This window comes from Epinephelus moara, chromosome 6, assembly GCF_006386435.1.
Source record: "Epinephelus moara isolate mb chromosome 6, YSFRI_EMoa_1.0, whole genome shotgun sequence".
Classification (NCBI taxonomy): Eukaryota; Metazoa; Chordata; class Actinopteri; order Perciformes; family Serranidae; genus Epinephelus; species Epinephelus moara.
The window spans coordinates 20,624,269-20,768,447 of record NC_065511.1 but is presented as its reverse complement, the minus strand read 5'-3'; the positions used below and the strand labels follow the sequence as shown (position 1 = coordinate 20,768,447).

The 144,179-nt window shown below is 42.0% G+C and overlaps 5 protein-coding genes across 6 annotated transcripts; 3 read left to right on the top strand and 2 right to left on the bottom strand.

The window, feature by feature from the left end:
- Positions 1 to 30,881: 30,881 nt before the first annotated feature.
- On the bottom strand, positions 30,882 to 37,569 carry paqr7b (progestin and adipoQ receptor family member VII, b). Its single transcript, XM_050047535.1, has 2 exons — positions 37,420 to 37,569; positions 30,882 to 34,285 (listed from the first exon to the last, which is right to left on the bottom strand). The coding sequence occupies exon 2, from the start codon at positions 34,277 to 34,279 to the stop codon at positions 33,221 to 33,223; it is 1,059 nt and encodes a 352-aa protein (XP_049903492.1). The 5' UTR covers positions 34,280 to 34,285; positions 37,420 to 37,569; the 3' UTR covers positions 30,882 to 33,220.
- Positions 37,570 to 44,318: 6,749 nt separating this feature from the next.
- LOC126392376 (stathmin-like) lies at positions 44,319 to 47,907 on the bottom strand. Its single transcript, XM_050047745.1, has 5 exons — positions 47,767 to 47,907; positions 46,599 to 46,644; positions 45,166 to 45,338; positions 44,834 to 45,025; positions 44,319 to 44,745 (listed from the first exon to the last, which is right to left on the bottom strand). Exons 1-5 carry the CDS (start codon positions 47,890 to 47,892, stop codon positions 44,689 to 44,691), a joined length of 594 nt encoding a protein of 197 aa, XP_049903702.1. The 5' UTR covers positions 47,893 to 47,907; the 3' UTR covers positions 44,319 to 44,688.
- An 8,184-nt stretch (positions 47,908 to 56,091) lies between these two features.
- serinc2l (serine incorporator 2, like) lies at positions 56,092 to 64,188 on the top strand. Its single transcript, XM_050046724.1, has 10 exons — positions 56,092 to 56,220; positions 57,098 to 57,259; positions 57,413 to 57,600; positions 57,704 to 57,783; positions 57,928 to 58,065; positions 58,256 to 58,425; positions 58,968 to 59,058; positions 59,923 to 60,073; positions 60,223 to 60,432; positions 62,436 to 64,188. The coding sequence occupies exons 1-10, from the start codon at positions 56,182 to 56,184 to the stop codon at positions 62,572 to 62,574; spliced, it is 1,368 nt and encodes a 455-aa protein (XP_049902681.1). The 5' UTR covers positions 56,092 to 56,181; the 3' UTR covers positions 62,575 to 64,188.
- Positions 64,189 to 70,259: 6,071 nt separating this feature from the next.
- On the top strand, positions 70,260 to 125,617 carry LOC126391617 (transcription factor HIVEP3). 2 transcript variants are annotated; one of them, XM_050046495.1, is made up of 10 exons: positions 70,260 to 70,516; positions 100,670 to 100,715; positions 108,025 to 110,380; positions 110,720 to 111,012; positions 112,488 to 114,509; positions 116,433 to 116,578; positions 121,655 to 121,830; positions 121,995 to 122,096; positions 123,209 to 123,870; positions 124,030 to 125,617. In XM_050046495.1, exons 3-10 carry the CDS (start codon positions 108,376 to 108,378, stop codon positions 124,684 to 124,686), a joined length of 6,063 nt encoding a protein of 2,020 aa, XP_049902452.1. In that variant the 5' UTR covers positions 70,260 to 70,516; positions 100,670 to 100,715; positions 108,025 to 108,375; the 3' UTR covers positions 124,687 to 125,617. The 2 variants fall into 2 exon arrangements, with proteins under 2 accessions (XP_049902452.1, XP_049902453.1); XM_050046496.1 differs by lacking the exon at positions 100,670 to 100,715.
- Positions 125,618 to 131,099: 5,482 nt separating this feature from the next.
- LOC126391895 (endothelin-2) lies at positions 131,100 to 134,862 on the top strand. The gene is made up of 5 exons (XM_050046894.1): positions 131,100 to 131,223; positions 131,890 to 132,046; positions 132,247 to 132,360; positions 133,934 to 133,999; positions 134,104 to 134,862. The coding sequence occupies exons 1-5, from the start codon at positions 131,166 to 131,168 to the stop codon at positions 134,186 to 134,188; spliced, it is 480 nt and encodes a 159-aa protein (XP_049902851.1). The 5' UTR covers positions 131,100 to 131,165; the 3' UTR covers positions 134,189 to 134,862.
- The last annotated feature ends 9,317 nt before the right edge of the window (positions 134,863 to 144,179 follow it).

Below are 144,179 nucleotides of genomic sequence, written 5' to 3'. Positions count from 1 at the left end.
GGAGTAATTACAGAAGAACAAAATGAGGGCTTTGAAAGTGAAAGCATAAAAAAACTGAGAGGAGCAAAGTTAGTCTCAATCTAACAGCAGTGGCAGATCTCCATTAAGCTGCGAAGGGAAACAAAGAAGGGACACCATGCTGTTATGAACTATTTAAAGCCAGGTGTACGTGACTGCCCTCTGCACTCCAGCATAAGGTAAAAATATGGAAAGAAAAACAAATCACACCCTCGAAAGCTCCCTGTATCGTCCGAATTCCCAGTGAAAAATAACGCAGAGCAAGAACTGAGGACCACCATTAACAAACGGTTGTATCATGATATGATCAAAGGCCACATGATGACACCTCAGCAAGTTCAGTTAACTGAAGGAGGCCATCAAATATGGTGCAAGTGCTTAAAAATGTATCTGAATTTTAACCTCATTATGTGAAAACCAAATAATGTATTTACTCACTTTGGTTCTGGTAGCGCTTCACCCTGCCAATTAGCACTAAAGTCTCAGACATACACTCACCGGCCACTTTATTAGGTACACCTTGCTAGTACCAGGTTGGACCCCTTTTGCCTTCAGAACTGCCTTAATTCTTTGTGACACAGATTCAACAAGGTGCTGCAAACACTCCTCAGAGATTTTGGTCCATATTGACATGATAGCATCACACAGTTGCTGCAGATTTGTCAGCTGCACATCCATGATGAGAATCTCCCGTTCTACCACATCCCAAAGGTGCTCTTTTGGATTGAGATCTGGTGACTTTGGAGGCCATTGGAGTACAGTGAACTCATTGTCATGTTGAGATGATTTGAGCTTTGTGACATGGTGTGTTATCCTGCTGGAAGTAGCCATCATGGACACGGTCAGCAACAATACTCAGGTAGGCTGTGGTGTTTAAACCATGCTCAGTTGGTACTAAGGGGCCCAAAGTGTGCCAAGAAAATATCCCCCACACAAACTCTGACCCTACCATCTGAATATCGCAGCAGAAAACGAGACTCATTAGACAAGTCAACATTTTTCCAATCTTCTACTGTCTAATTTTGGTGAGCCTTTGCAAACTGTAGCCTCAGTTTCCTGTTGTTAGCTGACAGGAGTGGCACCTGGTGTGGTCGGTCGTTCAGAGATGGTCTTCTGCATACCTTGGTTATTTGAGTTACTGTTGCCATTCTATCATATTGAACCAGTCTGGCCATTCTCCTCTGATCTCTGGCATCAACAAGGCATTTTCACCCAGAGAACTGCTGCTCACTGGATATTTTCTTTTTTTCGGACCATCCTCCGTAAACCCTAGAGATGGTTGTGTGTGAAAATCCCAGTAGATCAGCAGTATCTGAAATACTCAGACCAACCTGTCTGGCACCAACAAACATGCCACGTTCTAAGTCACTGAAATCACCTTTCCTTCCCATTCTGATGTACACATGGATACCTAATAAAGTGGCCAAGGAGTTGCACGTCCACAGATTGCTGCTGTCACACAGACACATATGCATACAAGGTTACAAAATAGGGGTTGCAAGAGGACCCTTCCAGACATAGGTGGATGTCGTGCAGACCAAAGTGGACCCTGGCAGGCACGCAGATGCGGAATCTATGAATTGGCCTCAGTAAATGAGGTTGACAAAATGTCATTAGTTTTGCAGGTATTTGTTTTGAACCTTTTTTGACCTCAGGAGGAATACAATTAATTCTGGGCGGAATATGAATGTTGCACCAGATTTCATAGCAATCAATCCAATTGTTTTTGGGACATTTAATTTAAAACCACAAATGTCAATCTCCCCAGTGGTGCTAGAGGAAAAGTCAGGGCATCACAAAATGACTGGTCAATTAGGCATTCATTCTCTTGGCATCATGGACGTCTGCACCAGATTTCATAGTAGTCCATTCAGTAGTTGAGATATTTCAGTCTGGACTGAAGCAGTTGCTCGACCAATCAACAGACATTGCCATCCCTGCAGCTATGCCCCTAGCATGGCCCAAAACAACAGAGTTTACCAAAACAAAAATCAGTCCAGACAAAGCTGAGATTAAAAGTTATTTCCCCACCTTGGAAAACAGCATTTCACAAGATAATCTACCTCTGAGGTTGGAGTGGGCCCTGTGGTTGAACTGTCATTATTAACTAGTTTGACATAATTGTGTAAAGAAACACACACTCATACTGCCAAAGCTCCCTCCCACAGAAACTCTTGACCTCCCCCAAAACAGTAACCCACTCCCATCCAAATCCACTCTGCATCTCTCCAACATTAATAATAGATCTGGATGTTGTCTACTGTTGCTGTCTAGTCCCTGTATTCAAAGACCTGTCAATCATCGTGCGACTGATAGTAGGTTCCAGTTGTCTGTTTTGAATGTTGGTGCTGAGGCTAGACTTTTGTTTACATGTGCATTGTGCCTTTGAGGGATCTTGTATTAAGACTTCAACCCAATTGGCTCTGACATTTGTCTCATGATAAATTCATATGGCATCTTATGGCATCTCTGGGTTGGACAGCATGTTACTGCATTATTCAAATAGCAGAGCTCCTATGCAGATACTGCCACCTTCCTAAATTTCAGGAGGAGGTGTTCAAACAACAATATTTGCATGCACATCAAAGCCAGTGCCTCCTCGAATATCTCTCCACTACACTGCATATATTTCAGCTCCCACTAAAGCACGTTTTTATACAGTTGGATTTAAATTGGAGTGGACTCCAGGTCCCGTATTGTGGAGCAGAGGTTAGTGGAGGTGACAGCAAGCTGTTCTCTTTCTTCGTAATGCGTCCATGCAAACCAATCTCTTTAATGCACATTCATTAAATCATTTTCAGTAATTACTAGAGAAGGTGGCAAACAGATCAGTGCATGGGAGAAAAAATAAATAAATACTGCACTTTGTTTCTGATGACGGAGCTCAGGCGTGAACTGTGCTCCCCGAGATGTGGGGAGGTTGTTTATAACATGATTGAAATGGCAAAAAGAACACAAATTAACAATCCATATGTAACAGCTTGCCTCTACAGTAAATGGCTTGGTGATTTACAAACCATTTGAAAATGTTAATGCTGTGCATCAAGGTTAGCGCTGTATCTTTTGGTCCACATTAGCTGCCTAGTTTATATAAGTACATTGGTGATTTCATATTAAGTGCTTATACTTGTGGATAGAGGCACAGTGCAGTTTTTAAACCTGTTGCTCTTCTTTTCTTATTTTCTTTCTTTGTCTTAAAACGAGGACTGCTCCTCATATTTCAGCAGAGAAAAAGACGTATTCAAATTGCTGCCCTCCTTGTTAGTCTCCTTTTGATTCACTACAGAGGCACTAGAACCGGTGAAGCATCACTCACTAAATCATACTGATGGCTTACAACAAGTCAGCGGAGGTGTGGAAAAAACAATTTACAGAGGGAGGAAGATGCTGCAGATACTTGCTCCTATCTGAAAGATAAAGCTCGGGGAGACTGCAGAGATCATCAGAGAGAGAGGGGGGGGGGGGGGAGAGACAAGATTGAATACCCAATGCACCACAATGATTGGACACTTTCTATCCACCAACTTGGAGTCGAAAAGCGCAGACTCCCTCAGGAGGAGCGAGAGGATAAGAGGATGGCGGGGCAGCGCGACATGGCACGAGAATCAGGTGGTGAGGCTTGGACTTGCGGGTGGGTTACACTTGAGCACAACAGATGGTGTTAAGTGTAGAATGTTGAGAAACAGATGAAGCGGTAAACTCATTAAGCCTGGCTCATGGGTCAGGAGCAACATGCCAAGAAAGAGAGCGAACGCTTCCCCTAAACCAAGAAATCTGTGGGGGGGGAATCATTTCAAATCAGTGTGTGTCACTGAACTTCACGCTGTTACAAGATGTTCCAAACTTTCCACACTTTGGTGATAAATAACAGAATTCATGGATCGTTGCAAGCATTACTGTCAAAGTGGCATGTTTTCATATTTTGCCTCTATCTGTTTGACATTTTCACTCGGGCTCACACACTAATAACTATGCATTACTATGCCCCAATCCCCAACACTTCATGAAGCCTTCACAGACTCATTTGTACTTGCAGGATTCTCACTTGCAGTGCCATTTATACTAACCAGAACACAATGCAAGCTTGATCAGGGTTAATTAAGCCAGCAAAAAGCTCTGTGTTGCCAGGTCTACCCATTATATTTGCCGCGAGCTGTCTGTAAGCTTATGCAATATCAATCGGCCACGTTCTTTGCACGACTAAAGCAGTTCTTAATTACATGCAAATAAGAATGACCTGGGTTCAAGATGTGAAGCAACACATTCTGATCACCACAGGGCTCAACATGAGAACTAAATGCAGCACAACAATGTACTTCACTGAGAGCGTCTTAATGAAGTGACTCATGTTTGCGGAAACTTGTTGAAACAGCCAGAAAGACTTATGTGTCTCAGGACACTCCAAACTGTCATTAAAGTTATATGATTCATGTTTGGAGTCAATCCCGCAATCCGTCCTCTTATCGCCCATTTTTCATCCCGAGTTCCAAAAACTCTCTTCCTCCAATCCTTCAATCCCGAGTCAGCTCTGATCTGTTGCTCTCCTCTATTCCCTTACCTCCCTCAGCCATCTGTCACAGTAGGGTCCTTGCTGCCAAGCCTCTCCTTTGAAAAGATTTTAAAGCTCATACTGTCTCACACTCGACGTTTTCCTGGTTAAATATACTCTTTCTTGTTGTCCTCAATAAGTTCCAGCTCTTTTGTAGATCCTGACAATAAAGCAGTCCACACACATTCAGAACTGTTTCTAGCATGTACAGGGATTGACAGCGTTGGTTTTTCTTTTGCTGCTGAACTGACCACATTTCTCCACAGATGACTCAATGTGAAATGTATTTTACCACCCTTATTCATTTGTATTATAGAGAAACAGTAGAATACTGCCTTAAAAAGGCAAAACACATATTTCTACAAAAGCGAGACAAAAATTGCAGTGACATAGAAATTTGTCATTTCTATGAAATAGCTCTTAAAATTTCACGTATCTACAAAAGTGGGCTTAAACCAAACTAAACCATGGGTCATGCTGTTACTGAATTGTGGCTTTGTATTGCTGATCTACTGCAGTAACTTGGCTTTAGCTTGGTACAGTAGCTTGGACTATATAACCAACTGTCACATATCGACAGCACGATCTGCCACAGAGAAACATCTGACATAAGGCCTCTGCACACCAAGTCCGTATTTTTTGTCCAGAATTGTTAAATGTTTAAAAATAAATGTGTCAATTACACATCGAGTCTGAAACTTTCATCCGTCATTTAAGTGTTTGGAACAGGTTTCATTTTCTGCATTTCTTCGCATCCATCAAATGTCTTTAGAGAGTTGCAAGGGGCGGCTGCAAGTCAAAGTATCCTTGGGCAAGATACTAAACCCCAAATTGCTCCTGATGGCAGTTAAATCAGTGTGTGAGTGTGTGTGAATGGTTACTGAGTAGTGGGTGGAACCATGTATGGTTGCCTCTGCCACCAGTGTGTAAATGTGTGTGTGAATGGGTGGATGTGACATGTAGAGTAAAAGGCACTTTGAGTGGTTGGCAGGCTAGAAAGGTGCTATAGAAGTGCAGTCCATTACCATTTATCAAGAAGCAGTAAAGAAAATGTGGCATAACCTGCAGGACACAACAAGAGAGAGAAACAGGGCACACGATATAATTTCATAACTCAGTCAGCTACGTTTAACAGGTCAGATAGTCATATTCAGGTGACTGATGATGGTTATAAACTGAAGCGGAGGACTGAACTGAAGAAGAGGATATAATGGAGGATGAAGACCGCACATAGACAGAGGCCTAATCCCAAATCACCCCTTGCCCCTACCACTTCACCCTACCTTTCTGTTTTGTATGTTCACGTCTCGGGCTAGAGTGTCCCGATTCTTGTCGGGATAGAGGGGTAGGGCGAAGGGTAAAGGCTACATTGGGTGTCAAAACAAATGACAGATTTCACAAAGAGGCATACAAAAATATGACATTAAACAAGTGACTCTCAACCAGAGGTCCTTGAGGGAGTTCGGGGGTATACCCAGAAAAATAACCAATATTTACACTATTTAATTCGCTATAGAAGTGAGACCAATGTAAGTAAGAGTCATAACAGTGACTCATCTGAAAACAGGTTACGTTACCTTCACGGTTGTTTCCTGAACTGTAGCTGACAACTATAGAATTCTGGTCTGAATCATATCTAACAACCAAAATCTTTTAAGATGGACGTTGCTTAAGTGAAATCTTATCAAAAGGTTGGCCGTGACCTAATGTGAATCAATTTACAGTCGGAGTCCTTGACACTAACAGGTTGAGAGCCACTGGACTTAACAAAAAACTAAGTGAAAGCAAGCTGTTGAGGTAGCCACTACAAGCCTTAGTGAGATCCTAAAATTAAATTTGCGCATTGACTTTTCCCTTTTATCTTAAATTGAAAATTATTGCCATTTTTTGAACGGACATTTTTGTTACAAAACTAAAAAAATCTAGCCTAACCCTTGCTAAAGGCAATTAGCTCAGACTTCAGTGACTGCCACCTTTAAGTCACCCATTCAAATGTACTAAATTGTAACATAATTAATTATATTGCATCATTATATAGATGTAGTCAACAGATATATTTAATTCCCTAAACTATTAAGTCTTAATAATCAAGACTGTTTTCATTCACTGCTCGTACAGCCAGGAAGCTGTGATCACGCAACCATGCTCGCCAAACCTGAGACTTCAACAATAGGGAGAATTTCGAAAACCAAAGCAGGGGTGCAGGGGTCCTCCCCCAGGAAAGCTAGAGTTTGTGAGACTTTGTTTCATGCGCTCTGGTGAAAAAAATGAAAATTACAAAATAACAAGTACAATGCATCTGCATTTTCATGTTAAATACATTTCATTTGGGTTAGTTTTTGGTTCATGCCCCTGGTACTCCAGGAGAGTACTATGAGGAGTGAGGGAGGCCAGGCTGTAGGTTTGGCTCGTGCCAGGGACCCACAGCTGGCTGTGCTCCCTAGCCAACACACCCCTGAGCCCTGAATGCCTAAGTGAGGCGCAGCGGGAAGCTCACAGTCTCTGGAAGACAGCTGTGTGCCTCGTCGCAGCGGAAGACAAGTCAGGCACCCCTCCAAACCCCTGAGCTACACCTCAAACTTCCGCTAAAGCCTCCAGTCGGACTTACAGGTGGAGTAAAGGTGTCCACCTACAGGCCCGATGGTCACCCCTCTGCAGCCTGGGAGGGTTGAAGAAGATGGGAGAGGGGGGGGGGGTGTCATAACAGGGAGGACACAGTAGATTTGAGTCGCTGGGTTTAGCATATACACACTGTACAGGGCCAGAAACAGGTTGTGATAACGAGAAGGAAAAAAGGTGTGAAAATTAAATCAGGAGAAATAGGGGAGAATTGTGACACAGGGAGGAACCCAGGAAAGGGCAATGAAACACAGGAGTCTCCAGTCAGTGAAAAATGGAGGGTTAGCAAGTGTGCAAAGGGCTTATGTGCTGCAGGCTGTCAGGAGCAAAGGAGGAAGTCAGGTGCCCTAATACAAGAACAACAAAGTCCATGAAGGGAGGCAGCCAAACAATAAATACAAGACCTTGTCCCCGGAGACCAGTGTTCTGGTGCCGTACGAAACCAAACATCAGTGCTGGGTGATTTTCATGACGTTATCATGTCGTGTCCCACAGCACCCAAACACGATTCTTTTGGTAGGGGCACTAATTCATAAGATACCATATAAACATATGCACATAAGGTTTCATAAGATATCATATGAACGGTTGTATGAGGTGACGTTGAAATCATCACAGAAAAAAATGTATTTTCTTTATACAAAACTATTTAAAATGGACGACACAGCTGAGAGAACCCTTTATGTTGTGAGATACCACATTTTCCCCTTGAATATTCTTCAAAGGCAGAGTGCAGCAGCATTTTTTAGGTAAAACAATCAGCCTGAAAATGCCCAAATTGAAGGCATTACTTTCTATCTGTGCAGTTTGCAGCCAGCCTTTTTTCTCAGCTTCAGTGCCTCGGCTTTCACTGCTCTCTATAGGGCAGACCATAGACTGTGGGTTTGTTTCTGCATAATATATTTCTATATCAAAACACAGATAAACATGTTGTGGAATACAAAAACCCTTCACTTTAGTCCAAATTTTGAAAGACCTAATTTTATATGCTTTTCAATGCAAAGGCTCCGACGCCTGACCTACTCAGAGTCAGTCATTTGGATACACATTTGCAATGCGATTCCAATTTTGCACTTAGCTATTATATTAGAAGTGAAACTCCAGGCTTATTCAGCTGTGAATACGTGCGCTTGGGGGCTTGTTATCTGAATGATGTATTGATTCCTGTTGCACCTCTAAACCTTGGCTCGGTGTTTCCTGTCACACCTTGTGAAGACTGAATAATGATTAGCATATGTAAAATGAAAACGGTACTGACGTGGCAATGAACAATTATTCCCATGTTGAGCATTTCATGGCGGATGGAATAATAGCACAGACAGAATCTTAAAAACACTGTAGTACAATGATGCTGATTGCAGGTTTTTGCAGTGACCTTTTCTTTCTTTTTTTTGTAGATTTTTTTTTACCACTGAGGGTTGAAGTTAAAAAACAGAAAGTGTTTGTTGTTCTGAATGAATAAGGAAGAAGCCATTTAGGAGCAAAACATAATTTAAAGCCCTGTCTGTGATATATCCATATCAGAATATGCAGCTGCAAGTTCAGTTTTTATTTGGAATGTTGTGTGTATTCAGATAGCATTTTATATTCAGCTGGCAGGCCACAGTGCACTGTATTCTGGGACAACAAATGCGCCATGTTTTTGTCTATGATTATTACAACCCTGTGAAAACGGTCTCCAAATAGCACACTGCTCCAGGAATAAAAGTTTGTAGAAATCCTCCTTGACCTTTGCCAAAATGCTTTAAGGTAGGCCTTTAAAAGCTTTGAAATGTTATTGTCCCAGAGATACAAACTAGTGCTTGATTAAATATTCTGTTGAAATTCCCCTGTGTTATCATGAATGGACCCCTACTCCTTATCACCTCATGCCAGTCCCCTCTATAAATATTTACCCCAGAAAGTTGTGCCTGCAGAAGAATACCAATTCTATGTCAGCAGACCTTCACGCCGAGGGGGAAGAAGTGTGTGGCATGCCGCTGAGTATTGGATTAACAGCAAGTAAATTAATACAGCATCTGTTCTTCCTCTCATTCACTTGGTTTTAATATGTTTACATTCTCTGTATATGTGTTCCAACTGCACTCCCATCTGTGCTGATGTATGCTATCGTTTGAGTATTTGGGCAGCAGCCATTGGTGTGATAGACACAGTGAACTACACCACAATGAAAAATATTTCACAATGTCCAGATTTCATCTGCAGAAATACCACTGAAAAAGACTGTTGTCACTGCAGACTTGTGACATTTGCCTTTTATAACCAAAAGTAGACAAAACTGAGCTGACTCTCTGATGTCGTTTCCTTGCAGCAAAACTAAAGTGCACTGTATTCCAGAGATTTAATGTTGCTCTTCCTTAAGGGTGGGGGACTTACAAGAGACAGTATGAGAATCATAGTACTCAAAGTTTAAGCAGAGGCTGCATCTCTGACTTGAACAAATAAAATTCCAAAGTTACACAGCATTTTGAGCAAAAATAGCAAAGCCATCAAAGCCTCCAATTTTCACAACCTAGCTCTAAAGTCATGACAAAAAAAAAAAGGAGACACAGACTGAAGGCTAAATAATGACTAACTTATTTGCATAAAGAGAATTATATTAAACCCAGGAAACCCAAAAATAAACTGTTTTATCAGTAGAGTCAGTGGTGAAGGTGTCTGCACGAGTGCTGCGTGTAGTGCGGGGTGTTGGATGTGTGAAAGCAACAAACAATGCATTTGAGGGTAGTGAGCGTCTCAACCAAAGTGGCAGGGTTTTTATAGCCTGAGAGCACTGGGCCAGGTGCACCAAACTTCGCAGTTTGCTCCGCCCACCAGGTAGCCTACCTGCTGCATTAAAGCAGAGCCAACTAAAGCACTTCCATCGCTGCCCAATTCTAAAAAAAAAAAAAAAAAAAAAATCACATTTAAGTTTGGATGACTTAATAAAATATGCAAACTTGTGTTTGATATACAAAGTCTCCCATGGCTTAGCTCCACCACCACTTGTAGCCTATATCAGCGGAGGAACAAACATTAATTGTGTCACTAGGGGTTTCATAAGAGGAGCTTGTACTATTCCATTGAGGAAACGTGCATTAAGCCAGTCAGCCTGGTCTGTAAGAGGCTCAAGAGAGTGGAATGTAACTAGAACTAAACACTTATAGATCTTTCAGTAATCAATTAAAACAATGGATGATTAATACATACACATGTAAGCACTAAACTCTTTTCTGCTGCTGCTAATGATATGTCCTGCTGGTGCTGCAGTGTTGTTCTATATGGAGATATGTCACTACTGCCTCTGGTGCTTTTAAAAATTACATGACCTTTTATATTGTATCAATTTTGCCTCAGGCTTCAGCACTGAATCATACATTTGATGATCATTACATTCTTGTTAAAATCATGTCTTGTGTTCAGAAAGGTCTTTTAAACTGTATGCACTGTTTTCTTTTTCTTTCTTTTTTTGTGCTTTGTTGCATTTTAGGTAGCCATGTGTAACATCTTGGCAAAAATCCTACAGGTGATGTCTTTTGGCTAATTCAGGCATTTTATACCAAGTGTATTTATTCATTTGTATTGTCCCTCCTTAGATAAACTAAACTGAAACTGAAAGAAACAGAACAGGAAACTATCACAGTCCCTAAACTGAGTCTAGTTCCAAAAGCACTGGATCCTCCACTTCCCATAATGCAACATATAACACAGCCCTAAAAATATAAATTAATGTTTTGGGCATTGTTTTTGCTAGTCCTCCCCATCTGTTTAATATCTACATATTCAGACTCCACATGTCCAGTTTGTGACACAAGCTGAGATAACTCTGATCACATCACTATGACATCACCTGGGTTATTGAACAAAAAAAGCTCCCTTTAGAAAACACAGCAGAGGTTTTTACAGTGGTTTCCACAGACTGAGTGGGACAAACCATGATAAGTAAATTCAGTTAATTCAAAGAAAGATAAAATTGTACTTTATGATTATTTGTTGCAACTGAATATAACTTGCAGAGGTGGTAAGACTATGACTAGAATATTGTACTCTGGTAAAAGTAAAAGGGCTTGTGTAAAAACTGAAAGTAGGTCATTTGAAATGTACTCTGAGCACACATTAATGAGTTACATTTTTTAAGGGGAAAACTGGGGCAACTTTAGGCTACAAATAAATTGCTTTAAATGTCAACATACACATTGGAGGAGCAATATCAGCAACATGACCCTTTGTGCCCAAATCAAAAGATACAACTGATAATCAATCAATCAATGTCAGATCTGGAGAGTAAGTTCAAAGAGTCTGTTGCTGCACTAACCTGTCTGAAGGTCGCTCTGAGCCTTCTGCATCCTCTCTGCTCCTTTATTCTCAAAGCAAAACGTTAATCCACTCAGAGTCTCTGTCCCACTGCGCTCCTCACTGTTTCAACATGTTGAGCTGAATGCTGTCACATCAGGGATTATTTTCAAACACTGTAGAGAGTCCTCACTTTAGGTAAAAGTTCCTCAGTGGAAGCAAGCAGCATTTTAGCATATTAGCCTGTCCTTGCATGCGCGTCATTGGAGGTGTGTTTGATTTGGTCCACTTAGCGTGTTCACCCGGTGGAACATTAAATAAGTGCTTAATTAAGGTAAGTGCAACCTTTTTTTTTTAACTGTGCTGAGGTAAAATAATGCAAACCATAACCCATAAGGACTTGTTATTTAATTTTATTGCATTGCTGAACATTTGTACTGTTCACTTATTACCAGGCTCAGTTGTTTGGCACCTTTCCCAACCCCTGACCCTCCGCCGGTGAACGTAAACATTTACAACATGTGTCTCTTCTGCAAACACACCTGCAGCTTCCTCTTTGCTGCAGCAGCTGATTTATATCCTTTCCTTTGTTCCATTATCAGGACGTATTCATGTGACTTTTGTTTTTACTCAGTGACAGATGATATTTGTGAGTACTTCAGTAAAATTACTTTTTTTTTTAACTCAAAAAAGTACACACAGAAAAAGACTGTCAAGCAGGATTTATACTTGTGCGTCAGCTCTATAGAGAGTCTACACCATAGCCTAGAGACTTGGCCTACGCTGTTGTGAGCATTTGTACTTGTGCGGTGGTGTGTCTGTGTCACTCTGCAGTTACACCTCCAAAACACTAGTCCGCGGTAGGTTTTCTGTGAAGTGTTGTGAAGTTCAGTTGATTCAAAACACACATTAAACATGGCTTAATAGCAACAATTTCCTATACAACTACACAAATCAGCTTCACTGTAAGTCGCAGCGTTCACAGACAAAGCACTTGACTTTTGCTGGACACATTTTCGCCACTAATGCAACATGCTAATGTTATTAGCACAAACCTATGGCATTTTACATTGTATGACGTAGCCTAGCGGCTAGCAGACTTTTTCTCTACTTATGTCATATAAGAGACAACAACTTTTAACCAAGCTAACGTTACAAAGTTCAGTTCCATTACAACAAGGTTCACCTACAATACAACTGTCATATACTAAACATGTTTTCCAAGCAAATATAACACGCTAACGTTATTAGCACAACCCTGGGGCATTTTACATTGTATAAATTAGCCTAGCGTATCACAGATTTACTCTGCTCATATGAAGCCAGGATAAATCACACACAAAACTTAAAATGCTATTTTTGTGGAGACGTTATTGTCTTCACAATTTATTGTTTCTAATCTGTGAAATAAAAGTAAATAAAAGCTTCGTTTCCACTGAGGGAAATGGTTTCAGCTTACATGAAGTCTGCGTGGCAGCAACACATAGGCTAGTTAGATTTCTATGGAGGTGCACGTCAGGCTACAGCACAGGTTACGCCATAGGTACGGCGTCAATTCAACGCAGAAGTTTAAATCCCACTTTACAGTAATGAGAATCAATATAATTCATTAGGCCTACTTCAGCCCTGGTAATAGGAATATCACCTCATTAAAGATTCTCTCATAATGTAAAATATGGACCATGAAAACTTTTTTTTGTTTTGTTTATCTTAAACGAAGTTGTGTCAGTTTTCTATTTTAAACATTTTACACTGATTGCATTACAGTATATTACATTACAGGCATATTTAAGAATAAAACCAAAAATAAATCTGTTTACTATATACCCTATACATCTTTATAAAGAGGAATAACTAAAATATTAAGATACGCTTTAACATCAACTCAAATATGTTGTTTCTGAGTCTGGTTTCATGACAGAGACTTCACATACTTCCTGCTCCATATAAGTTGTTGAGCCAACTGTTAACCGTAGCAGAGGGAGATGACTCACAAGTGCACGTGGGCGTGCGCGGTTCGTTAAACCACAAAGGGTTGCTCTTCACACGGCTTGAAATACATTGTGGTCCCTTTCAAGGGCATATTCTTTTAGAGGACTCTTGAGTTTCAACCAAAATGCAAACCACTGTTATCTTCACAGCATAGGCATTTATTTGAAGTGAGCACATCATCAATCTTTCATAAAATCTACAGCCTGATTTATTTGGACTTGAAAGTGCTGCAATAAATTCTAAATAGCACCATAACTAATCTTCAAATTGACTGCAAATGGAATTCAGCCAGACCTTATTATGCTCATGTATCAGCAAGTAGACAACATTTTGATTTTTCACAGCCCTGAAAATATATATAAATGAATGTTGTGGGCATATTTTTAACATGTGTAATCAGTAATTAGCCCCTCAGAAGATTAGGTGGTCATTTCTACAACAAATAATAATTGCACAGAAATGTTCCTTTAGGTATCTGTCCAAATTCAATCATTAAAATCAAGCACAAAATCAAGATTTACACACACACTATGGGAAAGAGATTAAATGCACATCATGCTAGGCACTCCCCTGCTCCCGCAGAGCTGCTGCTCAGGTTAATTGGGATGAGAGGGAAGTTCTTAACCTCCCTCCAGCATCTCTAAAAACTCTCTCAAACCGAGTTTAGAAGTGCTGCTCTCTCACAATGGACCGGCTGGAAGAGAGCCTTAATCAGAAACAGTGTGACAGTCCCAGAGTTTTTATCAGTCCTGTCCCGCCTCTCTGTGATTTAGTTACTGTGCCGGCGCTGTCAGCCCGAGCGCCATCTATCAACCTGTGTCGATTCACAGAGCCAGGAGCTCCACGCCACAGCGATTGCCTCCACCCATTCCTTGTTTTCCCTCAGACACTTCTATTTAGATTTTGTCAAGATACACTCATCACATTATATGCATTGTTTCAGAGTGATGGGCATGGGGAGGGCGGATCTCTTCTTTTTATATATCTTCACCGTCCTTTTGTTAATACTCCCAACTCCCCTCCCCAACAGATAAGAAAAAGAATGTGTTACATGTACACAGGGACCTGGAGGTTTAGTTTATTGTGGGCCAGTTTACAAAGGCAGGCATTGTTTTTGAATTAACAAGTTAATATGGATCCGTGTACAACACCACCTGTGGCTCCACATCACCAACTGTTTATGTTTATTTAGGGAGATTACATTTCACTCTCTGATACTGATTAAGCTCTTGATACAAGTAATGACTTTATATCACAGCGATTAAAAGATAAACAAGCACAGTTGAAAGAAAACTGAAGTAAGGCTTTGTAATTGCTACAAAATGACCCGTAAATTACATTATGTATATATGGTGACGACGGCTGCAGTTCAATGATAAGTAATCACAACACAACAGCTTACCATCTGCTGCTCTGCCTGAGGGAGGCGAACATATGTAGAGTTTTTATTGACTGTAAATAACGGCAAGTTATACAAACATGTGATCTATGTACAGAAAGAATAGACTCTTATTTTGTCAGTATTGTATTCATTTTCAAAGCGAGCGCCTTGTTAAATAATTCAGGTATAATGCACAGCGGAATAAACAACTGAAACTTTAACACTGCATCAGTTGTTGTTGGTGGTTTTGTTGTTGTTTACCACTTGCAGACAGCAAAACAAGAAACCAACACATTCTCACTCCGACCTCGTCACATATCGACATTTGGTCATGGACTTTCCACGTCCAGATACCCTGGGTGCAATGGTTGTTGCCGTTCTGGGACACTGTGTCAAGTTCTGCCTGTTACATGCATTGTCTTCTTTCAAAATACACTTCCGTTTTCACAGGAAATTACTGTTTACATACAGTCTCTTACAAAATAACGGCACTACGTTGGTACAACAACGTTAGGTTTAGGAAAAAACAACACGGTTTGGCTTCATAATCTCACGGGACATGAACACTAATCTTACGGGTAAAAGTCTGTGTTTGTTTGACCCATTCACCACCCTTCACACCCGCCCCTTTCAGACTTTGGTCGCCTTATTTTTGTCCGTGTTCCCCCCATGACAACGATGCTGGATGTGTATCATGCTGACATTAAAGGACAGCCTTTTTTGTCTGTGTCTGACGCCGCAAGTCACTGCCCAAGCGCCGGATTTCGACAACTTCGGAGTTAGATCGGGTTGTGTAAACATACCACTGATTAACCATACGGTTAAAGTGTTAGCAAATAGTCCACTATTTTACTGTTCACCCCATCAGATGTGGTGCAACATCTGATGGGGTGAACATAGCATTTATTCAAAGGCACGCTTTAGGCTACCCGACTAATTTAAGTCCAATATTTGCTCTCTTTAAAGGAATGCACCCACAAAATGACCATCTGTGTAGCAATTAGTCATGTCCTGTTACCTTGAATTCCTGAAGAAAACTTTTTTCTCGTATGCCTCCATCGTAAACAGCAAACATATAAATTTAGTGATTGATTGTGCACCACATTTAACAACAGAGAAACTATCAACACATCCTTTTACCAACTCTCACACAACTCTCATTTATCCAGTTGTGTGCCCAGTACTTCCCAAACATGCATTTTCTCTAAAACATTACTACCTAAACCTGCACTGACAGTAAACTTATCTACCCCAGACTCCAATACTAAAGTTTTGTTTTGTGTTTTGTGAAAATGCATGTGTTTGGAAAGTACTGAGTATACGACAAGATAAATGAGACTTGGATTATATTGCACAAGTTGTGTGAAAGTTTGTAAATGGATGAACTGATATAGCTTTGCTGATGTCAAACTTGGTCCTCAATCAATCAATATAGTATCAACATGTTCACCATTTTCCTCGGAGGTGTGCGAGAAACACAAAGTTTTCTTGATGAATTCAAGGTAACACGGCATGACTAACTGATGCACAAATGATTATCTAATCTACTTCCAGGCAATATCGAAAAAATGTTTTATGACAGAGAGGATGGATATAATTTAAGAGGGAAATTAAATTTAAAAAAAAACATTGTGTTTATACAACCTTGAAAAGTGTGTATTTCAGTGTGTGGGGTGGATTTATGGAGTGGGTTAGATGAGGTGTTAAAGGGAAGCACAACTATAGTGCACTTTAAAAAGATGTACAGACAGTATATTTACTGTAGGAGGTATGCAGACGAAGAGGTGTGATGCTATTTATCTGGGCTTGGTTGAGATGGAGTTTGTATATTTAATATCTAAGACTGTTGTTTATTTATCTATACTAGTCCATACCCATTGAGTGCAGTTGCCCATTTACAGTTTCACATGGTGTGTGTTTGGGATAGGAAACTGCAGATTAAATAGTCAGCTGAACCCATTAAGAAGAGCAATGTATTCAGACAGAGTTTTTGAAAAACGTGGGACAGACAGAATGACTGACTGACAGAATGACACACTGACAGTTTCTGTGATTATGTACAGCATACCATACCATGACTTAGTCATACCAACAATCAGAAAAAAAAAAAAAACATTCGGCCACAGGGGGAGCCACAGCGATCGGTCGCATTTTAGCAATTTTTAAGCATTTTTCTGTTGTTATAGCGCCACCCAGTTGCCAATTAGAGTTAAATTTCTCCAGTCACCTTGAGGCGTCCTGTTCTACATATCTACCAAGTTTAGTAAAAATCGATATGGCAGTTAGGCCTGGATAAGAAATTAGCTCTCTAGCGCCCCCATTTTGTTTGATGGGGTCAATAATGGAGGGGTCCCCTCAGATTATGTGTTGTCATATGCCTACAAAGTTGCGTGGTGATCGGTGAAACCCTTGAGATGTTGAAGATGATCACGCCCTCCGCAATATTCATTGCCTTATAGAAGCTCAGTTTTAGTAAGTTTTCCAACTTTTGCCAAGAGGGAACTTTAGATATTGGTCCCTAGATTATGTTCACCGAGTTTCATGCAGATCGGTCAAACTTCCTAGGAAGATCGATTTTAAGTGTTTTTCAAAAAATTCAAAATGGCGGAAAATCTATATAACCAGAAGTTATGGGTTCTTGAGGCAAACTTGTTCCTCATGAGGAGAGGCATCTCTGTGCGAAGTTTCATGTCTCTACGACATACGGGGCATGAGATATGCCCATTCAAAATTTGTAATTTCAATCAGTTGCTATAGCGCCCCCCTTTGGCCAATTGATGTAATATTGCCTCACTTGCATCCTCCCATGACCCTCTACCACTGTGCCAAATTTCACATTGTTTGACCAAGTCAGTGAAGAGAAAAACGTGGAACAAACACAGACACACACACAGACGTTTTTGTCATTATATAGTAAGATTAATGGTTGTAAGTTTGGGATAGTTGTTGACCATTTCCTTTTCAAATGAAACATGAATACTAAGAAGGGGGTAGGATTATATAAGTGTACACTTCTTCCTGCTCCTTTTTCAGCATGTCTGTTGATGTTTTGTTTGTTTTTATTTAGCTCAAAATAAAGTCATTCATTCAGTATTTTGTAGGTAAAATATTACTTTAAGCTGTTTCATTCTCCTGAGGGAAAACTGTGGCTCTTGCAAACTGCAAATACTCTAACTTTACCTGTCTTGGTGGTGGGCAGGTAACATACAAAAGGTTTATAAGAGCTGCAATGTGTTTATTCCCCTAAAATGAGGGGAGATTTTGGGGGTTAAAAAATAAGAAGCTAAAGAATCAGTTCATCTCTTGATTTTGTCGGAATGTATGTACATCTAATTGAATGACACGACTGCTGATGTGTTTGCAGTGTTAGGCTTTCATCAGAGCACATTTGACAGCAGGGAGATCTCTTTTTAAAGGAGGTATCATTTCATATTGCCTCTGGTTGTACGCCTAGAGCATTTTTATTCTCACTGTTTATAGATTTTAAAAAATCAGTTTGGTGATTAGTTTCACTTCTTATCATCTTGAATTTCGAAACCATTATTGCCTCTATACACGTAATTACCCATACTTTTTATATATTGCTGTGACAGCCTTTCCTCTACATCTGGAGCACAACTTCTCACACAGAGTCTGCCTCCCACCGGATGCTCAACTGTTGCTGAATAAGCCGGTTTAGACTGTAGAAAAGGGATCAGAGAGGGTTGCCAGTTTCAAGCGGCTCTCAGGTCTCCTGCTCTTTGAAGAAGAAAAAGTCTATTCAGCAACACTGAGCCAATATACCATATAGCACCATTTCTCTTTATCGTCTCTGTACCGCCCCAAAAATTCAATTTAACAATTTCTGTACTAATCCTCAGTGTGGAAGTAATCCCCGAAAAAGTCACAACAATAACTGAGCCCATCCAATTGCATAATCCAAGAATTACACTCGGAGTTACAACTGAAAACTGAAAATAGATAACTCCATATATCTACCGTAACGGCATTGTTCTGTCTTGCTAAACACTTTCATCATTAACTCAGAGAAGGAAGTTTCTTTTGACCGCGCCATCATGAAACAACCCTTCAATGCTGACTTCCAAAATAGAATGTAAAGATATTAAGACCAGTGATTGTCGGGAAACTCAAAATGGCTTTCTGTAGCAACAAGCATGAAAAGCTTGTTCAAACACATCCGTCGGAAAATCGAAATCAGCGCTGCAGGTGCATGGGTAATTGAATAGTGTGTATCAAGGAACAGAGATGAGCAGGGGAAGCGTACAGATAGGCCTCAACAAAAGGATCCCGAGCCATCTGGAGTCTTTTGAGAAAACTCATACTGTGGCAGAGGAGGAGGAGGGGACTCTTCACCAGGTGATGGGTTTTCAGAATTGGAACATAAAGACTCCTCTGTGCGGCACAATGTGAATAAAGGAAAAGATACATTGGGTAAGAGGATCAGGGGCTTGACATTTTGACAAGCACATAACTGTCAATAGTCTACTATAATTTATTCAATGTTTAAATCAGCTATACAGTTTATGCAAATCCTCTGTCCCAGTTCCATTACATACTGACTCTATACAGTACGTGCAATGTAATCATTGTAGCGCACTGTTAGTTAGGATGCAAGAAACCCATTGACTTAACTGTTTTGAACTCACAGGATATGATACAATACTTGTATGTCAGTCAAACTGCGACTTCAAAAATAAAACTTCACAACGAGAAATCCAGATGTTTTTGTTTTCCGAGGTGCTCCTGGAGCTGCTTCAGTGTCATCCACAATTAGCTTAAAAAGAATAGTTTTACATTTTGGGAAATACACTGAATCACTTTCTTGCTCAGAGTTAGAAAATCGACCTGTCTGTCAATACTAGCTACAGCCAGCAGGCGGTAAGAGTAGCTTAGCACACAGACTGGCAAAAGATGGAAACAGCTGTCTCTCTCAAGTGGTAACAGAATCCACCTACCAGCACCTCTAAAGCTCACTAAACAGGATGATAAGAAGTAGGGATCTGGAAGCATTCTGGGGCTGCAGTGCCATCTTACAAGGATAAGCATCTGTAGCTACGGTAGCTTGGAGCCCAATCATCTGTCATCTGTTGTCGCTCATCATCATAAATGTACAGTGTTGGGTGAGCTACTTGGAAAATGCAGTGAGCTAAGCTACCAGTTACTCTACATCAAAATGAAGTGTCACTACATTGAAGCCACCCCCAGATAAATATAGCAAACTAAGCTATGAGAAAATTGCAAAGGTAGCTCCTTTCAAGGCTACTTTTCATTTTTTTTTACCTTATGTCAAATCAGCGTTATCTCAGTGATAAGAAAAATGTCAGATAAACAAATATGCAGGCAAAAAATGTTCTGTTGAACTGTTTATTATAACAGATTTAAATTTGAACTTTCTTCTTTTTTTTTTTGACATCATCAGTCAGCCTATTGCTTTCTCTTTCTTTCTCATCTACCTACTGAATGCATTTCTCTGTCTTGGCCTCTTTCAGTCGGCTCTCTGGCTCTGTCGGTAATTCAAAAACAAGATTCCAAAATATATTTTTCAGTCAATAAAACCATAATAAACAAAAGACAGTAATATAAACAATGAAAATAACAGGCCTAAATGAAATGGTTTTTTTGGGGGGGGGGGGCAGTAGAATACGAACATGTCGTGACATCAGTATGTCACTCTTTCTCTCCTCTCTTCCTTCTGAATACTGCAAATACTGAATACTGTGTCTATTTCTCCAGTGTCCACTGCAAATCCAGTAAATATACAGTCTACGGGCAAGACAAGTAAGAGACGCGCCCTGAAGTGCAATGTATCCATCAGAGGCAGAGTAGGGCAGGTCTTGTCAACAAAAGCCAATAGCGAAGCAGCAACCAGAGTAAAACTGAAGGTGTCACCTGCAGCTGGTCAAATCACCAGCGGCGGCTGGTTTTAGAATGTAAAGCACATCACCTGTCTCTACAGCCAATCCGCTTGTAGTGAAGTCCACTGGTCAGGTCAAAATAACGCAGGCAGCGTGTTCATTTGCTGCAGCAAGCGCTCCGTCCCCGCCGAGCTGTCTGTTTCCATCCTCATGGTGTGCTGGTGTCGGGTTGGTAGGTCACTGCTGCTGCTCACTGTGTGTGCTTATGCCTCAAACACACACATTCTAATCCACTGATTAACTGGTGCTGCTTACTTATATTATTGTGGCATATTTATTATGAATACAGTCCATCTGATGCTGCTTTTATGTTTTTCGCCGTCTCATCACTACTACGAATGCAACTGTAGCCAGTATCTCACTATCACTGTCCTCATTCATACTGTAAGGAGCTACAAATTATATTCAGCCACAAAATAAGCCTGAAAAGCTGGAAATCAGAACAGAAGTACAGAGAGTTGTTGCATAGAGATGATACACCGTCTCATCTGGTTGCAATGGTGTGAACCGGCAGGTTTTTAGAAAAGCAGAATGGTTTATTGCAAGTAGTTGCCTGTTTCAACTCGTCTCATCGCAAATCTTTGGTTTGAACTGAGCTTAACACTGACTAATGTGACTTCTCTTGCCTCAACCTAACCAACCCAACCAGCAGAGGCAACAAGAACTGGCTAATCAGATGGAGAGAGAAGGGAAGGTCGTACCTTTACCATCCTAGACAAAAAAAAAAGTTCAGCAAGAACAAACGCTAGCAATCTAGAAACTGTCATCTACACTTTAATTACATCGAGCTCAGACTCCTGTCTCACTCTCCAGCCTCTCCAAACTTCAGCTGGTTCAATATACTGCAGCAAGGCTACTCACAAAATCCAATAGATTCCACAAAACACCTATTTTAGCATCTCTACACTGGTTACCTGCATGTTTTAGAACTGAGCTTAAATTTTTAATGATTACTTTTAAAGCATGTTTGGGTTATATCACTGACTTACTAAACCCTTGTGATCCTGAGTGCAGATCTTTCTGCAGGCGTCTGTTAGTAATTCCTAGGTCAAAAACCAGAGGAGACAGCCTTTGGAGTTACGGCCTCACGACTCGAGAGCAACCTGCCGGAGGAGATTTCTTCTTTCAAGTCTATCTTAAAAACACAGTTTTTCAGACTTGCTTTCCATTTCAATCGCTCATTTTTCTGTTGTGCTTTACTTGTTTTTACTGTGTTTAAGTGATTCATACCCAGCTTGTCATTATTACTGTATCAGTTCCATCATCATTTCATACTCAAAGTCTTGGACGCTTAATAGGTCAGCGGTTAGGGCATGCATCCCAAGTACAAAGATTGCAGCCCAGGGCCCTTTGCTGCGTGTCATCCCCTATCTCCCTCCACCTCTCACGTTTCAACTGTCCTATTAAATAAAGGCAAAATGGCCAGAAAAATAATCTAAAAAATTGAAAAAAATCAAACTCAAAATCTCCTGAGACTTAGTGTGTGGTATGGAATTGGGACAGAGCAAAAGTTGCATTGTATTGATATACTGTATATTGTGCTGCTATTGCCAAAATCAGATGTCGAAGAAAGGTTTAAGTAATAGTAAAGAAACAGTGCTGCAGAAGAATGGAGTACTGGCTGTCATGTCTCCACTTGAAGTGAGCAAAAGGTCATTCAAACAACACCCACGAAACAAGTCTATCTACCCCCCTAAGCTGCACTAGCACACGCCTGCTGTGAGAAAAACACAATGTCCAGGCTTCTTAAAGTTTTCCACTTTCTGGTTATCTGGGTATAATGTGTTGGGAGTCTGTAACCCTGCTCTATACAGAGAGGTTAAGGGGCAGAAGGAGGGAATTCATTATCCTTGAGCGGCTACGGGCCTTGGCAAGAGAGAGAGACCTTCAGATAGGGCATACGTGCTTCCCCCTCACCTCCACCAGCCTCTAGTATCTCCACAACGAGCTCATGATGAATAGGGCCGATCAACGGGCCAGCTGATTGGTGAAGCAAGTAGCATCCAGGCTACAGCAAAGATGAAGAGGAGGCACGAAGTGTCTGTTTTGGACCAAACTGAATCTATTACATTTGTAGTATATTCTGACAGTGCTGTTGTGTGAGCTCTACAATATATATCAATGCCAGCCAGGACAATGTAACGTTTATAAATGATGCTGATTCTCTCATGATACTTTATAAGTAGCATTAACATTAGACTATACAATGGGCCAGTGCCTTGTTAATGGTTTTTACAAAGCCAATGACACACTCACTGTGTTACTTAAGAACAATCACATTCTAAAAGCAGCCATCGATTGGCCGGAGCCTCGCATTTTACATGCCTCGACAGTCTGCTTCATCTACCCTTTTATCTATATTTCATGCTTCTGTTTCTTTTAGCCTTTATCTGTCTTCTGCAGTGTCTTCCTCTGCTTAACAATACACTGAGTGATGACTGATGAGAAGCACTGCTGTGGGAATGCCAGAATAAACAGAACACTGTGAAGTACAGAACCCGTTTTAGTTGCTAAACGCGACTGAAAAACAATGGCAATCAAAACAATGCAGAAAGCAGAAGAGGCTGAGTGACAAGCACAGAATATAACATGTAAAGTGTTTCTAATTTGAACACGAGTATATACATCCAAAAACCACAAAAGGCTGGGTTTCTTTTCTCAGAAGAGCAAATCTTTTAAAAAGCTGTAAAGCTGGAATCATGACGGTTTTGAAGGCCCTATTTAAACACTTTATAGAGCATGGTCTAAAGTGCATTGCACAAGTGCATTTAGGGCGTGTCCAACTCCTCTTATGCTGTGTTTTGGCCGTAACATAGATTCATCCAATCAGAGTGTCATCTTCCATTTCCTTTAAAAGCCAGGTGTGTCTGCAGATGGTGCATTGCTATTTAAATGGTAGATTCGGCAAATTGGAGAAGTGAGCCGTTTTCTGCTGAGAGTGCAGTAAGAGCAGTAATATGACTGCAGCAAATATCGTGAGACATTTACGCAGCAAAACTAAAAACTGCAGTTATGAATTTGACACAGGAAACAGAGCTTAACTCTTAGCTTCTGAAAAAGTCAATGAAGTTACGCCGTTCCTCTTGTGCAAATACACACAAGCCTCTCTCATCATGCAGAGTCAGACAGCAGCTCTGCAGCTCGACTCTGCTCTCTGTTCTGTTCACATTTTAGAGAACATAATTAATATTTTCCTCATTAATCATATATTATTTCACTCACCTGCAACCCATCTGCACGTCCCTGTGGGTGTAACAGGCAGAAGGTACTTGCATTGTGAACCCAAACATGTTGGCACATCTTACTATCTGAACAAGGCACCCTTTGAATTGCAGGAAAATAATGTGCCTTCTTAACTTTACAACAGGTTTCTGTTGGTAAAAAACACAAGTGGCTTCTGCTGCCTTAAAATAGCAACACACCAACAATGAGCCTGACCACACCTCATCTTAAGACCTACATGCCCATGGGTGCACGGACAGGGTCAGGTACACTTGCTCCTTACACAGCGTGGGCGCTGGCCATAAAAATGACAACTGTGTTGGTCTAAAACTAGTCATGACAGCTGAGCCGCGTTGTGTGCCGCTTTAGAAGGAGATATACTTTGTAAATCCCTGAGAGGAAATTCAACTTTTTCACTCTGTTGTCATATACAACTAAAAATACACACACATGCACAAACAGGACCTATACATGCATTGAGTGGGGGGATGTCAGGGTGAGGGAGCTGCCCATAGGCAGGTGCCCCAGGCAGTTGGGGGTTTGGTGCCTTGCTCAAGGGTGCTTCGGCAATGCCCAGTGGGAAAACTGGCACCTCTCCAGCTACCAGCCCACGCTCCATGCTTCGGACAGTGACTTGAATCAGCAGCCCCCGGTTCCCAACCCAAGTCTCTATGGACTGAGCTACTGCCATAGCCTGAGTGTCAGACTGAAGCTCCCAGAACCTTCAGTCTGACATGGCTTCCATTGAAGGCGATTTACAAGGGGGAGGGAATTTGATTTTTCCCTAACCAATCAGTAGAGATCAACGACTCACCCAGAATCTGACGTCATTAGTATCCATGCCTCGGGGGTGCCGAAAACAAGCGAGCATTGCCCGTTTAAAATGTCTCCGTCGTCGTGCACGCCCAGCTGCATCGCCGTTAAATCCAGTTTAGCAGCTTCCTTAATTTGGTCCTCCATTAACGCGAGTAGTGGCGAAATACCTCGATAGCATCGTTAATGTGGTCTGTAGGATCTGTAGCGGTCGCCATTGTTGCTATCCTCACCAGTTACCCACCGGCGTACAGCTTGACATCAGCGTGGCGCTGATTGGCTAATCGCTAGACCCGCCCCCACCCCCGGCGTTCATTGGTCCTTCCATCTTTTGGACGAGATAAATCGCAAATTCATTGCAGTATGCCAGACCAGAGATGCAAGCCTACTCAGTTGAGTGGGCGGGGTCTATGGTCTGGAACCAGGCTACTACTGCCACCATACTGCACTGAGACTAGGACCCTTCCTGTGTTTGTGTGGATCAAAAAGAATAGCTTGACTTCCTGAAAAATACTCTCATTATTTACTTTCTTGCTAAGAGTTTGCGTTTGATACCACTCTCAGATCTGTCTGTTTAATGTGAAGCTGAAGCAAGGGTTAGCTTAGCTTAGCACAAAGACTGGCAACAGGGGAAACAGCTAGCCTAGCTCTGTCCAAAGGTTAAAACAAAATCTGCCTGTAAGCACCGCATGTTTTATCTTATTTGTTTAAACCTGTGTAAAAAAAAAAACTAAGTGGGTTATGTACCGCACTATTGGCTGGGAGCAATAGCGTATCCTGATATGGGCTGAATGGGCGTTTGCCCAGGGCTGCACTTTGTCACAACGTGTGGGGGGGGCGGCAGGAGCAGGTTCTGCCCACTTGACATGCTGCTGTGTTGTGCTATGGCCTGTGTGCCATAGCACAACACCGTGCTGGAATTTGTTATTTACGTGACAACGCCTGAACGCAACACAGGCTCCGCTCCATAGACTAGCCTCGCGTCACCAGGCTCTTCACGTACGGGGAAGAGCCTGGTTTCCATTCACTCTGAATTTTGTCTGGATTCTGGTTCCAGTCTAGAGAGCGGATCCGGAATTCACCACATTCACCAAAATTAAAGTGTTCACCAAAGTAAAACTTTAAATTCTGGCGCACCATCGATTTACAATAAAAGAAAAAGGTTAACTTCGTGGCTTGGGGCTTTTCTTGTAAATTGTATTCTTTAAATTAAAAGGTTTCACCTAATTTTTATTAGCTTGGTGCTTTTATTTTGACGGAAAGGCGCATCCATCGAATTCCGGATGCTGTCTCTTTCGCCCTGGTTCCGGTTCCTTACCAAAACTGCCACTAAACGGCCCCAGACTACCATAAACTGTGTGTACAGTACCGTGCTGCGCTGCTGTGCGAGCAGCGTGTTACACACTGTCCATAACAATAACTATGTCAGGTAACAAACTGCGTCGGACTCGGGTCGGTTCAATCAGGAAAATGCAGCCTGAGCCGCGCTCTAGTGTGCTCACCTGTAAGTGTGCCTTAGGGGGGTGTCGCGCAGGGCGCCATTTAGGCTAGAACCGCCACTGGCTGCGAGCAGTGATTTCCTGCCCCCTATAAAACCACAGCTTGTTATATTCTCACTTTGGTTTTTGTATTGATTACTTAAACGATATGTAATGAGTTAATCAATTTTAGAGGTTTGTTACCTTGGAAAGAAGCGGGCAAGTTTTTAACTCCATGTCCAGTCTAATAGCTAAGCTAAGCAAAGCTAAGATACATATTTAAGATATGAGAGTGGTATCAATCTGCTCATGAAACATTTGGGAAGAAAGCAAATTTCCTATAACTATCCCTCTAGGTCTACACAAGAACAATAACAGATTTTTTACAAAGCTGCATTACGTTAGGTAAATCAGGTGTATAGGCAGCACTTAATGTTATCTAGCTTTTGTTCAGTGTACCACAACATTTTAGACCTTAAGAACCAATGAACATTTCAAAGTCCTTTCAATACCCTTTCCATACTTCAAATAGACCATTGTTTCAACTGTAATGAGAATGAAATCTACTGTATCAAGCAGATAATGAGCGGGAAAAATACTTCCAGTCCTGCTGTTTGTCTGCTTCCACATGCGCTGCCTCTGTGCCGTTATTAGTTATGAGTACATTACCAGGACTGGAGGACAGGTATTGCATTTTCCATTTTGATTCATTTCTAATTTACAGTCAGATAAAGCTTCATTCAGTTCCTCATATGATTACATCCTTCATAACACAGTGACTTTCTCAAAGCTTTTCTCCACGTAATAACAAAAGCGAGAGACCATATGAAAATGCCACAATAACAAAGGATGTGGGAACAAAATACCTGGCAGCACAGAAGAGGTTCATCAAATAACAAAAAAAAAGAGAGACAGATGGAAAAAAAGAAGTTGGCTGTCTGTCACCTGGCAAAAAGGAGGAGGCGATTTAATAACTCTGAACAAAGCTGTTCCCTCTAGCAAGTCAAACCTTTAATTACAAAACACGATAGCAGACCAAGGCCACCCAATATTACCTCTGCAACCTTGATACAAATCATACAAAGCAAATGAAGCGTTTAAAAGGGAAGTGGAGAGGAGCAATAGCTTTGCAGCGCAAGTCGCGTAGAGGGGAACCGAGGCAGAGGGAGAGGAGGCAAGTGAAGCTGAGAGGAGAGGGACGGCGAGCTACTCAAGGAACAGGGGTATGAAAATTGATGGAGTCTGGGGAAGCAATTGATAGTTAGAGGACAGGAAGCAGGCTGTAAGGCAATTATCACTATCTCTGCCATTTGATTTAACACCGTCTGAGTGTGTAATACTGTGAATTAATCACATCCAGGGTAGGTACATCAGGAGCCCATTTCTGCCTTAAATTTCAATGATTCTTCTCCATCACTGGAAAATGTACTTAAGAGATATTCTAATTAGTGCGGCATATGAATTTCCACTCACTCAGGGTGGAAATGTATGTGTTTGTGTGCAGTTAGGAGAGAGGCAGAAGGCAAAGCTTGATGAGACAGTAACCTTATATAAATGTGGCGTGCGAGCCAGCTCAATCATCACACGCAAAGCTCCTGACAAATATCAACAAAAGGCACGGTGCTATGTAAACCCACACACACACACTCCCGTATATTTAGACTAATAGGAACAAAATAGACACGTGTAAACAAAAAGTAAGCATTAACACCCGAGCCACCCCATCCACACATAGAGCATGGATACATGTGCATGCATAAACAATAGGTGCCACCCACGAGGCTGCAGCGCGAGCAAGATGCCGCACCAACTACTGTACTGCTCCCAGAGGAACATCTGCATGAATAGCATTGGATTTAATCATGTAATATTATTCTTCGTCTATTAAGCAAATGTTTACAATGATAATTAACTTTTGTCCATTTTCACTGAGGGTTTAATTCAACACAGGAAATGCCATACAGTGTGTTGTTTAGAAATCCAGGCTGCAGATGGCTTGTAATGAATATTCTGATACGTTACAACAGCAGGGCATCACTTTCAATAAAATGCATTTTAAAAGAACTGTCTTGATTGACCTGCAAGTTCATTATAAAGTGCTGTGATACATCAGTAATGTGCAGTAAGTTTGGGATGATATGCAGATCATTTGTGCCCCCTAATGGAAAGATTCATCCTTGTAAACATTGTTTTTGTTTGTGGGATGAAATATGAAAGTTATTGGGCTCATCTGTCCAGAAGAACTTTTCCTTCCCTGGATATGCTTTGCAGCTCTTTGCTCAAAATTAACTGTGTGCTTATCTATATTTAACTCATGTATACTGCACAGAAGAGAGAGGCCCTCTGTGGGACAGTGGGCCCAACACAATGGTGCATTCATCAACCTGGAGCAGAAAAAAGGCCAGCGGTGTCACAACGGCTTTTTTCATCCCAACTGTGATAAATCTTTGAAACATATGCACCACATTTGGCTGTCCACCGTTACTCATTGAAGGATATTGTTGAACTTATCAGACATCTGAAGCCATTTTACTCACAGAGAGATTTACAGGATGTGATAAACTGTTTCTTTATGTTCAACAGTAAACATTAGACGGACGTCTTTACCAAAGATGTCTCTATAAAATGTTTATGGGACTGAGGCTCTTGTAATTAACAGCACTGCAGTTCCGCTTGCAAATCCACGATGACAAATATATACACACACACACACAATCTTTTGCCCTCATAGAACACCTTTTTTCCTCAAAATACCTCTCCAGAGTCAGTTTTACCTGAGCTGAGCCAATCCTCTCAATATGCTGTAGTTTTCCCTTTGCTGCCAAACTGCAAGTCCTCCCAAACAACAAGGCTGCCCTCTGGTGGTGTTAAGAGTGACTACAAATATAACTGAGACATGTCTTTGAGGAGCAGATTGTAGAGTAAGCCTGTCTTTACTGTCTATTATTTACATTTACCGCCTCATAACCTGTAGTCCAAAGCCATTACTCTGCTGGTAGTCGGGTCTGAGAATAAAACCAACTGCCTGTCGTACATTTTGGCGACCGTATAAGATGACTGGTGAGGGTATGGCTTAAAAAAATATTGGCTTTCAGAGCGGTTTTATTATCTGCGTGGTAAAAAGACAGGCCAAACAGATCAGCAGTCTCCAGTTAAGACATAAATCATCATCTCATATCTTAACATGCATCTTTTGTGTTGGGAAATAAGACTTAAAATGTGAGATTTACAACAGCATGCACTTAAAATGGGCCTTTATAAACCTTCAGTTTGACCCAAGCTGCTAATGCTGCATAGACCTAAATGACCAAATGTGGAATGCAATCACAATGAAGCTACATTGAGTTTAAATATAAAGAAAATTAAAGGTCCAGTGTGTAAGATTTAGAAGCATCTATATGCAGAAATGGAATATGAAGCCCAGTTCAGACCAATGATTCGCAACGAGACAAAAGCGTTTTAGAACGTTGCAGAGGGAAGTTGCAGCAGTGTGAACTGGGCGTCTGAGCTCAACTGAAGCTGGCTGATGAGGTCACCTGCAACTCAGCTGGTCATATTGCCGGTGGCTGGTTTTGGAACGTAAGGCACGTCACCTGTTTCTACAGCCAATCGGCTTGTAGTGAAGTCCACTGGTCAAGTCAAAATGGCCGCAGGGCAAGTGCTCCGTCCCCACTGAGCCCTCTGTTTCCACCCTCACGTGTGCCGGTGTCGGACGATGTGTCGCTGCTGCTGCTCACTGTATGTGCTTATGCCCCCCACATACACACATTCTCATTGACTAACTAATTGGTGCTGCTTACTTATATTACTGTGGTATATATATCATGAATACAGTTCATCTGATGCTCCTTTTGTTTGTTTTTCACGGTTTCAAATGCAGCTGTAGCCAGTATCTCACTATCACTATCCTCATTTATATGTTAAGAAGCTATAAATTATATTCAGCCACAAAATACGCCCAAAAAGCTGGAAATCATAACAGAAGTACAGAGAGTTGTTGCATAGAGATGATACACCATCTCATCTGGTTGCATTGGTGTCACCTGAAACTAAATTGTGTTTGCATTACCTTAGAATAAGCCGTTTATATCTACATACAGAGCAGGTCCTCTTCCACAGTGTCCGCCATGCTGCTCTACAGAAGCCCAAAACGGACAAATCTGGCAATTCACGTTTTTGTGTTGGCTATCATGGCTCTCCTACACACTTGGCACATGACGGAAGTTTCATTCTGCAACCTCACTGCTAGATGCTACTAAATCCCACACACTGCACCTTTAATGTGTTGTAATCTATGGAAACAAAGAGACGCTGTAACTGTCTGAATCACGTAACACACTGACAACCAAATTGTGAAAACACCACATGTAGTCTTGGTGTTCTGAACACCACTGAATTTAGAGCATTAAAACCAACTTGTGTTCATTTCAAAGTGGGGAATTCAAAGATGATTTTCAGAGTACAATATTTCAAGGCTATGAATTCATTCCACTCAAACTTCAAGATCCAGCAGCACAATTGGGTTTTGAGTTGCTAACAAGAGTCAAATTATTTTGGCCTTCCGCGCTTCCATACAAACCCGACCTGTGAAAAATGAAAAGAAGAATTCAAAGTTTCTTTAACACTTTATTTTCTTAAATACAACAGAATATTAGTACAGTCAGTCACACATTTTTTTTTTATTTAGAGGCAGAAGACATTCTGGTCCCTCTCACCCTGCTTTCATAACGGGATAAAGGGAAACCTTGGGTGGCATCAGAGGCTACGTTTACACACAAACTCACTTATACACTTCAAAGTGCTGCACATATTCCAGTTAAGAACTTTGTTGTGCAACTGTGACAGAGTGTCCTTGTTGCGACAAACAATCTATCTAGCAAAAAAGACTTGTCACTTCCCAGTTGCTCCCTTACTGATTGAACAAATCCAGGTCCTCTATAACACATGGGAAAGAAATTATAATCCCAGTAGTAATATTTTTTTGGACAATAAACTCATGTCATAGGCAGCGCTGGTGAGAGATTTACAGGCTTCATTTGCCAATTGGATATCATTAGCCTGTAACAAAGCCTTTCAATGAAGTATTTGACTACATGTATAAAATTAGCCTTGTGCACTAGAGCCTCAATCTTGTTGCCAACGCATTAATAACCGTGCACAACAAGGGAGTTGTCTTGCAGAGGTTTCTGCAGGTTATTCAGGATTATGCAGAAACCAGAATAACCACATTAACAGCAGATACCTCTGTGCGTGTAAACATAGCCAGTGTTGTCAGCTACAGTATATACAGTGTTGATTTCAGGCAGTGCATGATGAGACCAGGTCAGTAATGCCAAAGTCAACTGATAAAAAGGTTCATATTTAGGGGCGTTAGGGTTAAATCTCACTGGTAACATGTTTGCAGTCAGGTCAAGACATCATTTAAATCAGCTTCTGACATTCTGTCTTTGAATTCATCACTCAGTAGTACCATCACTGAAGCAATAACAGATTCATTGGCACATTAAACACCATCATGAACAGAGAGTGCTCTAATGAATATAGATCATTTCTGACATTTAAAGATTTTGTGAGGTAAAAATATAAGCAACATTATCAGTGAGCCGTATCTGTGTGATATCTTTTTTTTATACCAAAAGTCATCAAACTAAGAGAAAAAAAGAAACACAGGAACCCTTCAGTGTAACAGTGCAGCAGAATGAAAATGATGTATTCGAAGCCATTTAAAGTCTGATAGGCCGCAGGACACTGAACACAAAACACACTCTGAACATTTGCATCAGCACAGGAATGTGCCATATTCCACTGCAAAAAAAAGATGCATTCAGTTCTGAGTGCCATTAGGTGGAGACAAAATGGGATGCAAATGACTTTCGAGAGGAATACAGCTTATTTACAGGGTAAGAAAGAAGTGCAAGGCTAAGCTTTCATAGACATTCACACACTTAATATCCACAGTATATACCAAAAGACATGCATAGAGGCACGTACATATTCATCATACAAAAAGAAAACATACCAAAAAGCAGAACACCAGTCAGACGCGGCTTTTGTGACTCGAAATCTGATCACCCGACAACGAAAACAATGAGCGCAAAAGCTTTGACATCATGGGATGTGAAAAGGCAAAAGCTGAAGTTCCAGCCCTTTGAATAAAAAAGATTAACATTGTCACAACAACAAAGAGACATCAGTAATCTTCCATCCATTTCTTAACCAATACTGAGTGCCAGCCTCATATTCAGCGTAATTCAACAGAATGTTATCGCCCAAAGAAAGAAAATCTCCTTCTTCTTTTTTTTTTTTTTAAATAAGAGGTACAATATTTGGTTTTCAAACTGGGTTCTCAATTTTCCCAGAATATGTTCAAACATTAGTGTGGCACAGTGTGAGCGCCTTGATGAATTAAAAAAAAAAAAATCCCTGCTTTGATCCCTTAAAGAGAGGGGCGGAATCAGAAGGAAATAAGAGTCAGACGTGTGTATCAAGACCAGCGATTTAAATTGGTATCTGACTGTAATATATTAAGTGTTACGGGATTGGAAATTGTAAAAAATAAATGCTTGTGTGATTTGAAATGCTACAATTTGATTGACACAGTCGGATTATTTTAAATACAATTTGGTAAAAGGCATCTTAAGAAACTAGTCTTAATTTTTCTGCTCAACTTGACAGAAACGGTGAAGTAAAACCACATTCTTCTTATTGTGTTTACGTACTTCCTGTTCTGCTACGGACAAATGATAAGATTCCCTTTTCGTCTAGTAAGTCACAAAAACACACCCTTAAATCACTTTTTTTAGCTCACTGTTGTTTGGCAGATCACATAGAGAAGAAATAATCATAAGTCACTTCACAAACTGATAACTTTCATTGACATAAACTTCTGAATTATTTTAATGAATGGTCACTACAGAGTAAAATAAATTAGACTCTTTTTTTTTTAAAATCATTTCAACTCTTACTCAACCTTCTCGTGCAGAGAGGCACGGACACGGTTGCGCACGTAAAAAGCGGTAAGAGCACTGCAGCAGGCAGTGAAGATGAAGAGCGCAACGGCGTCGTGCGCGAGGTCGCCGTGAAGGCGCTCGTAGAAGGGACGGCGCTCTGTGAAGTCCGTTTTCAGCGCCTCGATCTGCGTCAGGGTGCACACCACCACGAATATGTGAAAGATCTGGTGGCCCTGCCCGATGAAGTCACACTTCCCAGGGAACAAACTCTCTGGGTGAGGGCAGCAGAAGAAGTAGGCGCTGATTAGGAAAAAGACCACGTGGTAGAAATGGTACGCCACAATCGGGTCGGAGCAGCCCTCCTGGTAGCAGCTGTAGATGCGGTGAACCACAGGGCTTATGTCTAAACAGTAAGCCAAGGCTGAGGGCACCACTTGGCAGAGCTTGATGGCGAACTTTGGCAGCTCATGGCTCGCGTATTTGCCGTAGCAGCAGCCGAAGCAAGTGAGCCAGGCTAGGAACGCCGCGGCGGGTAAAAAGAGCCCTTGCACTCTGGTGTGCCACTCCTTCTCTATGGCGTAATAGTAGTGCGCCAGGGCACTGCCATACTGGTAGACGGCGACCCCCACGTAGTCGAGGAAGTAGAAGGTGTAGTAGGAGAGCTCGGACTTGGCAGAGAGGAGATGAGCGAGGGCGCTGAAGGAGAGGTAGGTGAAGGCTGCCAGGAGGACAATGAAGAGGGGCTGAGCGTGAGGGTCTCGCAAAAAATCGACCGTCTCCGAGATCTCCTGCCACTTCACCAAGATGATGAGGGCAGCCAGCAGGTGGGTCCACACATTTAGGGTCTCGTTGTGCCTTTGGAAGAGGGTGAGGAAGTAGTAGCGCCAGCTTAGGTCCGGCTGTCTGTAGCCAGTGAGGATGTGGCGCTCGCGGAACACCCAGGGAACGTCGGAGATCTTCACAGTGCAAGGCAGCGTGGGGAAGGCTGACTCCAGCAGCTGAGGGATCTGACGCAGCTGCTGCGCGTTGATAAACAGGCGACCAATCTGCTCCATCACCACCGTCGCCATGGTAAACTGGAGGCCAGAGAGGGAGGGCGGAGAGAAGGAGCGAACAGTCAGTTAGTCAATATCTGTCTGGCTGTGAGCTACTGTCGTCTCCAGATCTGTTTGTGTGCATCTGTGTGTGCATGCATTGAACTCTGTGTGTGTGTGTGTGTGTGTGTGTGTGTGTGTGTGTGTGTGTGTGTGTGTGTTACTGCAATACTACTATCACAAACCAAACAGTAGTGTAAGAGTGGTTTGGTCAATGAACAGAAATATAATCAGTGAATCATTTAGTCAGTTATCAAGCCAAAACATTACTATAGTATGGCTCCAGATTTTGCCAATTCCCCCTTTTATGTAACTGGAATTTGAAAATCATTTGTTTTGTACAGCTGTATTGCATAGCGTCACTGTTAACAGGCATTTTTACTGTTTTCCTACATTTTCTACACCAAACGATTGATCCAAAAGTTATCAACAGATTAACTCATGAAAAATAACCTTAAATAAAAGGTACATAAAATCTCCGATCAAACAGATGGAAAGGCTGATGACATTTTTCCTTAAAGCTGCAATAACGTCCTTCCTTTTTGGGTCAGAAAACCTAAACAATAAGCTGCAGACTAAAAGGCTCCGTAGAGATTAATTGCAGTGGTGTTTGACACTGACAGTAACCCCCATTCGCATCAGTCATGTTGGTCCACTTAACAATATTGATTAGTGCAGCTTTAAGTGTTTTCATTTGAATAAGTGATGTTTTGTTGATTAATCTCACATCAGAAATTCCTCTCAAATTGTCGGATATGAATTAAGGCCTCACAATATATTGCTTTTTTTAATCATCATTTGCAGTGTCAAATTGTGCAGTAAACACAACGCAAAGACAGCGATATTGAGTTAGCTGAAAGTGTATCAGTAAAAAACTGCACTTCAAAATGTAACTTATTGCAGGTGAGTTGTAAATGTAGCGGCCCTCTGCAGCTGACTCAATTATTTCAACTCGTCCATGTGAACTGTGTGTTTGAGTTTGATACAAGGTACAAACAATGAAAGCATGACATGAATATAACAATATGGGAACCTTTTTCGGAAAACAGAGAAACCTCTTTATTTTTTTAGTAGAATTTATTAATATTATTACTGTTGTTTGCATTTTATTATCTTTAAAATGTCTGACCTGTAAGGGACAATGATCTGTGTGCTTTCGATATCCTTCTGGACGAGAACACAGTTGCTTCCCAGTTCGTATAAGGTTTTTGAAAATTAATAACGATTAGGGCTGCGACTAACGATTATTTTCATTGTCGACTAATATGTCGATTATTTCTGCTACTGGTCGACTAATCATTTTATCGAAAAATGTGTTAAAATGTTGAAAAATGTTGGTATGTCTCTCCCAAATCCCAAAATTATGTCATCTAATGTCTTGTTTCGTACTCACGCCAAAGGGTTTTAGTTCACCGTCATGGGAGAGTGTGTAAAGCTGCCAATATTTGAACGTAAGGAGCTGCAATAAGAGTATTTTGGGGTTCTTTTATAGTATTTTTCTATGAAAAATGACTCAAACCGATTACTGATTATTTTAATAGTCGATTAGTCATTGATGAGTCGACTAATCGTTGCAGCCATAATAACGATATTGCTGCCTTTTTGTGTTAAGTTCAGTGTCCAGTTTGTCTACTAACAGAATGTTGGAAATAATTTCATCTATTTATTTTTATTGGTTGTATTTTAGCAGAGCAGCCTACTGAAAGACGCACAAAAGCAGAACAGAGCACACTTCAATATCTGTTCATTCATCATAGGTAATATTGTCATAGTATTCAGTAACTTTATTTCATTGTTTCCTGATATTGTGTGTCCTTTACATGAACATTATCTGTGGTGGCAATAGTTGTGTTGCTATTTTTGCTGGTGTGGCTGACCATCTGATCGGTGTCTCCAAATGTGTCCCCAAGCTTTTAGCTGCTCTACGACATGATGCATCACCCTCAAGGACCGTTACACACCACAGGACCTCAGGTGCAATAAAGCTCTGACCTCAGCTGCTCTTTTGGTCGTAAATTCTGCCAGTGAGGCCTTTTTTTTTTTTTTTTTTTTTTTTTTTAGTTCTCAGTATCGGTGATTGTTAATGGGAAATCACTTCCTAAAAAGTGTAGAACTTGACACACAGTCGATATTTCCAACAATGTGTATATTTACGAGGCGTGGGTAGGATTTGATTTTGATTTGATTTTTGATTTTTTTTAATTAAAGAGAATGGGTGATGCTATTATATGCATTAACAGATATTCTATGTATTAAAGGATATGAATGAATCCAGTTTAGGACAGCCAGAGATGATACATGTACTGGTATCACAGAGCATTTCCATTCAAAGAGTTGCAAACACTGGAAAATGACCTGACCTGATAATTTGGGTTTATGTGCAGTGCAATAAATAAAGATTTGCTGCTTACTAATCAAATGCAATGATCTGAACTGTGCACACTGTACTGATTTTGTCTGTGGGGCTATAACATGAGCACCCTGCACACATAGTGGGAGCAGGGTTAAAACCAGTTATGCTACACATATCATTGATTTGATCTCTCTGGCTCCCTATACTCCACTTCCCAGAGATGCTGGGAAGGCAGAGGGCACAGACAGAGAGAGATCAGGCTGTGTGGGATGAACACAGGCCGAGGTTCAGGAGGAAAAGGCGTGGAGTGATGAATGGGAAGAGATTACGTAACATAACCCCCCATCCGACGTCCACACCCTCCGTTTCCAGCAAGGGTTGCAATCCTTTGAAATATTCATGGCTGAGGAAAAATGCTCGACAATAAGACGGCAGGATGTTTCATATTATATGTGTAACACCCAGGCCTGTGTGGGCCCGGTTGCAGTGCATTGCCCACAAGCAAATCTGCACCTGATATCTCTGTGTAAATTTGAGATCAAGTGTCCGAGATAGATTTGCATTCCTCCGAGCCTGGAGGCTTGCCTCTATTCCTCATGTGCATCACAAACCTGTGCTGTGAGCTGAGGAAATACCGCCGCACGCTCATGAGAAATGACTGGCCATCTGAATGTGCACCACGCTATGCCCCTGGAACGTTACACCGACAAAATGGCATGGATTATGGAGATGAAATGAATGAGGATAAATCACACGCACATACCTGTAGACGGTAGAATCAAACCAAAGCCTTGAGTTTAGCGGTGGATGAACGCGTTAGAGCCGCACGGGATAGAGATAACATTGTTTGAAGGGGTGAACGGAGAAAGGATGACCGTGACGGGAGCAGCGCCTGGCGGCTCTCATAGCTGCTGGGAGGATACAGGGCACTTTGACGAGCGGGTCTTACAGCCAATCAGAAAACAGGGTGCTGATCCGTCCTGCGGTCGCGCACATTGTCTGACCAATCACAGCTGCCGTCTCGCTGATGAGCCCGCCCACACTGAAATTCTTCCACTGCCAATGAATGTATAGCACTCCAGTGAGGCATTTCTAACAGATAAGGAGCCTTTGGGTGTTTCATAGCTGACCTCACATTTATCAGACTGGTATACCTTTGTAGAAGACATGTTATATTAATATTGATATTAGTGATAACCTTATTTTCAACTCATGAGGGTCAACATGTAGCTATTATCCTCCTGAGACTTTTGTTTGGTGTGCATTTTTAATTTCTCCTAGCTATTTTGGATTAGTAGGATCTGATAAGTATAAAATACCAAACTTTGTCAATGATTAAAAGTCCCAATGTCCGAAGAGAGACAATATTAAAGTCTGAATGTCCTTAAACGAGCTGATGATGAATTCCAAATGTATTTAAACGAGTTCTTTTATCAGTCTTAGCTTGTTACTGTTGCTAAAATTGGTCACATTTTTGTGGCATATCGGAATATATAAAAGCTAGATTCTAAACCCTCACTTTATTGATAACCCCACGTGAAGTAAGTCATATTCACTTGTTAATTTTAAAAAGACATATTTTTGACATCTTGTAGCCTGTCACAATAGGATGGGCCCTGATAAGGCCTTCATCATCTGCAACTGTCTGTTTCTTTGAAGGTTTAATGTGTATTTAGGTATTTAGGTGTACGCTTGTGCATATGTATACTTTTCTTTCTTTTTCTTTTGTAATGCTGTATAGCAGTTTATATGTTGTTAAAAACCAATAAAAACATGTTTAAAAATGGTGTGGCACACAACTACAGACGTTATAATAGTAATAATAACAAATCTTTTAACAATCTTGCATGTACGGGGGAGAATAAAATCATTTATTAATCATAAATAAACAAGTTTCAACCATTAAATCTGATCAGACTGACTTGGCAGAAATGGTTGCCATCTTGTTTTTACATGGATTAGTGTATTGTGGTCTTACCACCACTAGATGGCACAAAAAAGTGTCCTTGAACGAGGACAAGAGGCCTAAATTAAGCAGATTGAATTAGAAGGACCATCCATCCATCGATTTTCTAACCGCTTATCCTCTTTAGGGTCGCGGGGGGGCTGGAGCCTATCCCAGCTGACATTGGGTGAGAGGTGGGGTACACCCTGGACAGGTTGCCAGACTATCGCAGGGTTGACACATAGAGACAGACAACCATTCACACTCACATTCACACCTACGGACAATTTAGAGTCACCAACTAACCTGCATTCTTTGGACTGTGGGAGGAAGCTGGAGTACCCGGAGAAAACCCACGGTGACACGGGGAGAACATGCAAACTCCGCACAGAAGGGCTCCCACAACCGGGATCGAATCAGAAACCCTTTTGCTGTGAGGCGACTGTGCTAACCACCACACCACCGTGCCACTTAGAAGGACCAATACACCCAAAATGTAGTGTCCTCATATGAAGACACAGAGTCTCAGGAGGTTATTACCTAACCCTTCTGCGATGCGTTTACTTAGATACAGATTTTTCTAGATATGATAATGCCACTCCTGGAGGTTTTACTTTTGACCATTTTTGCACATATATGCAGTGGTGGCAGATGTACAAGTAGGAATAATAGTAGAAATACCATAGCTTACTCCATTGGAAGTAAAAGTCCTGGGACTTCTTAAGCATGACACTTAAGGCTTAATTTCTCCTTCGCTGAGGGATTTACACAGTTGCACAGAATCCCTTAAAAGTTTTCATTAGTTAGGGGAAAAACATTAGCTACTTTACTGTGTTGAAAGAGATTTCACAGCGGAACAAGTTTCCATAGAGATTGTTTGTTTGCTTGAACTCACACTTGTGACACCTGTTATCATCTCACAAAGTTGGCTAAAGTTAGATAGTAAAAAAAATAGCAGAAAAAAAGGAGACAAGAATAATGGTCAGAGGAGAAAGAGATTATACCTCTGGAGGAATGCAATCATAGAAAGCACATACTGCAAAGGAAATTTGATCCCCAAGTACCACAAAACAATTATTGGAAGAAACTGCAACGAAAATTAATTCAGTCAGATCTTTAGTCTAAAATCAAACATGACCAACCATAAACTCAGTCACATTGCAGTTAAGACAGAGTCAGAGGTACCTCAAGTACCTTTTTTGCAATTTGCTTTGGTTGCTAAGGTATTTTGTGCAACGGTCAAGGAATTCCTTAAGTATAAGACCAAGACAAGGAGAAAACCATAAATACTGAAGTGACCATTTTAAGAAAACCTTAAGGAGAAGACTTAAGGGTGTTTGTGCAACTGATTTATTTTAAGGAAACTGTTACATCCTGAGGTCCCATTAAGGTCATGTTTTCCTTTCAGTTTTTGTCAGTATTTCCTGTTTTATTTTGATACTCACCCTTGTCTCTCGTTTCAAGCACTGTACTTCCTGCCCCTGTGTGTTTCCCTCCTGTGTGATTACCCGCCCCACCCTGGCTGGTGTCACCTGTCCCACACTACCCCTCCTCACTTGTGTATTTACTCCTTGTGCTGCCCTTTGTCTGTAGCCAGTGTGCGTTCTCACCGTTTTTCTTAGTGCTCTCTTCGGATTTGACCAGATTTTTGACCCTGCTGAAGCCTACTGTCTTTGGATAGCTTTATTTGTATTTTTTGGACTGATTATCTGTGCTCCGACCCCTTTTTCAGTAAAAAGACCTTGTGTTTTTGAGTCCTGCGTCTGAGCCCTTTCTTTGTTGGCTCCAGTCTGATAGAAACCTTAACTAGGGCTTTAAGGAAAATCTTAAGTTAAGGTGTTTTGTGCAACTGGCCCCTGAATTCACAGGGATACTTAAGTAAAATACGGAAGTATTATCAGCAAAATGTACTTAAAGTGTGTGCAGAGTGGCTCCTTTAAAAGTGTTATACATTATTACAGTGTTTTTTTTTTATCACTAACAAATACAGGAAAGAGCATTTAAATGTTGTAGTTTGTTAATACAGAGCCAGACCTACACACTGTGTACCACTGGTTAGACTGGTAGTATACTACTGCATCATATCATATAAGCATACCACATTTTTCCATGCAAAATGTAACTAGTAACTATAAGTGTCAAGTAAAATGATATTCTTTACCTCTCAAATGTAGAAGATTAAAACTCTGGTATAGCATGAAATTGAAATTTTCAAGTAATTGTACTTAAGTGCAGTACTTATGTAAATGTACTCAGTTACATTCCACCATTACAAATCTCACCTGCATGCATCATGTTGTATCTATTGGGCTGCTCCATGAAAACAAGAAGAATAAAGGTGAAATAATTTAACAAAACTTGAAGAGGACTTCACGTTGTGTACACACTACTTTTTAATATGCATCATTTTCTATAAACCGTGAGAACTAACTGGGATGTAAAGTCGTGATATAAAATACAAATTTAAAGTTCCTACCTTCAAATAAGGGTTACTTCAACAATAGAATCGGAAGCACGGTGTCATGTGTGTTTCTAAAGTGGACAGTATTTAATTGTCAGTGTTTTAGCTTCGATGTTGACATCCAGTGATAAACTGACTGGATCTCATTTGGTTATCAAATCGAGCCTGCTTGACTTGTGTGTTCAAATCAGTTTTACGGCAAGTGCCTTTCCCTTGTGTAGCATTCATTGACAACGTTTCCTTTGTTAGACTCAGTGTTTCTGAATGATCTGCATTGTTTCCTGATTCCAACCATCCTGTAGTGTGTATAACTAACAGAGCTGGATTCAGGGTATGTCTGCAGAAACACTGAACACGCCCCCTGGGTATTATTCCACTCTGGGATGAGCTGTGTCTTAACGTAAAAAAGGCCAACTTCAGAGAGCGAAAAGTGTCAACAGAAGCTCAGGTCACGATTCATATTGTGGAACAGAGCAGATCACACTGGTGCTGATATACCTTGGTGAAGCCAGGAAGAGTCATGATCATGAGTAAGATTCCAAAAGGTCCAGCACAGGCTAAGAAAAGGGATCTTGGAGTGGAGCCAGCCATTGTTCCCTGTGTTGTTGGTGGAAGAACACTGCACTATGGGACAAGCAGCTTTCTGGGCTGATGAGTTCAGCAGTTTCTTCCCTACACATGACAAAGATGGGATTGTGCAGCACTGTCTGTGTGCATAGCTATACAGACTCAGTCCAAACACAACCAACTGTGTGTAGATTTCTGTATGATACGCCTCTACAAACATTATCATACTATGAGCACACAGTGTTATATCGCTCCGAAAACAATCGAACGCGAATGAAAGGGATTATGATATGTAATAGCATGGCTCTGTTTCAGGTACCATTTATCAAAAACAGCACTGTAGAATTGTTTCTTTTGATTTCATGTAAGCTGAGGAAAGAGGTTGATTCATGGATGCTATGTGGAAACATTTCCTTGCATTGTACAGTGCACTTTGTGGCTGTGATTCAATTGCTCACAGGGGCATAGCTCCAAATTCTGGCCCTATACTGTACATAAGCAGTCTTCAGTGCCCATCCCAGTGTTGTAGCGAATAAACTAAAATCCTGATATCCAAACATGCTCTAGGAAACTAAACAATCAAACAGGTTGAGCAGCTTTAGGAAAATCGCTGAGCACATACACACAGCTGCTCTGTACTCAACATTGAACGAATGCCACTTGGCACTGAGTGACATTTCCAACATGGGTGACAGGACACTGACTGCAAGTCTGTGCAAGATGCATGCAGTGTTGGTAAGTGTAAACGAACCCATACGATAAGATTTCTGATGACTCACACAAAACTTAGCGGCTCATGTGGCATGCAGGTGCTGCCTCATATCTGTCTGTGGTCTATATGGCCTCTGATGCAATGAACTGCTTTAGGAAACATTTATACAGTATTTGTAAAATGTCACCTCCTTTAAGGACTCAAACTATATTGAGGTCTCAACATGTGCAACAGATTAGCGTAGATAGCAGTGTAAGAGCTGAAGAACTCTTCAGTTGTTAGCAGCCATGTTCTCTACATGAATATGTGACAATGTAATTACTCTGGCAACTTGTAACAGTCAGTGCTGGGCTCATTTAGCTGCTTATGCATGATGATATCACTGCTTACAAATGAGAGAGCCACAGCTTCATGCATTAACACTTTCAGGAGGAATAAGCTATAAACAACGGAGTGATGGTTACACATTGAGTATACATATAAACAGTGTTGGGGAGTAGTGAACTACATGTAATTAAACAAGTAGTTTGACTACATTTTGCAGTAGCTTGCTGGTTGTTCAACTACATTCAGAATGTTTTGTGTAGTTAACTACTGAAACTACAACCACTCTGGGGCCATAAAAGGAGAGATTGAACCCACCCTTTGATCACAATTAGTCATAAGTAGCCCATTAATTATTGTAACTTATTAACAAATGTTCAGAGAAGTTATTGTTGTGTGTAGCTTTAGTTAACCAAACTAGATTTCTCCCGAGGTCAGCTTTGCTTTATAGTCCATCTTTTTCTGGTGTGAAATAATTGGTAGCTTGCAACTGGTAGCTTTTCCAACACTGCATATAAATCCATGGATTGTGTATTATTATTACCATATGATATTATCATTATGAGAGTGGTCACAGTGAAGCAAAGTCTACTTATGACCTATTATCAGTTGTATGTGAGGTTATGTCCTGGTAAACTTGATCTTTTCCCTGGTTTATTTAAATAATTTTAAAAATTTAAATGTTTAGAGATACAGTTATTCACAAGAAACATTATGAGATGTTACGCTGGCTGCATCAGTTATAATACTGACAGTGCAGACGTAGAATATACACTTTAATATACATCATTATATTTTAATGATGTAGTATGATTCCCAAATGAAGGCTTAGCTGACCTGTCTATATCAAACAGGAAAACAGCAGTGCAGTCAGGCAGCGGCTTTCATTTGAAAGTTTTCTTTGCAAAAACTTTTTTGTCATATTCAGAGGCTACTTGGGTTGTGCAATGAAAATGTGTGTAATTCACACAGTGCAAAATGATGAATACGTAAAGTGTTTGTACACAAGTGTAGCCACCTATCGGCCAAAAAGCCACTGGAATATGTAGGAGAGTATACCCACTTCCTCCTCGGTGACCTACACATACACATCTACTCAATAGGACACTACTAACACAACTACCACTACACTACTGGTGTTTGTGTATTGAGTGTGCCCATATTTGTGCAATAACAGATCATGAAGTCAACAAGCTACAGTAAAGGTACATTCAAGCACGCTTAATTTTAAACTTTGAAAAACACCAAATCGTACATATATCAGGGATGAAATGTTCCTTCCAACTTAATTTATTAGATCCTGTAAAACACTGGTTCACACCCTTTTTGGATTGTGACCCCTTACAATATTTAATTGAAGGATTTTCATAGGGTGTAAGAGGTCTGATAACCCCCCTCAGATTTATTTTGTGAGCCTTTAGGAATCACTACTTTCAACTACTGCAAAACTATCACCAAGACCACTGACTGCCACTAGGTGTCAGCAGTGTCACAGTATTACCTAACACACGATATCATACACTGCATGACTGCTCTTTATCTCTTTAATTCCAGTTGCCAATATTCATCACATGGTATATATATAAAATAATTTCATTTTCAATATTCATAAAGAGCAGATGTGTTCAACACACTCATCAGAACAGAAAAGGGTGGCATTGTTTACAGACTTTAATGGCTGAAGCGTGACATTGTACAGTATATTCAAACATGCAACATTATCAATAGTACAGAGCACTATTGTACGAAGCATTTAAACAGTATAAAGTATTAGGACCAGTTTGTAACAGTGGAATGCCTCTTAATGAAAAAATATAATTTGTACCAAAAATAACCGGTCTAATCAGCTGCCAATAAGAAATCTACCAGCAAAAATAAGTCAGACTATACCCGCACCTAATCTAACATCGTATAACCACCTTTTAACAGCATAATCAGAACTAACACAAGCAACCATGAAAGTGTCAGTTAGAAAAATAAAGCTTATCTTTGGAAATGTAAAAACTGTTTTCCAGCAAACAAATTAATTCTCCACTTTCATCGCCTCCTTGTTCTTCTTCACTTCTTCAAGCTTCTTGTCCTGTTGGTTTAAAAGCAGAAGCATCAAAACACTGTGCTTTTCATTGGTTCAACATTAAAATAAAGATATGTGCTAGTAGGAGATTTACCTTTTCCTTGAATTTCTCTTCAAGAGCCGCCATCCGTGCATTGCGGTTCTCTTTGTTAGCCTCCATCTTCTGATTGAGTTTCTCTTGTGACATCTTGCTGAAGTTGGAGTCTTCCTCTATGGCCTTCTGGATGACCTCTTTCTCGTGCTCTCGTTTCTCAGCTAAGTGTTTCAGCACTTCAGCCTGCTGGCTCTGACAAAATGACAAAAGGAAACTTTTGGAGTAAGAACCTGAATCCTAAACCCATGTTCAAGTTTTTATAGCTGAGTTAAAAATATCCACTGTAGTAGTTTGTTTACAGCCTGGGAACAGTTTGTTATTTCCAACAATACCTTGCGTCTCTCCTCTGCAGCCTCCAGTTTCCTCTTAATCTCATCCAGTGACGTTTCCTTTTTCTTAAGAGGGGACAAAGGAAATTCGCTCTTGGCATCTGGAGATGTGGGGCTCAGGATGACCTCAAATGCCTGACCAGAAGCCCGCTTGTTCAGCTCCTTCACTTGGATTTCTGCAGATGTGCGAGAGTGTGAGGTCAGAGGTCAAAGTCACAACATAGAATTATTTATATCAATACCAATATCAGCCTTTTTTACTTGATGAATGTCAAACAACTGCTCAGCTATAGCAGCTCGCCTCTACTATCCTGCTTCCATTGAGATTCATTGTCAGACTGAGGATAATTAGTGGAGGTCGAGCCGGCCTCCTACTGGCTTTTCAGGGGTCACTGCTTTGTCAGAGAGGTCACAGGAGAACAATAACCCCTGTTGTGAGGCAGCATTTTGCGTTTCCAATGAAGGGGAAATGAAAACAAGATGTGACAAAACAGACAGTTTTTTAAAATATTGTATGAGCGCTGCTTCACAGATTACTTCTGCAACTTGCAATACCGACCACATCAAAGGACTCCAGTTACTTGAATGACTGAGTCTTGCAGGTGGTTTCAGAGTTCTTAAGGACATAGAGACTTTGCTTTGCGCTACTTTTTCTGGTGAGAAGCTCTCCTGGTTAGCAGTTAGATGGAGACATTTTTTGCTTTAGGTTAATCTACAGCAGTGATGCTCAACTTATGGCTGGAAGGCAAATTCTCGTGATAGGGTGCTGGGTGGCCAGCCGACCACTTTCCGTTCAAAAAATGAAAAGACATTTTTTTGTAGTTTGTATGTAAATAAGATGCCAGAGTAAAAAGGATAAAAGTGCATCAAAATACAGCTTTTATTTATCAGAAAAAGGAAAAAGAAGGGGGCAGGGGAGGCTACCCCGGTACATCCCAACAGAGGTTCAGGCTAATCATTTTTATATTGATTATCAATGTCTGTTCACTAACTGCCTCTTTGCCTCCTGTCATTATGCAAAAGCGGCCCCTGGGCAGAGCAAGTTGAGTATTCCTGGTTTTAAGTAGGGCTGCAACTAACGATTATTTTCAATGTCGACTAATCTGTCGATTATTACTTCCAATAGTCGACTAATAATTTCATCGAAAAATGTGTTGAAATTATGAAAAATGTCAGTCTGCCTCTCCCAAACCCCAAAATTATGTCATCTAATGTGTTGTTTCGTACTCACAACAAAGGGTTTTAGTTCACCGTCATGGGAGAGTGTGTAAAGCTGCCAATATTTGAACGTAAGAAGCTGAAGTCTTAAAGCCATACATTTCAATTACAAAAAGGCATTTATCATCGTAAAATGTTTTTAACTTAACTTTAATTTAATGTACAACTGCATGCAAAGACTGCGCATATAAATAACAGTTTGTGCAGTTCACACCTACCTCCACAGCTTTCCATTTCAGCAGAGATGTTGCCTCGTTTATACCACTAGAAGAAAACATTAAAGAAAAGATTATTATCAAGCAATACATGTCTCATTTTACAAACTAGATAAGCAGTTGTCCATATTTGCACAATACCCATGTCCTCTCAGCAGGACGGTGCTGGAGCTGACAGTTACAGCTCATGTTTTGATAGCTAATCGATCAAGCATGCGAGCGTGCCTTTTAAATAAACAGTTAGGTTTTACTCTCGCTCCTGCTTTGACTCATAAGCTCAAAACACACATTGTTTCACTCACCCTCCATGTATGTTTATGTTATTAAATCTGATGACACATGAATGCAATTACTGATCATGTCAACATAAGGTATACCCAAGAGTGGGTGCTGTATAGCTGTACATATATGCTGCACATTATAAAGTTACATAATCTGGCAGGTTACAGTTACAACATGACATGACTTGTCAGGAACAACAAGTTCTCCACCTCTCTGGTCCCTGAACTAAAAGTACAATATCAGCAAGTGGTAGTCCCACAGTGGAGGAGTGTGCATGGTGATGTGAGTAAATCACCAGTGTAGTAAAAGAGGGTGTCTCTGGGTGCACACAGCTGCAGGGTGCACTCATTTATGCATGTGTTGTTGGAAAATGGCGGGGGAGGGGTAGTAGACATGCTGTAAATATACACACTTGAAACACAAAGGCACACTTTGAGAAAGAAATATTATAATAGTGATGTAGAGGAAGAAAAAATAAATTCATGACGCAGCCAGTAAAGTTAACCAGCTAGCTAAAGTAATTTTAAATCATTAACTTAACGTTACATAATGTCGACTCAAGGCAATACATATAAACAGTCAAACTTGGTGTACACTAATTCACGAGTTCACCACCTTGTAGTATTGCACGATGTAATGATAAATGTTGGATATATTAAAGCTAATGTTAAAAAGCTTTTTGAATTTTGACGTAACGTAATTGCACCTAACGGTCCTGGACAGCGGCCATAACAACAAAGTCCGTTAATTAGTTCAACTGACTTTAGAGATGCTGAACAGACCTTATTAAGATACAATAAGCGTCTAAATGCACCTTTAACTCTACCAACACTTGGTGTGAGTGCTCTGAAAGCCTGGTTTAACATTAGCATAAAGCCATTGTTCTCACCGTCAAGTGCCTCAGCGTGAAGAGTAGCCCTCCTCCTTCTTCTTCTTCGCCTCTGTTCAGAGTCAGACCGCCAACATCTGTACCTTCGCGCAAAAACCTGTCGTCACCGGCACTGTTTGCATTCATTGGTCCAAATCCACCAATCAGAGAAGGTGTTCAAACTGTAAAGCGCCAGCAGGAAGTGCACTGCACAATAACAGACACATAAAGCTGGCTGCCAGCTGCTGGCACAGCCTCATGGCTCTGAGAGCAAAACAAACCCGACAGGACACAGTGTTTACCTAACGTTATGCAGCCGCCAATTAAATCATACACACTAGCTATGTGACTTTAGATATGTTAAAGGAACATGGCTGTAAAGTGTTAGTTTGATCTCAAGAGGGCCAGACCAGTAAAACCACTGCATAATAACCCATAAGTAACAGCACCTCCAAATGTTTCCCTTTCTTTTAGTGTAACGAAGTACCAGTCTATTCTGAAAATGTTCATCCATTTGCAGCCTGAGATGTCTTCAAAAATATATGTGCAGTTTTAGTAGTATGCCTCAGTTCTTTTCACCCTCAGTCAGTCTTCTACTCACTGTCATTACATGTGAATTTTTCCACACTTTTTTTTTTAATTGAGAAAAAGAATATGTACAGAACATCATAATTAATGACAGCACATGTATGTAAAAATGGTGGCACAGTGATGCAGTGGTTAGCATTGTCGCCTCACAACAAGAGGGCTCCTGGTACGAATCTAGGGTGGGGGAGCCCTTCTGTGTGGAGTTTGCATGTTCTACCTGTGTCAGTGTGGGTTTTCTCCGGGTACTCCAGCTTCCTCCCACAGTCCAAAGACATGCAGGTTAATTGGTGACTCTAAATTGCCCGTAGGTGTGAATGTGAGTGTGAATGGTTGTCTGTTTCTATATGTTAGCGCTGCGATAGACTGGCTTCCTGCCTCGCCCAGTGTCAGCATGGATAGGCTCCAGCCCCCCCGCGACCCCCACCACGATAAGCGGTTTCAGAAAATGAATGAATGAATGAATGAGGACATGTAAAAAAATATATAACCAAATTAGTATGATATAAGTGTATGTGAAGAGCAGGCTCGCCATCAAGGGGGGTCAAAGGGTACAGATGACCCCGGCCCAAAGCCAAGGGGGGGCCCATTAAAAGGTCTATGTTTGAACCTTAAGTGGGATCAAGTACCACAATATACTTACTGACTTAAATCACTGACAAGACGAGTTCATGTATTTACATGATAAATAAATTTAATTTTATAATGAAAACACATTTCAACGTGCTGTCTGATACTCAGCTTTAAAGCTACAGTGAAGACACAGGTTTTATATTGTTATGCTATCTTGTAGGAAAGGGGGTCAAATAATGCTCCAAAGTTACACTAAATTTTGGCAAGGGAAACAGTACTTTATTCAAAATGGTGTATTTCAATATTTCTGCACACCAGGGTCCCTAAACAGTCTTGATACTGCATAAATTGACTGGAAAACTGACAGTAGACAGTCATATACTTGTTACACTATTTCAGTTCTGCACATAATTTGACCAATATTTAATTAAATTAGCCTCAAGATTGAATGAATAAATGAAGAAAACAATTATATTTGTTCACCCCTGATTTGATTGTATGATTTAATTCCTTGCAGCAATTTCCTCAATCAATGTCTGATTTCACTTTTCTCTACTCATTAATTGGAGGGGACACACATGTGACTACCTGTGCTTTTTAAAATAAGAAAATAAGGTCTTAACAGAAGATACAAGTAGAAGTACGAGTACACATAGATATAAAATACAGTAGGCTATTTTATGACAATTGCATAATAATAAACAAACAAAACCAGAAAGGACAAACAACATCAACAACAGCAACAATAAAAAAGAAAAAGAAAAAATGAAAAATGAAGATAAACATGGGTAAAAGCTTACAGAGAAAAAAGTGTATTCAGCCAGAGACTTTAGGGGGAAAATGCATAATTTTCCAGCTTGGTATGCTTTTTGTTTTTTTTACAATCTGAATGACTTGAGAAAAGCCTTAAATTCTCAAAGAAAAGATAAAAAATCAGGAGGCGACTTAGAGAGTTTGTTTGTGAATAAAAAATCTTGCACTTAGAATAACAAAATTAAGCAATTTAAATTATCCCCTGCCTTTGAAATCACTTGCAAATCAAAGGTTTTGGGCAGTTCCTTAGTAATAGAGTTCCACCAATATTGTTTTAAGTCAGAAGTGTGATACTGATTCGTCTGTGCTAATGCTGATTGAAAGTGTTTTGTACATTTTATATATCCTGTAAATAAATTAAATATCATTGTTTTATCAGAGAACTGTATTCTCCAGGGTGTGAAGCCTCTGGAGCAGCAATTTACATACTCATATCTTGCTCCTGAGACTTGGTACCTCTTCCACAAGTGCAGCAATGGAGTGCAATTCATCCACTGGGCCGGACTGGACTCTTTGGCAGGCTGGTTCTGGCCCTCTGGCCGTGTGTTTGACACCACTGGTATAAATCAGCAAACTGGACTTCATATTAAAGCCCAATATACAGAATTTAGCCAGTATTAATAGGCGATAAAAAGTGAAAAATAGTATATAATGAACATGGTTTACAAAAATAAATATTTAAGACTGTAGGCAGTCTTGCTTTACATTACATTAGTGGGCATGGCTTTACAATGGCCACACCACACCATTAACAACAATATGCTACAAGGTGACATTATGCGTGGGATCAGTGGACCACAGAGGGGCCTAATTCCCCGTTAGCCATCAAATATCAAGGTGATAATGTTATGTATGTATTTTTGAACTGTTACAGAGAGCCTGGTGATGAATGATGTTTCTGTAAAGCACCTTGTATCACTGTGTTCCTCTCTCCTCTGTCATTACTCACTCAGTTGCTCTGTCTCAGGGATGCAATACCATGAAATCGAATATTGTAGTTCATTATGGAATAACAGGTTATGGTCCATTTGAATGTTTACTCCAAAGCCGACATCTATTTTTCCACTCCATGCGATTGGTAGCGGAAAAAAAAATGCAGACTTTCATCATGGCCCAAAAGTATATTAAAGTTCACGAGTCATTAAACTGGCAATGGAATCATTTATGAAATATACCTATCTGCAACCTGCTCTTTTCAGCAAACCGCAGCCATGAACCTCCAAAATTCAGACAGCATAAAGTGTCCCACCAGGAATAATAACAAACAGGACCATTGCTACACCACATTAAAGGGTGTGTATCAGACACTGTGCAGCTCTGGGACTCCCTGGTCTGCTTTATCTTCTCCAGACTTACAGACAGAAACTAAAAGCTTACAAAAAGTTTACAAAAGCATGCACATCAGGACGATGAGCACTTGGTACTAGACGAGAGATCATGCAAACTACAAAAACAGAGTCTGCACTCTAGACTAAATTCCTATAAATATTTAATAATTACCACCTAGGTGATGTTTCAAGCTTCACGCTTCACATGTATCAAAACATCACCACTGTGGTAATTGAATTCAGTATTTATGGAAGCATAGTCCAGTGTGCAGACTCTGTTTCCAGTCTTTTCCAGAGACTTAAATCTGCTAAGCCTGTGATCAAAACTGTAAGGAGATGGAGTAAAACCTTCTCCACATACAACAGGAAGAAAGTCCAGTTTGCATCAAAATTCAGGCAGCTTCGACAGCCCATGCAGGAGGCTATAAAGGCGTGGACAGAATCCTGTATAACAAGGCTGCAAACAACCACATGTGTCCTGCACACTGTAGAGACCCATCAAGTGGGCTGCAGGTTTGATAAGCCCATTCACTGAACAGTTCTATGTCTGATGTGGAATCCTTCAAGTTTCTGGTCCACCGTATCCCAGGACCTAAAATGGACATCAGACACCACCAGAAAAAAGGCCCAGCAGACAGTCTGTGCCAGCTCAGGAGTATCAATCTACTTCAAGAGCTGCTGATCCAGTTCTACACTGCAATAATACAATCAGTTCTCTGCACATCCATCATGCTCTGGTTTGTATCTGCCACCAAACAGGACAGCAACAGGCTACACCGAACAATCAGGACTGAATAAGAAATCATTGGTGCCAGCCTACCCTCCATTCAAGATGAATAGACTCCCAGAATTAGGAAACAGGCTGGTAACATCACAGCAGACCCTTCGCACCCTGGATCCCTGTGCAATAACCATGCAATACTTAATATCCACTGTAACTATAAATGATATATTTTATAGCTTAAATACACACTCTTTTCAACATGTATTTATCATCACTTTCAGTTACAGATCTGACCACACTGTGTATACTGTTTATATTGCTGTCATATCAACCTACCCTTATGTTATAGGCTGTATAAAGCAACCTGTTACATATTTATTCCAGCACCCTTTGCACTCTGCACCATTGCATTACTGTCCCTCTTTTTTACAAATGTCATTGCATTGTTGTTCTTTATTGATGTAGATATTTCTAATACACATTTATATCTGTACATACAGTCAAATGTTTCACTTTGCTCAGAGTCAAGTTTTATGTGAACATATACTTGGTTAGTAAAGCTGATTCTGACAGTTTTCAGACTCTGAGTGTGCCAGCAAATGATTTTTGCATCCTCAATATTGTAATTTAAAGTACAATACAGTAGATTCATAATTAAATCAGTTAATCCAGGCTAGGTGTAACATGTTTTTCAAGATTTATTGTTGAATGTATTTGTATTTGACCTTTATCCAACAGTAAAGAGTCTTTTCTCCTTCTCACATTTTTCTTTTGTAGCAGCTCTTACTTAAAACGAACACTACAACAATGTCCTTGGAGTGAGTGGTGAAAGAGCAGTGATGGATGAGAGTGAAGTTTTAATCCTGGCAGCTGTGTCCTACATACAATAAAACAGAGAGGCAGACATTAGCTGCCAACTGCTGCCAGCCAAGTGAGCCTGCCGGTGCCAGAACAATGAGGTGATTATAGGAGACTCACAGGGGTGAGTGGCTTAAACTGCCAGTGAATGACAGAGGTTTGTTGCACAGGGTGTTACTTTCGGTTTAAAAAGTACCCCAGCACATGCATGGAAGAAAACATAAAGAAGACTTTGATTGCTGAGGGGAAATTAGGTCCCTGAAGGCATCTTATAACTGTATGTTTAATGAGAGAAAACATCTGCTTAAAGGTTAATTAGTCTAAAAACTGCTATACAAAATATTCTTTATTCAGTATATTACTTATTTCTTACAGGAAACAGGACATGCTGTCCATGGAGCATTTCAACTGCATCTTGAATAACAAATCAAGAAAGTTATTATCAAGCTGGTTGCAGCCAGCTTTAAGGAACGCTGGTTATTATGCTGCTCTTAAACTTTAAATCCCACAAATACGTATTACCACTTGTCCTGAAATCTTCCCCCTGTCTCTGGAAACTCATTTTCTTGTGATCCTCAAGGGGTCTCAGGGTTTGACTGTAATCAGCAATATATACCGCGTCTCATATTCAAACTTAATCCCAGAGTTCTACTCAATATCAAAAGCGGCGGCCATCATCGACTGACACTCGTGTCTCTCTTCCTTCATGGTTTATTGCCTGTCTCTGAGTGCAGATACTTATCACCAACTTGCGAGGACCTGAATTCACACACCTTCCCTAGAACAGTTGTTAATCTTGGTATAGATTTCAACAGAATGCATTGGATATATTCATTGACAGGCATTCTTCGTTTCTTACTGTCAGTCCTGCAAACATCCTAAACCAATACATAGTTAAGAATGGCACAGATAGGCTGACATTATAAAGGATCTTACTTTAATATAACCACCGTCTATGCAGCCACCAGAGGCTTCTGTTGATACCATCCAGTAGTGAGAAAAAGGCATAAACAGCCCTCTAATGTTCAGACAGATTTGATTTGACTGCTGTTGGTGGTGTGGTACAAGGTGGCGTGTTGGGACAAGCTAAAGCACAGAGACAATATGTGCAATATGTGAAATGTTTTTCACCTCTTGAACATATTGATTCAACATACAATGCACATAACTGTACATACTCCTTATGTTTACTCTGATTATATTGTTGTTTAATTCTATACATATTGTAGTTAGCACCAATATGTATTTTATATTCATATTTTAATTTTCATGTCTTAAGTACTAAACACAGTAATGCACATTTTGTTTTCATTTTAACACACATTTCATTTCTACTATATTAATTTCATTGCTTCATGTTTACACACTTTATTTCATACTCTTATTCCTTCTTCTTACTTCTCTATTCTTTACATCAGAGCAACTGTAACGAATCATAATTTCCTTACATCTTCAAGTAAGTTTTTCTGTTTCTGATTCTGATTCAATTTGTGCCAGAATGTTCCTTGTATCTACTCTCTGTCCATCTCAGGAAGTTGGATACTGCTTGCAGCAAAAAAACTCTTCCTTCTCCTGTGCAGGAATATGTAGTGATATAACCTATACTGTTTCTGTGAATGCTCTAAACTTGTGTGCAGGCCTGTGTATCAGGCCCACAGTGAGGACTGTCTTTTAATTTTGTTGTAAAATCATAATTTAGTGTTTAGAAATAGGTTGAAATGTGATATACAGTTTATAGGAGCTCACTACAGTAAATAGCAGTAATGCAAAATGGTGGTTAAATGCTGCCACCTAGTGTTGGATAGAGGAATCAGCCTGACAAAAAATTTAAACACATAAATCTCAGTTTGGCAAATAGGTGTCTTTATATGATTAGTTTTTACCTATAATCCATTACATCATAGTCACTAATGTGGATTATGGGATTATAGAATGAATGAATGAATTACTTAATTTCGAACCAAAAAAAAAGTAAAAGTAAAGTAAAAAACAAACCAGACAAATATAACAGTGTCCAAACAGGAGTAGGTCAAAGCAAAACTTATATGTCCCTACGCCCTCCATTTATTCTTTTAACTTTTGACTTTTAATTATTTAAAAAAAAAAATCCCAAATTTATTTACAACTAATATAAACCTATCCCCAGTCTATTTACCACCCAGTGTTACAAAATGAATATGTACTCCCCTAACACAACCTTTCCTCATCTATATATCTGCCAAAAATATCTTTTCTGCATAGTTTTAAAAACTGATTTATATTTGTGCTTTGTTTCAACTCATCGCGCAGCCCATTCTGCAAGTCCACCCACTGAAATACACAGACTCTTCTCATTTGTAAGAACACATTGTTTATAAAATGTAATTCTCCTCCTAAATTATAACGCCCCTCCCTGTCACAATACATTTTTGAATGTTGCGCAGAAGTGAATTATTTCTCCCTTTAAACATGATTATTGCAGTTTTAAGTTTGACCAGATCTAAACATTTTAATGCATGTGACTTTAAAAACAGTGTGTTCGTGTGTTCCCCATACCCCACATTGTGTACTATCCTGATTGCTCTCTTTTAAAGGATAGAATATATATATAGAATCAAGAAAGCCTATAGGTTACTCTAATGTTAGTCTATTATAAAACACAAGTCTCTGCAGTATCACTGATTTAATGTTTAAGGATAGGATAAATTGTGTTGAGGTATAGGCCTACTTCTTGAGCTGGGAAGACAGGAATAAAGAGACCAGTTTAGTGTGGATTTCATAGACAAAGCCATGGTCTACTTATCCTCAATGCAAGAACTGAGATGTGTTCGAGGCTACATAAGTCCAGTTAATGACTATATGCCCTGTTGGCTTATTTTCAACTATAAACTCAATAAAATATGCATTATTTTCCCTTCAGTATTTAGTTCATTGGGAAACGTCCAAGCTGATTTCACTTAGCCTGACAGTTCTCAATAGTTCTACATGCTGGAGACTGAATTGGGTGTCTGGCAGTGACACATGTCTTGTTTTAGGTTAGATATCAAAGGGTCTATTAATAACCCAATCACTGTGGGCTCCCTGCTGTGCTGGTGCACCACCAGCAGCAGGGGCTTTGAAGAGGCTTCTGTCCGCACCTGACAGGCTCTTCTTGCTATCCATGTACTTTTAAACAGACACTCCTGAGATGATGCTGAGTGAGATGACAGATGGTTGTTTCAAAGACTCCACATTTCCCTGCCCTGTTATCCACTTTGGTCTGCAGACACAACCACTGACTACTTTGGATGAATGGAAATCAATACTACCGCAGTATATATACAACAGTTTAACCCATTAATCACACAAAGATATGTTGTAATTCTTAAAAATGCAGCATGATTTTACTTTTCATCCTTCTTACATCTCTTGGTGGGCCCAGCATTTTACATTTGAGGCTCTTAAAGTTGAAGAGCCTGTCATTTTACGTCATGGGACTTTTATTTTGAAAAGCAGTTGAGTAACTTCCGACTGTTTGTTTTCTACAGGAAGGGAAGCGAAAGGAGACAGGATTAATTTCGGGTTTTAAATGTCAAAATGGGGGCTTGTCTGGCATTGTGCTCGTTAGCAAGTTGTGTAAGTATTTAATTTTAATACGAATATTATTTTAGGTACAAAATGAAGGCTTTATTTTACTCTAGTCGCACTGACGTTAAGCTAACGTTAGGTGAGCTAAACTAAGGCTGGCTAAAGAGTTACGTTAAGCTAACAGTCAACGTCTACTGTAACTGACGTTTAGCTACGGTAATAAGTGACTTTACGTCAAATATTAGCTGTAAGGTTACTGGAAATGTCGCTAAAACGCTATCTAAATTTAAAGGAAGTGTCGTTATCAGGATAGTGAATCAGCTAGGCAAATAATGATGGAGGAAGTGTCACAACAGGCCATTGCACTCACGTTAGAAACAGCTAACTTACACAGGTTACCGTTAGATAGTAACTAGTAGTAAGTAATGTAAATGTAACTGACGCTATCTTAAATGCTATTGCTAACGTTATCTCTCTTCTAGGAAAACTGCTAGCCGATACAGCCTGAACGATAGTTTAAATAACAGTTAGGCTAGTCAACACTGTCAATAGTTTGCTTTTCAGTGTGTGGACACACCGTGGACATCACACAAGCCAAAGGGCACACCCTAACTAATCCTTCTTGACAAACTACAGCGTTGTGTACTTTATAATTTGAATATCATAAGTATTAGAGTGAGATATGTGGGTGTAGGAAGCTTATCCGCTTGGATCCTGTATTGGAAATTCACTGCCACGATAAATTATTAACAGCCCAGTATCTCTAATGAAAAAAACTATTTATGATTGGCACTCTGCCAAAGCAGTTGCCTACATTCATTTGACTGCTGTCTGATATGTAAAAGCGTGTTGTGCTGCCCAAATCTTTAACTCTTTGTCTCTTTTTTACACCCACTTCCTTTGGTTTCCTCTCCATCATTCACAGGCCTCCTGTCTGTGTGGCTCAGCACCATGCCTCCTGTGTGGCTGCTGTCCCTCCACCAACAACTCCACCATCACACGGCTGGTTTTCTCCTTCTTTTTGCTGCTGGGGACCATGGTGTCTGTCATCATGATCCTTCCGGGAATGGAGACACAGCTTCGGAAAGTAAGATCTGTATAATACAAATGCAAATGTGTAAGATGGTGTTACTGTAGATGAGATATTGTCAAGTATTTTTACACAATTATCTCTCCAGTTGAAACATTCTTGATAAGCTTAATTACACGTTTGTCTTCTGACCCTTCTGCTGTTTTGTAGATCCCAGGATTTTGCCAAGGAGGAAGTTCCATACCTGGTTTTGAAAACAAGGTTAACTGTGATGTCATCGTGGGCTACAAGTCTGTGTACCGCATGTGCTTCGCCATGACCTGCTTCTTCTTTCTGTTCTGCGCCATCATGATTCGTGTCCGTAGCAGCAAAGACCCACGTGCAGCTCTTCAAAATGGGTGAGTGCTTCATTGGGCTTGTATGGAAAACATGTATTGAGGGATGCTGAGATGTGCTACTTTTGTCTGTGCTATGCTGATGGTGGGTTTGTTTATTTTCCAGGTTCTGGTTCTTTAAATTTCTGATCCTGATTGGGATTACAGTGGGCGCTTTTTTCATCCCTGACGGAACATTTCATACTGGTACTAACATGCTCTCTTGAATTAATGTAAACTCCAAATACTGCATCTTTTGTGTTTTATCAGTGAGTCAGGCAAAGGATAAAGATCTATCTCTGATTAACAGTTTAAGGAAACTATCAGCTGTGTTTCCTTTTCATTTCACAGTGTGGTTTTACTTCGGAGTAGTGGGGTCCTTCATCTTCATTATAATCCAACTCATTCTTCTCATCGACTTTGCCCACTCCTGGAACAAGGTGTGGGTAGAAAATGCTGAAAATGGTGACAACAAATGCTGGTTTGCAGGTACAGCATTCACTTGGAAGAGATGTTTCTTGCCATGTCATGCTACATATTAACTAAATGATTAATTATATACTTGATGTAATATTTTGAATAGATTAGGCAGATCTGCGATATTGTCCAAGTCAGTAACACATTATCAAATTTGTGGTTTGAAGCCATTCATATAAATGTACATCCATGTAATCTCCAGGTCTCCTGTCTTTTACCATCCTCCACTATGCACTGGCTATCACTGCTGTGGTGCTTTTCTACATTTACTACACACAGCCTGACGACTGCACGGAGCACAAGGTCTTCATTAGCCTCAACCTGATCTTCTGCATCATCATCTCAATTGTCTCCATCCTGCCCAAGATACAGGTACATTGTGGTACAGTCTAAGGCCATGTCCGTACTAATGCAGATATATTACAAAATGTTTTTTCTTTCCCATTTTAGTCTTCCCTCCATACTAAGCCAACATTTTCTTTAAAAAAAAAGCACCCCAAAACCTGCACTTGTCCAAAATGCTTTTCTGCAGGGGATAAATGGTCAAATGTCAGTCTTACTTTGTGGTGTGGACAAGGACGGCAAAGGTTATCCTAAATGTTGAGTACAATGCAGCTTCTGATCAATCTAAGTGACATCATTATCAGTGTAGTGTTATTGTGTATTTATATTTATGCAGTAACATCCCACGACCATGCAATGGCACGAACATTTTCCTTTTGTTTTGGTGTTACAGTGTCGATGATGAAATTTGAGAAAACGTTTTCATTTTCAGTTGACTTTTTTTGATAGAAATACATCCAAGTACAGTCACATTAACATTTGTTTCAAGGCAGCTTAACATTAGTTCACGTTTAACCGTTGTGACATTTGTAGCCATTTGATTTATAGTCTGTTTGTCCTGTTTATTACAGGAAGCTCAGCCACACTCTGGTTTGCTCCAGGCTTCACTCATCTCCCTTTACACCATGTATGTCACATGGTCTGCAATGACCAACAATCCAAGTGAGTCTCCTGTTGTCTTCATCCACAGTTGCAGCTCTCCTCTGTAGCTTTTGGTTGCATGCTCAGTTGTGATTATACTCACTGATTTCTTTTAATATGCGTATTTGCTGATTATCTGCTGCAGCATTTTGATCATACTGGTGAGTTTTCCATGGCATGCTATAGGAACACAGAGCTGCTTTTTGCTAATAGTTAGCACACCTTCCTCGTCTCATGTCGTGTGATCTGCCTTTTCCAAGTGATTGGCAATATTGGGCAAGCTTGTGGTGACAGTAGGGTTAGTGTTATCTGCACTTAGGCATTTGAGATGCATTCACACACAGCATTGAAACACAACTTCACCTTTCCTTAAGGATGCAAAAAAAAAACCTTGTCATTACAGAGAACTATCTCTTTGCGTGTCAGTGATGTAATGCTGCATGTACGTTTATCTTTGCTAGACATCATAGGCAGCAACTGCTTATTATATATTGCAAAACACACCGATTAAAGACATTTGTTAATATGTAACAGGAAGCTACAATAGCACAAAATTGTTCCTATTGTTTTGGTGTTGGTTAAGCAAACACTTTAAAACACTAGCGTTGATGGAACCCTGTTAAGAGGAAAACAGTGTTCACATCTTTATCAATGTAATGTATTTATAAACTGGAAAACATGTCCATTTTGTTATTATTCCACATCTCTTATCACTTTCTGATGTGTTTGCAGCATCTTCAGTGTCAAAGTTTTAGTTCATTTTCATAAGAATGAAGACATTTACAGTAAGGTTTATGTAAACAGGCACACTGTGTTATGATATGTGTTTCATAGCCTGTTATAGTGTAATAAAATGTCTAATGTGTGTGTGCTTTGATGTCTTAGATCGAAAGTGTAACCCCAGCCTGTTGAGTCTCGTGTCAAACGTCAGCGCCACTGAACCACCTGGTGAGGGCAGCCACGGACAGGTGCAGTGGTGGGACGCTCAGGGCATCGTTGGTTTGATCATCTTCCTCTTCTGCACTCTCTATGCCAGGTAGATTTAAAACCATGATGTATTTTAAGTTCAGTTTTGTATCATTTACATTTTTATTTTTATTTTTATTTTTTTATTTTTTTATATAAACTGTCTCCTTNTTTTTTTTTTTTTTTTTTTTAAACTGTCTCCTTCTGTTTCTTCCCCAGTATCCGTTCGTCCAGTAACACCCAGGTAAACAAGTTGATGCAGACAGAGGAGGGCAGTGGGTCAGGTGGAGAGGGTGTGGTGGGAGAGGATGGCATACGCAGGGCCGTGGACAACGAGGAGGAGAAAGTCTCTTACAGCTACTCTTTTTTTCACTTCCACCTCTGTCTGGCCTCGCTGTACATCATGATGACTCTCACCAACTGGTACCAGTAAGTATCTGTCACCTTAACATGAGGGACCCGAAGGTTAGACAACAGGCCTTTGTACAGCAGACGTAGGTTTCACTGATTATGTTGGAAACAACTGCATTTTGTTTAATTCAGCTAGATCCGGGGTCCTGGCACTATGTAAGCTTACTGGCCTACAGGGACACTTGATGGAACTGAATCACTGTTAATGAAATTTTTACTGGTGATCAAAAGATTGGAATGTGGTTGAACTTCACAACAGCCATGTGTAGGTTTCATTACAGAATTTTTCTGGGAAAATATTGAATAAACATATGAGACAGATACAAATAGAGTATGTGAGACAGATACAAGTGGAAATAAGACTTATTTTTAACCAAACTGACAGCAGTTTAAACCCACAAATTGATCCAAAGTCCTGCTCCACTTAGTTACTGTTGCTAGGTCAGACAAGTTTGACCAAAAAAAAGTGGTGGCACTGTTTCTGTGCATCAGGCAGTATAGTTTCAAGACGGACTATGGAGTGACTATGGAAGGATATGTTCATGATGGGATGCTAGACATCGTGTGTGTTTAAATAAATAACACAAAGAGTTACTTTGAGGCGGCTCAAAGCCTCAAAGAGATAATATAAACAAAGAAACGTTAGCCTTGATTTGGCTAGTGATGATTCATGTCATCTTACAAATATGTCAGCATCGGGGGTGGGCATGAGTAATGTTTTCCCAGATGGAGTGATCGCATGAATTACTCTAGGAGGGCTTGATTCTTCGTGGAGGACAATCTATTTTTAGAAGGCATCTTAAAGAACATAGTAGCAGCAATAACAGTGCACAGTACTATATCTAATACAGAACAAGTGAGGGTAAAAAGGAGCTTGAGATGGATAGGCAGTTTGGTGCGGTGTCTGCCCTGATGCAGGTGCTTTGCTGGACTGTGGTGGTGAAGAGGGAGCTGAGCCAGAAGGCAAAGCTCTTGATTTACTGGTCCATCTACATCCCAACCCTCACCTACAGTCATTAGTTTTGGGCAGTGACCAATAGAATGAGATCCCGAATACAAGCGACTGAAATCGGTTTCCTCCGGAGGGTGGCTGGGCTTCGCCTTAGAGATAGGGTGAGTGGCTCAGACGTCCACAGGGAGCTCGGGGTAGAGCCGCTGCTCCTTCGCATCAAAAGGGGCCTGTTGAGGTGGTTTGGGCATCTAATCAGGAAGCCTCCTGGGCGCCTCCCGTTAGAGAGGTGTTCCAGGCACGTCCAACTGGTGGGAGACCCCGGGGCAGACCCAGAACACACTGAAGGGATTATATATCTCATCTGTCCTGGGAGAGCATTACTGGGGAGAGGGATGTCTTGAATATGTTGCTCAACCTGCTGCCCCCATGGTCTAACCAGATAAGCAGATCAGATGACGTTGGTGATCTGATATTAGGCTAACTCCTTTTGATGTAGCTATACATTAGCTTCCTAGTTAGCTAATGTTTTGCTAACATTAGCTAACTTCAGGTGTGACTTATAAACAATGTAATGTGTTTGTGAAGATCTCGACAGTCCCCCAGCCCACATCTTTTAACAATCCTCAAAATTTGGTTTTCTTTTTAACATAGACGAGTCTAGCACACAGCATATCTAAGTATAACATGAAGGGGGGAAAGTCTGTTCAACTGTTATTGGAGCAAATAGCACAAGGGGCAGGACTTACAGATATGTCAGTGGAAAATGGTCAGGTTTGAGGCATGAACACATCTGTTTGATTGCAGTGGTTGTGGCACAGGTGTTTCAGGCCTCCAGTGTGGCCACCAGAGGGCACAATACTTCACCTCAAGTCATTTCTTGATTACAGCATGAATGTTATTTTCTAAAATCAGCTCAGTAGTGGGAAAAAAATATCAAAACCATCATCCCCTACGGTGCTGTTTCTAATCATTCATGGGCAATATGTGAAAGAAAATATATATGTGAAAAACAGTACGTAATGTTTGTTGGTTTTACTAAACTGAACTTTTCCCTCTGTGTCCCCCTCAGACCGGACACCACCACTCAGGCCATGCAGAGCCGTATGCCAGCCGTGTGGGTGAAGATGAGCTCCAGCTGGCTGGGCCTCGGCCTCTACCTCTGGACTCTCATCGCCCCTCTCATCTTCCCTGACAGGGATTTCAGCTGAGTACGCCTCGTCTCTCAGCTGTATTTTGGTTGTTATGTTTTCTTGCCGAGTGTAATAGGCACAGTGAAGGATGCTATGAAGGAAATGGTAAGGATGTCATAAAGGAAATATGCTTAATTTCTTTTTATTCCTTTTTCAATTAATTGCCTCTGCTGTTATGTGCTTGTGTTGTTTTACTACTCTCTCAGTATGATTAGTGTGTTAGTCACTGCAGGTATTAAAAAGTGTAAGTGGATATTTTTTTAGTTAGCCTGATTGATGGTGGTTTTAGCTACAATAAGTTATTTTCTTTGCCAGTGTCTCACCTTCATAGGCAACTCCCTACCTTCGGCCTGACGTAGTCTGAGCTATCACAAAGACTCAACAACAAGGCACTTTCTCAATACCTCAGACATTTCAGTAACAGATTCCCTTTTAAGGGCCTGTGAGATCTGACCTCTGATTGGCCAGGTCTGGAATCCCTGATTAGCTGGACGCTTTTAGCGCTGGGGGCGACGAGGAGAACCCTCCGCGGGAGCCCCAGAGAGAGTCGAGTGTGAGAGTTAGATAAGACTAATATGACACGCCCAGATCATGACAGGGCTTCCCTTTTGCTGCTGGGCCATATGCAAATTTACGTCATCACACCTTGAGCCAGAGAGTCCTAATAGACCACCAGTCTAATCTCAGCTCTTCCTCATCCGCTCCAACATAGGGCCATTTATCTCTGGTGCTACGCCTTTCCATGTCTGACTGTGTTTGGCCTTGTACAGCCACGGGCAACAATCTGTACCTGTATAGCAGCGTGCTTGCAGCAGGGAGACATGTATTGATCCATAGCAGTCAGCATCATGTGCAGCAGTACGGTCCAGGAGGTGATGGCGGGAACTCCACACTGCCTGTGCTCTCATAAATGCTGGTATTTCCCAAATGTTGCAGGCATGTTGTTGAGTTGAGGAAAAAAGGGATATTTAATTGTTGCAGTGTACAAAACAATAAGGAAATTTCCGAAGTGATAAATTGCTGTTAAACGGTATTGACTTTCATAGTATGTTGATGGTTGTGACGGTGGTACGATAATTTTATGCATTATATGGTATTTACCTCAATTTCAATATGAATGGAATAAGTTATAATAATACCAGTATGTTTTGTACTTGTAAATGTTTTTGGTACAATCCTGAAAAAAATATTTGTCTATGTTATGTTCTGAAACATTTCAGTGCCCGCACATATGAATCCAATTTCCTGTTACTCTGGCTGTACATGAGTAGTGAATGGAGTTTTTCAAAGTGTTGCGATAAATTCAATCTTTTTTTTTTTTGTATTAATTTTCTTTATTAAACATGTCAAATGTATTGTACATTTCACTGTTAACACAAAACTTGGGAGATTATTTAGGCAGAATTGCCAATGTTGGGTCATAACGTAATATTTTAAAACACTATTAAGTGCCTTTTTGTAGTCCTGCGTTTCAAACCGAGTCAAACACTAATGCTGATGTGTGCTTGTTATGCCTTGCCTTACATTGTGGTGAGTCAGTCATTGCATGCCAAGAAGGCATAGGCCTATGACATGAATTAATATTGTAATGTATAAACACTGTTTTTAATAAAGATGGGGAATTATAGATCACTCTGTGTCTCGGTGAAGCCTCAATAGAAGCCTTACGGTTGTGTCCCATGAAAGACGATACGTTTAGTAAAATTAATTTCATTAGAACGCTATAAAGATGGAGTGTAAAAGTGACATTTCACCAACTTTACAGGAGAGCAAAAATTAAAAAAATCACCTTTGTCCTGGCTTCATTTATAAAATTTAATCTTTTATATCTAAACATCATAAACATGTGGATTACAATACACTTAATTAACAATATTTTCACATTTATTTTTAGAAATGACACCCTTTTTGGCACCAAACAGTTCAGTGTTTTAAGTCTTTTTGTTTTTTGATTAATAACCAAATTAGTTTTAGAATTCACAGCTACCCCTTTATCACTAGAAAGAGCTCACCAAGAGCTTTCATTTGATATATATAACTAATTTTTGCTTACAGTGTCACTCCCACCCCTCTGGTTCTCACCCACAGTAAATAATATGTTAATATATAGGGTGATTTAGGAGCCTTGTGGCTGTTGTTGATTGTACACATCTCCCTATCTCTGATGTGTCACCAGGGTGCAGATAACGCAGTAGCACTTTTTGTTTCTGTACATCACCCCATAGATTGGGGTCATGAGGTACCAGTATTGGGGGATAAGGGAGGGGCTTATAGATACATCACAGCATGTTCTGTACTCTGGGTGAAATATAGATGAAGTCATATGTATAGGTGACACTTAAAAACAAGCAAACCACACACTTGGCACGTTGCTCCAGTGCTAGCACTTTATGCCTGATGGATTGTCTTACTATCTGGCCTCACTCTGCCGTGTCCCCTGCTGTGTCTCCCTGTTTACTGCTTAAACTCTCACACACACACATCAGCCACTGGTGTTTTGACCCTTCACTCAGTGTTTGCTCTGCCAGTTAGCTTCCTGTGACAGAACACCAAAGCTAAATTGAAAGACTTGTGTATCCAATAAATAATAATTATAGCCCCGACCAGATTTGTGCCCCTTTCTGCCTCGCTGTAAACTGAAGCGGTAAATGTGTCTGACGTGTCTTGTTGTTTCTGGTACAGAGACAGAGCGGTGTGTGCCAGTGCCTCGCAGCCTCTGCTGTGTTATTTCCTTCTCGCCTGGCTGGCAGACGGGGCCTGTTGGTTTTGGCCGCTACAGTCACTCAAACCAGTTGGCACTGTCTGGGACTGTTCAGGACACACTACCTCCTGTCGACTTCCACCCTCCCACAACGCCACCCCTCGCTCAGCCTATCCATGACAATCCTGAGTTGATGGATTGTGTCACAGTTTGTGGGAATGAAATCTCGCTTCCTTTGCATGGAGTGGAGGAAACAAATAAGACTTCCCTGATACTCCAGGGAGAATAGAAGCAGCTGTAAGCATGAAAACAACTGAGACAGCAAAGAAACAGCACATTAAAACCAAAAACAATATGCAGATTGTATTAGAAGTGAGGGGATATAAAACGCAAATAACATACTCATGTAAATGGCAAATGAGAACAGCACAATATGGACACTGATATGAATAAGATGTTAAATGACTGGAACTAGGACTACATGATCAATCCAAACCAATAAAACACTCCAGCATCAACAACTGCTGCAGCTAGGACAGCAGATCCAGAATGAGTTTGTTTGCCTGCAGAAAATTGTATTTGTTAAGAAGAAGCACTGATGCAATATGTACAAAACCATGTAGAAACTTAAGTCTGAGAGTTGTCTTTCTTGTAAACCCTCTGACAGTCTCACTGTACCTGCCCTGGACATGTCTTGAAGCTGGCACCCTGCACATTGCATGAATGCTTTGCAGAGTGGAAGTCCCATCTTGTCTCTTTGTATAGTCGCACCGTGCTGCACACTGGCCTGACACATGGCTTTACTTCATGGGTCAGATGCACAGCGAGGGTCTGTCAGGTCTTGTGTGATCACCATCGTCAAACGCACAGACGTGGTAATGCGATGATGTCACTCCTCTAACAGGAACAGACGGGCAGCATCTCCACAAAAATCTCTGCTTTTTTGATCCGAGCTGTTTCAGTTTTATGGCCCTGGATGGTCTTAACACACTCTCACTCTTCTTTCATTTGTCCGTCAGTGATTGAAGCATTTATAGTGTAAAAAGTACCAGACTGAGTTTCATGAGGCTAAAGAACTCGTTGCACTACACTCTTCCATTAGCGCCGTCTGAAATTTAACAGCCTCTGAACACAGCCAACAGCATCTGAGAACAAATTAGCTAAGTGTCATAAATCACATTTTTATTTCCCCCTGTTATCATCAGGTGCACAAATGTGAACTTTTTTTCATCCTATGATAGATTTAAGACACTCTCTGTCTTTGGCCATTGGCTCCAGTGTCATAAATCCCACCTTCATTTCCTCTGTTATCATCAGATGCAATTTGTCGCTGTAATAAGAGATCACAGGCTGTAATGTGCTGATTATGAACCACTTAGTGTAGCTCTGCAGCCATGCTTGGTTAGGCATCCTGGGATTTTTTAATTGCAGATTGACGGAAACAATGGTTATCACTCGCAGTGTTATCCCTGACCTTAATCTCCGCTTCCCCTTTTCCCACATTAGTCTGGAAATGTCAGCGTTTAGCCACATTTTGCATTCACTTGTCAAGAATAAGGTTGTTCCCTCTGCAGTGAAACGCACAGATCATCGCAGTGTTTCAGCTGTGCTCCAGTGTTTATTATTACAGTAAATGAAGCTTGAATAGGACAACTGATGTTGATTTGATAAGCATTGTTTTGTGAGAGGACTGTGCATCCCTGACCACCTCTTTGACAGAATGACTGGAAATGCCTGTCTGAGGTGTAATTGGGTTTTAAGAGTGGGATCCAGGCCCATTAAATTATGTGCTGCATGCAGGGGAGCTAATTGAGTTTGAGCCCTGCTGGCACAGTGCATGTGCACTGGAAACATTTACCCAACATTAAACCCCAATTAGGCTTTTCAGGATGGGAAACTTGTTGCTGGATGAAGGGAAGTGGAGATGCCCGTCAGACTCAGCACTAATAGGCAGAGGTGGGAGCAAGTCATTATTTTGCAAGTCACAAGTAAGTCTCAAGTCTTTGCTCTCAAGTACAAGTTAAGTCCAAAGTACTAAACTTCAACAACAGAGTAATACTGTATTACATTTACATAAATCATGAAAATTTGTATTCATTTGTTAAAATAAGTTTGTCAAAAAAAAAGTATGACTGAACTTAATCATAAAAAAATTAGTGCTGACTTTGCACTTTCATATTAAACAGCACAGCAGATTGAATTTAGTATGTTTCTGCCCTCCCCTTATCAGGTTATGCATGGCAATTCATTTTACATTTTTGTACACATAGGCTACATAACTATCCATTTTTTCCAGCTGACGCCCAGTAACATAACATTATTTTTTCATGGTTCTGTCCTGCAACTTGATTTGATGCTGTCAGACTGGTTCAGAGTGGATGATGGGAATGAAGTGTTGACTTGTTTAAAATAAATAGCACTGACATAAATTGATTCCAGAATTGATGGGGAATTTATTTGTGGCACACAATATAAATAAGATACTTTAAACCTTAAGGCCTGGGGGAAGATATCACCTGTTATCTTTTCTTGAACTTTTTATTTAGTGTTCATTTTTTTCAGATAACAGAACATTCCCTGACACAGGACCTCTTAGAAATTATATTTATATATAAAAAACAGAGCAAAACAACAAGAGATAAACAATGTACTTAAGTATATAATAATGATTTTTTTTTTTTAAATAAATTAAATAAACAAAGAATTACAAAGCGGGGTTGCATTTTGAGTGATATTTCATTATCATGCAATCTATTACAACAACCCCAGATATAGACTAACTCGAGTCCACCTTTGTGTCCATTTTCAGTTGCAGCCCTGCTGTCATTCGCTCCATCATAAACCATTCTGACTCTCTGCATCCACCGAGTTATAGTTGGTGGTTTTGCGTCTCTCCAGTTCATCGTTAATTTTCTTATCACCTATTTTTGAGTCAAAAGGCTCAAGTCCAAGTGAAGTCATTGGTGTTAAACAGTCCCTCCAGGATGCTGGGATGTTGCGATCACAGAAATGAACAAAAATTCAGCCAATCTCTGTTATGTCTGTGCGACCTTGCAATTTAATCACTTTTTAGTCACTTTACCACAAATTTTACCTTTTACAACAGATGGAATTTAAATTCACTGAGCTGCACGCAATGTGTTAATTCGCTCAGTCCTTCCGTCTCTGTTTATTATGAAACTGCTGCAGGGCCGGAGCACTGTGCCTCGGACAGAGGCACACACACAAACACAGTGACAGGGCTAACTGTTAGCATCACATGGCTAACGTTACCCAAGAATTGAGGGGTTTCAGTGTCACATGTCTGTGTGTCACTGCTGCCCTAGCAAAATATAACGAGTAGGGATGCGATTGCGTTGTGCTGTGTTAGCTCGTGCTAACCCGGCAGAGAGAGCAGGAGGAGAGCGGCTCACTGGGGACGGTCCTTCAGTGCATCAAACAGCAGCAGCAGCTGATTGGTGACCATCAGCTGTCCCTTCCATCCCATACCCACCATCAGGAATAGATTCTGAAACACTAAATGCTCATAATAATCTGCTCCAAATTGTGACAGCATCACAACTATTGTTGCAATTTTCTTGACCCCTTAACAGATCTGCTTGTTTCTAATAAAGTGTTGAACTTCCACTGGACTTTCAGGTGTTTTTCTTTTCTTTGTGTTCGATCTCTTCAACTCTCTCACTCTGGCCGCAGTGCAATGCAGTCACTAAGCTGGAAGTCTAAAAGTCTGAAAGTCTGTGTGTGTGTGTGTGTGTGTGTGTGTGTGTGTGTAGGGCTCTCCTGTGCGCATGCTCTCCCCCGGCTCAGAGGAGCAGCTAATGCAGTTATATAACAGTCAGTGCAGCCGGCGTCTGCTGTGAGCCAAATGCCAGGCCAGTCTGGTTACATAAGCCTGTCAGAGTCATATTGTAGCAGTACGGAGCGCTCACACCACAGCGTGTCCCTGCACTCCTTCCACCGTCTCCTGCTCTGTCTCTCACTTCTTCCCACTGTCTTTCTTTTGCTCTCCTCTCCTATTTTTCTACACCTCTCCACACATTCCCTCCCTCCCACTTTCCCTTCCTTCCCTTTCCCTTTTTGCTGCGGAGCTGTTCTCCACACCGGGAACAAAGACTGGATGCAGATGCACAGGCAGCTATGAAAATATGAGACTAACTGTATGCTCACATACAACAGTTTGTCCTTAGCTGGACATCATAATTATTGTCTTTTTGTTATTTAAAGTAGCTTTATTCCTCCATTGACTCTCTGTGCACCATGACAGTGATGTGACCCAGGTGAAAGGATGAGGTGTGCTGCCAGTCACCACCACCACCTGTGAGCTCTGATGTCCACTGGCCTTTAGAGCGCCATTTGATCTTAAGGCTACCGATTCATGCAGCAGTCACAGCTGCCAGTGCTGCTTCTCTCTGTGACCTTTACTGTATCTGACCCGCATCACCCACCCCCCACTCTTGGTCCCTCAGGTATGAGGAGGTCAGACAGACAGGGTCGTCAGATCAGCAGGAAATTCACTCAGAGCTGTGTGCAAAGGATTGCAAAACACTGCCTGTGACCCTTCAACAGTTCACACAGTCATCCAGGAGAAGTTAATTGATTTGCGGCCTCAGATCCTGACCTCCATTATATCTCTCTTGTGTGTGATGCCATGTCAGCATCACTTAAGGTGGGCTATTTATTCTTGCGGTGTAGCAGGAAGGTGTGTGTGTGTGTGTGTGTGTGTGTGTGTGTGTGTGTGTGTGTGTGGGGATGAAATGTTGCTGCAGAGTCAGAGAGCAATCTGAAGTAAACCAGCTCTGATCAGAGGGTGCGTGATTACCCCAATCAGTCTCTCCGGTTTAAGCATGAGGTTGCCTGGCTAATTAGGATTAGTAGCATTAACCAGGAACTTCTCTTCGCAGCCAATGGGCGCCTCCAGCACCTCATGATTATTCATGAGGCGGGCCCGACGCGCCAGCTCACTGGTGGAGGCTGAGAGGGGGGCGGTGCCCACCGGACCTGCCGTGCGGGGTGGTGCGGAGCCGCTGAGTGTGTTTTGCGTAGGGCGAGATGTTGTTTTGTTGTGGCGATCAGCTGAATGTGGCATCGCCGTCCGGTCTGACACAACAGTGGGAAGCACCCCGAGCCCCTCCGGCTGTCCCTCCCCACAAACGCGGGCACGGAGAGCAGCTCTATCCAGCATCGCAATCCAGGAAATGCGGACTTCTGGCCCTTTCACTACGGGATAAATGGCTGCAGCGCCCGTACTGTAGCAAGCTGGTAAATATTAACCGTAATATTACTGCCTGTTTATGACTTAGTTTCCGCTGTGTTGCAGCGGTTGTCACGTTGAGGAGTGATGTGGTGTGAAGTTGAGCGCCGGGATCCCACCCGTGTTCTCACAGTAAAGAGTGTGTCATGAAGTTGCCTCGTTATGTGTTATAATGATGTGTGATGTGGAGGAATAAGAAGCGAAGATGAGCTGAATGCAGCAGGCAGTTCAGAGGGATTTTTGGAGAGTCTACGGTGCGCGCGGCGGCGGGGGCGCTGCACATACAGCTGACAGCATATGCTCCATCACGTCCCTTCATTCACCCCGTTTGCCCTTAATAACAAACCGGCTGAGGAGAGCAACAGTGCGGCACTGACACACGCAGCCTGCGCTCACAATCTAACTCCCGATCCGGGCCTGTGAACTTATTTGTAATGGGTTACACCTACACTTGCCAGATTTTTAGGGGATGACATCATGCTTTTGTGTACTCCGCTGTTATGTGATAGATGGGTGAAGTTGACCAAAACAGGTTTATTTTGTGCGCCTGTTCAGCCAGAAACTCTGCCTCAAGTTCAGCTGACTGTTATATTGCCACACTTTTCCACGCAGGGTTCACCTTTAGGCTACACAGCTAGGTAATGACAGTGTTGTGTTAGGAGGGGATTTGCATACAGACACACGAATGACTGTGTGACTGTTGTCTGACATGTTTATTATGCTAAATAGTTTCCCTTGGCTACAAAGTTAAACCATGTATCTACATGTTGATCTATCTATCTATCTATCTATGAACTCTAAGTGTCAGTACCATGAGCTCATAAGCATGACCTGTGTGAGTCTATTGATAGAACATATTAATATTACATCAGAAGAAGAATTCAGAAAATAAGATGCTTGATCATGGGCAGATTATGAGACAATGGACCCCCTGGGCACAGATGTGCAAAAGGCCCCACCACCTCTCCTACACAGGAGCAAGATGCATAGACTTTGTAGTGGTTTTGCATCTTTTGTTGTTGCTGTTTTGCAGTTATATTGTGTCTATTTGCATCTCCCTGTGGTCTTTTTGTGTGTCTTCTACTCGTCAGTGTGTGTTCATTTGAAAGACATTAACCAGTGAAAGCCAGGGGCAGGCCCTGACACTTTGGGCCCCTGGGCCTGTGCAGCATAGGCCTGTTCAGTAATCCATCCATGTGTTTGACATGAGGCAAAGCCACTGCACGTTTTGCATCTCTAATACCAGTTTGACAGGAAGTGAGGTAAGCACAGCACTTGAAGAGCGTCGCTCTCTGCAGATGAAGATGACAGTGGTTACACAGATGTCTGCCCTAAAGCCAGGTGCTGCTGAGAAATGTTTTTTTTTTCTAAATATATATCAGTGGAGGTTGAATGTCTCCTCATTGCAACTCTCCATTCAATCTAAAGGAATGTGGATGTAAAAGAAAATAGTGTGCTTCCCTCAGCTCAGGGTCTGTGCTGTAACTTACAGCACAGAAATACAGTTAAGTGTCAAAGCATGGTGGGTGACGGGGGGATGAGTGGAGAGAGGCCAATATGCAATTATTTCTTATTGAATCAGCACAAAGTGGCAGCCTTACACAGTGCTCCACTCTGGCCTGGATCAAGACCACTTGTGGTGCTGGCTGAAGAAAGGCGCTAGCTCAGCAGGCACCCGAAGAGAGCGCTACTCTATTTCCTTGCAAATTTCCAAGATTGTCTGACAACGTGAAGCATTTGATCGTTGAAAAAAAAAAGAAGAAGAAAAAAAAAGGGCTTTGGGGATTACTGCCATTTATGGTTTCAACATGGATGGGGATAAAAGCTGCGAGTCAGACTTACTTTGATGTTTTTATACCGTTGTAACTTGGCTGAAATGTTAGAAGGTGCCTTGTAAAGAATAATTACTACTTTTTTATAGCTGGAAGTGAATGTGCTGTTATCTGTAGCCTATAGCTGTACAACCTGTTTTCAAACCACTCAACAGTTTAGCGGTGCCAATTCATTACAGAAAGCTCTGGTATTCAGTATCGTAGCTGCAGACTTGCGCAGTGAGTTAGCTCAGGTACAATAAAAGCGCAACATGACTCTCTGTCAGCACTAACACTGATTACTGAAGACCTCAGTCAGTTAGGCAGGCAGGAATGTGTGTGCTTGTTTGTCTATATCTCTCCCTGGCACAAGCAACGCGCCACATGGAAAAGGGCAGTTTTCTGCCAATTAACACAGAACCACTCAACACCTTATGCAGTAAATCCGTACTTTCGCTCACGCGGCATACCCTCACCACTTCTCCATCTCTCACACACTGAGTCAGCCTTGCAGGTGGCAGCGTGTTGATCTAAATGCATGAGATGCCATCGGCAGGGAGAGGGTCATGTGGAGTTCCTGCTCAGACCTTCAGACACACCTCATGCAGATAACAAGGTCTGATAACCGGGCCACGTCGGAGCAAAGGATCAGGGGATGATCTGCAGCTTTTTTTTCTTTCAAGTTAAGAGTTTAGTCTGAACCTTTAAAGTGGAATTCTTAGGTGTGACACGGATGGTGTGACCCCATAATAAAAAAAATAAATAAAAAAAAAGCCAACAAGCGTGTCAGTTGGCACTCTGCTCTGCCTCACGCATGACTGTTGGCATGGCAGATTACACCGAGTATTAAATGGCATGTGCGAGCATGTTTTAAGTTTTGTTTTCTCTGAGTGAGCATGCAAGAAGGACGTCATTGTTATCAGTCTCCTGCAAGAAAAATAAACACGCACACACAGTGAAGGCTGTAAAATCCTGGTGGCTGGTGGACACAACCTTTTCATGTCCCTGCTGATGGTCATTAATTCTGTTCTCTGAAGCACCAGAGAAGAATAGAGCCACTGTAGTGCTGGCAGACCGGAGTGAACCAGGAACAAGACTTTGGATACACATTTGTACAAACACACAGCACATACACACATACACAGGATGCAAAATGGAGGCCAGGAGTGCCAGTCTGGCAACTTCACTATTGCCCCACTAGCCTAAAAATTTTATAGCATGCAGTCAGATTTCAGACTGCACATTACTAACTACCACTTCTAAAAACTGCACAGCTCTCTCACGTTAATTCAGATATATTGTTACTATTTTCTTACAACTTTATTCTATCCTATATGTATGTGTCTTGATTTTTGCAGTGGCTTTTTAATTCTTTAATTTAATTTTCTCTTACTATGTTTACGTCATAATATGAGCATGAATGATTGTCTGTCTCTATGTGTCCGCCCTGTGATTGCCTGGCAACCTGTCCAATGTGTACCCCGCCTCTTGACCCATGTCAGCGGTAATAAGGCTACAGCACACCCGCAACCCTTAACAGGAAAAGTGGTTATGGACAATGAGTGAATGAATGGATGTTTATGTCATGCACCTAAGGGTGTGACATTGGTTTAAGAAGCTGGGGAAACACAATAAAAGGAGGGATTTTGGGAGGCTTCCCCTCAAAAAAAAGTATGACTTGAATCCCATTTCCTGCATTTCTTCATACATTCCCAGACAACAGTAACCAAAACAAAATCTAGTGAACAATTAAGATGGTCATCATGCTAAATTCTGCCAGAGTAGTGCTAATCATGCTAAATATGATGCTCCTCTGCGGCTTTTTTCAGAGAATATTAGAGCAAAATCAGCAACTAAGTTCACATTCTTTGCCAGAATAGCTGTCCAAACAATAGCGAATTAAGCATGAATTTTGTTGTTAAAAATAATTGGAAGATTTGGGGAAAGGAGAGGGGCCAAACAGGATTTTAAAAAGAGGATGGAGCATCTCCCCATCCCCAATTACGCTTCAGTATGCATCAATACAGCTAAGCAGATTTCTTGTATGTGAAAACCTACTTGGCAATAAACCAGATTCAGCTTCAGTGTAATATGTTCTGAATAGATTTCGTCTGGTGGCTTCACTGTCGTCAGTGGTTCTGCTTTTGTGCCATTTGGGTCAGTGTGTGTGTGTGTGTGTGTGAGTCAGGGCGTGCGGTTGTTTATCAGTGTCTGGCCTCTGCTCAACCCCTAGCCCAGGCCGGTGTGTTGGCTGCCCCCTTCAAATGCAGATAGAATTTCCTTGTGTTTGCCAGAGAGCAGGAGTCTGTGTTGTATATGTGTGTTAGTGTGCCTGCCCGGCCCCTGCTCCCATGTGTGCCAACCGAGGTTATGTAACGATATATGTGGACGATGATGTACAGATGGCGCAGGTTTTGACTGGGAGAGGGCGTACAGCGGAGGGGTTATTCATTCAAACACTCCCCTTTGTATGAGTTAATCATTAGCTACCTTGGCACAGTGGAATGTCGAAGGGTTTGCTGTTTGTGATGGCAGTCCTCCCTCCAAATAGTTTGTTACATCATTCTAACTCTTCACCAGGCCGTAATGAATCATTCTGGCAAGATTTACGTTATCTATTGTTCTCTTATAATCTGTTTTTGTCTTGTATCAACATTGAGGGCATTTTTGCGCAGGTGTTCACTTTCCACAGTGGCCAGTGTTGTGCAACAGTGATTGTCAGCTTGTGCGCTGCTCACCACAGGTATGTCTGTAAAGGGCTCTGCCAGGGAACTCATAGGTGACGCTTGTGTAACGTTCATGCCTGGAAAAAGTGATAACACACGTCGTAGCTTATCAATTGCTGGATATTCAGTTTTGAATGAAGGAGTCGAACGTCACCCTCAGGAGGGTGGGCGTGAGCTCTCTCGTCAGGATTCTGTGTTGCCTTGAAAGATCAGCCATAGATGCACGCCCAGTGTGTTTATTGATCGTTGATGCAGGCGAGGTATCACATTTCGCAACGAGATATCTCTGCCTCTTCCAAATCTCTTGCTTTCTCGTCTCCGGGTCCCATGATACCCCCCGTGACCACACCCCTCAGCTCCCACACTGCATCTGCACAGATCACAGTCTGCAGGTGTCTGTTCACCACACTGATCAGTGTTGATTAACTAACTACTCCCAAAATAACTTTGGGTTTATCTCTTTACTTCCTCCAAAACGTGTTTCACAGTTAAATTTTGGCCACTGTTGCCTTACTTGGTGCCATGACGACGTGTAAAATGTATAAATGTGTGAGAGACGATGAAGGAGAAGAGAACAGGGACAGTAAAATATACTTTTCTAATGAACAGGATATTTTTGTCCTTACAGGCTTCCGTCTTTATTTTTCCTTTCTTTGGAGACGATTCTTTTCCTCTCCTCTCCTCTCCTCTCCTCTCCTCTCCTTTCCTCTCTTCTCCACTTGTTTCTTTTCCTCTCCTCTCCTGTCCTCTCCTCTCTTCTTTTCTTCTCCTGTCCTTTCATCTCTTTTCCTCAAATCTCTTCTCCTCTCCTTCCCATTGCTGTCCTCTAGTTTCCTCTCCTCGTCTTTTCTTTTCTCATTTCCTCTCCTGTCCTTTTCCTCTCCTCTCTTCTCATTCCTTTTCATTTCTTTTCCGTTTTTTATCCCATCCACTAGTTTGTTCTCCTCTTCTCATTTCCTCTCTCCTCCTTTCCTCTCCTGTCCTCTAGTTTCCTTTCCTCTCCTCTCCTTTCCACTCATTTCCTCTCCTCTCTTCTTATTCCTTTTTATTTTGTTTCCTCTTCCCATCCTCTTGTTTCCTTTTTCTCGTTTCCTCGTGTTTCTTCTCCTCATTTTTCCTCGTTTTCTCTCCTCTCCTTTTTTCTCCTCCTCTCCCTTCCTCTTGTCCACTCCTTTATTCTCCTCTCTTCTTGTTCCTTTTCATTTTGTTTCCTCTTGTCTACTGTCTTCTAGTTTTTCCTTTTGTTTCCTCTGTTTCCCTCTCCTGTCCTCTTGTCTCTCCTCTCCTTTCTTTTCGTGTTTTCTTCTTTTGTTTCCTTTCTTTTCTTCTTGATTTTCTCATCTCATTCTTTTTCTCTCCTCGTCCTTCCTGTCCTTCCTCTCATTTGTTTCCTCAGATCTCCTCTCCTTTCCTCTTATTTCCTCTCCTCTCCTTTCTTTTCCTCTCCTTTCCTTTCCTCTTGTCTCTCCTCTCCTTTCTTTTCGTGTTCTCTTTTGTTGTTTTTTTTCTCATCTCATTTCTTTTTTATCTCCTCTTCCCTCCTCTCCCTCCTCTCATTTATTTCCACTGGTCTCCTCTTGTTTCCTCTGATCTCCTCTCCTCTCCTCTCGTTTCTTTGCCTCTCCTTGTCTCTCCTCCTCTCTCCTCCTTCTCTGGAGTCCTTTGTCTAAGCGTGTAAGGCGTCCCTGCTGTAACTGCGAGTGAGAATTGGAGGGGATTTCTGCTCTGCGGGAGGGTAAGAGGGCTTTGGGAGGAAAATCCTTCCAACCCTGCTGCGGATCTGCCGAGCAAATCATGGCAGCAGGCGATGCTCCAGCACAATCCTCCCCAGCCGTGTCACTGTCATTGAAGCAGAGCGGTTGAACTAACCCTGGACCCCCTCCTTTAGTCACACTCTTTAAAAGCCCTGTGAAATCTGTGGAGCAGCCTTCAGTGGAATCTAGATGTGTTTTGTCTCTCTCACGGTGCTGTCAGTCTGCGGTGTACCATGCTCAGCCTTGAGGAACGCTCTCTTACCTGGCGTGCCTTCATGCTATGAGATGTGTTGGCTTGCGGGGAGCTCTGAGGCATGCTCCTTTTTATTCTCTGGGCCATACTCTGCTGTATGATCCATAATCCCATAATCTGATGTACAGAATATCTGCAAGTTGCAACAAGTTGGTGTGAATGTGTGCTGTGGGAGGCACACATGCATGTGCGTTTGTTATTTACCGCATAGTCCCCGTAGGCAAGCTGTGCCCTGACATTGTCAGGTAAGGTCATATAAGAACACCTCATTTTAGATGCTGTTAATTATGCAGGAGTGTGGTCGACTGCCATCACTTGGGAAGGTCATTTGCTCCTCACCCCATTAAAGGGCACAAAAACTCCACAGATTTTGCTGTGTGTGTGTGTGTGTGTGTGTGTGTGTGTGTGTGTGTGTGTGTATGTGTTGCATTGGAGTAGAACTGTTCATTTTTGTTGTGGCTTTGTGATGTCGCTGATGCTGCACTGACATCCTGTTTGAGGTTAAAACTAACTTTTAAAGGCTTCGGGTTTTCACAGTTATCTTCCATTTGATGTCACACAGCAAACGAAGGTGTATTTACACAAGACGTGTTTGTGTACACTGTGTAGGTATGTCTCGGCGTGTTTATATATATTCTGCAACTGTTTATGTGCACGATGTTTTTGCTGATGCTTCCATATTGCAGCCCCTAAGCGAGGGCGTCTGTTTCACCTAATTGAAGGTCAATATTTGCGTGAGCATTCCTACAGACAACTTTCCTTGCTTGGTCTAGACAGAACACAGGCTACCACTGTACTTTAATAAAAATCAGTGTGCTTGTCATATTCTAGTGTAGCGCTGCCAAATCTATCTCTCTGCACTACGGTACGTTTATACTGTGCCAAAGCAGTGGAAAGGTCTTTCATAGCCTGCTATTATTGTGCAAGAGATGGGAAAAAAAAGCGGTTTTGTTAAACCAATCAGAATCACCAAGTGTAGGCTTAAAGTTTGCAGAGCAAACACGCTCTCTTGCTAAATTCTACAGGGGAATGATTCTGAGAAACAATGCACATGGCTAATTAAATTCAGTAAACATGTGGGGATTTCCCTGTTAGATAATACATTTTCTTATAGAGACGGGGACTCTGTCACAGCAACAGTAACTGAAAGAGACAAAAGACGAGACGCAGAATGCAGCAGTCAGCCAGTGTGGCTCCTGTGGTCAACATCTTCTGAATCAGATTAGTCAAAATCTGTGAGTAACCTGAGTCCAGAGCCGAAACAATAAGTTGATGAATCAATCAGTTGATCAACAAACCAAGTAATTACTAGTTTCATAATTGACTGGGGTTGTTATTGTGATATTTTTTTTTAGGCAAATATATAATGGGAAAAAATGCAACACATTCGCTTTGCTCCTGGAAATGGCAGCATTTGATGCTTGTCCTTGTCATGCGTATATATATTAGTAAATGGAATTTCTGGTCAGACAAAACAAGACATTTGAAAATGTCATCGTTAGCTCTACAAAGTTTTTGATATTTCATAGACCAAAGAAATCATCGTCAGACTGATCACCACTGAATAATCATTAGCTCCAGCTATATCTGGGTCTATACTGTGTGTTGCATCAAGTGAACACATCAGATAATGATTTATCGATACAGGCCGATTCTGATTATTTGAAACAGTTTCTCATTTTCTGTTCTTATTGTTAATGTTTGTTACAGTCATCCTGCTGTTCTCTGCTACTAACCTAGAAAAGAAAACTTGTTGTCATGGCACATTCTTGTTATATTTTACAGTATTGTATTGAAGTTAGAAATTCCAGTAATGTGAAAACACTAGTACTGTCACAGCAGATACAAGACACAAAGGCCCAGTTAAAGAGCTACACCAGTAGTTTTGCATGCACTTACTCTCACTAGTCGCTTTATTAGGTACACCTTGCTAGTACCGGGTTGGACCCCTTTTGCCTTCAGAACTGCCTTAATTCTTGGTGGCATATATTCAACAAGGTGCTGGAAACATTCCTCAGAGATTTTGGTCCATATTGACATGATAGCATCACACAGTTGCTGCAGATTTGTTGGATCCTGTCTCCTGGGTATATTCTCTTTTTCGGACCATCCTCTGTAAACCCTAGAGATGGTTGTGCGTGAAAATCCCAGTAGATCAGTAGTTTCTGAACTACTCAGACCAGCCAGTCTGGCACCAACAACCATGCCACGTTCAAAGTCACTTAAATCACCTTTCTTCCCCATTCTGATGCGCTGTTTGAACGTCAGCAGGTCGTCTTGATCATGTCTACATGCCTAAATGCATTGAGTTGCTGCCACGTGATTGGCAAATTAGCTATTTGTGTTGAACAGGTGTACCTAATAAAGTGGACGGTAAATATATACTTTACATCAGAGAGTGAAAATGTTAATGTATTTTGTTGACTATTCTAGGTGTGCACTGGTTTTCATTCAGTTATACACTATATGATATGTTAGTGTGAGTGTTGAAACATGCTTAAGTACTGTGATTCATCATTGTGAATGTCAAGCCTGCCTTAATTTGTGTAACCTGGTAATTCATTTTGGTTTGTTGGTCAGAGGTGAACAGAAACCAACCGTAGAGAAACTACATCCAAAGATGTACAACTGCATAGCCTTAAAAATGGTCAACAAAAATGTTAATGATATTTTAGTTAAAATAAAACTACTGTTTGTTACAAGTTAGTTTCATTTTTGTAGCTTTGCTCTTTGATAATATCAATTACAATGACATTATACTCACTAAAGTTATTGCTTAGATCTCAGAAGGCAGCGACATCGTTCCTACATGATCAGTCAGACAAGTCAGGCTGTACTACTGATCTCAGTGTAAGTCTAAGATTGTGGCAGGACAAACCCACAGTTGCTTATTTAGGTGTCTTTCTGCAAACCCTAATAATCCTTGATGAGACGGAGTTCATCCACCAGCCTCACAGTCAAACAAAAGGCACGGCAGCAGGTGAATCATCTCTGGCAGGATCAAGCTCCACAATGCACCGCAGCCTTAGTGAAGTAATCCCGTGTCACATTTGTCACACTGTCACGGTGGATTAACAGTTGAAGACGAATGGTCAGGTGATGGTGCCGCTCGGCATGAATGGCTCTGTTGGGGGAAGTTATGGATGGAAGGCAGAGAAAGCAGTTTGTTTGATGTTCTGTCACACAGAGCTGCTGACACAGACTCACCCCGGTGTAATTGAGAAAATAAACAGATGATGGGGGGAACAAAAGGTGGGTGCCGCTAGTCACAGGGCCACATGTTTATCCTCTGCTGCTGGATGCTAAAACCGAGGTTTTCATCACCTTTCGGGGGAGCGAGGATGGATGGGCTGAGGAAAAAGGCTGAGGAAAAAGGCGTAATAAAGGGAAATAGTTGAGGTCCATTCATTAATTCATTTTCTGTATTCTACCCTCTTATACTGTGCAGGATCTGCAGGGTAGCAGCACACACTGGCCTGGAGCTGCAGTGATTCATAGATTAAAGGATTATTTGTCAAGTATTAAATTAATTGCCAACTAATTTGATAATTGATTAACTGACCCTTCACTCAGTCTCGCCTCAGGACGCAAACTGGCAACTCATAACGTAGCATTGGGCCGCCCCAGACAAGGGTCCAACAACAACACATCCGTGCTCCATTGTCTCTTACGCAGTCGTTTCAGATTTCCTTCATTGTCGGGCTGGTTTTGTGGATTTGGAGCTAAATGTTGTGCCTGGGACACGTTGTGTATTAATGATACTCGTTACCTGGAGAGGTTGGAAAAAGATATACGTTTCTTCTCTGTTGCAAAACTAAAATCAGACCCTGAAAAGTGTAGGGTTAGCTAGCTAGCTACTGAAGATACAGCCAACATGCTGCTTTTGCTTTTTAATGATTATAACAGTGAATAAAGGCTGACCCTGCTGTACAGGAACCAGTGAAGGGAAGCAGGGAAACTTTGCTGATTTTCAACCTGTTGTGTGTCATCGCAGTGTGCACAGATGAACGTTTTTTGACTTCCCCAGAGATCCCTGCCTGTCCGGCAGTGGAAGTCCGAATGCTGGCAGCGGCACGGGGACGAAGCCAAACACCGTTCATCTGCACACACTGCGATGCCACACAGCTGGGTCAATATCGGTGAAGTTTCCCTTTATATTCATTGTCTTCTGTGTTGATCAGCAGTGATGTGGTGGTTCACTTTTACACTGTGATCTGTAGCCTATAGTTTGGCTTTAGCTTCTAACTATCTTTGTCTTTTTAACCTGTTGTTGCTGCTGAGTCAGTTTGACATCCTGGATATATCCTTCAAACACAGACTGCAGACCCCTCTGTCTGCTTCTCTCTGCAATCACTGTTTCATTTGTCCAAAAATATGATAATATTTCTTCAGGGAGTGCAGTTAGTTACATGCTTACTCTGACAAATCGAAATTGTTTGATTCCAGCTTCTTAAAGGTGGATATTTCTTGGTTTCTTTACTCCTCTATGACAGTAATCTTAGTGTTGTGGACAAAACAAGCGACGTGAGAATGTCATATTGAACTTTGGGAAACACTGATTGACATTTTTCATTATTTTCAGACATTTTATGGAACATTTAAACAACTAATTGATTAATCAAGAATATAATAAACAAATTAATTGTCAATTTTTAAAAGTAACAGTCTTTTTGAGAAGATGAGAATAGTCACACTACAGGTATTCGGTCATTTACACCATCCCTACAACACTTTATTATGGATTCCACTGCATGTTGTCATTGGCCAGTTCTCGTCGCATTGACGTGTCAAGGTTGAAAGCAGTTAGGTTTAAGGCAAAGAGGTCATGGTTAGAGCTACTAGCCAATCTCGGATATTCTCTGAGATTCAAGAGGTAAATTTATGAGACAAAGAACTCACAAACATACAGCCGGAAAGTCAGGTGACATAGGTTTAGGGTTAGGGAGATTAGGGTTAGGGTGGAGGTAGTAAGACGTGGTGGAGCAGGTCAAGAGCATACATTTCACATAGGAGAGCCCAGTGTAAGCCAGCATTTTCGTATTATTTTCAAACTTTATTGACTTATCACTGTCAGTTTTTAGGGTACATGAAACTGCTGAATAAACGCTGTGTACATAAACTTTAGCAGAATAGCTGAAAAGACCCATTTGTGTTTACATAATGTTTCTACATTGCTCCAATGTTCAGGAACAGGAACACCTTGGGTGCTAATGGCATTGTTGGCTCGGACACCCAGATACAAATAGCATCTTCCTAAGAATAGTCATAGTTGCAGCCCTACACTGGGCCACAGGCATGTAACAGTGAAGGTAAGTTAATTGCATATTATGACACTGAAATAAATAAGGATTTACCGCCATGGCAAAGGCGAATGCTTTGTCTTTGAAATGCATGGTGGTGTATGTTAAGGGAAAAGGACAGAGAATACTGTAGGAAGCTCTTCCTCAGTCTGAGGTGTTACAGTGAATCCTATTATGTAATCCTCCTGTCCTCAACAACCTCAAACAGTCAGCAGTCCCAGTGTTTGCGCCCAGGTAGTCCCCCACCTCCTCCCTTTTTTCTCCCCTGCTTTGCACCGTCAGCACAGTGCGAGGGAGCAACCCCAGCTTAGTCACTGCACACTTTGATTTTTCATCAACACTCTGCAACTCTAATATGCTTAATGGCACTGCGCTCACCCTCTTGAGGACCCACGTCTTGCCGCGATATCAGCTGATTGACAGGTTGCTGGGCCAGTAAAGTGGCCAGAGGGGAGGGAGAAGGACGTTGTGGTACGGGGTGGGTTCTTGGGGGTTGTGGTGCGTCTCTGGCTCCAGGGTGAATGCAATATTTCACTCTGACACCCGCACCCGTAGGGAGACCGGGAGCTGCGCGGCTGGTAGCATGTGACCAGCTGAGATAGAGGGTTCAGCTCTCTCGACTCCTCTTCTCCGCGTTCTCTCTCTCTTTCTTTGTCTCACCAAGCTGTGGCCGTGTGTATGTAGCTATCTGAGAAGCTGATCAGGATTCTTTGAGAGTACAGTAGCCGGCGCAGCAGGGCTGGGTTCCCACTCACTGCCCCTGAGTAGGGTGTCCATTACTGTGAGAGTGCCTAAATTACACAGAAGAGGGAGATCAGGAGACACCCTAGTGAGAGTTTTGGAGAGAGGGGAGGGGGGGCTGGAGGGTGTGGAGTGGAGAAATCAATTTGTCTCTGAGCGAAAATGAGGATGAGACACGTGTTGTTGCAGGCATTAAAAAAAAAGATGCCCTGTGTGTGATTATATGGTTTTAAAGTTGTCCTTATGACAAGCAGTGTAACATGATTGTAGGTCTTGAACTAACTTCTTGAGCTAAATTCCATTGGAGTTTTTTGTCAGTGTGAGAGCATAATGTTTCTTTGTCAGCCTGTGAGATGGATGGTGTCTCCGGTCTTGTGAGAGGGAGCTGTCCCTGTTGCTAAGCCCGCAACAGTCTTTCTTTCATTGGTCGTAGTTGTGTGTTTTTGGCTTGCATGATTGGTCATGTTCTTATCAGCATTACAGAGACACAAGTCATAGGTTGGATGGCGTGCTCGATGGCTTTAGAGCGGCTGTGAGGATGGGAAGAGGGCAGCATTTTCTTCTTTTGTTGCTCAAGTGCAGCTGTGGAACTCAGGAGCTGTGGTTCGCTTTGCAGAGAGTATCAGTGTTTCATCCCATCAATCTGTGTAATGCACTGTTTATTGCTTTTCTGTGTAACTACAGTGTTATCAGATCATCCTCAGCGCAGTTTTTCACTGTGAACATTGTGCTTCATTGTACTCTGCCAAGTCTTTACTGCTCTGCTCTGTATGTCATTAAACAAGCCTGTGGAAAGAAAATGTTATCCTGCTAAAGCCAGACAAGGCCTCTAGTCTGAGGGTGATGTTTATTCATGTATTTATTTCTATCCTCTATCTAATGTCAGTCATTTTACACCATGCTAGCAGGACGGCCCTGTGTATGGCAGCGTGGTTCTTTCAGGTCATGACTCATGACTTTGCACCAGGCTGAAATATTGCTAGCTGTTTGTGTTAATTGCCATGAAATTTTGTACAGACTTCCTGTTCTCAAATGTTGAATCCTATGACTACGGTGATCCCCCGACTTTTCAGTGCCACCATGAGGTTGACCTTTTTTCATTTTGAGCAAGATATTTTAACAACTATGGGATGGACTGACCTAAAATTTACTTCAGTAAATACTAGTGAGTACTTCAGTTGATGGCCAAATACCTGCAAATCTAAAGAGCTGGACTTTGAGTTAAGCGCTAATTAGCTAATTTTAGCATGCTAACAGGCAAACCAAGATATTTCCTGCTACACACAAATGTTACCATTTTCAGTGTGAGCCATTGACTGTTGGAAAATAATGAATGTAGCCACTGTGACATCAGCTATTTGTTTGTGGAATCCCATCTTGATGCATCGAGTTTGGCATCTTGGAAGTCGCCATTTTGGATCTTTTGAGCCAGAGGTGACCATATTTGGATGAGCAGGTGGAGCTTTGCAGGAGCGAGGGGTGGATCTGACTGAGGGCCCGAGGTGACACCTTGCAGACAAGTTGTAACTCGAAGTGGCCATGCGCTGAATTATGCATAACTTTATCCCTAGATTAAATTTACATGGGTGAGTTTTATAAAATATCACCCCCTGTAGAGTTGTCATAATGTTGAAATTAGCTATCGTGACCAAAACCATTATTTTATTGTGTAAACATGTTTATTTCGGCTGTGAAGTTGGGCATTTTAACACAGCGATCTATGCAGATTGACTCACTTTTGGAAACCAGCTTCATGTGGCCATTCAAGGAACTGCAGTTTTTGGTACTTCTGTGTTGGCTTCATTTTTTGAGCCACAGTATTTACCACTTGCTGAGCGTGTTGCAGAACTGCTCTACCATACAGCCATACTGTGGCTGTACACTCTATGAAAATAATATTTTAGTAGCTCATTTTGTTTCTCGGCCATAAAATATTGCTCCTCATACACTTACTAACTTCATCTTGTAATTATCTAGTAATAAACTTTATATTGTAGCTACCTCACCCTGGTAAGTTTATAGCATTTTTTAAATATCATCAGTATAATATCATAGGGACCACTGAATTCCACAAAGCCAATATATAGCCGGACATGTTTTACACCGTTTGAACTCGTAAACTGAGAGGAGGTTTATGTTGATGTCTGAGTGAAGGTTAGACCTGTCAGCCATCATTCTTACAGCCTACGTGAAATGACGTCTCTTCAACCAAGCGCCTGTTCAGTCTTGCCAGACCACAATGAGCAGCACTGTGGGCTGACAGGACAGGGGCTGCAAAGACCTGCCTAATGGGATTTTGTTGTGTTTGGGACAGGTTGTATTTTTGGTAGCATGTGTATGCACATGGTGTATGCATAAATATATATGTGCCTGATTGTAAAATCCAGGGAGTGTTCTCACTCGATCAGAAATCACAAACCTCAGCTGGTGAGCTCCGCTTCTCTCTGTACCTCCTTCCCTTTGTTGCGTTTGTTCAGATGCTGGTTAACTTTGAGGGTATGCACAGTTTGAGTTTTCTCCAATTTGTAGCCAGACTGCTTCAAAGATGAAGTTATCCTACTTGCCAGTCCTCAGATTAGATTTTCTCGGTCTTTAGATTAGATTTCCACTCTCACTGGAGAGCACGTCTTGACATTTGTTTAAGTTTTGTGGGTTCAGGCTTATGACTGCCTCATCTGCTATGTAAATATACTGTAAACACATTTCTGTTCTTCTGAAAAGTTAGCTCTTTGAGTCCTGTATCTCTGTAGTGGTGACATTTGTTTTATAAGCAGCAAAACTTAATCAACGTAATAATTCTAAGCTGAGGTTAAGTTAAAATAGCTTGATTGAAACCACTGATTAAATCTTTATAATGAAACATTTACTGAAGAACAATTGAATAACTTAGAGTCAAGTATTTTTTTCTCAAAACTGTGGTGGAAACTTGGATCGTGTCTGTCAGGAGAAACTGACTAACTGAATCTGTCTGAATCTACAGCTGCTGACCACAAAAAGTCAGTTGACGAGCTTGTTAACCACGCATGTCATCCAGCGGTCTGCTCTCTAGGGAATTAACGGACTTCTAGTGACTTGTTTATTCTATTACTAACAGTGTGAACGTATAGTCTGTGTTTCAGAGACAAGACTGTTAATTGTAAGGGGAGTATAGAGGAATTTTATCCTGGAGAAAGTCACAACCATGAACCACTTTTTTTATTCCCATGTATGTTTTAATGGCTTGAAAGAAAAGTGTGCTCTGACCTTAAAATGTTATTACCTTGGCAAACGTCAGTGTGGTTTCAGTTGGCTGCTACATCAGCAAAGCAAGAAATCAGGCGCTATGTTGACTGTAAGATGTATGGAAATTGAGTTACTGCCATCAATCAGCAAGCTGTACAATTGTACAGTTTGTTTGGTGGTTAAAAGGGAAAATACTTAATACTTTTTCATATACATGTACATATTAGAATTCATACATTTGGAGAATTTCTGTTGTGTTTTGACTGAGATCACAAAAGAGGTGTGCAGCTGAATCATCTGTGCTGACCACAGAGATGATGAATTCAAAGCACAGAACACTGAAATTCCATCAGTGAAAATGAAACAGCAGCAGAAAACTGTTGGATGCATAAGAGGGTGTTCCTGTCCCGAGTATCTCCGTAGTACAAATGCTCAGCCACAAAAAAATAAACAGACAACAGTGTGCTGTCATTACATGAAAGCACAAATAGATGTTACATATTCTGTTGACTATGTACTTTCAAGATTCAGATGTCCTGTCTTTTACGAAGTACTTCATACCAACATTTTGAAAAAGACTTATTTTGCTTAAAAACACTTTCACATGTGTCCATTAAATAGAAGGGTACAGTTAGCAGCCAGTTAGCTTAGCTTAGCACAAGGACTGTAAACATGGGTAAACAGCTAGCTTTGCTCTGTTCAGTGATAAAAAAAAAAAATCTTCTCTGTTTTTATACACATTAAACAAATGATTAATAATGGGTTAATGAGGGAGCTTTAGAGGTGCTGGTGTGCAGATTTTGTTACTATTTGACAGAGCCAGGCCAGCTGTTTCCCCCTGTTTCTATTCTTTGTGCTAAGCTAAGTGACAGTTATGTGGGATTTATACTTATGCATCAAATCGACGCCCTACCCTACGCCATAGCCTAACTACACATCGCGGCAAGACAGACCTCCCGTCAATTTTTGTAAGCTGAAACATTTTCCCTCAGTGTAAAGAAGCTTTAATTTACTTTTATTTCACAGATAAGAAACAATAAATTGTGAAGACAGTAAAGCCTCCACTAAAATTGCATTTTAAGTCTTATGTGTGATTTATCCTTTAGGGATTAGGGATTTATCCTGGCTTCATATGAGCAGAGGAAATCTCCACTTGTCGCTAGGCTAATTTATACAATGTAAAAGTAAAATGCCATAGGCTGGCGCTAATAACGTTAGCATGTTACATTCATTTGGTAAACGTGTTTAGTATAATACAGTTGTTTTGTCGGTGAAGCTTGTGAGTTGTAATGGAGCGGAATTTTGTGACGTTACCTTTGTTGCTGTTGTCCCTGGCGTCATATGAGCAGAGGAAATGTCCGCTAGCCGCAAGGCTAATTCATACAAAGTAAAATGCCACAAGCTTGTGCTAAAAACATTAGCATGCTGTATTTGTGGGGAAAATGTGTCCAGCAAAACACAATTGTGCTTTGTCTGTGAATGCTGCGAGTTATAGCGAAGCTAGTTGAATTTGAAATTGTTGCTATTAAGTCATGTTTAATGTGTGTTTAATCGACTAAACTTTACAGCACTTCACAGAAAACCCATCGCTGACAAGTGTTTTGGTGGTGTAACTGCAGCAGAACGGCGTAGGCCGTGTGCATAGGCTCCGGCGTGGGCTCTGTGTAGAGCCGAGGCACAAGTATAAATTTTATATTAAATAAAAAAGAAGAGTTTATTTGCAAAAACAGATAAGACCCATTCTAGAGAATAAATCACCAGTTTGATTGGTATTAATTTCAGAGAACAATAAAAAACGTGATTTATGAATATTTAAAAACTTTGAGATATCTCATCTAAACAGGCGATACCAGTCTGGCTGATATTCCCTGGCTTGTACACGCAAAAACCGGATTTTATAAATGAAACAGAGATATCTGTTTTTGCCAATGAGCCCTTCATGTCATCTTCTTATCTAACTCTCTGCCAGAATGCGAATAAGTGTTCTATAAATATTGATCTATTATTTTAAACAGCTCAGAATCCTAACACCTTTTTACTTAAACTTAGAGGCACACAAACCTAATGATGTCAAGCCACTTGGTTTCTCACAAATTTTCCACAGTAACTCTGCGTGCCCCTGCCCCTCTATTAATCTGTCACATTGCTGCGTTTAACTTGTTTGGTGCATATCAAGCTGTGACTACCTGCGTTTAAACAATTAGATGTGTGAGCTTTGGGCTTAATTGCCTGATGATTTTGCTTTTTAAAAACCAGGGCAGCGTACTACGTGAGGTGACTTATGCAGTGAAAAAACAGTGATATAAAGTGGTAGAAAGTCCTGATATTTCTGGAGAAAACTTTTAGTTTTTATTATGATATAAAAATCTAAAGTGTAGTTCTTGAGGAGGAGATAGCCGTGGTTGATAAGCAGCTCAATAATGCCTCCACGAGAGTGTGGTAAAATTAGGTAATTTTGGGTTAGCGTAATATTAAATTAATGGGCGTGTGGTTTCAGGTGTCAATTATATTTAGCATTTTGCAGCAGGTTCAAACCGGTATCACCCAATTGGAGCTATTTCCATTATAATCGCCAATTTGCTTCAAAATGTGACTGCCTGACACCCAGTCTGCAGTCCTGAGGTGAGCAGACCTGAGGTTACGCCGAGATATCTGGTAACCTGGCATAACAGAACGCTCTTACAGTAAACATTCTCAGTGGGTAAACAATCTCTGAGGTAACAATGATCCAATGTGTGTACCCCTACAGAGAAGCCAGTGAAGGCTGGCTCAGGGCATGTTCAGAGACACTGCTTCAACCTGTATTGGATGACAAATTAGCCGTACGTAACAGGGCAAGAACTAACAGGAAATCAATGTATCCAGCCACCTATACTACATCAATACAGTGTCTCACTTTCTTGCCATAAGCCTGCTCATCTCGCTGTCTTTCTCTCTCTTTTTTTTTTTCTCTCTCTCTCTGGCTGTGTCTCTGCAGTGTGCTTCTTTGAAAGCCACAGCATCTCTATTTTAAGGACGTCTTTGTTTCTCTGCTTTGTATTCAAATGATCAGGCTCGCAGGCAGGAGGATGCAGCTCTGAGGACGAGCAGGGTTTGTGTGTGGAGGAGAGGAAGCGAGAGAGAGAGGTGGCGAGCCGGCTTTCAGAGTTAGGTTTCTCCTAACCAGATCTTTATGAGGTGATGACAGCTGGAGGAATGCACCGCTAATTCCCCTAATGTGGGGTCACGTGACCTTAGGGGGCTCGCTTACCTTCCAGAGCGATTTGAACAGTCTGGCTGGTCAATTTTTTTTTTTAATTTTAATTTTATATACTTTATTAATCCCCGAGGGGAAATTCAATTTTTCACTCTGTTGTCAATTACACACAGGTCTGAACACACACATGCACAAACAGGACCAATACATGCACTAAGTGGAGAGATGTCAGAGTGGGCTGCCCATGACAGGCGCTCTGAGCGGTTGGGGGGTTCGGTGCCTTGCTCAGGGGCACCTCGGCAGTGCCCAGGAGGTGAACTGGCACCTCTCCAGCTACCAGTCCACGCTCCATATTTTTGGTCCGGACGGGGACTTGAACAGGCGACCCTCCGGTTCCCAACCCAAGTCCCTATGGACTGAGCTACTGCCGCCCCAAGGGGGGAGAATAATGTTCCATCTATAACGTGCGTGTCATATAATGTATATGATTTGATTTCATTCAGGAGCAGTGTGCAGGAATTTGGGTTTGTTGCCCTGGAACCAGACCAGGCTGTGTGTGGCCTTCCCTCGTGGCCAGACTAGACTGCACCTCCCAGCAACAATGAGTGCAGCCACTGACACATTTCTGTCCGTCTGCTAATGCAAAGTGGGCCAGTTGGTTTGCAGTGGGGTGGACCGTGTTTGGCTTACAGTACAGCGCAGACTCATGAAGGTGCTCCCCAATATTTTAGCAAGCAAAATTAGCAAATAACTTTTTTTTACACTAACCTGACTTCCTTGTAGTCAGAGATTTGTGAAAGACATTGGATGCCAGAGTGTTTTGCTTGTCCCTGGTGCTTAGTTACTAAGCAGCGTGCAGGTATTGACACTCATCTTGACGCCTTAAGCCTTCTCGACCTAGTGTTTACAGTACAGTGAGGCTCTGTTTCTTTAGCACAGTGTTGTTGACAACTGTTACTGTAAAGATAAGATTAGCACAGTGAAAGCAGAGTGATGATTTATTGTGTTTGGTGAGAAACAAGCTGGATGTAACGAATACATGTGTGACACTGGCACACTGTGGAAAGATACTAATATGAAGCTTTGAAGCTACTTAAAGGTTTGATTCAAATCAGTATTGATAATAATGTTGATATTTTTGGTGCCTATCCATGCAGAAAGTTTTGCTCGTTTTGCCCAGGTTTTGAGATATTGGTCTCTGACATTTACGCCTCCACCTCATTATTGTGGTGCTGAAAGCATTGAAAAGTTGCATTTATGAAAAAAAATGTACAGCAACTTTTTGTTTTCAGATGATGTCTACATCATTCAGCGTAATTCATCCAACACTGTCAGCGGTGTTCACAGACTAGATCTAGCTCTATCTAGGGATTACCTTAGTAGTCAGGACATTGTTTCTGGTAAGAGATATTAAAGTTAAACCCCCTAAAACTTTATCAAAATTACATATTTTTTTGTATTAAAAAAAAGCCCTTCATGCCTTAAAATAGCTTCAGTATAACTCTACACCTTTGCCTCATTTAGTATGCACGCATCTATGAATATGCAAACTGGCCCCTGCCTCTGTTCCCCCGCCCCTCAGCCTACTCACCTTCGGCTCTGCTCATCAAAAGCCCTTTTTAAACAGGAATTGTGCAAATTTGCAGGAAAGCCCAATCAGTCTTTTTTTCAGCATTGGCAGTATAAAAACAAAATCGGGGAGTGCAGCAAAATGCCGCCTACCTACTTTTGTTTACAGAATGCGCCTTTTTCTGGGCAATGGGGGGCATGTGCAAGTTACAAAACATGTAGCTCAGCGTGTGACGTAAACAGTGACATGGGAGGGAAGCCGCGGCTAGTCAGTCCTTCGGCAATTCTCTCGTAAGTCGGCCCGTTGTTCACTGTTCCTGTCATCTGACGGTTAATGGCCTCTTCGTTTGCGAGGGCAAGGAGGGCGCGCAATTCCTTGTCTCCCCAGTTGCTCATCTTTCCAGTGTCAGGTTTGCGTTTCCCTCTTGCTACTAGCTGCTCGCTAATTCCTGCTATCAGCTGTTTCCTGTTTATCCACCGCCAGTGGGTCGCACATGCGGCATCATCAACAGGTCCTCCCACAAGTCTTCAACAGCCCCCCCGTTGTGGAAGGCCGCCTCGCTCTTTTTAAACTAAAAGGATTCTGCCAATATGACTACCCTACGAGGCGGAAAATTGGGCACCTCAGATCAACTCGCCATCCCGGCTCTGTGTGTCTAAACGCTCGCAGCTTGTCGGCAAAGCGGCCCAACATTCGCGGAAAATCTTGGCAGTAAAAGGGGCTAAACACATAAACCTCTAAACAGTAGTAGATAACACTGGCCTTCAGCCCGACTTTGTTGTCAAACTGCAAACAACGTGTTGCTAATGTTAGATAAACCTTGTTCCTGATCGTCAGCTCTGACAAGTTCAAGTTAAAGTCAAACTGAAAGCTGGCTTCTCCTTTGATACCCCTCATTTCGCTGTAGCGTTATAGGATTGGTTCCTTAGGTTTGTGACATGTGAAACCGTGACTGTCTGACTTTGTCACTGGTACGCTGCAGTTTCAAGGCAGAAATGCTCAGCCATGGTGTTGACTGAACTACATATCTTCATTCAACAGTTGGTATGATACCTACAGTAACAAATAAGCACCCTACGAATGACGTTATGTACTTAACATAAAGTTAGGTAGGTTAGGTCTAGGAAGAGAAACAGGGAGACAATGTACCTTAAATTAACTCAGTCTTCACTTAGTTTCACACAGTTATCCAAACGCCGGTCCTCTAGGGTAAATCTCGCCCATCCTGCCTCCTTACACGGACTTTCACTCGTTATGCTACTTACTTCTTTACTCATGTGATCGCAGCCTTTCCAAATACATGGATTATACATAAATTATTGGGTCATGATTACGTGGGTTACCGTAAAACTTCAATTAATAGCCTGGGCTATTATTTGCTTAAATCACTGAAATCAATGGGCCTATATTTGGGACAGGCGTCTATTTGTCAAAAGCCACACCAGGCTAGTAAAAAGGACTAGGCGTTTAGTTGAAGTTTTATGGTAGGTAAGACTTGTGGTGCATTACTTTTGGTGGGTATACGTAAGAACAGTGCATGAGAACAGCCAGCATATGGACTTGTCACCAAATTTAAAAACTTTTCGCTTGAGGAAGTCCTTAATTTTAACACTGAGAGAGTCAGACGGATTTCTCGAAATCTGGGCCTGTTGCGCCGACCGTTTGAGGGTGTGTATGCAGAGGAAACATTGGGAACATCAGCACTCAGGAACCAGATCCTCTTTTGTGTTGATGTCCATAACTATTTTAGAGAAAAAACAAAAACCTACAGTATATGCATGCAGTAAGCACTCTTCAGTGCTGTTTATGGTTTACATGTATTCTGCATATTCAGCATTTCAATTCAGCATATGCACACACACACACACACACACACAGATTTACTAAGAGACTGTTTTAGCTGCACTTGATTGTCGTGTGTGATTGATGAGCTGTCTCACTCAGCCCTGGAGCTGCAGTCTTAAGATATAGCGGCTGCACACTGCGTACACATTTGATAGTCTTTTATAAGATTGTCTCAGTTGGCAGATAAGAGTCACCACTGTAGGTCCAAGCCATGTTCTTAGAAGACAAAATGACCATGTACAAGAACTCCGTCTCTCTCTTTGTGTCTCTGTGTCTCTCCTACGCATTTGCACACACAGTTTTTCTCCTCTATCTTGTTATTCTCCGTCTCACACTCTTTCCCTCTCTTTCCTTAACACATGCGCTCGCACGCACACACCTCCACTTTCGGAGAAACAAACACATAAACAGACGGGTTATGGCACATGAAGTTTGTATATGTGCATTGGGTTTGAAGGGCAGCTGACGAGGTGTTGATGCGTCAGGAGAGCCTCTGTTAACAGGCCACTAATGCAGCGTGGCACCGGGCAGAATGGGCAGCAGGGGCACGCAGCGGAGGAGGGAGAGTAAACTGTAAACCGACACTTAGGCTGAATGGAGTTGTTTGTCACTGTGGGTAGCAATTACTTGGACTGGCCGGGCTTTGAGTAAACTCCCTGATCAGAAGGGTGAACCCTCTGCCAGGCCGGGAGAGAGGGAGAGGCGGGGACGCGGGCTGTGTTGATACATTCTGCGGCCTGGTCCTCGTGTTTGAACACACTCAGGCTGAGCTTCCACCTGTTGACACATTCCCGTGTCCGTGTTTGTGCAGGCAGCGCTGAAAGCACCGGCAGCTCCAACTTAACAGCTCGAGTGAACATAGTCACAGGTTACTGAGATGTGCAGATAAGGCACGGCGCCGGGTCATGCACAGTGCTACCTGCTGCAGCTTCACACAGGATGCAGTACTGCAGCTGCAGAAAGAGGAACTAGTACAGGCTTTCCCATCACTGGGGAGGAATCCGCACAGGTGACTTCATCAAAAAAACAGATAAGCTCAGTGAAAACAAAAATAACCGCACTGAAACTACTGCTGTTGTAAAATGAAAAATGACTGTGCACAGACAGTTGCAGAGGCAGATTTCCAATTCAAGTAGAATACAGATAAAATTTCCATTGATGGATAACAACAAAACTTTCCAACCTTAACCTACCAGAAAAAAAAAAGGCTACGGTTGAGCTTTATTTTTGCCCCTCTCCAACCACCTTAACTGAAGATGCTCATCTCATCGCAGCCTCAAGTCCGTTCTTTTCAGTTGCACCGTGACTTGAGAGAGCAAATATAAAGCAGCCAACTGTGAACGACGGGTACAATATGCTGCGTGGGAGAATTTGCACTGTGATCTTGACATCCACGCATCACTGAAACTTGTGGGCGCAGGGAGGACAGCTTTTGAAAATGTCAGTTCCTCTTTCTATATTTATCCCCCCCTCATGCTTTGTCACTCTTTGATTTCATTTGCACACCGCTCGTGCCGTGTTGTGATGTTTGGTGTCGAGGCTGTCCGAAGGCAGATGAGATTTCTTTGACAGGCAGTGTATCTGTTTCACTTCTGTTACAGTAACTCCCTGCGAAGCCCCAGAGTCTGTTTGTTCACTGCTGCTGTCCCTAATGTATTTGTTTCATGTCAGAGGGACGCTCTGCTTTTGAGGCAATGAATCAAAACTAACGCTTAAGACTCAAAAAAAAAACCTAATACTGTATAAACCATAATAGCTGGGTTTACACTACCATCGCAAATTGCTAAAGATATATCAGCTCTATGTATGGTATCACTTACCAATAAGGGACTTTACCCAGGGCCAGGCTACTTTCCATAATCACTACCCGCAGCAACCCTGGAGACATGATTTCCTGGTAGACTTCCTCATAATATACATGAAGTTTACTTTGCGGCATATAAAGACAGTGGCGCTTATTAATGCTCCAGCACCATGGAAAAGGAAAAGATAATGAGAGTGTGTTACGAGGCTGAAATCGAGAACTAAATGGGGGTGAGAGTGGCTGCAAAGAGAGAATTGTGCGTTTCTGTGTGACTCAGAGAAATAGAGAAAAAGAGAGGCAGAGAAACTCCTCAAGATAAAAACGAGTTGCTGAGTGAAACAGAGGGTGGTCAGTCTTTCAGTGTTTTACAGGATCGGATATCACATCTGCTGAGGATACTTATCGATTGGCATTAACAAAAGACTAGCATGCTCGACTCCATTAGCAGGCCGGTTGGTTGCATGGCTAAGACCACTCTCCATGGCTGTTATATCTGCCTGTGTGTGTGTATGGGTGAAAATGGGTGAATGTATATTTCAATGCCTGAACCAAATATCAACTAGAAGGGCACTCAGGCAATAGTCCAGTCTGTGATATGCAAATCTCCAGATAAAACCTCTGTTTATGTCTGGATATATTTCCCAAACTAGAAGTATTATAAAGCCTCATCATCTGTTCACAAGGAAGAGATTTTTACTTGAGTCAAATTTAAATTTGCATTTAGTAAATAACCTTATTACGCAAACCAGTCTGAGTTAGTAACTCAATATTTACACACATGGTGTTACATTTGTGGCAGTTGGCCCATGAGACCCCCGCCCTGACAGCTCCGTAACGACTGCTCTCTGTGTGAAGTTTGAGCGACTGCATGTGTAGGCTACTCCAGAGGATTACTGGTACCCGTGCATGTGGATTGTGATACGTAGTCATTGTATTTCTGCAACTGGCTATGGTTTGTTACTAGATAGATTTGTCCCTGTAGGGAAACTGGTTTGCCGCATAATCATAAAGGCATTTTATCACAAAATATACACATACCAATCTTATGAAAGCCAGTTCAATCCGGTTCAATCCCCGGCTCCTCCAGTTTGCATGTCGAAGTATCCTTGAGCAAGATACTGAACCCCAACTTGCTCCTGGTGGCTGTTCCATCGGTGTGTGAGTGTGTTAGAAACTGAGTAGCAGGTGGCAACTTGTATGGTAGCCTCGGCCACCAGTGTGTTAATGTGTGTGTGAATGTGTGAATGTGACTCGTAGTGTAAAAAGCGCCTTAAGTGGTCAGATGACTAGAAAGGCACTACACAGGTGCAGGTCCATTTACCATAGACATATGTAGAGATAAAAGACATACTCAGTGATATACCAGGAGGAAGGGGACAGACCAGACCAGCTGGACATCTTTTGGAACCAGGACAAAGTGGCGACAGGACATATAGGAAAGGGGCTACTGCTGGGGTAGGCAATCTGCGGCTCTGGAGCCACATGCAGCTCTCTTGCCCCTCTTCAGTGGCTCCTTTCAGCTTTGACAAAAAAAAAAAAATTCTAAAAAATGTGTAGAATATACACTGAATTAAAAAAAAGTTTTAACATTTCGGCAACTAAAATGTACGTCAATTGTCTTCAGCCCAGTGCCAGATCTCAATAGCGTTGGCTACAGTGATCTTGAGTCTCCCTAGCTTGGCTAACTATGGATTCCAAATCCAAAGATGGCAAAGTTTTGGAACAAAACCACATTTAATTGTGTGTAAAGGCATTTGTGTGCTTTTTACCGCCAGCTCTGCAAAGTTAAAGTTCCAAATCATCATAAATAGTAAAGCAAATTAATGAATGCTCATTTAGACCTATTAGTAATGTTGACAGGCTAATTCTAAGTGCTATATCGTTGCAGCTGGACCTGCTTGAGTTTCTTAGGGCCGTTTCACTTCTCATGAAAAAGGCCTCTTCAGTTCGGAACTGAAGACTCTTGTGTAAGAGGTGAAATGTCTTCTAGAAACTCAAGCAAGTCCAGTTGCCTACGATAAAGCACTTGGAATTACCATCACCTGGATGACTGAGAATCCTCACCAACATGTTGACTGGCTAATTTAGATTTAATAGGCTGTGTTACCTTCATTATAAGGCTTAATATGTTTTGCGGCTCCAGACAGATTTTTTATATTATTTTTGGTCAAAAATGGCTCTTTTGATAGTGAAGGCTGCTGACCCCTGTGCTTGTGTATTACCTGTTTAAGAACTTAAGGCCTGAGGAACAAATAAAAACTTGGCTCTGTTTCACTATTGAACTTTATTACAATCTACTTGATTTTAAGATGTATGGCATTTATTCCACCAAGACCAAATGCCCTTTTTCACAATGTTAACAAAAGTAAAATTGTGTATCCCCGCTGCAGTTTGAATCCACTCCAAAATTTAGTGGGTTGTTCCTTGGATCAGGCTACACCCTTCCGCCAAGTTTCATGAAAATGGAGCCAGTAGTTTTTCCGTAGTCCTGCTAATAACCAGACAAACCAACAAACTGAATCGAAAACATAACTGCCCAGTTTAGTCTTTGATTAGATATTCCTGATTTAAGCCATATTTTTGTTACTCAAAAACATATCCAGGCAGAGTTCTGATATGGCTGCCCTTTTTTTCTTTTATCTGTCCACTGTGAGTCCAACAGTGGTGTACGAGAGTGCTAAAACAATGGAGTATTCTTTTATTGCAGTACTGCTTTAAACTAAAGGCTAATTTCAGAATGCTAACATGCTCATGCTAAACAGAAATATTGTTTACAATGTTCACCATCTTAGTTTAGTGTGTTAGCATGCTAGCATTTGCTAATTAGCACTGAACACAAAGTATAGCTGAGGCTGATGGGAAGTCGTTTTTGCATCAACTGGTAAGTTGGTCATCGCGTTGGACATTGAAATGTGGATGGTGCCTCATGAAAGATCAGGGCATCACTGAAGTTTTTACATTTTATCCAGAGGTGGAACATTAATGTCTAGACCAAATTTCATGGAAATCCTTTTAATAGTTGTTGAGACGTTTACCAAAGAAACACAACCTTACCTCATGATGATGCCAAAAGAAAAGTCAGTGTGTCACCAAAGTCAGTAGGATTCATCCTCTGGGAGCCATAAGTGCCATCCAATAGTTGTGTAAATATTACCACTGGGACCAGAGTAGTGGACAGCCCAACCAACTGACAGACTGATATTGACGACCTTTGAGTTGCGCTGGTAGAATGACTAAAAGCAAGGTTTTTGTTATCATAGTGATCCTGTTGATAAAATATTTGGACATTCCCCCAGCTCTCTATATATATATGACATGAGTTGCACAATGCTCACTTGTCTACTCAATAACACACACTCATCAGTGTGCTGGAGCCATGACTAAACCGTATTAGCTGTACGTTGGGAGAAAAGTGTTGTGATTAAACTTTACGTCAAATAAGATGCATTAAAATTCTACATTGTTACATTTTCAAGTGGAGGAAGAGACACAGCTAAATCTACCCGAGTAATGCCTTGGATTTAGGGGTTTGACATGCCAGAAGACTAGGCCCAGTTGGGTAGATGGACGTCTTCTTTGACCCCAGTTTTTTTTCTTTTTTACATAAATGTAAACAGGTAAAGCAATACTGAGCCACAGTGGCTTTTATACACTAGGTGGGCTCCCTCTTTAAATGGGTTTTGTTTCTATCATAACACCACAGCCTTATGGACAGACCGGGGTCAGTTTACTGGAAGACCACACGTCTGAAATAATCTGCCCTCAGAACAGAGAGAACCCTCTCTGAATACTCCCATATTTGCCTGTTTTACTGCCTGTGTCTGCAGTTTATGGGGTGAAAGTCCAAAAATATGTCATCTGTATGGTTGTCTGTAAATGCGCAAACCGCTCATTTGGTCTAAATTATAGTCTGCGGCTGCTCCAAAACAACATGGAGTTTCTTATAAAGCATGATGTGTGCGTTTTAGGTGTTGCTTGCCTTTGCATTATATTGTATAGGTAGGTGTGTGTCATATATGTGAAATCACATCACGTGACCATACCACAGGGGAGCCCTTGTTTCCATTTACTGTAAATGAGAAGAGCTTTGCATAATGTGAGCCTGACTTGCTTGGGGCCAGTGGTTAGCATATGGTTACCATTTATTATAGCATCATGAAAGCTTGCCTTCACACCCTCATGATCCTCGCACTTCCCATTTTGATGCTAGCCTTCAAATTTATTATCTTCCCTTGTTGTTGCTTGCAGGGCTGTTCAACTTGATACCTCCCAGCTCTCTCTAGTTTCTAAGCAGACTGCATGTCTGCAGGCCGGTCCCCGGCCTCGCTAATCGTTACGTCTGTGTAGAGCAACTTTCCTGTCAATCATCGCCACAGTGGCAGTTTTGTTCCCGGGCCTCTGCCTCGCTCCCAACCTTCCCGTCAGAACCCCTCAGTCTGAGGAACAGAGGACAAAGGGATGACGGATGGGTGAAGGTCCCTCACAGGGAAGTACAGTATAGAAGGTGCGTGCTGTAAAGGGTGACAATGAGCACATTCAGGCGGACACAATACAGTGCCTCGGTCCCAGCAAAGCCAGCAGCCTGTAGAGTAGCCCAGCATCAGGCCAGCACAGTCTCCTACAGCAGTCAGCCAGCAGCCGCACGGAGCCAGGGGTAATCACCAAGTCCTGAACAACACTCCTATTGACTGGGACCAAATAAAATAAGAGAGGAAACACAGAGCAGAGGAGGAAGATTAGGGGGAACATGTGAACAGTGCAGGAGAAGAGGAAAGGGAAACATTTGATAAGGAGAGTAAACGAGCAGGTGTATGGTTAGATGAGTTTGAAGAGACAAACAAAGCCAATTGTTCTTTCAGAGAGGGAGGGACACGTCTTTTCCTTTTTGACGCGCCCTGTCATCTGGCTGAGTCCCACCAGGCCACCACGTGTTGCTGGCCTGTGAGGATCTATGTTCCCCCTGCCCGCCTTCTGATCAGCAGCCCAGCCATCCACTCGTACTGTGCGCCGGCTCGTCGCTGTGTGAGTGTGTTTATTTTAGAGCGTGTGACTCACACTTCCTGTGCTCTGCCAGTGAGGCAAAGCTCTATGGAACAGCAGGACCTCCGTTCATTCTCAATTCCTCTCTTTCTCTTTCTGTTTCTCTCCCTCCCTCCCTCTCCCTCTCTCTCGTGTTGCACCGCTGATAGGCCTAGCCCGAGTTCTGCGTAATGCGGGGGCTTGCTTGAATGGATGCCACTCTGGAATTCATTTACAGATGCAGCACGGTGGCTGGAACTGGAAGATTGTACGTAAAAGAGACATGTTCATGTAGGCAGAGGGATTGTCACTGAGGAAGAAGAGGCTGTCATGTTTTGTTTTCTTCCACCTACCACTACAATAACATAACTTTGCTGATAAGGAGGTGATAATTGCAAGGAATCACCCTCAGGGCTCTGTGTGGCGGGGGAAAACCCCGTGCAAGACCTGTTTGTAATCTTATCGGCAGCGTGCCACCACAGTGTGCCACCGAAGGCATGCGAGTTTAAGAAACAGCAGCTCCTGTCCTCAGTCTGTGCGTGCATGTTTTTTGGTTTCCTGGTTCGTTGTGTATTTTGGGTGCAATCAGAAACAACTGATGTCACAACTGTGGTTTCAGAGAGGACAGTGTGATTTTCTAGAGATGTTACTCATGCTATGGGAATATGAGTCACTTTTAGTTTCTTCTCGCTACCGCATCCTCCTCCTCCTCCCTCCCCTTACATTTGTACAGTGGAAACATTCATTTACTGTCTTTCCCTCTCCCTCTCCCTCCATTACACATTTTTTTTTTGCCTCACCCCCATCCTCTCCCTCTCTCTCTCTCTCTCTCTCTCTCTCTCTCTCTCTCTCTCTGCAACACACCCACTCAAACAGTCATATCCGCTCTCACTCTCTGGCTCTCCCTGCTTGTCTCACAGTGCCTGTGAAGCGTCTCTGAGGGGGAAGACCAGACTGCTCTGTCAGGTAATCTAAACTCTGTTTCTCTCCCTCTCTCTCTCTCTCTCTCTGCACCCGCCTCCCCTCACTCTCTGTCTTTCTCTCTCTCTCTCTCTCTCTCTCTCTGTCTTCCTCTCTTGTTTAAATCCATCTCTGTCTTAGGCTCTCTTCTCAGCCCCCCCCCCCCCCTCTTTCCCTCCTTATCATTACTTTACTAGACAGCTATGGCAAATGAGTTATTTAGTTATTCCAAGTGTGTGTGTACATCTGATAGATTTATTGCAGATTTGTCATTTGGTGCCTTATAATCTGGCGCCATAGCACCCAAGAGTATTTTCTAAGGTACAAGGATTTCAATTTGTGGATGCTGAAGACTTTGTTTCTCATGAACAACATACCTGAGTTAGCACGTGACAGGGCGTCACTGAAGCGTATGGACGTTATGATGCAAGACTGAACTTCACAGATTTATTTAAAGTGCGAAAGAGTCTCCTTTGTGGTACAGAGTTCCTATTGAATGTTCTAGAGGAGCAATCTTGCCTCATGTTTCTCCCTTTTTTCCGGTAATTCAGAAAATTTTGTGAATTGAGTGGCTGAGGATAGAGCTCCTGTCCAATCAGATTAAAGCCCCTCTGAGACCAAAATTCTGACTACATAATTTGTGGTAGTTACCAGCTATGCTACATTTAATGTACCCCAGGTTTTAACAGATGTGGGGAAAACTGCACTCTCCCACTTTGCACCTTGGACATGGAACAATCTTCAAAACTATCTCAAATTAGAAACACTTATATCCGTCGATGGATTTAAGGGCATCATAAAGAATGTGGTGATAGAGACATGTGCTTGTTTTTCTTGAGAGGCCACTATGTTTTGTATTATATGTTGTATTCGTTGCATTTTAAATGTGTTTTGATTGGCTGCTACCTTGGCCAGGTCTCTCTTGTAAAATAGATTTTCAGTCTCAGTGGGACTCCCTGGTTAAATTTAAAAAAAGAAATTGACTAACTCAGTGACTACGAAAAGACGATTTCCAGCCGTGAATTCCCTGGACACAAATAAAACGACGGAAAAACCCAGCAACCTGCATTTTAGTCCAAGTTGTGGTCAGTTTGTTTTTACAGTTGATTATGTCACCAAAAGGAGCAGGTTTTCCCCTGCCAGGGGTGTTATTAAAACTCTTCTCCCGCCGTTGAGGTGTGCATTACCCAGCTGCGCTGTGCTACTCATGTTTGATTTAAAGGCCGGTATTGACCTGCAGTTCACTGGCTTGTGTTTAATCAAAGTGAACACTGCGACGGCTGTGAACTGCCAGTCTTATCAAAGCCCTGCGAAATCCTCCTCTACACCCTCTTGCCTCAGAGGTGCAGCGATCCCGATGCATCCCGCACGGAGCTGAGAGAGAGTGAGTGAGAGCTCTGGTATGTGGTGTTTTTTTGGGGGGGGGGTTTTCTCAGACGGCGTCCTCCTTAGTGAGCGGCTTCTACTGACAGCAGTGATATCCCGTGGTGAGTGTGATTGTGGCCTCTGAGGATTTTAGACTCTATCTGGCGTCTGGGTTTCTTTTTTAGTCATTTACTATCAAACCAAAGTGTTTCTTCCCGCGGTTCTGTGATGTTAGTGTGACAGTGTAGGATTTGGGGTTTGATTGACAGCTCTGTTTTGGTGGCAGCGGCAGGGGAAAGACTGTGAGGTAACTTTCCATTTACCTTACACTTAGGGAACGCTGCAGAGCCTCTTGTACAGTATCAAATGTTGTATCGCGTCATTGAGATTATGACCCTTGCAGCTCAGGCTGTCGCAGACGGTACTGCATATATTCATCTGCTGTGATGTCAACCCGTCGTCACTCGAAGGGGGGTTAGATGTCAAGGGTCATGCCAGCTTGTCAATGCATGCCGAGGCCAAGCATTTCCCCTCCTTACTTCCTGCTGCCAGTGTGCGTCTGTAGTCAGAAAGGATGCTGGGAGATAAATTTAGACCTCCAGCTCCCTCTCCATCTGCCGTTGCTCAGAGTAGGCTGGTTTCCATGGGAACCTGCACCAGGCTACCGCCAGTAAGAGAGAATGGGGAGAGAGAGAGATGTGTGTGTGTGTTTGTGTGTGTGTTTGGAGGGGTATGACAGCAGATTTTTTAAAAAGCACTTAAGAGGGTTTATCTGTTCTCAGGGCACAAGGTAATTTAATGTTTAGCCCATATTTTTATCCGTCATCATTACCAGCTGCATGAATGCGTCTTGGTATTGATGAGGAAATGAACACAAACTCTACCCGGCCGTATTCTCTCCTGTGCATGATAATGAAGTTTTAACTGTAAAACTGCTGCAAAGCTCCTGTGCTACTTATTGAGCAGGAGTTGAGCTAAATGTTTGTTTGATGGGATTTGTAGTTCTTGAAGTAGAGCTGCTGGACTTGATAGACACAACAGAGATGATGAAAGGAGACAGTGTGCGTAAAAGCACGTGTGTGAAAGATGTGGAGTGTGTCAGGGCTCCCTCAGGTACCTGCATCAGTGCCTGTTTCTGCTGACAAAGCCCTTTGCATGCACACACGCTCCTCAGTCATTCTCGTCTCTCTGCGGACCAGTTGTTAATCACATTTCAGGCGCAGACACCAGAATCTAGTTCACACAACAAATCCCAGCATATGCCACGAGACTGCTCTGTGATGTATCATACACAGGGCCATGGCAAGCTGGAGGTGGGTGAAATGCTCCCGTGTTCACAGTTTGTCATTTTGCAAACTGTTACTAATATTAGCTTTGTGGTTTTGATTCGACACCTCCAACAAAACAACATAACACCATTTAACAGCTGCATCAGTGGCTTCCTGCTCGCACCTCTGCCTAAAAATAGAGCAGAGTGAAGAACGTCCTCGCCCCTCCCTCATCGATAAGGTTAGGCAATTTTACATAACCTGTGTGTGTCAGTATCAGCGTCAACTGATTTCTATTAGCCCACAGTGTGTTAAAGTGTTGCATGTAATAGGCGCTGCTGATAAGAAGTCATCTGTGTGGAATGCCTGTGTGAACCCCACGTCACACAGCAGGAGGATCGGCTGAGTGCAACCGGGGTAGGTCACCTCAGGGCACTGCAACTGATTGGCTGGTCAGATGTGTCAGAGCCAGGCCTGCTGTGTGTTCATGGCTCTGGGGAGAGTAGTACTGTACACTGTATGTGCGCTGTAGGGTGTGTGTGCGTGTGTGTTTTGGCTTAATGTAAGCTAGACTCTGGCTTTCCTTTTTCCTGGCAGCGCCCTGACTGTGTGTTTCCCCGCTCAGAGCTGGCAGTCTAGACTGCCATGAATAATGTAAGCAATGCTCTCCCCAACCTTAAAACCATCTAATCGCCCTGTTTAAGGGCTGCATCAACAGCTACACCAGAGATCATTAAACTTACACTCTGATAACCGACTACATGAGCAAAGACATTTATTACAGGGGGATTGAGGGAGACGATTTGTCTTGCTCTTTGTGCTTTCCCTCCTGCTCAGTCTTTCTATTTTCTATTCACAGCATCATCATCATCCTTCTTCTTCTTCTTCTCCTTCTTCTTCTCCTTCTTCACATCCAGCCCTGCTTTTTACCCATCTTTCACCCCCTCTCTTTTATCTATTGTTTTTAACAGGGCTGCACAATATTAGAAAAACATGACATTGCAATATTTTCTTTTTCTGCAGTATATATTGCTATATGAAAAAACTTGAGTCGCTCTATTTGGAAATAATTAATCATTCTAATTATTGGTGGGATTTTGTAGGGGAGTGCATCTGCAAAGAGAATGAATATGATGATAATATTATAAGCAGACTTTCCTGACGGAGAGGAGGGGGAAATTAGGTAGTTTAATACACTGGTTGACTCACCATGACACCATTGATTCACATAATCGTCTTCTATCAATCCAGGCTAAAGTCAATGATCTAACATGTCATATTAATAATGCATGTTGCTTACCCTTAAGTAAGGGGGCTCTGGTATGTTGCTCCGCTCCTTGATCATTCTCAGGTTGTGGTTGACTACTACGTGCTTCGGTTGTATATCAGATAGAAGTCTCTTGTATAACGTTGGTGTTAATGTCACCTTTCCAGCCTTGCAACTCCAAACCTTAGCTGGGAGACCTCTGGCTACCTTTGGCTAACTCAATTAGCTTTAACCTGGCAGAGAGCTCAGTAGCTCAGTGGGTATGGCGTGCACCTTATGTGCTAAGGCAACGTCCTTGCCACATTGCTGCGGCCTTTTGCTGCATGTCATCCCCTCTCTCTCTCTCACACTCGAAACTGTCCTGTCATTAAAGGCAAAAAGCCCAAAAACTTGAGCTTTAGCCTGGCTCGTAGCTGGGAACTATCTTTTACAGTCTGGTATCTGGCAGCTTTGCGGTGAAAAATGGTTGGGAGACATCATGATTACGTTGCATTAAAGAGATGCGTTTTTACTTCTGTGCAGTGAACACAAAACACAGCAATTTTTACAATTGTACTGGAACCTGGACACTTTTTGGTGACTCTAGCTTTGGAAAAGCATGCAAACACAAACATACAGAGACACAGAAGAGTCTCACTTCTTATAAAAAGCGTCACCAGACTACATCACATACACACGTGTCCTAAAGGGAAGGCTTGGGCAGTAACATCAGTCGATGAATGAGAACCGTGCAAGTTTTCCTTTTGTATAAAGCAACAAAAAAGTTGTAGCATAACATGTTTAAGTTAATTTGCCTTACATGCATGGGGACTATAGCGCATAGGCACATCGCAGTGTCAATGCTGAAAGGATATATCATACAGCCATAGTTTTGATATCATATAATTTTGTAAAAGTGTGTGAGGAACAACTGTTTTCAGTCAGGATCTGATTTATAGCACCTTTGCATGCTCCATTCTTCCGTGATCTAACTTACCAACATGTACCTCTGGAGAGTAATGTGTCCCTCCAGCTCAACAGCTCAAGACAGAAAAGGCTGCCACCGCCATACAAAAGTCTTCCTGTACAGCTGAAACGGTGGAATACTAGCAAATGAAAAGAGAGAAGTGAATTATAATTGGTGTTGATTTGGTTTGTTATGCTGCCTAATTGCTGTGTGTTGATGGTAAAAGTCTGCTGTAATCAAAGCGCTGGTCTGCATGGAGAAACGCACACTAAACAGATGATCGGCCCTCAGCAGATGTGGAGATACGTGGAGACGGAGTCGAGAATCTGTCAAGTTGTTTCCAAGAGGAAGAGTGATTCTCTTTCTCTTTTTTTTCTCCTACTGTAAACTGGCTCTAATGAAGGCTGACTGTGCAGAGTGTTTTTTTTTTAGACATATGGAGAGAGCAAAAGTGTGGCTCATTAAAAAAAAACTGTCAGTGCTGCCTTGCCACCGCTGGCACCTTGAGCTGCAGTCTTCTGCTGGGCCTGTTTACTCAGCCACTGGATCACTGATTCAGTCTTTTCTCTCCTCCCCACCTCTTCTCACTTCATCTTTCTTACTCCTTCATATGCAAAGCTCTAATATTATAGAACATCCATGCATTTTCTATCTCTTATCTCCCTGCAGCCTGTCTCTGTAGATGCTCCTTAGCATTATCAATCCCTTGTTATCTTCTCTCTTGGCATGCACTTTACTGTCAGAGGTGGTGCATGCTGTCTACACCATCACAGAGATCTACAGCTGTGAGGTGAACACACACGGCGTCCTCCTTCATTGAGCGCTGATCTCTAGAGTTTGACAGTTGAGGGGGTCGCAAGTAGTGTCAGGCGATGATTGATACTCTGGATGAGCCTGCGCTGGGACTGTCAGCAGTTGGGCATGGCTGCTCAGTGAAAATGTTATGATTGGCTCCATCCATTCCCAGAATGTGTTTTGATTGGCCGCGATACAAGAATCCTGTGTCTCCAGTTGAGACTCAGCGCCGGATTTGTAGTAAGTGGGGAATATTACGGAACATACATCTTGATAAAAGAGGAGATTTCGTCGCACCCGCAAGTCTCCATCAGCTCTCTTAAGAGTGTGTGAGTGGGAAATATTAAGTAGATCTGTCTTGATAAAAGTTTTCAGTTTCACAACGGGCTTCATAACAAGCAGCCACTCTTGGCCCCTTCATGAACACTGCACTCTGGTGGCTGTGTAACAGCAGAGTGTGCGGGGCGTAGGCTGAAACCCAGTAACTGTCAAGTCCCTTTATTCACTAGAAAACAGCACCCCCTCCATTTACCCCCTTTAGCTTTAGTGCCAGATCAGATAAGCATAGGCTATATTTCCAACATTTGTTTTGACTCCTTGCCCTGACACTGTGGTCTCCTCTGTTGGTGCCTGTTCTGTGGATGTTGCCTGACTGGCCCTGAGCTGCTCTGACTCCTGCAGAGTGGGCCAGCCATGGGTCAGATGTGAATTAGATGTGTCACGATTGAAGGGAGTTTATAATTTTTATCTAGTATCAAATGAGATTTAGATAAGTGTTTATACAGTATGTGAGCATGCATATACTAGATGCCTGTGTGCTCAGATCACCATGGCGCCAATAACAGAACATCCTGACCTCACATTTTTTAATAGATTAACAGTAGGTGTGTGCGTCTGTCCTCTGAATCACTGCGCGCTATCTGCTTATTAAGAGTTGAAGCCAGGACAGATGAGAGCAATAACGTGTTGATGATGCAATTACCTCGCTAATGTTCTCATTACAACACTGACCCCACTCAGCACTACACCTGGAAATGTAACCCTATTCGTCATCCTATGATATGTGGGGGCAATTTTTAATAGGCAGTTTGATAATAGGACACTAATGATTTTGGCCTTCTGCTCCACCAGCATAACTCTTTTTCAGACTGTATGCCAGGCTTTTTGGAAACCTTCAGGATGACAAAAAGTCATCTTCAAACAAGGGCGTAGATTTCTTTTCAGTATCAGGGGGATACTTATGAAATGAGAGGGTCCTCTGCGAGTAAATTTGTACCTCTTTTGCATCAGTTTATGACGTTAATATCTAAAAAGTCCTCTGCTACTTTAATTGTTTTTATTGGGTAGGACAAACACGCATGTTCTATATATTGAGGGGGACGTGCCCCCTGCATTCCTCTGAAATCCACGCCCATGTCTTCAAAGGTCCTAAGTGTTTTGCTGTGCTTTTTTTTTTTTTTGTGTAGCAAACCGACCTTTCTTTATTATCTTTGTTGTTTTGCTTTTATTTAGAAAAACTTTTGGGAGGCAAAAAATAGAACTATGAATTATTTTCCAGCACTTTGCTGTGCTGTAGCTCTTTGTGGCAAAACCTTTTTTAAAGAATCTAAATGTGCAAATATGTTTCCACTTTTGTAACTCAGTCCTTTCTTGTCTTTTTCTGTGTTTCTTTAGACCCATTCAGAAGCTGAACAGCCAACAGTTTTGACAACCAACAAAGGAGATGCAGAGAGGACCTTGGGAGGGCTGTTAGAATGGCTGAGGCTGGACAGAAGCAGAACTGCTTTGTACAGAGAGATGATCCATGTTTACCTGCAACTGTGCAGCTCCAGGGCACCTTTTAATGATGCCTCATTTGGTCCTCTTCAATAACTCTAGGCCCACGCTGAAAAAGGCCCTCCGTTGTGATTTACAACTCAGTCTGTCGATGTTCCCCTGCCTCTGACCTCTCTGCTGCCATGCGGTTAGCCCCATGAGGCTCCGAGAGCCCCTCCTTGTGTGTCTGTGAGGCCTCCTCCCCACTCTATGGAGGCTGAGCCCAGCCGTCCGCCTGATGGGGAGCGCTCTGGAAGGCAAGAGCAGCAGCATGTGACAGCTGAATCCTCTCTAGGATCTTGTCCACCTCAGCAGCCCCAGCAGCCTCCTAACCCTCGCCCCGTACACAGAGCTTTGGGCCGCCTGCAAAACCGTCAACCCAAGCGCACTGACCTTCTGCTTCGGTTACAGCAGCAGCAAGCAGTAGCATGGCAGCATCCAGACACCCCAGGTCCCTCAGGAGGCAGCTTCTTCTCTCCGGCTTCCCCATCAACCTCATCCCTCCCATCTACTTCCTCCTCCCGGGGTGAGCATGGTCATGGGGTCCCATCTCAGCCCAGCCAAGAGGGCCAAGAGGGGGTCAGCTCACCCAGAAAAGGGGAGAAGAAACCCCAAAAACCAGGGAAATATGTGTGCACTTACTGTGGCCGTCCATGTGCCAAGCCAAGCGTTCTTCAGAAACACATTCGCTCCCACACGGGAGAAAGACCCTACCCTTGTGTCCCCTGTGGCTTTTCATTTAAGACCAAGAGCAACCTGTACAAGCACCGCAAGTCCCATGCCCATCGCATTAAAGCGGGCCTGGCGTCCAGCCGTGATGAGCCCAGTTTGAGTGGACCAGAGGGCAGTGGCGTTGGAGAAGACCCTGAGGAACACACAGAGGGAGAAAGCACAGAGTCTGAAGAGGAGACGGGCCAACACAGGAAATCTAAGGAGATGTCGGGCCAGCAGAGGAAAGGCGGTAAGGAGCCGCTGGGAGGCTCAGAGGAGAGCCAGAGGCCTGAAGACTCCCAGGCTGTCAAGCAAAGGCTGGCACTGAGGCTCAGTGAAAGGAAACGTGGCCCGATGGCTTCTCCAGATGACCCTCCCTCTTCCTCCCTCTCCACCTCATCTTCCTCTCTAGGCCCTGGCAGTAAGGGCAGCACAGAGTCTGGCTACTTCTCCGGGTCAGGCAGCACTGACTTGTCCCAAGTTAGCCCTCCCAGTGCCAGTGCCAAAACCTACGCAGAAATTATTTTAGGGAAATATGGAAGACTAGGAGGGCAGCAGCGCAGTCCCCATCAGCAGCAGCCTCATTCTTCACTTTCCTCATCCTCAGGAACGGAGGATAAGAACATTCCCTTCGCTGTACCCAAAACACAAGTAATAGAACATATTACCAAGCTCATCACTATCAATGAAGCGGTAGTAGACACCAGTGAGATTGACAGTGTGAAGCCTAGACGCTCCTCTCTGTCCAGGAAGAGCAGCATGGAGTCACCAAAATTTACCACCCCTAAAGATCCCTACGCATTTGATCCCAAAGGAGAGGCCCCTGGCCCCAGTGGTTTGAGGCTCTTCCACAATCCTGAGGCAGACCCTGCGGGTACCCAGGAGCTGTCAGGGGTGCCTCTGCTCAGAAGCCACTCAATGCCATCCTCCACCAGCCAAGGAGAACCCTCCACCTCTGGCACCATGTCTCCCAGAGGTTACCGTCTCTGCCAGTCATTCGATGAGCAGCAAGCGGTGGTAGCAGAGATGAGGGTTGGCCATGCCCAGCGTATGCTGAGGCGCCAGCCTGCCATAGAAGTTCCACTGGGAGCTGAGCTAATGCTGGAGGAGGCTGGCCCCACTTCCTCCTCCTCAGCCAGAAGCGCTGAACAAGCCAGGCAGCCACAGCAACAACAACAGCAAAAGAGTCCGGGGCTGTTTGAATGTGAAGCATGTGGGGCCCACTTCCAACACAGCGAAGGCTACGAGACCCACAGAGGCAAATGCCCAGGACCGCAAACCCTGGAGCAAGAGAGCGGGGATGCAAGTAAAACATGCAGGGAGGATCGCCCCCAGATGATGATGCACTATAAGTTCCGAGCGCTGGCCATGGCGGTGAGGAAGAGGAGGAAAGAGGAAAGTCTAGAGGAGGATCCTCCCAGCCCAGGATCTGTAGCCATGTCAGGCAGCTCTGCAGGCCTCATTCCTGTGCCAAGCAGACCAGAGCACAGCCAGGCCCTCTCAGGTTTGTTTATGTATCCCTTCAACAGCAGATCAAATTATAACAACATTATCCTGCATGAGTTATAGTTTCTTTTCTGTTGTAGCTTTTTTTTTGTCCTCTTTCAGCATCTGAGAAACTTGAATAGTGAAGGAAATATAAAAATAACAGGCACATATCTGCATCTACATCAGAAATGTAAAGCAAAGAAAACAAATGAAAGGCAAAACTACTGTGTGAAATTACGCTACGCCACAGCTAAAGGAATGAAGCGCAAAAGCAATGAAATGTCATCATTAAAAAGCAGTATACCAGTAGATAAAATGGTAGCTAACTTTTTTTTTTTCTTTTGTTTGTTTCTAGGTGTTTCTCTACAGACTGAGCCAAAACAACAGCAGCAGCAGCAGGACAGGAAGGGTGTGTCTGTCATCCAACACACAAGCTCTTTTGAGAAGCAGGAGAGCATATCCATGGAGAGTCAGGAACCAGAACTCAGAGAGAGTCAGCAAACACAACAACCCGAGCCAAAACCATCACCCTCTACATCTCGCCTCATCCGCCAGCCAAACATCCAAGTGCCAGAGATCCTTGTTACTCCGGAGCCTGATGCTGACATGCCATCTGTGTCACCGCCAGTGACGGCATCCTCATCCAAGGTACATGATATATTTAAAGTAGCATTAGGCTATTTAATTTCTTATTCTTGAAACAATTCAACGGCCTTGGTTTTGTTTACTTGTTTTTCTTCTCCCTCCCCTCAAATAAATGTGAAACATGCATTGATGTAAAGGAGCTGTATATGACATTGAGAGCATGTCTAAAAGTCTGGTTCAGGTTGTGTGCACACGGTTCTCAACATGGAGGTGGCTGAGCCACCGCCTGGAAGCTCACAGCGTGAACAGCACTAACAGCGGTGTAGGTGTTGACAGAGCTAACACTGTTCAGCTGGGGGGGAGGGTGCTAAGCTTTTGCAACAGTGCCATAGGTTGGGGCGGCAATATCAGCGGTAACCACCATATGAGCGCAGTGCAGAGTGGAGGTGATTAGCTGCCCAGTGGGATACACACACAGGAACTCATATGCACATGCTGCCAGACAAGCTCAGATTTTAACATGTGAATTCATTCTCTGCCCAGTATGCCATTATACTACTACATTTTTACATAACAAATGGTAATTTGCTGCTGTATTAACGCTCTAAATGTTGTGTACAGCTCCTTTAAAGTAACACTCTCCACCCGAAATGACCATCTGTATATCAGTTACGCACTTCGTGTTATGTTGAATCTATGAAGAAAACGTTTTTTTGTTTTTCACATGGCTCTGGTTAACAATCCAAAAACTGACATCTGTTTACAAACTCTCACACAACTCGTGCAGTATAATAATCCATGTCTCATTTATCCAGTCGTATGCTCAGTACTTCCCAAACAGACATCCTTGTCCTACAGGGAACTGACAGTGAAACTTATCTATGATCTCTTCATCCAGACTCCATTGCCAAAAAGAATAATTTTATCCCGCTGAACACGAGAGCTGCTGGTCTACCACTGCCTCCATCAGAAGGTTGTTTGTGTTATTGTGTGAATTTGGTGAATCCAAACTAACCCTTTAAAACACCAAAGTCCCATAAAAACACAAACAAACAAAGTGATAGGGGCAGTGCCAGACGAGCAGCTCCTGAGGTCAGTGAGCTAAAATGACTGTTTCTGTCAATGGAGTCTGGTTTGAGTACAGTTTCACTTTCACTTCAGCTCCTTGTTGCCTTCCTGTTTCGGGAAGTACTGAGCATATGCCTCAATAAATGAGACTTTGAATATACTGCATGAGTTGTGTGACAGTTTGTAAACAGATATTTTGATATAGTTTTGCTGTTGTTAAAGTTGCTCACCTATGACTTTAATTCATCACGAATTTTCTCCGTTTTTGGATTCTTTGTTCACGCATGCCAGAAGAACAAAGTTTTCTTAACAAATTCAATGTAATACAAGAAGTTCAACTGACAAAACAAATGATCATCTTGTATGTGAAGTATTCCTTTAATGGTGTTTTTTTTTAACATTCTCAGCAACTGAGCAGTCCCTTCATCTTACACATAATGATTGATTTGTAAACTCTTTATCTGTCCCAGGAGGCAGAGAGAGTGGAGGAGTTCCAGTGGCCTCAGCGTAGCCAGACTCTGGCCCAGCTCCCTGCAGAGAAGCTGCCACCAAAGAAGAAGAGACTCCGCCTGGCAGAAGCAGCCCAGTCCTCTGGGGAGTCTAGCTTTGAGTCTGTGTCTCTGCCTCGCAGCCCTAGTCAGGAAAGCAACATCTCCCACACTTCAAGCCTTTCTGCTTCTTTTGAGGACCCGGCAAGATCAGAGCCTGCCGTCTGGGCCTCCAGTAGCCAAAGCTCTCAGATGCTTATGGTGCCATCCTCTTCCCACCAACACCACCAAAGCCACAAGGAGATGAGGCGCTCAGCCTCAGAGCAGACCCCAGCCAGCCCCCAACAAACAGAGCAGATCTCAGAGACCAGGAGTAAGTCGTTTGACTATGGGTCCCTGTCCCCTCAGCAGTCTTCATCCTCCTGGAAAGAAAGGAGAAAGTGTCTCCTAGTGAAACATGCCACCTTAGGGGAACCTGAGCAGGAGGAGGGGGCCAGCATGAGTCAGCTGTCCAGAGCAGACAGTCCAAAGCCAGGGCCTTCCCGCTCCGTCCACCCTCCTCTCTACTCAATACAGGCAAGCCCCCGGTTCAGCCTGGAGACCACAGGGAAAGCCTTGCAGTTGTTACAGCCACAAATCTTCCCGCCCTCTCAGGATGTGCTCCCTCTGCAGCAAGCATTTCCCCCAGGATCACTATCCCAGCTACTCCCTGTCACCACAGCCATCTCTGAAGTACTGTCCACCCAGTTCATCCACAGAGCCTTCTTACATTCACAGACAGCATCTCCACCTATACAGATAAACCCAGCACAGATCCACATGGCAGAGAGGCTGGGTATACCATTCCATCAGCTTCCTGCTCTAGTTCCTCTCCAGTTTACTTCCAGGACTAGAGCCAGTCAGGCTCTGTACTTGCCTTTTCCTCCAAGACTAACTGCACATGTTCCTTCCCTTCCCACCACAGAGAGCAGACCCTCCATGTCTTCTGCCCTCACACGTCAGTCCCTTGTAAGAATCTCTTACCACCACCCACGGCCGATCATTGCCACATGCCTTGCACAGCTTACACCAGTAGTGTCCCTTGTGGTGCCAGTGCGCCTCCAGACCCATATACCTACGTATGCCAGATCCATGTATACCACCCTGTCCCAGATCCTGGCCTCCACCCGCTCACAGGAACCAATTTCTTGCACAGCTATGGTCATCATGGGCCAGGTGGAGCGGGACAAGCTACAAAGGTCCTATTTGAAGGTGCCCTCCCCAGACTTCAAGAGTCTTCTTCCGTTGTCTCTGCCCACGGAGCTGGCTTCAGGATCTGGGGAGGGATATGGCCCACTGGGAGCCGGAGGAAGTAAACGCATGCTTTCTCCTGCAGCCAGTCTGGAGCTCAGCACAGAGGCCCAGCGCCACCAGAAAAGGGTAAAAGAGGAGGAGGAAGGGGAGCAACATAAGGCAGGGGAGGAAGAGGAAGATGTAGAGGAGAAGGTAAGACAGGAAGAAGAGAGTAAAGACACTGGGAGAAAACTGGAAGAGGGGGAGAACAAGCAGCCGGACAGGGTAGAGGTGACAACTGTGAAATTGGAGGGGGAGCAGGAGCAAATACCAAGGAAACATAAGGAGGAGGAGGAGAAAGAGGAGGAGGAGGAGTCAACTGAAAGGACAAGTAAAAAAAAGGAGGAGGTGCCAGTTGTGGAAGAGGGGGTTGAAAGACCATCCGCCCCTTCATACCCCAGCCTCCACACCTCCACCTCAGTCAACTGGTGCTACCTGAACTATGTCAAACCCAACCCGTCTACTCTGAGGGACCCCCGCAGCTCAGTTTATTCTACCTGGAGCGTCAGTGCTCACAACCCCAACTTGCCGGGCCTCAGCACTAAGGTGGCATTGTCTCTGCTGTGCTCCAAACAGAAGCACAGCTCGGAGACCTACACCATGGCCATGGCCCCGACCCCGGCCAAAAGTAAATTGGCCCCTGCCAGTAGCAGGACCCCACGTGTGTCAGAGGTAAACATACTCACAATATATTCTTACTGTATTTAGACTACTCCGTTAGAAATGAAACGAGACAGAACAAAACAAAATAAATATAACAAAGACATTGTTATTATGAATATGCAAAAATGAGGTCCGTTCTATGAAGTTCAACATACCCAGGATTTATTTTTCTTAATTTGACTTCACTAACCCTCACACTGGCGGTCTGGATTACCAGTATTCCAAAGGTTGTTGTCAACCAGCCCAATCACCTCTGGGTCACTAATGTGAAAGAGGCAGAGTTGTAAATTAGAAACAACATCATCAGAACCATGAATGAAGTACTTCATGTGATATTTCAGTGATGAAGTCAGAGTGTAAAATCAGCCACACTGTCAGCCATCACAACAGGGACAAAATAAACGTCGCCCAATTAAAATGCAGCTAAAAACATCATCATATATGAAGTGTCAAACGCAATCTCTCTGTTTTTTATAAATTCTGTTTTAAAACCAGGGTGGAAATAGAAAGCCTGGAACAATAAAATGGTTCTCCTGACCTTTAAAAATACATAGTCTTTAACCTGTCACTCTGGACTTATGTCTATGTCGGGATACTTTTATCCCAGTGATCTGATTGGTCATTTGTCAGGGTGTTGACAGTTTGCAATCCGTTCCTCTGAAGTTAACTTGCTGTACAGCACGTTAGCTGTTCAGCATAAGTTACCATGGTGATTTATCCCACTAAAAAGTAAACTAGCTTTGCGGTACTGAAAACCCAGGGTTAACCCTAATGTTATCTCACTAAGCCCAAATCCTAAAGCAGGATTTATACTTCTGCGTCGAATCGAAGACATACCTTGCACCGTTGCCTGACGGGCACCTCCCCAGAAATGTAACTACATGTCGTGGCAACGTAAACCCCCTTCCTGTGCTCGTAAGCTAAACCATTTCCCTCAGCTTTTACTTACTTTAATTTCACAGATAAGAAACAATACGTTGTTGCGACAATAAAGCCCCTACAAAATAGCATTTTATGTCTGGTGTCCTGGCTTCATATGAGTACAGGAAATCTTCGCTCGTTGCTAGGCTAATTTATACAATGTAAAATAGGCTTGTGCTAATAACCTAAGCATGTTGTATTTGTTTGGAAAAAGTGTTTAGTATAAGACAGCTGTTGTTCCGTGAACCTTGTGAGTTGTAGTGGTACTGAATTTTGCAACTTTGTTAAATGTTGCTGTAGTCCCTGGCTTCATTTGAGTAGAGGAAAAGTCCGCTAGCCACTAGGCTAATTTATACAATGTAAAATGCCATAGGCTTGTGCTAAATACATTAGCATGTTGTATTTGCGGTTAAATGTGTCCAGCAAAAGACAAGTGTTTCGTCTGTGAATTATAATGAAGCTGATTTGTGCACTTGTGTTTGAAATTGTCGCTATTAAGCCATGTTTAATGTGTGTTTTGAATCAACTAAACTTTACAGTACTTCACAGAAACCCTGCCGCCGGCTAGTGTTTTGGAGGTGTAACTGTAAGGCACGAAGCCACACCCCTGCACAAGTATTAATGCTCACAACGTCATGTGCGTAAGCTACGGCGTAGGCTTTGCATAGAGCTGACACACAAAATCCCGTTCAGTGGTGGTTATGTAGGGCACGTGTGTGTATGTGAACAAGTGCATGTGTATTTGTAACTGATAAATAAGAGAAGAGAGGGAAGACTGAGCTAATACTAATCACAATAATCATGATAATAATAATAGTAATGTTGATCATCGTCATAATCAGACCCTTTGGGGGTACTAGGGCTCATGCAGGGGGTCAGCTGGGCTGGGCCTGCTAGCTTCTCACTTGTTTTCCTTCTCTGGTCCACACCCAGACCCTCGTTTTAACAATGAAACAGTTAACATGTTATTTTAAGTTGTTTTGAATTTTTCTATGTGTGTTTTGAGTGTAGGTACATGCCACCCCGACCAGCACCCTCACTAAAGTAAAGGATCAGCAGCAGCATGACAAGGAGGAGAATAAAGAGATGAGAGAGGAGGAAGAACCCTCCACCTCCAAACAGAGCGAGCCCCCTCGCGTTCGCATCTTTGAAGGAGGGTAAGAAACTACAAGAGCGAGTCTGTTGAGATGCTCATCTTTTAATTCGAAATTCAATATTTGCGAATAATTGCAGTGCCTCATTACACAAGTAATCTGTTCTTCTGTCACAAACCAATGCCTGATGACAGCAGAACGGCAACTACAGGGAGCTGACAAGAGTGCACAGAGAATTACAGTAACAGATGGGAGGCAGTGGAACCCGCAGGGACTTCATTTGTACCTGCAGCCAAGCTTTTTCCTCTTACTGCTGGCATCAGTGTCTGTGTTTTAGAAATGTTAATTTGGAAAGAGAGCTTTGTGTGTGTGTTTGTGTGTGTGTGGGAATGGGGAAAAGGTTGTCTCCAACTTCATTTTGTGAGACCCTCATTAATACCTTTTTTTTTTTTTTTTTTTTTACTTACAAGTTACTGAGAAGACGCAGAGAAACAGTGTGAAGCAATCTGCAGTCAGTCAGAATCATAGTCATGGCTGTCATGTTTGTGTGCAGGGTGTGTGTTTGTCTTCAAACCTGTACACATTTATGCGCTATGCTGCATTCACTATTCACATATTTGTGCTTTCTATAAATGCCTGCAGTGCAGCCTCTCTTCTTCCCCACAGTTGCTGTCTTTAGAGCCGAGACTTTCCCCAGATCAGCTCACACTGAATAGTAGAAATAGATCAAAATAAAAGGTAGAGCAGTTGTGGATCTAGCTGAAATGTTCCCAATTAAGAAGAGTTTCAGGAATAAATACGAAAGAAAAATATTTTACAGAGATACTACGCTGGAGATGTGAGAGATTTTAAGGGATGTTTATGCTTACATACTGTATACAGTATGTGTGTGTGCATGTGTGTCGACACTTGCACATTTACTGTAAGGCCTGCGCTTTGTGTTAATGTGCGCACAGATTGAGTGTGAAGGAGTTGTCTGCTTAACAGTAGATAAGGCACTAATTACCAGTCTTTATCATTTGCAGCCGCGCATTACACACATTCAGGAAGTGCATTTCCATCCATAAACAGCCTACAGCTTTCTCCCATCTTCACGTCCTCTATTTCCATCACACCAACCCTCCTCCCTCTCTCTTCACGCTGCCCGTGTCACTCCACCAGCTCTTCCATTTTTACTTACCTGTGTATTATTTCCATTTTATTCCCTCCCAGCCTCCTCTGTGGCCTCTCTCTCTCTCTCTCTCTGTACCTGCCACTTCATACTGTCCCGCTATGTTTCTCTGTGCATGCAAATAAGCACAGCGCCTCACTCTTGAACACAGCTGAATGTTTTGTACTGTTACTCTGTTAGGACTCATTATCTTTCTTTCCCTTTCATCATCTCTTTGAAATCACGACTGTGTGCCACTCAGTTTATCCTGGAGAACAAGCAACACCTTTTTTATGAATATGCATCGTGCAGCTTTGTTAATGTTCCAGTGGCTTGCACGATTTCATCCTGATCCAATTTCAGAGATCCCTTTAAGAAAGAGGGGTGCAGGGGTCTCGGGAGTTTATTAGAACCACACAGCTAAAGACACAGATATTGGATCAAGGCGGCTTTTGCCTCAATAACACGTCTCAGCAATTAAGCAGGCATAGCCGCTCCTTCTTGGTGGCAGCAGAAGTCCGTAGAACATCAGCTTTAATCCCTCTTAGTGAGCACAAGCTGAACTGTCTCCTTGTGGATTCTGTTAACACATGCAGATTGATTTCCATGGTGTAAGTGGTTAACATTGCAGATTTGTCATGACGCTTTAACCACAGTGGTGAAATGGGCAGAGCCATTCCTGTGAGCAGAGTTTACAGTACGTGTCAAACGGATTAGTTATGTCAAACTCCTCTCTGGGCAGATAGTGATTGAGGTATGTTTCAGTACCTGCAGTATTGCCTTTTACTGTTATTCAGTTGTCGCTGCTTTGGCATTCAGTGGCCTTATCAATCAATCACACACTGGTTGAAAGTGGTATTCTCTCCACCAATCTGCCCAGCAGCCGAAAAGCTACAGCACAAGTACAGGCAGATTGTCGGTTGAGTTTACCGAGAGACGTGCTGCTGATTTAATGCTCGATGTGTGAAGTGCAACTTCTGCCTTGTTTTTCCTGAGATGTGGGTGGATATTTTTAGCAGTGGCAAGAAATACATGCCAGTAAACAGTATCCAGATCCTGAATGAATACAATATAATGCCACTGTTGAGACTATTTTACAGTTGTGTAACAATTTGTTATGATTCGCTGTTGCTGCTGGTGCTGTTATACAACAGGGAGCATTCACGGCCTGGGTTCTTCTATAGATGTGGTGCGTATCCTGTAATTAAACACAGTCAACACACATTGGATGTTTACAGTTCAGAATGGATTGTACGTCTCTTCATGAGTAGTGGGAGCAGATGGAGTTTTTCATAGAGGACAATTCATTCAGATGTGAAACGTCTGTGGTCCACTGTGTCCACAAATAGCCTTTCGGTAAACATCGAGATTGTGTATAAACAATGTTTTTATAGACTAGACCTAAATGTGTTGCTTGATTTTTATATATAGTGTCTATTTTAGGTTGTTGGCCATAGCCAGGCTTCCCTTCCCTCTCTTTAGCTGCTGCTGTTGTTGGCAGGGCCACCCGCTCGCAGCAGAATAGCTGGTATTCTCTGTGTGCCCAGGGTGTAGTGGAGGGAACAGCCAAGGGACTCAGTGCTGCTGGGGTTTTGGTGGGGCTTCCCCAACCCGCCTCCATAAAGAAAGCCTTGTTTCACAGTTTCCCTTGTGTGTGCATGTGTGTGTCTGTGTGTTTGTGTGTGTGCGTTTGCATGTATTTGTGTTGTACACAAACCCACAACCACACTCATCATTATTATTAAAGCTACATCAATATTTTCCGACGGACGATAATGACTGTAATGTGAGCGGTCGCCCACAGAGTGATCACCCAACTCTGCACTTCCCCTCAGCTCCACAGAGCGTTGTTTTGGTCATAGAAGAAGAATGTATTTAAAGGACATTGAACTGTTTGCCTTGGTCATTTGAGTAGTTCAAAAGAAAATGGTGATTGATGTTAGTTGTTATGTGTCACACTTGTTGATGCTCATCATGTAGCCTGGGCTTATAATCGCATATGTAATTATAAACATCTGTGTGTCACAGTGTGTTACCTAGCCAACGGTCAAAACTCAACTGAGATCTCACCGACATGTGACAACAGAGACATGGATAACACAGCCAAACATGACCAAACATTGCGATTCTTCGACTTACCAATAGTATTATGAAGCTATTAAATTCAGCTATCCTCGAGCAAGGCAACAGAGGTAGTGGACAGAAGACTCCTCTCCTTCGTACTGCTCCAGTGATTGTTAGGTCGTTACTGCAAGACCTCAGTTCAGTGAGATTTATATGGAAGTAACCTCACTACAATGGTCACAAATCTTTGCAATGGCAATGGTACACTTAAAAATGGCCGCCATCCAGCTTTGCTGCTATGTTGGTCTGAATGGGAATGTTCATTCTACTCTCATTCTGTTCCTATGCTTTTGGTTTTTCACCCCACAAATTCTACTGTTAGCTTTGTTTCCAGTCACGGCTGTTTTGAGGGCTAAGCTCTACAAAACCACTGTACACTACCTGCCCAGCACCAAACGGCAGATGCAAGTTTAGCAGTCGTCTTTGAGTTGTATTGTATTTTTACAATATCTCAACTCAAGAAAATTACAATTCTGCAATGTCCTAAAATGTCCTAAAAAGACCCATGAACAAATATTTTTTTATGAATACATTCAATTGAATACCAGCTGCCATCCATCCAACCAAACTTCTGTCAGGCCAAGTGCACCCGAGGAGGCTAAAAAGAGCAAACCCAAAGAGCACCTGGAGGGTTAACATCCCTTTATTTCTTGCACCATCGGCTGCAACCCCTTGCGTATGTGTTATACCCCATAGCTCATGGGGTCAAAGACCGTGTCCCAGCCTACATTTAGCTGCTGATTTTTCCTAAGGAGTTGGTGGAGACCAAAACAGAACTAAAAGAGGAGTGAATATTGGATTTAAATCCCCCACGTGGCCAGAAACACACAACAAACACAACTGCTGGGGGTTTAAATAGCCAATGGTTTGCTAACAAGCTCATCAAAACAACTTTACAAGGTGAAAATATGTTGATGCTGTGTTCTCAGCTTGTTCTGTGTCCCTCAAGTGACCAAAAATCCATTAATGCAGCTTTAAAATGCCAATTCAATTCAATATAAATTTCACTACAGATGGTCAGTGAAGAAGCTAGTTATTTGCAGGGGTGGAGCCAGAAGTGGTAGCGATTCAGGGCACAGTCTAAACCAGAGGGGTGTCTGATGCCATGCTCCCCCTGAGGGAGATTTTTCATTCCTATTTACAGCAGCTATATGCAGTATTTTTCAAGCTATTTGAGACAATAGAATGCCTAAAATTCTGTTCATCTTTTGGAAAACATGATAGCTGCCAAAAGAAAAATGTCATCCTGTACAGCCTACATCCTGTTTTGTATCTAATTGTTCTCCAACTGTCTTAATTATTCTGAAACCATAACACAACAAATGTTGACGATGACTAATTTTCACTCCTGCTGCCTAAAAAGAGGCAGAAATTGTCTGATGATGCTATTTTTAAGTTACGTAACATCGGTGGTGTAAACATTATTTCATCGTGAAAGCTATTTTTGTTATGATACAGAATGAATGTTTATCTGACAAATCTGCTACTTTTTAATGCAGCCCATAATAATCTGGGCCGCTCTAAGTGCAAATCAAGGATTCTCAACAAAGTAAATGTGGTCTTCATTAGTCTGAAGTGAGGCCAGCAGAAGAACTTTGTTCTGAACGGCATGGGTATGTTTTATTGTCTAAATGACACAAAGTTGGATGTATTTTACATTTTGACATTTAAGAAGTCATTCAGGGCCGAAGCCCCAGAAGCCACCCCCTGCTCTGCCTCTGATTGTTGTGCTTTCAGCTCGTAAATTCTACTATACAGGGAAATCAGTGGTCTATATGAAAGTAACCCTATTTGTGATTTTGCGATGACTAAATCTCAAATTTTTCTGTTTCTTTTTCTTTACTCTCTCTTTCTCTGTTTCTTAGATATAAGTCCAATGAAGAGTATGTTTATGTGAGAGGTCGCGGCCGGGGCAAGTACATATGTGGAGAGTGTGGCATCCGCTGCAAGAAGCCTAGCATGCTGAAAAAGCACATCCGAACGCACACTGATGTCCGTCCGTACATTTGCAAACACTGCAACTTTGCCTTCAAAACCAAAGGTAAGAGGACAATTTCAGTCACTGACAACATGATTCACATCGCCATTCTTTCCATTATATTGTAGCTGTCTACTTTATTTGCCTCCGTTGTTGCAATGTCCTCATTTTCCTTGCCGTTTGTAAGTCGTGGGCGAATTTAATGTGCTTTCCTTGTTCCTTCCTAGGGAACCTTACTAAACACATGAAGTCAAAGGCTCATGGGAAAAAATGCCAGGCAATGGGAGTATCTGAGTCATCACTGGACGAGCCGGAAAGCGAGGAAACAGGTACTTAAGAGGGGATGTGGAGGCATCTCACATATTTCCTCTTCGCTGTAGAGAAATATTGGTACACAGCTGGATGAACTTCTGCCTCTGAAGAATTGTAGCTGCTCAGCACTGACAGCTTATGCAACGTCATGTTCTATTCTCCTCCCTTTGGCCTTGCATACGAAATATGAGAAAGTAGAAGATAAATGAATGAAGAATACAGAGCATCCAGCAGCAGTCTCCTGATGGGGTTGTGGCAGTCTGGCAAGTATACCTTGTTCTCAAGGATGTGTCGCTGGCGTGTGGCAATACACATTCAGCCGCTTATGTCTGCCTCAAAGCCAGCCGCCTCACGATTGCCTCCCTCACCTTCCTCTACTTCCCCTCCACTCGCCGTCTCTTTCTTGCTGACAGACTACACTCATCTCAGCCAAGGACGCGCCATTTAAACCGTCTTTCCATTCACAAGGCTGTTGAGATAGTTTGTGAATAGAGGCATGGTGCTATTCAATTAAATTCCGGTCTTTTCATCCTCGGTCTATTTATAACACGGGTTTGATGGGTGGTGGGTGAGGTTTGTCAGACAGATACAGTACGCTGTCCTAACTCTTTGTGCTTGTTCCTGAAGATTGTTCTGTTAATGTGTTTCGTGTCCCTCAGAATTTTTGTCACGACTTTGTACAATCAGTACAGGAGGTGTACAACATTGACGCAAAGGGATAATATTTAAAGGTCCAGTGTGTAGGTCTTAGGGGCAAACATGGAATATAATACAATAAGTATGTTTTCTTTGGTGTATAATCACCTGAAAATAAGAATTTGTGTATTTGCATTTTTGCATTCCCCACCGTAGTTAGCAGGGGCTACTAACTACTACGTGGAGCTGCTTTATTCTGTGTTTTTGGCAGTCTAAATCACCGGGTCCATTTGATTCGGAGAGGAGGAGAGCTCTGCAGATACTTCGACTCCCGCTAAAAACCTGCTGATCAATGAAAAGTGACGGAAATTCTAACCAGGAGAAGTTTCAGCTGGTTGCAGTCTGCGATCCTCACTGCTAGATGCTACTAAATCCCCCGAAATCTTGCACACTGTTACTTTAATGTGTGTTCTTTCTGTTTCTGCACAATCAGGAGGAAGTGATGAGCGCCCGTGTGGCTCAGAGGAACAGGAGGAACATCAGTTTTCTGACGTGGAGGAGTCCGAGGACGATGACGACAATGATGATGATGATGATGAGGAAGAAGGGTCTGCATCCCACGACGATCCACCGTCCTCGTGCTCGTCAGACACCCACCCGTCAACGGGAGGGCATTCCAGCTGCAGTCGGCACTCGCAGCAGGGCACTCCTGACCCCGAGGCCCCTGGCCCCAGTGCCAGCTCGAGTCAGGAGCCTTCGCCAAGGGGAGTTTGGCCCAGCAGACGAGCTGCATCCCCAGGCAGCAGGAGAGCGCTGTTCTCCCGACGGGGCTGGAAGGCATCGCCGAGAGCTTTCTCCCCCAGCAGTGAGAGCTGTTCCCCCAGTCGCAGCCTCTCCCCTCGTCTGGAACTGTCCTCCCCCATCCACAGCCTGTCCCCCAGGACGGAGCTGTCCTCTCCCAGCCGACACGTCTCACCCTCCCCGGAGAGAGGACCATCTCCCATCAGGCCTCTCTCTCCTCTTCGTCCAATTTCGCCCAGCTGCTACCGGTCACCTCAAGCTCGGACCCCTCCCTCACCACTGTTGTTACAGCACAGGAGCCCTGGATACATGCCGTGGGAGAGCCCTGGCACAAAGGGTAGTCATGTCAGATCGGTGAGTCTTTTTTATTCCGCCTGTACAGATCTGTGCTTAGAAATTCAAACTGAGCAACAGCAACCACAGTCTGCACTTTCCTCTTAGGATCTCAGTGTACAGTACAGTGTACTGATTGAGCCTTGAAATGTAATGATGAAGTCTGTGCTCCCTCTACAGGTGAAAAGGGGTACAGCAGCAGAGGGGCCAACATTGCCTGAAGCCAGCTTGTTTCCACCTGCTTTCCGCATCTCCACCTGTGAGGGTTATCCCGGCCACCAAACAGCAGACAACATCTTCAGCCATCTTCCCATGCACTCCCAACAAGCCAAGGTCCCCTATCTGATGATCCCCATCGGAGGGATCCAAATGGTACAGGCCAGACCGAGGTCCCACCCTACCACCCCCTCGTCCCCTACGTCTCCCCCCATGGAGGGGCCGTCCCTGGCCAGGTTTGAATCATACTGGGGCGGGACCCCCAGAACTCAAGGGCTTAGGACTCCTGGAGACCACTGGTCAGAGCACCAGGCAGCAGGAACCAGCCCGTCAGGGCGGTGCACTTTTAGCACAGCACCAACATGTTCCAAACCGGAGTTGGAGACCACGGACTCAAAGCAATATGGCAGCTCACACAGCTCCGCCCAAACCCGCAGGCTTGCTACTGAGACCACCAAACAATGCGTCAGTGACAGTTCAAGAGCAGCCGTCAGTCTAGCAGCCCCCGTAGCCTCGCGTGTCATTGAACAGCAGCCAGAGGGGGAGGAGCCGCTGTCTGGTGGTGATCTGGTGGAAGGAGGAGCTAAAGGAGACCCAGCCAGAACAGACCAGAGCACCTAACAGTGTCTACACCTTGATGCACCATGCATCCCATTTTGCTTTATTGGTTGCTACACTAGTCTTGTTTTTTTATTGCTTCGTTTTTATACGGTTTTCAATACTATTGTTAACTTAAATGTTTGTTCTTTGGCAATATTCAGGTTTGTTATAAAAAAAAAATGCACTTTTTTCTTTGTGAAAATAATGTCTATCTATATATATATATATATATATATAAATTATATATAAATAAATATATCCCTCCTGTATCTCTACTGATACTGGTAATCTTAATGTCTGTTAAAATATATGTAAAAGGAATATGAATAAATTTGTAAATGACCAAAATCTTTAATCAAAAATAATTCCTTTTTTTTTGTTTGTTTGTTTGTCCAAATTTTGTCCAGTATTACTCAAATTGTATTTACTTGTGCCTTTTCTGTCCAGGTTTGTGTTTTGAGATGTACAGTACAGATAGAAAAAGAGAAGGCTGTGAAATTTTATATCCGCTTTTTTGTGTTTTTCAGGAGGGTTAATATTTGGTGTTTCGATTGTTTCTGTTCTAAAGGCCATTGCTTTAATGCCGGGGTAACAGAGAGAATCGTGGTGGTATTGAAGGAGCAGCAGAAGCGTGTCAAAGGAAATGCACTGAAGTTCTATTTTTTATTACAAAAGACTTTAGATTAGAATATATCTCTGTACAGGGAAGAGTGCTCCTTATTTATTGTTATTTGATGACAATGATATTGTTTCAAGGTTGTTGTTTTTTTTTTAACTTTTTTTATTGGAAAAAAGGATGTTTTTTGTTACATCTGTGTGTCTTTTTCATGACGTTCATGTGACTTGAATTGGTGACAAAGATGAGGGATTGCGTTTGACTGGTACCGGAGGATTAAGTGCCCTGCAGATTTCACACACAGCAAAATTTCTAGTCATAGAAGAAATAAAAAATGCACCAGATTCCCTCGAGGTTGTGCCTTTCTTACACTCTGTGTGCAGTATTGTGCTTTTGCTGTAAAAGTGTTTGTGACATAATTATTTTTTATTACAGTGTGGGAGGTTTTGGACAAACCGTGCAATGCACGTTTAATGATTTCCTCACATTATCAACCACATTGTATCTGCTTTCCCACAAGTGATTAGAGAAGTTGGAACCTGGACAAAGAAAACATTGAAACTATCATAAACATCAACATGGTTACTTCCTTGCCAAGGAACACAAGAAGGTGTCGCTGGGTGTGAGGCTGAGGCTGTAGACAGTCACACAGAATCGACGTGGTATAAGTTTTGTACTTCTCTGTGTTGCAGTTTGTGGTTGTTTGTGGTACTTTGTCATTAGTTTTGTGTGTGTTGTACTTTGGTGAGTAGCACTTACGACCCTTTTCAAATGTATGTTCTCCCTTTTCCCTTCTTCTCAAAAGCATGAAGTGTTGTGTTGAAACGCTGTATGCCTTTGCAGATTTTTCTTTAAAATATTACTTGCATGCCAACTATCTGTGAAGAAATACAAAAATAATATTCTTACTGTGGCCTTTTTGCCACCACAAGTAGCCAGAATAGCTGTATCCTAGCTTAAATTCTCCAACTGAGCCCTGCTGCTGGGATTGTGCAGCATTTTTCCCAAAGATATTCCCCAATTTGGTGTGTTGATGAATGCTGTCTAACACCCTGGTCCAAAATCTCCCACAGGTGTTCAGTAGGGATGACATTTAGTGACTGTTACAGCCACAGCATATGATTCACATCCTTTTTTTTATACTCACCAAACTATTCTCTGACTCCTTGTTTCCTTTTATAATTCCTCTCCACTCATCTCTTTAGTTGTAGGAGATTTTAAGGTTTTCCTTTAATTTGTCTCCTGTCAGTCTGTGGCAAAGGAACGGGTTAAACAAAAACAAAACTATATCAAAACACAACTCATGCAGTATAATCAGAGTCTCATTCATCCAGTCATATGCTCAGCACTTCCCAGATACATGCATTTATTATTTAAAACACTTCTCATATAAACAGTCTCATGCATGAATGAGTAGCACGCCTGCACTGTTTATATGCAAGTGTTTAAATTATTAGGGTTAGCAGAGACTTGGATAATACTGCACAAGTGTGAGAGTTTGTAAACTCATGTTTTGATATAGTTTTGATGTTGTTATGGACCCCCATGACTTCAGTTCATCAAGAATGCTCTCGTTTTTTTGGATACCTTGTTCACTGTGTGCAAGAAAAGCAAAGTTTTCCTTCTAAATTTAACATAACACACTAACGTACAAATGATTATTTGGGGGTGAAATATTCCTTTAAATAGCAGATATAAACCCACACTGCTGTGGGAGCTGTATGCCTTTAGCTGTACCACTAGATGTCCTTATTAAATCACCAGCACTCAGGTAACCGTCACAATGTTTTTCTCATCCATGCAGCTTATTTGTCGCTCTTAAACATGACCGTAGAAACACTGCTATCATTTGGCATTCTGGTTGCCTTGGTTTTAGTTTTGATTGGGGTCAAGAGGCGACACACCTTTCCGAAGTAATTCACCTTATCAACACTGTACCAACCTGAACTTAAACAACATGTCTATAAATTCCAGGAGCCATGATTGGGTATATAGGTCAAATGTGGATGCATTCTCAGTTTCCCGAAAACACCCATTTTTATGATATTGGCATACACATTTATCACTTCCAAAGGCTGGCTTTGATTCCACAGAGATTAAACCCACATTGTTATCTGTAATATCTTACAACTCATCTTGCAGCCCAACACATGCAGCTCTAAGAATATAAAACAATATTCACATAAATGTAACACTCCCATCCCTGCTTTTTTTTCCCAGTCACTCTCACTGGCGCTTTGCACAACTGTGTTTAGCAGCACAGCAAGACGTGGATTACGTAAAGCTGACTCGGGCACAGCCAGTGAGCGTGTTGACAAGACACCAAAAGATGATTGCCGCTGTGACTTGACATTCCATAGACGAATGTTATAAAACAGGCAACGGGGAGGCGCTTGTATTTTTAGACACCTATATCAAAAATAGATTTAAGTGAATGATCATTCCTCCTCTTTCAAAGCGCTGTACACGCTGACAACACAGAGCCAGCGTGGTTAGAGGGAGATTATATTCTAAGGAGTGAACTGAGGAGGAGAGGTTGCTAATTTAAAATAAATACCTGCTTCTAGGACAGGAGCTGGCAAACACTGGGCTGTGGCTGAATAAAAAGCGACTCACTCTGACTCTCACTTTTACTTGCTATCTCTTCTTCAGGGACACGACTGCCTAATGTGATGTGATGCCTGTGGAGAGGGGCACATCTGTGCTCCTGAGGGAACTGAACTTATAACCTCTGGTGCAAGAATGTGTTGAAAAATCAACTATTGTGATGCAGTGGGGCAATCTCATCGCCATAAAACACATTCCTCAAATATTTAGGTTATGTGAGAGGAAAATGTTGCCCCCCTTCTACACCGGAAGTCTGGTAGATTATGTATTACACACTAAATATCCTGATAGACTCAATAATAGCTTCTTCTGGGAGTCTGGAAAGTAAAGAGAAACAAACTGGGGTGTGAACTTAACATCCCAGAACTAAAATGTACGTGTGACACAGTGTGTGAAAGTTTTGTCAAAGTATAGTATATCAAAATCATTTTAATGATGACGTCAACTTGTCTCACCTCTTCTCTGTATTGCAACATTTTCATTGGTACATGTTAATGTGCATTCAACATGCCCTCTGCACAGAGGAAAAGTACAGTCTGCTCTCCTCTGCGTTCAACACGTTCAGGTGTCATGTTCCATTGAAAGCACATAATGAGTCATTTATGAGTAAACACCATCCATGGTTTTATTACAAATGAATAGGAGAAAAAGGTGTATTTTTATCTACCTTTGCAGCACTGAATGAACAAAACTGACTATTCTAAGTGATTACACCACAAATTTTTCAATCTTCTTTCCCCAAAGCACTGCCTGCATCATGCTGGTGTGTCTCCACTGCACCAAAACAGCAAAAATGCCAGAGTTGCTCCAAATTTTGATATTCATTGGTCCATTTCATCATCAGAAATGTTTTCTTAAAAGATATTTGCACATCCAAACATCTCAGATGCAGATGCGTCGGAAATTATCACTTGAGTCTTGAACCAATTACTAAGAGACACTACCACAGGAAATGGAAGCACCAGCCTATCTATTCAAGATCAATGTTGCAAAAATTGTCCAGAGGGGCCATAATATTAGTATAACTAAACTGTAATGCCAATCAGAAAAGTGACATTTGCCATCTTTTGGGAAATGACAGTAGTGAGGGTAATATTCACAGCACTGATCTGAAAGTGCATTTACTGTATTTGCATGTTTGAAGGCTGCCATTTGGTTATCTCCATGACTCTGGCATGGCTGACCTGCATGCACACTGGGCACCATGTGGGTGGAACACGACCAGGAGCAGGTTAGAGCAGCGGGTGTATCTGTGTGTGGGCCGTCGCCAGCTATCATGGGAGCAGAAAATTCAGTCAACTGTGACTCTGGGATTTCTTTTGAAGGTCACAAAATTATAACAAATTTTTTGGCCACTTGGGGGCAATGGAAACATATCATATCATATCATCACCTTTTAAGGTGCAAATTTGTTGGCTATTAGTTGCTTATTATTTATTCATCCAGCAGTTACGGAGCAACGTTGCCATTCATTTGGAGTCATGTGTCTTGTCACATGAATGTAAGTCAAATATTCATTCTATTTTAGCTTTGTTTTTGGTCTCCACCAACTCCTGAAGGAAATTTCTGTCTCTTTAGCTGATATTCTGTATTCACCAGCTAGCCACTATCTGCCATTTGGTGCTGAGGAGGTAGCGTACAGTGGTTTTTTAGAGATTTTTTACTGAAAACAGCTTCCTGCTGTGGCCGAAAATCACCCTATGAGAGTGGCGAGAATGAACGAAAACAGTAAAGTTGTAGCCAGACAGCTAAGATATGCCATAAATCTCAGTAAAGCAGAGGGGAGCTGCAGATTCAAGTGATAAATCTTTGTAGGTTCATTCAACTTTCCCATTGTCACATTGTTTTTAGGTTTTTATTTTATTCATTGTTGTTTTAAAAAATAATTCATCATATTCGCTTTAATCAATCAATCAATCAATTTTATTTATAAAGCCCAATATCACAAATCACAATTTGCCTCACAGGGCTTTACAGCATACGACATCCCTCTGTCCTTAGGACCCTCGCAGCGGATAAGGAAAAACTCCCCAAAAAAAAAACCCCTTTAACGGGGAAAAAAAAACGGTACAAACCTCAGGAAGAGCAACTGAGGAGGGATCCCTCTTCCAGGACGGACAGACGTGCAATAAATGTCGTACAGAACAGATTCAAGTTTTTATGTCTTTAAGGCAGTTATGGAGTTTAGTTAATTGATTACTTTCTTCTGGCTTCATCGATAAATACAACTGAGTATCATCCGCATAACAATGGAAATTTAAGTATTGAGTCTAAATTTTGCAATGGATTTATGAATTACTGCATGTAACTTACTGGGGCACAGCATCCACAGGTACACCACCAATCTCCAGAGCTACGCAGCCTTGCAGCAGCCATTCCTCCTCTCTTGTCCTCTACCTGTTGCGCCTCTCTCTCCTCCTCCGTTCTTCAATTTCACAAAGCTCTTCGTCAGTGTATTCTGGCTCAAATAAATAAGGGCGGCCATCAAACTCTGCAAAATCAAATTCCTCCTCCACAAAGTCNTCACTTACGTTTTAACAGGTCTGACGCTACTATGCGCCCCGGCTGTATCTAGGCTAACGGCTAACATGCTAACTATTATTTCTATGTCACTAGTCATTTGAAACAAATTTAGGACGATAGGAGACATAAACCGAAATTTCCCTTTAATTGTCCCTCTGGAATTTCCAACAGTTTTGATCATTTTAAAGTGTATTCATACATTCTTGCTCAAAACAAGGACTTTGAATACAATAAAAGGTCACTTTTATTTTATTTTTGTTCCAACAGAGGAACTGGCTGAGGGAAAACCCCATTTAAAATGTCACTCTATTTCCCTTCTCTTCTTATCTCTCCCACATATGTTCCCAGTGGTAACGGTTGATGTCCATATCTCAGTCCTCCTCTATCACTCTGAAAAGTGATGGAGGAGGACCCCCCAAACTTCATTTATAGCATAAGCACAGTAAAAATATCTCATTCAAAAAAAAGTAATCAGTCAGTAAGTCACTCAGCAGGTGACAGCGGTGTCACAGACACACACTGCAAAGAATCAAGTATTCCCGGAATGTGTCACAGGTTCGAAAACACTGTGGTCGTACACTGTGGCAAGCAGCCGTGGGTGGAGCTTTTGCCGTGACATCACATGAGGGAGAGGTATAAAACAGTGACAGAGCTCAGACACCTGCAGACAAACAGCAGCAGCAGCAGCACATTAGAAACAGCTGTAACTGTACGGATTATAGTCTCCCTGCAGAGCTTCATCAGGCTATCAACTATGTCCACTCACACCAGTGTTCTTCTTCTCATCACTCTCTGGGCTTCCATGGAGGATGGTGAGTCTATTTTTAAAGATTTCTATTATAAACAATATAATGTATTGTTTTATGAGCATGTGCGTGATATCAACCTAACAACTGAAGACAGAATGATACAAGACATTTTGTTCTAATTGTGTTTTTGCTATCAGTGTACTGGGACTCACACACTGTATGTACACTGGTGTTAATCTCAGTCACACAGTAGCGGTCATCATTATATGTTGGTGCACATACATGTGTTGGCAAGCCCAGGAAACATAAAAGGATCCATTTATCACACAAGAGCTTCTCATTTTTATCTGAAGGAGATTTCTACTGCTGCTGCACATTGAGAGTTTGTAATTGATTCCTGCAATACTCCAAGGACAAGCAGCAGGAGTGTTTTTCATATTTCATGCATGTTTTTCATGTAGAACAAAAGAGGAAGTAGACTATTTGTTTGTGAGAGCATTAGCATGAATAAAGGAAAGAATGTCATGCATGCCATGCTGTAAATACGTCTGTTTGCTCTCTGTTAAAGATCAAGAGTGATGAGTTCTGTAGAAAGAAAGGGGAATTTGTGAAGAATAGTTTTCACAATAGTTGTTTCATGTTCTCACTTGCATGTTCTATATATTATAGACTGGTGATGTAACACATTCATCTGTTACTGTTACTGAGTGGCTCCTTGTCTCGCATTAGGTTTGGGTCTTCCAGTGATGAAACAGGTGGAAGTGGAGGTCAGTGACGGTGTCCCGACACAGAGAGTGAGGACCAAGCGCTGCGCCTGTAGCAGCCCATTCGACTCTGAGTGTCACTACTTCTGTCACTTGGATATCATTTGGGTCAACACACCCAGGTGAGCATGAGAGGACACAGTACGGGGACACAAACAAGTTTGGGCACACGCATGCAGCATTGTCACCTGTGTGCATTATCATTGTTTTGCAATATCTGTTAAATAAACTTCTGCTATCATCATCATTGTATAATTAAATGGGCACTGGTGTATGAAGTATCAAAGAGCAAAGTCTGTTTATCATCCCTTTCACTCTGCAGTAAGACAACAGTTTATGGGCTCGGCAGCGCTCTGTCCCGGCGCAGAAGGTCCACTGGCCGCTGCACCTGTGCCAACCCTGATGATCAAACCTGCACCAGCTTCTGCTATCACAGGTGAGTCGGGGCCTCAAGCATCAGCCTGTGTGTGTGTCTTAATCCAGATTTGTGTGGCCTCCATCAACGCAGGTAGTATTCCACTTTGTAGAGGTTGAGGAGTGGTGCAGCGTGAGGGAAGAACTAATTTCACCGCAATGCTATTATTAGCCTAAATGTGTTGTCACTCTATTCTATAAGTCCTGCTCGTCAGAGGGTGTGAACGTCAAAACAGTACAGCTGAGGCCCGAGGGAGTAGGATAGTCTCAGGCTGGTGCACAAAGTTCACAAGGCTTGTTTTGTGATTGGCTCCAAGGGCCGAAGGAGTGAGGCGTGTGGGAGTTTGGAAGCAATGGAAAGCTATGTTGAGAATTCACATTTCCTAGAAGTGCCAGAGAAATAATGTCACCACGTAGAGACAGTGGAGAGACTGAGTGACAGGCCAAGACAGGAGGCAAAGTGTGAGGTCGTCAAGGCCTCACGTTTAAAGCTGCAATATGTAATACCTGGCAACATGCTTTTAAACTAACGGGGGGGCAGCATTTCACCTCCAAGTCAACAAGTATAAGCTCTTTAGTCTCATAAATAAACAGGAAAGAGATATTCCTACTCCTATTTACTTTATTGAACAGAAAAAATACAACCGGTAACTTTATGAATTCAAGTTTTGTACTGAGACTAGCCTAACTGCATAAAACACACCTCATTGACACTCGACAGAAACCAAATAAAACTCACCAAAATTGTCTTGGTCAGTCTTTCCACTGTTCCAACTAACACAAAATCTGGTTTGGTTGAAATAAACCCTTAATTCACCAAGTTAGAAAAAAAATATCCCGGCCCTACATGCTGTCCTTCCCAACTGTCTTTCTCTGCTTGTTGAGCACCAGTTCGCTCTTCAGAAGCANCAAATAAAACTCACCAAAATTGTCTTGGTCAGTCTTTCCACTGTTCCAACGAACACAAAATCTGGTTTGGTTGAAATAAACCCTTAATTCACCAAGTTAGAAAAAAACATATCCCGGCCCTACATGCTGTCCTTCCCAACTGTCTTTCTCTGCTTGTTGAGCACCAGTTTGCTCTGCAGAAGCAGACTTTTATATTATCAAAATGTAATGACAAAAATCCCCATCCCGAAAAAGCAAAAAAAAAAAAAAAAAAAAAAGCAAATACAAGTGGAATTACAGGACAGGACGGGCCGGGGCTAGCTGGTTAGCATGCTAATGTCAGTAGATATCTGCAGCACAATACACGGACGTCTTTGACATAACATCGTAACAGTTCCGTCTTCACATTCGGAGTGTTTTAAACTAAAATAAACTTACCGGCCATATCTTGCACAACACTGACATTTTGAAACCTTTTCAGAAATGATATCTGTTCACTGTTTTCTCTGAACATAAAACATTTAGTGAGCCCATAAAGATAAGACCCTTCTAGGATACTGAGTGTGTAAAAAGAAATAGTGTTGGACGCTTTGATTTAAGCGGGGTGTTCTTTAACTACAACAACATCAATAAAACATTTAAAGTGACAAACTGCAGGGTGACGCTGGATTGGTCATTTTTGATAACTAGACTGTTTCCTTGTGCAGCCCTGAAATCACTTCCCCAAAGAGATCTGTAGAGAGACATCAACCCAACATACTCAGCATCCTAAGGTGAGCTATGAATGACGAGATTACCTTGAAACACACACAACTTTTTTTATACATTTACATTTCGATCATATTTTTGATCCTGTGACTGACTTTTCGCCCCTCAGAGCTGCAGCCCGCAGGTCCACGAGAGCTCGGGATTCACCTGATCCAGACAGAGATGAGTCCTCTCAGAGGGAGGACACTCGCTAAGCAGCGTGCCAGCTGAGGCAGCAAGAGAGAGAGAGAAAGGGAGCAGCGAGCACCTGAACAAATGACACTCCTTTGATAGAGAGGGGGGAAACAAAAGGGCTGCTGAGAGATGGTGTCCGACGCAGGAAGGCCCCGAAGCGCCACAGAGATGTCTGTTTGTACCCAGGAATAGAGGGTGGAAAGCGTGACAGAGATCTGCCAACACATTGTGGAGGTTCAGCATTGAGAGGAGCTTCTATCGTGACAAGAGAGCGCTGTGCCTGTGCTCATGTTTGACTCTGACCATGTGGTCTGTGAGAGGCAGAGCGGTGGTCCGTGTGCAGACATGCCAGCTCTGACAGAGAAGGATGTAACAGAGGAAAGGGACATGCATACTGTACATACATGTACAGGAATTTATCACATATACATACTGTAGCATGCTGTTACTCTTTCTTCTGTAAAATGCATTTATTATGGCTCAACAAATGTGTCATACAGTTTATAAAATTGTTTTTTTTGTGTTTGACTTAAGATTCATGTTGAAAAAAGTTACGTAGAATACTTAAGGTTATATGTCTGTATTAAGGTTATTGTATGCAAAAGTGTAAAGCAGATAAATTACATCTGAATCAAGCTTATCATGCCTGTTAAGGCTTTGATTATAGATATAAGTTGAGACAAAAAAAAACAAAGAAAAATCAAATCTCATCTTGTTTTTATCCTACTTTCTAATTTATTGCCTTCTGTGTTTGCTTCAGGAAGGCGCACTGTGTCAATAAAGTCATTACTGCAAAGAAACTTTACGTGACGGATAATTTGAGGGAAAATATATCCTTTCAGGTGGCATGTGCAATTCAATTGTGTGACAAGCAAACACATTTCTGAGTTCAAAAGGAGGCCTGAGACGGATGAATGGTCCAGGAATTCCAGGCTCACATTAATAATAAGTTTACCTGCTATTCAGAGGCAGTGCAGCCCGTGTTATCACAAGGATCTGTGGAAAGAATGCAGCGTTTTGTAACTTTGCTCAGGGGGTGAAGCGAGAAGAACAAAATGCCCTGTCACCCCGTGTTCCTTTCTGACTGCCTGCGCTGTACATACCGTCCACGCATACCTGAATATGCAGGAGGTGCAGACGAGGGCTGGAGTCGAAGAAAACCAGAGATGATTTAGCTGTCATTTTGTGAGTAAAGCTGTAGTGAAGTGACCTGTGTTTGCTGCCAGATCAAATAACACTGATGAGCATGATGAGATTTAGGTGTTCATGTGGCTCTAATTTCTCTGGGAGATTTTCCTGCAATCTTTGCATTTCATCTTGTTCCTCTCACACTTCTCCTTCGACTGTTTTCTGGTGAGACCCCCCGCAGCCATCTTCTGGAAACAGGCCTGAGCACGACCACTCTAGCTTCAGACAGTATCCCATACAGGCTGTCTGCATCTACAGTAGATTAGTGGCCACCGTCTGACACAGTTATGCAAAACTCATACTTCAGTCACCTTTACACATTTGTTTAAACTGGATTGCGCAGAGCCAGGCTAGCTGTTTCCCCCTCTTTTTAGTCTTTACGCTAAGCTAAGCTAACAGCTGCTAGCTGTAGCTTCAAATTTACCATGAAAGTGGTATCAATATTTTATCTCATCACTCCCAAAGTATTCATTTTTTAAATTCTGATGCAGAGTTTTGACTCAAAAGAGATGCTTTTGTCTTTGCCTGTTGCTAATTTTTCATTATGCATCTGCGCCAGCAACAGCAGTGGCCTTATGTGGCATTATGTTTTTGGGTTGTCCGTCCATCCCATTCTCGTGAATGTGATATCTCAAGAACACCTTGCAGATGTTTCTTTAAGTTTGGCACAAACGTCCACTTCGAGTCAACGATGACTTGATTACATTTTGGTGGGAAAAGGTCAAAGGTCAAGGTTACTGTGACCTTGTGTCCGTCTCATTCTCGTGAATGCGAAATCTCAAGAAAGCCTCGCCAATAAAACCTCACAAATTATGTTAATGCAATAACTCATATGCTAATTACGACAAAATGTCACACACCTTTCTAAAAGGATAAAATGAAGCGATGACATTTTATATCTAAAAGGTCAAAGGTCAACTTCACTGTGACATCATAATGTTTTCTGGACATTTTTCAACGCCATATCTCAGGAACAGAAGGGGGAGACATTTGGTCTGATACTGAATTGGTGACACTAAGCTTGGGTGCCCACCTTCAAACTGTGGTGACTGTATGGGTCATGTCTGCTGTCGGGTTGGAGATGTGTGAGGCATCAACATTTCAGAATTTTTATCTCCTTTGCATCAGTATCCATATTTGAATCGTCGACTGTCATGACTACATATGAGTCTGGACAAACATGGATGTAAGTGGTAACTGCAACTTGACCAGTTTGCAAAACAGTAATTCTAGTTATCTTTAATTGATCTTTTTGTTTAGAATGTACATTAATAATGTATTCATCAAAGTTTTAGGGGGTTCTGTAAAGCCTTGTTTTGGCATTTTTGCCATAATGTCAACATATTTCAGAACATAGATAATCTCTGGGTTTAAATGGTCGTCTGTGTCTTAAACAACAAAACAGGAAACATTTTCAACATTTCTGTCGGTCCAAATAAGAGAGATGAAGTGTCAGGAAGTAACAGGCCAGTCTCAGGGTCAATTACTGGAAATCACATGCGGCCACTGGGGGTTGATGATATAATGATTCATGAGAACTTGAGGCGCTTCTATGTCCCAGTCGCCAAGCGGCACCCACAGCAACAATAAAGCAAAAGATTCACTATCCTGTAAAATGTTTAAAGAGATAAAGATTATATGACAAACACATGAATGCTTATTAATGATTAACTGATGGGCGAAGTAGTGAAGTAAAGGAAAAAAGGACTCATACTGTGTCAGCTGAGAAACCACAGGCTGCCTCAGTGGCTGAACTCTGTCCATGGTGCTGAGTAGGAGAGACTCCAGTTAACCACCACGTGAAAATCACTGGTTTCCAGCAAAGCTTGGAGCGTAACCTCGTGGAGTCAATCCACCAAGTGCTTTCAGAAAGTTCAGTTATTCCAAGAAATAAACACAGTAAATTACATGAATGAAAATATTCGGCTTGTATCTTCGTATTTCTGAACATTATCAGAATTTTCCCTCAGATATCTTACAAACTTACATAGATACACACATACATATTCTGTTTCTTAATTTTTATGAAACTGAGATTAGTGATTTCTCATCAAATTGAGATTCATTATGATTTGCTGTGACATTATGGCTGCACAGATGTTTTAACTTCACTGCGGCCTGCTGATTGTCATGAGCCCCACATTAAACTGTACATACAGTCGGCTTCACTGCTCTAACAATTGTGTTCACTTCAGCCAACTTTGAGCTCCAAAACAGGAAGTTCCCCTTAACCAAACAAACAAGCAAACTCTCACCTTTTCTCCTTCTCTTTACTTCCAGAAAAGTCCCTTTGTTTGCCACTGCCTGAAGAACTCTGTCACCCCGTAACTCTCCTGGGGCTGGGGTCGTTGTTTTCTGTCTGGCATTGTGTTGTTTGGCTCACTTGAGCCCTTTAGATCTGCATTACGTGACTGTGGAGTCCATCTACGGGGACTGAAGGATGAAAGTTGTTGTTCTAAATGTTGTAAAAGGAAAAACAAAAAAAAGGTAGGAAAAACAAGTTAGAAGAAACAGGTTACATACACCATAATACAGCTGTTGTCATTTAAATACCTTGTATTATTTTCATGCTTACATCAAAGGATTACATATTAAAAAAACAAGATTTTATGTATTATTTTTTGTAATACTGACATTTTTGGAAATGTTGCCACCCTGCTGAATGGCAACAACAAAAGTGAAATAACTAACATGAAAAGATATAAATATAAATAATACACATCTGAAGCAGTAAGTGTTATAAACTACAGAGGATGTGAACATTTATCTATAATCAAAATGGTAAATAAAGATTTCTTTGACAAAATCGGTCCTGACTGAGCTACAATTTTTTTTCCTTTTCATTAGATTCTTATAAAAGCTTTTACAAACCCTAAAGAAGCGCCCACATTGCTCTGCTGCAGATGAGAAATCACTACTGCATATACAGTATCTCATTTAGGACCAGTCATTTGGCTCATTTTTGAAAACACTGACCTGCCATCTTCATTTAGGTACAAGCATTTATTGGTACAGTTTATTGATTCAACTTATAACTTCACCAACTTTATGACATTTATAAAGCTTTGATGCAGATGCTTTTAACTCTGACCTCACATAATCTGTGTACTCGCTCACAGAATAGGCTGTTGCTTCACATTCTCTTAATCAGAACTGAACTAGGAAGAATGTCATTCTCTTACAGTGCTCCTTATACATGGAATAATCTGCAAAAGAACTTAAACTTGGACACTCTGCCACCCTTATGGCTGTTTGAAGGTCTTATTCAGATCTTGTTTTAATTGAGTGTAAATGCTTTTAACTATACATCTACACCTTAACATGTTAATCACCCTGTATTTCTACTTTTAGTGATCATTTACTGGTATTGTTGTTTGTTTTGTATGATTCCATTTTGTTTTGATTGATATGCATGAAGGTTCTTTGTTTGTTTGTTTAGTGATTGTTTTTAATGTCTTTGTTCATGCATCACTGAAAATTAGGGTCTCCCTCAATTGATTTCCTAGTCTTAATAAAGTTTTGAATGGATGAATACATAAACTTAATTTTGTTTTAGTTTGGAGCCTAGTGGTTAAAATGCGACATCCCTGGTTTCACTCCCTCCTACAATCGGAGTCGTTTCCTCATCACCTCTCAGCTGTCTACAGTTGAGAAAAGGGAAAAAAAATCCCCAAACATTACATAACTTTTTGTTTGTTTTAGTCTCTCTCTCCCTGTAGGTTGCCGCCTTCTGCAAAATGTATTTGTACAAATAACACAACACAATCCTGTCATCAGCTGAATTTTAACTCTGTTTACATGTACACTGTGACTTTAGGCAGTTACATAGCCAGTATTCAAAGACACATTTTTCACAGATGACTTTTCTATTTTCCTGCTCAAACTTATCATGGTATTTTTACATTTTCCATATAGGCTATTAATATATACATATGATAAGTCTTTCTATGCAGGTGCAACATGTGCCATGTGAAAGCACAGGTATGTAGCCTATTCTCCACCACCAGTATCAGTAGCTATCACGGTTCCTAATATTTACACTTAGCAGCACTCCCAAATATCAGTTATGTGAGTCAGGGCCGTAATCACCAATTGAACATCCACACCTTCCATTACCCAACAAAAGAAGGGGTTCTAGTGGGAATTTACCCACAGCTAAACTTAGCATTTTAGAGGTATTGAAGCAAAAATTTTAGATCTCAAAGTTTTGATGATTGAGTGCCATTTTAGGGTGCCAGCATAGAATTTAGGGTCCCATAGGAAAGATGCACACACTATGACTTCTTCTATGATTTTTTATGCCTTGACATACTAACATTCAACAAAAACATTAACAGTTGACAGAGATATAGCCTACGTAACACTCTAGTTTTACAAGTTTTAATAGATTTGAAAGTAATAACATACAGAGACAGTACAGTTTTTAACATTGATTGTACCGACCCAGTGCCACTTGCATGCATATTTTTTTTATTATTTGTATTATTTAATTACTGCTTAGATGTAAGTGATAGATTTGTGTACGTTGTGGTTGAGGTTGTTTTTCTCAATATACCCAAGGAGCAGATGCTGACCTAAAATTGTCTCAAACAATGCAGCTGTTGGATCAGAAACATGTGGTGATTAAGATATTTCACGCCTTCATGTATATTTTTATTGAGGGGGAAGTCGCCATGGTCTAATTGGCATCTGTTCCCCCAAAATCCCACTGGAGTGCAGCCGAGTAATGCTCTTATGCTACGGTATGCATAATCTCGTATATTCACATTGTGAGCGTGATACAGCTGAATAGCACTGGATCCTGTAAATGACTCATATACTGTACCAACACTGACCCCTGAGATATATTTAGATTCATATGGTCACATCACATTAGATACAACACATATGGATTGAACACACTCAGTAAACATTCCTTAAATGCTTTAGCTGCGCCGTGTCTTGATTTACTCAGGAGGCATTCTTTTGGGTCACAGCCAACAACTGGCATTGATCATGATTGCTAACAGCATGTTCCCACTCTTAGAATAGCCCTCTGTGTCGTACATCTTTCCAGCTGAGTGAGCTGAGTGAAAGAGTTCAGCAATAAATCAAGAAAATTACGCTCGTGCGTTGAAATAATTGCTTTAAAATTATAAATAATAAGGCTGTAAGAGGTACTTCGTCCTCATCTTGCTCATCATGAGTCACAGGTTGACTGCCTCAGCGCTTATGGGTGTTTGTTATTATAAGGGAGGGCCTATTAGCATCCATAAAGCTTCATGAGCGCACCCACTCATCAGCAACTCAGCAAATGAGAAACTTGTCAAAGCAGAGATGTGCTGCTCAACAATCCTGATGCAGCCAGTGGTCAAATATTCCACAGCTGCTCCCCAAGAATGTGCAGTGCGGCAATAGGCCAGCGTCTCACCCACCCACCCTCACACACACACATGCATACAGCTGTTGCTGGGGATTTACCATGGGGGGTGTTTTGCAAAAAGGCTGTACTGTATCATGCAAAGACATGCGGATCCTACAGTTGAAAACATAAACTAACCCTGACAGCAGAACAAGTGTGTGTTTTACCCTCCACTGTGCATTGCAATGATTCTTTACCACCAGGGCACAGGATCATGTTTCTTTATGTTGGGCTCAGACAGCTGCCTGTCCTGTTCATGTCAACATCTGAACTACTTAACCCATGCAGGAACAGTCCATACTGTGCGACACTGTCACATAGAATAAGGCAAAGTGCAAAGGCTCACTTTGATAGTTTCCTTTCCTTGATAGTGAAGGAACTATCACCATTAAACGGTCACTCCCTTCTCCAACATGCTCTCGTCATCACTGTGGGGCACTTCCAAGGAAAGTGCTTCATGTATTGATTTATGGTTAGTGTATCAGCGATATCAGTTTCACTCAGAGATACCAGCCAGACTTAATATCAGTTGATTCGGGCCTGTTGATAAACGACACGAGAGTAAACAGCCAGTGCACAGTGATTTTACTGTGGATAAGCTTTATTATTGCAGTTGTACAGCTTTTTATTCATTAAAAGCTAGTGGTCCATCTTGCAGAACAATACAATAGCACAGATATTAGTAAAGATGATTTAAGCATACAAAACATGCAGTGTCATGCTGTGGACTGCTCCTCCTAAGCATTTCTTTCTTAACGTCTGCTCATCGTACTTTTGTAGCAACATTTTTCTTCAGATATTTGGTGCAACATTGAGTCTGTCTCCGTTGTGTACCACAGGATATGGTAAATGATCATATCACAAATGTTTTTATGTTGTAAACTATCAAAAAAAAAAAAAAAGTCATAAAACAAGCTTTAAATGTCTGAAGCCGACACCTTATCTGAGATCATCTCTTATCTCAAACATTAAGGAAATTACAGATAAACTATTGAATCAGGAAGACTCCCGATATGGTCTGATGTGTTGTATAAACACACCACCATCGGCTTCCTCTGTGGAAATATGTTACATCAAACGCTCAAGATTTTTTCTTTTATTAGTTTCAGCTTTTTCCCTGGTGGATCAAAATGTTTCCTTGTGTTCATGATGTCATATTTACAGCAGTTTTAAATACTCCAGGTTTCAGTCTAATAAATCCATAGTGTATGAGCTAGTCCTTAAATAACCCCTGGATCTTTTGATGGACTGATAGATGCACAGTGGTGTTTATGACAAGTTAAATCTCATATACTGTACAGTAAAGTGGGGCTACAAGAGTGAAGAAGCGTGCTATCACTGTAGTTGGCCAGTAGATGGCCTCTGGCTACCATAACACATCTCTCACACTCTCACCGATGGCATTCAGTGACCAAAACTTTAAAAAGGATCACCTGATGATGAGATTTAGGAAACTGTCATCTACAGTTGTATATATACTAGAGGTACTGTCCAAAAATCTGGCAGAACAAAATGTATGTTCTCTCTTTGAGTTTTCCCCTTAAAGTATTGCTCATCAACAGAATCAATGCCTTTATATGACACTTATAATACTTAATAATTTAGATATCTGGATGCGGGACTTGTAATGGACTTATGTTGTTACTGAAGCAAATGATACTTTTCCACCAAACTTGCTCAGTAGGTCAGATGCTTTGTCTCTGAAACTTTTGTCAGGCAGTCTATGAAGCTTAGGACTAATCAGAAGATTTCACTCAACTGTGTTATTTCACAACAACAACAACACTCGTCTTTGGCAGGATGGTGGTGTGTAGCAGGCTGACAGACACCATTTTAGAGCCCCCAAAAAACTAAATCATGATTTAACCACTGGTGGAAAGATCTTAGCTCATTTAGAAGCAGCAATAGGCCTACTACAATGTAGATATACTCTATTACCTGTAAATGTCCTGCGTTCAAAGATCTACTCAAGTTTAAGCACACAATTACTAGCATCAATTATACTTTACTGTAAGTACCAAACATAAAAGTACTCACTGTGCAAACTATATATTATAAATTAGAGTAATGCATATTAATATAGTTGATTATCAATGCATTGACATGTACACAAATTAAATGTTGCTGCTAGTAAAGGTGAGGCTAATTTTAATTGCTTTAGATTTTGCTTAATCGGTTGAAATCCCACCCAAAAAAGTCTTATTGTAGCATATAATAAAACATCATATTTCTTCTGTTGATTCTATTTTGTATTATTAAGAGGAATCTGAAAAATAACATATGTTATCAAATGTAATGCAGTAAAAAGTGTTTTGTTTCCCTCTGAAATGTAGTGGACAAGAACTGTAAATTAGCATAAAATGGAAAAACACAAGCACCTCAAAATACAAAATGTATCCACTCCTGGAAAAAAAAAACCCCAGAAATTATGACTCACCACTTCACACAATTTGTGAAGGGGACCCCCTGATGGCAGCTGATGGGGCCTCTGTAGCTGCGTATTCCACTTCTGCCTTCAAATAGCCGACACATTTGGTCAAAATAATAGGAATGCACAAACTGCATGTGGAAATTAAAATACTGATCATTAAGTGTGACCTTTGTAGCTGCTGCTATGGATAGTTGCAACTGAAGACATGGGATATTAACACTGACACAATGACAAAAATATCTTTGGGAATGATTTCTGGCATGAAAGTGCAACAAATGATGAGGTTGTATTAAATGAAGAAGTCATGTTAGACATTGTAAAATTCACAAAGGTGACAGAGACGTTGCAGTTACAGCTTACCCGACACTGGACTGACCTACCTGAGGAGATCAGGGCTGCAAACTCAGTCTCATCTTTTAAATCACTTTTGAAAACCTGCTTGTTTAAAACTGCCTTTCTGTGATTTTACCTGCTTTATTGCTGTGTGTTTTACTCTGTGATGTGTATTCTGTTTTTATTGCTTTCATCTTGTTTCATTTGTCTTGTGTTTTATTCGGTTTTGTAAAGCACATTGTCACTGTGTTTTGAAAGGTGCTATAAATGAAGTTTATTATTATTATATTATTAAAATAAAATGAGATTAAACAAAAATCATTAAAAAAAAATATCAGGATTGTTTTTGTGAGGGTGGATCTGTTGTGTTTTGGTCCAAACCCTTTTCCTACAAAATAAAACGCAGATATCAATGCAATTTTTGCAGCAGTATTTTATTTTTAAATGTTACCCCATTCATCCATCATTATAGCATGGTGTGTAAAGTTTTTAAGTTGTCACATAGTGATGGATCATGACAATAGGGTTTATTTTAGTGTTTTTAAATGTGCAAACTGTTTGAATTGAATAATACGATGATGGATAAAGGACGGTAGAAGTGAACCTCTCTGCTTTGTTGTATTATCACAGTATGGATTTGGAGAATATAACGGAATGC

Bases quoted from the DNA above. Each gene is read 5' to 3' on its own strand.
- paqr7b (XM_050047535.1), bottom strand. From the start codon at position 34,279: ATGGCGACGGTGGTGATGGAGCAGATTGGTCGCCTGTTTATCAACGCG.
- LOC126392376 (XM_050047745.1), bottom strand. From the start codon at position 47,892: ATGAATGCAAACAGTGCCGGTGACGACAGGTTTTTGCGCGAAGGTACA. The intron at 45,026-45,165 runs GTATTGTTGGAA...TCATTTTGTCAG, and splicing joins CTGCAGAGGAGAGACGCAAG to AGCCAGCAGGCTGAAGTGCT. The intron at 44,746-44,833 runs GTAAATCTCCTA...TTAAACCAACAG, and splicing joins AAGAGAAATTCAAGGAAAAG to GACAAGAAGCTTGAAGAAGT.
- serinc2l (XM_050046724.1), top strand. From the start codon at position 56,182: ATGGGGGCTTGTCTGGCATTGTGCTCGTTAGCAAGTTGT. The intron at 57,784-57,927 runs GTACTAACATGC...TTCATTTCACAG, and splicing joins TGACGGAACATTTCATACTG to TGTGGTTTTACTTCGGAGTA. The intron at 58,066-58,255 runs GTACAGCATTCA...TGTAATCTCCAG, and splicing joins CAACAAATGCTGGTTTGCAG to GTCTCCTGTCTTTTACCATC.
- LOC126391617 (XM_050046496.1), top strand. From the start codon at position 108,376: ATGGAGGCTGAGCCCAGCCGTCCGCCTGATGGGGAGCGCTCTGGAAGG. The intron at 110,381-110,719 runs GTTTGTTTATGT...GTTTGTTTCTAG, and splicing joins GCACAGCCAGGCCCTCTCAG to GTGTTTCTCTACAGACTGAG. The intron at 114,510-116,432 runs GTAAACATACTC...TTTTGAGTGTAG, and splicing joins GGACCCCACGTGTGTCAGAG to GTACATGCCACCCCGACCAG.
- LOC126391895 (XM_050046894.1), top strand. From the start codon at position 131,166: ATGTCCACTCACACCAGTGTTCTTCTTCTCATCACTCTCTGGGCTTCC. The intron at 132,047-132,246 runs GTGAGCATGAGA...TTCACTCTGCAG, and splicing joins ATTTGGGTCAACACACCCAG to TAAGACAACAGTTTATGGGC. The intron at 132,361-133,933 runs GTGAGTCGGGGC...TTCCTTGTGCAG, and splicing joins ACCAGCTTCTGCTATCACAG to CCCTGAAATCACTTCCCCAA.